A 132004-nucleotide genomic window follows, 5' to 3' on the forward strand; every position below is an offset into this window, starting at 1 on the left:
TGCAGTCTTTCCCCATTTAAATAACATTCAATTGTTTTATTCATCCTGAAAAAGTTATAACTTACATTATATTCCATTTGGCAACGTTTTGCCCACTCAATTAATCTGTCCATGGATCGTTTGCGTCATCTCCACTATTTGTATTCACACCTATTTTAGTGTCATCTGTAAACTTGATGACAGTATATCCAAATCATTAAAGTATACTGTAGGTAATTGAGGCTCCAGCAGTGCTCCCTGTGGCACTCCACTGTTTATAGGCTGCCTTCCTGAAAATGCTCCCTTTATTGCAATTTTCAGTCATTGATTATTAATTAATCAATTATTAGTATTAATTTAGCTGATTTTTTTTCTCCTTTATCAGGGTGGAAGGTATGGCGAGGACCATATATTTTGAAAGGAACTTCCAGTGTGAAGTCCCTGTCACTTTCCCAACTGTTCCTGATTTAGTTTGAAGTGCAAATGTTCAAGGACAGATTTTCAATCCAGAGGCTACTTAAGGGTCTGACCCTACCACTGCTATACCACTGCGGGGACTTAACATATTGACAACCCATCAGTTAACATGTAGTGAATTTGTCTGTGACTTGGGTGTGACCTGGGTGTGGGAAGTCAGGAACCCTCCTATTTGGGAAGCCCATGCCCAATGCAGAGGCCTGCTGGCTGCAAGGGATACCCACTTTGGAAATTCCTTGTCTATTCTTTAAACTAACCTCACTGGCGGGGCCACTCAACTAGCCTCTGTTATCCCATCTCATCAATCTTTACTCCAGGGCTCCACAAATGATCTTACAGGACTACACGCAGTGGCCTCTGCTCCCAGAGGGGTTTTCTTGGTAGTCAGCAGCCCTTGGAGGCAGGCCATCCACCCTGAAAACAGCGAAGATGCGTTACCCACCGGATGAATGCCTGATTCACATTATTTTGGTTAAGGACAACCTGGAATGGCCATGGTTGATTTGTCATTGGCTTGCCAGCTTGATGGATGGCCTGCCACCACGACTATTAAATTCCACCCATAAAGATTGTGAATAATTTGTCACTGGTAACTAATATACAAGCAGGCTTTTAAAAATGTTTTTACTATCTGCACATCTTACACTTTAGGAACAATAATGGTAATTTTAGATCTTATATGGTTGGGAGGGAGCACTGTTCTTTTCACATTCCATTTGCCTGTGCAGAAATGTGCGAACTTTACACTATCGTGAGTGGTTAGCTCAGTTAATACTTTAGTGTCATACCAAGGGCCAAGTTAATGGTGAACTAGGAGCTTAATGTAAAGTGGGGTCCAGGATTTTGGTTGCAGTGACGTAAAGACATGGCCTAATGATGCATGCCTAAATGTACAACTTTACATACACTAATTACATAGTCTGTGGACAAGCTTACAACTCTTTCATTGTATGCCATTCCGAAGCCTCTGTTGGCAAAACATTCTGCACTTTTAGGTAATAAAGTGATACAAGGTAACTGGCCACTCACACCAAATTGCTGTTGCCAGTCAAAGAGAAATAAACTGTAAATGTAAGCATAGATAATGAGAATCAACAGATTATTGAGGACAAAACTGAATCTGTTCTCTTTGAAGATCGCTGAACAGAAATCAGGAGCGAATATCCTTTCTATTTTGCTTCTGATATGATTTCACTCCAGCTGTGGTACATTTGTTACTCCAGTGGATTCTGAATTTGCAATCTTCATACTTTGGTACTATATCATAGAAAAGTAAAAAAAAGTCCAAATAGTTTAAGACTTTGTGCCTCGAACTTGAGGGGTAATAAAGTACAGATATAACTTTATAAACTGGGATCAGAAATATGGCGACAAATAAAATTGTTCATTCACCTCTGTTGATAATTACTGAGTAGCCTCAGCAAGGGCATTGGGTCAAGCAACTGCTTCCCTTTCTATCAAATGCTGAATCCTAAATACTAGAAACTTAAAGAAAAGTAAATAAAAAACATAAATAACATCATGGAAAAATATTTTGTACGTCATATTACCTATACCATAATAATGTGACTGTCACTGTACATTTAAATCACCATATTCACGTGTACAAGAGACTCAGCCTTAAATGTAACGAACCAACCTTCTATAAGATATATAACACAAAGTTTTTCTTTAATTTACTTTTGAAATTGACTGCATTTGTATTTTGATTTGCAGTTCTTGTCACTTCTGGAACAAGGAGAAGTTTCACAAAGCTTTATCAATATGGCTGTTTCCAATTATAATTGAATGACTTATATCCCAAATTGTTGCAACAACATGTCTTTACATCTGAGATTTCAATAGGGCCTTTGTACAGCGCTGCCAGGCAGATGGAGATGCATTTTTTTCAGTCATATGTTTCTTCATTTAATCTACACAAGAGTTTCCATATTTGGTTTCTTACACAGCAATGTGTCAATACCTGCAACAGAGATGTTAGGCATTAAAGGCAAAACATTTTTGAAAATCTGCTTGACAAGCAATTTCAACTCCTTATAGACAGCCAGGGCCTTATCTTATTTTTCACAGATATTGTACACTCTACTCTGATTGTATCAGAAAACAGAACAAGAGAAGTTTGGAGCTGGGAATTTCTGCAGAGATGTTTGTACTCTTCACTGCAACTTCACTAGAAATGTGACAGAAACCCTGTTTATATATTCATAAATATTTAAACAGGATTTCTGCACTAGTGAAGTTTCAGCAGTGGAGTAGCAGCACATCTGAGGAAATTCATAATTTATTATTTTAATAGCTTGCTAAATAGTTGTACAATGTATAAACAAACAAATTAGGAGCAGGAGACCACTCAGTCTGTGAAGCCTGCTCTGCCATTCAGTAAGATCATGGTTGTTCTGTTTACTCCTATTTCCTGCCTACCCTTAATGACCTTTCAACCCTTTGCCTAACACAAATCTATGCACCTTTGCCTTAAGAATATTTAAAGATCCAGCTTCTGCTGCCTTTTGAGGAAGGGAGTTCCAGACACTCATGAACCTCGGTGAGATAAAATTCTTCTCATCTTTGTTTTAAATAGACAACTTTAAGTTTAAATGGTGACCCCTTCATTCTAGAATTTCCCACAAGAGGAAACATTTTTCCATATTGACCCTGTTAGGACCACTGTGGATCATATTTGCTTCAAGCAAGTTGCCTCTTATTCTTCTAACCTTCAGCAGATACAAGCCTAGCCTGTCCAACCTTTCCTCATAATTAAACCTCATCAATTCCAGGTATCAGTCTGGTAAACATTTGAAATGAGGCAGGAAAATTTGTCAAGCTTGCATTGGAAGGAGATTTTCCAAGAAAAACCCTCACCAAGAGAGACAGTTCCAGAGTTAAAGACAGGGAAGGAAAAGAGGAGCGGTTAATCATTGAGAGATAAGAATGACTTAAGACTGGAAATTGAAAACCAAATGACTACTCAGGCTCATTGTAAGTGAGTTTTTCAGTTGTGTTAAAAGTAAAAAGAACATGTTCTGGATTGTAGTTTAGGTAGATGTTGCCCATAGTAATAGTGATTAATCAATAGTGCTTCTCGTCTGTTGCACTAAAAATATGCATGAAATATTGTCATCCCATCCTTTCATCTATCAACTGGAAGTTCAGATTTATTTTTAAAGTTATCAAGCTCTCCAGAATCGGAGGAGAAATAACTCTCCTGACTTGTGAATGTGAAAATTGCTATTGGCACACAATATGGCTGTGCCCATTAGTATCATCTGAGATGGTTTGGCTAGATTAACTGCCAACAATACAAAGGAACGTGTATTATAAGCACTTCTAAGAATTTAATGAGTTATTTCAATATTGCTATCTTAAGCTGAAAACTAACTGTGTCAGGTTGAGTAGCTGATATCCTACAGAATATCAGGGGTGGCACAGTGGCTCAGTGGTTAGCACTGCAGCCTCACAGCGCCAGGGACCCGGGTTCAATTCCGGCCTTGGGTGACTGTCTGTGTAGAGTTTGCACATTCTCCCTGTGTCTGCATGGGTTTCCTCTGGGTGCTCTGGTTTCCTCCCGCAATCCAAAGATGTGCAGGCTAGGTGGATTGGCTATGCTAAATTGCCTGTAGCATTCAGGGGGTGTGTGGGTTATAGGGGGGAATGAGTCTGGGTGGGATGCGGTGTGGACTTGTTGGGCCAAAGGGCCTGTTTCCACACTGTAGGGAATTTAATCTAATGAAGAATTATCTGACAAGTCAGATTCCTCAACTGCAGGGAAGTGCTCAGGGATAGAAGAGTTAAATCATAAAACTACCAAGAAAGCCATTCCATTCACTTGACTGTTCCAGAGGAATTCATATGCTTATGCATTTTGCAATCACTTGCTTCTGTGTGCGCACAGGGTTAGGGTTAGGGTTAGGTTTAGCGTTAGTCATTGAAGGTGGCAGGACAGGTTAAGAGAGCAATTAATAAAGCGTACAATATCCTTGACTTCACCAATAAGGGCGCAAAATATACAAGCAAGTAGATTTTGTTCAATTTCTACAAAACACTGGAGCTCTGCATCTAGTCTGGCCTGTAAACTTTACAAGAAATGTAAAGGCATTAGAAGATGTGTAGAAAAGGTTCAAGAGAATGGTTTCAGGCATAAGGAGCTTCAGTTATGTAGTTAAGTTAACAAAGTTGTGACTGTTTTCCACTTGACACAATTGTTCAAAAGATGAACATTTTAGACAGAAAGTAGATACAGAAAAACTCTTTCCACATATGGAATGATTAAGAAAAGTGGGTACATATTTAAAGTAATTGGCAAAAGAAGTAATGGAGATACGAGGAGAAACATTTTCACAGTGAGTTGTTAAGATTTGTGTGCTCTCTGAGAGCATGGAGACATTCAATTGAGGCATTCAAAAGAAAATTTGATTAGTACCTGAAAAGGATGAACATATTTGTTAACGGGAAGAACAACATAAGGTGAATTACGTATTCAGAGAGCCGTTGGAGATACAATGGGCAAATGTCCTGTTTCTGTATTGTAACAGTTCTGTGATTCTGTGCTTTCCTTGCCTCCTATTATTTTTTACAACTTACAACGACTGCATTTTGTGGTGATATTCTTAGCAGGTCCAAAGTTTTCCTCTACATTGGTTAAACTAATGTCTCTGTGTAGAAACTATGAATGGCAATTATCAACATATAGATTTTTTTTGGTATTTAATAAACTCATTTGTATATAATTCTATGTTATAAAGATTCAGAAAGGATACAGGACATGGTTAGTAATACATTTCAATATCAAAGTTTCATGTTTTAGCAATAGTTAACTAAATATGGTTCTAAAATAATATATTATTATATTTATAGCTGTTGGAAAATTGTCCCTCGTCTCCTCAATATTAGTCAGAATAAGAAATGGCATGACCCACCCAAAATTGGAATCTAAGCTCAAACCTGAAATATTAAGTTCAAGAAAATTACAGTAATAGGGCTGATGAAGAATATTGACGCACTGGGTTTATAAATATTGATCAAAAGAAGTCATGAAGTCATGACTATTAGTTTATCTCATGAACTTGGGCCATATCAGCATTGTAGAACGGGTTTCAAACTTCACAATTAAAGATGCAGACATAATGCGCTGAAGGGCCTGTTCCTGTGCTGTAATGTACTATTTTTTAGAATCATTATAATGACGGTGCATCTGAATTTTTTGAGATTGTGAATTTTCATTAATTTGAAAGACTGTGGAGACCATGAATTTGCTTTTTTAATAAAAGATTGATGGGCATTTTAAAAAAAACTTACTGGAGCAGACAAACAAACAGTTAGAGCCTGACATAATATGAAACTTCTTGGACACGTTTACAAGAGAAGTAATATTTCCGGATTTATGGCTGTCAGATGTTTTGAATTGTTTTGGATATTGTTTGGAAAAGGCAGTTGGATGCCTAAGAAGAAAGTCATCCAACTCATTCTTTCATGACTTTTTAGAAAAGCCGTTCAGAGTGTGAGACGTTGAAACCTGATGCTATGATTTTTCTGAGAAACTTGTGGAAGATTTTTTCTATATTTTCTGAATGGATTGCTTCTAAATAATTTCAGTGACTACAGTATTTGTCCAGTGACACTCGCAGGCATACACTAGGATGTGAGACTGAATGTAAAGAATTAACAATTATTTGGCCAAAGTACTTTTATAAAAAGTTGATCCATGTAAAGAAAATTTCTTGTGCTTTTCATGAACTTCTGAGTGTGTGTTAGGTTTTTTTGGAATCTTCAACATTTATATTTCATATTTCAAACTGCATTAATCAGCTTTGCATTTTTGTTGAACAAGTCTTGTTAAAATAAATTAATATTTTTATTGTTTGATAAAAAATTTGGTTAGCAGATATTTTATTCTGAAACTAACAAAGACCAAGAATATAATTAGCTATATCAGTAAATGAGTAAAATGTTTAAATATATTTTGTGGAAATGTGGAACGACAGAAAGACACCTTCAACCTCAGTTATAACAGCCAAGGCATTATATACATTGTCTTTCTCCTAAGTAATTATAAACATATTTTATTTTTGGAAAAATATACCAAACTCCTTTCTGTTATATGACATGTTTTTCAAGTGTGGCTTTGTAACTAGGTCATGTTTTCAATTTCGAAAACCAACATTACAACTATATTATTTTTAATGTATTTCCCTAAAGCTACTTGCAACAAAAACCGTTGCTACACATGATCTGACAGTTTACATTACAATATGTGGACAGCTACATTTGAAAAGTGGCCTGTAGCTACTGTGAATTGTGTACTGTAAATACATCCAGTGATATCTGTTGACTCTTGTCACTGGGATGCTTTTTTGTGTGCAACTGTCAAACATGTCAAACAACCAATTTGCTAAATACTTGCATCAGGTGTTTCATATAAATTTATGTATATTTTGTATTAATTACATGTATCTGTTAATGTACATTAAGACTGCAGGTCAGGGAGGCTAGGCAGAAATAGCAACTGTCAAAACTGGTGAATGGCATGCATTTGGATACTGTTGGAACATTTGTTGGTTTTTAATTATTTTTATTTTATTCTTTCATTAATTTTTAACTTGGAGCCGTGAATTGGAAGCTATGAGCTAAAGATGACTTTTGAACTGTCAGTGACAGTGTGTGTTAAAAGTAGAATAGACCAAACAAGCTTTTGTTTATTCATTAAGTCAGGCATGGAAGTTAATTGCAGGATCATTCCTGATCTAGAAGTCCTGCAGATACTTCATCAATAGGGAAGAGCAGTTTGTTTAAACAGATTGCAGAATATGGTCATTAATGATGTCAGTACTTGGGGATTGGTTCCAGCAAGTCTGGAAAAGACCTTATTTTCAAGCAGATGACATTTAAATGCTATTTGGGACATTGTGGAAGAGATGATCAGTCTGTTAAAGAGGGGCTAAAGTTTGAACTGGGTTTTGACCTGTATTTTCTGGGAAAAAGGAATCTAACTGTTGGTGCAACTGCATGAAGACTTGAAATTTACTTGCCTAAACTGCCATGAACATATCCTAGAAGTTCAGAGAAAAGAAAACTAAGTTATAAGCATTGCTGCCTTTACTTAAGTGAACTGTAAAGGTGACCCTGATCGACATCTTCAGAAAATCAACCAAGAAACCATCATCTATGCTGTTGAAGCAACACATTGTAAAAACCACATAAATAATCGAGTTAGTTTTGTTATGTTATATTATTTATTCCTTAACTGTATATGTTTATTGATCTGTCTTTTGTGTGAATGGCGCAGACACCAAAGACTTTTGGGCTTTTGCATAGACAACTTAAATTGTTTTGTTGTTTAAATTTACTCTGCTAAAGTTACTGTATTGATATTAAATTGCCAGGTCATTTTAAAAATACAATCTTGTGTTCAGAATGGATTATTTGCAGAGTCTGAAATTGGTCATTCAAAAGACTGGTTAGGAATCATTGGGGTAAATTTTGAAGGTTTTAATTTTTCTGTGCTGCAAGTACAGAGGTAAAAATGTTGATTTGGTTTGGCTGTCTGTCTCCATGGCATAAACAAGACATAGCAATGCGGCCCCTCATGATCAAAATCCCCAGACGTAGAATGCAAAAATCCTCACATACAATCTATGACTCTAGTACTCATAAACACGAGATTCATTTTCCTCACTAATCTATTGTTTGAATCCTGTAAACCTAAAAATCTCAACTCAGTGGAGGCCATAACAGGTATCTTGAACTACTATATAATTTAACACATATTTAGCATAAGATGTCACTTTAGTAAAGGAGTTGAACTGTGCCTAAGAAAAGTTCACCTTAGGATTAATTTGCCTTTCACTTATTTCACTATGCACTTCATCAACATTTGTGTAACTTTGCCCTGCTGCCACTGTTTTGGTGATCTTGTTGGTCACCTATGTTTTGCTTTGCAGTCTAGATTGACTTTTGGAAGCAAATATCCTGCATGTTCCCAATATCCTTTTTGTGTCACATGATTTGCAGACATGAAGCAAAGCTGGACAGCTTCTGGGTAGGCACACCAATCCAAATCTGTTACAGATCTTTTAGGTTTGGTGCAATTTGTTGACTGTGGCAATAGTGTTGGCTGTATCTAATTGGTGGCCTGTGATTATGACTTCAAGCAAATGTCCATTTTCAAGCAATTAATGATATTAATACATTAATGATATGGTCCATTTTCTTGCTCAGAAGATTCTGCTTGATGGTCTTAATTGATACAGAGGGGACGATTAATTCTACATGCCGCGCTGAGAGTTCTTCTTCAGTGACATCATACGTATATCCTTTGTTGTGATAGCTTGCAACAAGCTCATCAATAAACTTTTGATGTTATTGACAGTATGACATGAGTTAGGACCTGTTAATTCTGAAGTTAATTCTTACCTTAAGCTGGTCTTCAAGTACTCTGCAGATCTTTTGTGAATCCTTATGATGTCATAGAAACAACAGACATATTAATTCTGTGAAGCCTATCTTGTCAACAGCACTCAAGATTTTTAGAGATTTCTTAGGATCATTTATTGCAGATCTGTGAAATACAGCAGCCTATGTTGCTTGAATAGCTGTAATTCAGTAAACAGGTAATTTGCTCCCAATTCAGAAGTAAATATTTGCCTTCCCTTTCTTGTTGTAAATAATTTATTAAGAAATAAATGGCAGCATAGTGGCATAGTAGTTAGAACTGCTGTTCCAGGCAGACCCAGGTTTGATTCCAGCCTTGGCTGACTGTGTGGAGTTTGCATGTTTTCCCTGCATGTGTTTTCGCTGGGTGCTCCAGCTTCATCCTACAGTCCAAAGATGTAGAGGTTGGGTGGATTCACCATGCTAAATTACCCTGTAATGTCTTGAGATGTGTAGGCTACATGGATTAGCCATGGTAAATATGGGGTTATGGGGATAGGATGGGTGTTGGTCTGGCTTAGATGCTGTTTTGGAGGGTTGGTGCAGACCGATGCAAATAGCCTCTCTGCACTGTAGGGATTCTATGAAAAAATAGTAAGGATTGTTTGCTTCTTTTATTTTTTTTCCTTGGTTTTTAGTTCATTCACTTTTTTTATCCATTCATGGCATTGCTGCCGATACCAGCTCTTATTTCTCATCACTAGTTGCCATTCAGAAGCGGTGGTGAGCTGCCTTCCTGAATCACTGCAGTCAATTATGTTTAGTTTGATTCATTATGCCTCTAGAGAGAGAGTTCCAGGATTTTGACCTAGCAACATGAAAGACCACCAATACACTTCCAAGACGGGAGTGGCTTGGAAATGGGAACTGTTCCCGTGTATCTGCTGCCCTTGTCCTTCTAGGTGGCAGAATTTGTGGTTATGGAAGGTGCTGGCTGAGGAGCCTAGGTGAATTTTTGCGTGAATCTTGTAGATGATACACTGTGCTCTTAATGAGCATCGGTAGTGGAGGGAGTGAATGTTTGCGGATGTGGTGCCAATCAAGCTGGTTCCTTTGTGCTGGATGATGTCAAGCTTCTTGAATGTTGTTGGAGTTGCACTCATCCAAGCAAGTGGGGAATATTCTATCCTGTTCCTGATTCGTGCATTGTATAATGAATCTTTTGCTTTGTTGCTTTTTTTTCACTTTGCTCTTCAGTGAGTTTTGAGACAAAAAAACCTGCAGATGCTGGAATCCAAGGTACACAAACAGGAGGTTGGAAGAACACAGCAGGCCAGGCAGCATCTTGAGGAAAGCAGCAGTCAATGTTTCACATATTACCCTTCTTCAGGACTGCATCTGAGGGCTGAGTTTCAATCACTGCCAAGCTGGTCCATTAAAGAATTCAGGCCTGTTGTAACAGTTTTCAATCAATAGATGGCATTTGTGCCAAATAAGACATAATTATATTACACTGGCTTCACGCCATTGAGAAGGCACAGATTTAAGGTGATTGGTGGTGTATTAAAAGGGACAAAAGGAAAAGTTTTTTACTCAGTGGTTGGTGTCTGGAATCTACTGCTAAGTTTGGTGGTTGAAGCATCTAGTTTATTCAGTTAGCTCACAATAGCCTCTTTCTGAACTGAACTTTCCTACGGTTCTAAGTTCTAAAAGGACATATGGATAAATTCAGCAACAGCTTGCCACTTAATTTAACCCTTGGTGGAAGGAAAGTTGTTAAAGATGATAATCACGACAATTAATTGTTGAAAAATCACGTTTAAACTAATTTGAATTTTTTTTGCTTGTGTCATAGAATAATACAACACAAAACAGATCCTTCAGCCCAACTCGTTTGCACAGTCCAGACATCCCGATCTAGCCTAATCTCATTTGCCAGCATTTGGCCCATATTCCTCTATTTAAATACCCATCCAGATGCCTTTTAAATTTTGTAAGTGTACCCAACTCCACTAATTCCTCTGTGTAAAAAAGTTGCCCTTCAGGTCCTTTTTAAATCTTTCGCTCCTCACCTTAAACCTATGCCATCTAGCTTTGGATTCCCCTACCCTGGGAAAAAGACCTTGGCTGTTCACCCTATCCATGTCCCTTACGTTTCTACAAACCTCTTTAAGGCCTCAGCCTCCAACACCCTAGGGAAAAAAGCCCTAGCCTATTTAGCCTCTCCCTCTAACTCAAAACTTTGTGTCCCAGCAACATCCTTGTAATGTTTTTCTGCACCCAGTCAAGTTTAACAATATTGTCCCTTTCGAAGGGTGACCAGAATTGTGATGAAGTAACAAAGATAGTTGAAAAGGATAATGAGATTGATGTGGTGTATGTAGACAGTAAAAATGAAACTCCCAGAAGTGACAGCGTACTAGCTGAGTTGTACTCAGCTCTGTAGGATTTTATTGGCCACCACCTGCTGGAGGAGTACAACAGTGGGCTTCTGGCAAATCCAGAGGAAATCATGAGGAAAGCTATCACCACTGTTATATACAAGTGGAAAGGAGAACAAAGAAGAAATTAGATTTGGAGACCAATTTCACCAATTTCAAAATCCTGACCGGGCCAGGTCTGCTCTATGATCGGTGATTCACCCCAACCAAACCTGTGCTGTACCAGGTAGAGTGATCTCCGACAACCTCGCACTCCTCAGGGATACAATCGTTTACATGTAGGACAGGGGACTATATACCTATATCATCAGCCTGGACCAGGAGAAGACCTTTTTAGAGGATATTGTACATGTACATGAGAGACATACTGTGGGGAGTGAATCCTCAATTGAATCTGACTGTTTTACACCAATATCAGTAATAAAGTCTCAATCAACAGGTGGGAATCAGAAAGCTTCCCAATCAGATCTAGAGTCAGGCAGGTCTGCCCAATCTCTCCTGCCTCGTTTGTGTGTTGTATAAAAACTTATTCTGAGTCCATCTGGAAGGATGCAAGCCTGAGAGGAGTGACTATTCCAGGCAGTGGTGACCTGCAGGTCAAAGCCTCTTTGTATATGGATGACATCGCAGTTTTCTGCTTGGATCCACTGTCAGTGTGCAGACTCAGGAGCATTTGCAACCAGTTTGAACTGGCCTTTGGAGCCATTTTGGGTCAGAGAGTTATAGAGTTATACAGCACAGAAATGACCCTTTAATCCACACATCCATGCGAACCAGATCCTAAACTGAACGTCCCATTTGCCAGCATTTAGCCCATATTCCTCCCCATTTTGGACCAGATGTCTTTTAAATAATATGACCGTACCCATCACCATCACTTCCTCTGGCAACTCGTTCTATACACACCATCCTCTACATGAAAAGTTGCCCCTTGGGTCCCTTTTAAATCTTTCCTTTCCCACCTTAACCCTATGCCCTCTAGTTTTGGACTCCCCTACCCTGGTAAAATGACCCTGGCTGTTCACCTTGTAGATGCCCCTCAAAATTTCATAAACCTCTACAAGGCCACCCCTCAGCCTCTAACACTCCAAGGAAAACAGTGCCAGCTATTCAGCCTCTCCCTATAGCTCAAACCCTCCAGTCCTGGCAACATCCTTGCAAATCTTTTCTATACTCTCTCAAATTTAACAACATCCTTTCTATAGATGGGAAACCAGAATTATGATTAAGATACCAAAGTTGGTTAAAAAGGGTAATGAGTTTGACGTGACATATGTAAATTGTCAAGAGACATTTGATAAATTATCTCATAATAGACTTGTTCACGAAGTTGACGAGCATGAAATCAAAGGGAAATTGTGAAATATAATGTTGATCAAGCAACAAAAAGAACAGAACTCAGTAGTTACAGGTTTTCGTGGGCAGTGGTCTACTCAGTTTCAACTAAGTATCGTAATTAAATTTTGTAATTTTTCACAAAATTCTGATGGGAGTTAACTTAGGTACTAGGCTAAAATGTAAAACCATTTTTAATGGCCAGGACTACATAAAGATGTAGTCAATTCTGTCAGATAAGCCATATATATCAGGCAGTGGGGAAATTCCAACCCTCAGAGTAATGTGTTTCTTTAATTCCAATATTAGCCTTTGAAGAACCATTTAGCAGGGTCGCAATAGATTATATAGGACCATTACGTAAAATTAAGAATGGAAATCAGTATTTTTGAATGAGTATATACATTTCCAAAAGATGTCCGAAGGCAATGCCTATAGGGAGAACTACTGTGTAAGTTGGCAGTAGAAAAGTTAGATCAATCTTTTACAAGATATGGATTACCCAAATAAATACAATCAGGTCAAGTTTCAAATTTTATTTCAGAAATATTCAAAGAAAGTATAACTAGTTTGGAAATAAACAATTTACATCTTCTGTTTATCACCCATAATCTTAAGGTACACTGGAAAGATAGTATCAAACATTGAAGACCATGATTAGAACTTATTGTCAACTATGTCATAATGAATAATACTGGAATTATATTGTCTCTATTTGCCTTTGGGGATTCTCCTAATGCCTCCACAGGATTGAATCTTTTTGAACTAATGTATGGACATGATGTGAAAGGACCATTTGAATTGACTGAAGAGAAATTGATAAACCAAAAAAGACTCAGAAACTACACTTCCAGCTAATGTCTTGAATTTCAGAAAAACTGACCAAAGCTTTTAAGCTGTCTAAAAAGCATCTGAAAAGTGCTTAACATAAAAAAAAATTGAAAGTCAAATTTTGTTGCTGGAGACAGGGAGTTAGTATTGTAGTCTGTCTCAGAAATCTAGAAATGCAAGGTTCGCTAAATCTTATCAAATCAAAAAGAAACTCAATCATTTAAGTTATGTAGCGTAGTTGACACATTGAAAAGATAACTGGTGACCAGTTATTGAAATTAGAGAGCTTTTTCTTTCTGCCAACAACTAAGTGATTTGTTCTCGGTAATTGAATAGCTTGGAGCTGGGAACAATTATAGAAAGAAGAATTCAGCCTTCCCCAACTCAGGAACAGCCTCTGTAGACTCCACAGTCAAAACTCACTATAAACCTGAAGGAAACCAGTTCATCTTTCCTACAATTGCTGTGAATTTTAATTGATCGGCCAGACTTTTTGTGAGTGAGTGGGAGCATCTGGAGAAATGAAATTGAAGCAACATGCTGGTCAACAGCAAAAGAGTTGTAAGAATGATCTCAACAACAGAGCCTGCGAATAAAATATTTCTGAACTGACCTTCCAATTTCTATCCTCTACCTTAAATCTATTTTACCCTGTCTGTTTATCTGCCTGTATGTGTGTACAAAGGAGTTTATAGAGGGATTAGAGTTTGGAAGTAGTATTAGATATTATGTTATTATTAGATAGTTCATATCTGTTTACCTATAGCTAGAGTCTAATTAGTTTAATAAATTCTATTTCTTGTTCAGTACAGAAAACTGGTCTGTGCTTTCCATCAACCCATGTCTGAAGGTCAGGTAAATTGATAAAATCTGGATAAAATCTTTTATCTTTTGTGCAGACTATGTGAATAGCAGGATTCAAATTCTGGTATGTTACCTCAACAGGTCATAGCAGCATGATTGGAGAATGAACCAGGTATTAAAATTAATTGGCCCTACAACAATCAGGCTGGAAAATGTGGAAGTATTTAAGAAGTTTGCTAGCATCATGTTTTTCTTCCAGAAATCTATTGAAGTAATTTATGAAGAGTCTTACAGATTTTTTTGGAATAAGCCAAGAAAACAGTTTGGCTGATATTAATATAGGGCGTATATTACTGATAAATCAACACCCTTACAGACTCTAACTAGCATGATTGGCTCAAGTAAGGGAACAGATTAAGTTCATAATGGACAATGGCATTATTGAACTGAATTGTAGTACCTGAGTTCAGGTACTGAACTGGAGTTCACCTAGTGTGACAGTGCTAAAACTGGGTGGGTCACAAAGATTTGTACTGATTTTTGCCAAGTCAATATAGTGATGAAAATGGGCTAATATCCTGATCCAAGATTGGAGAACTGCATTAAGTGAATTGGATATGCACCAGTTCTCAAAAATCAATTTTTCTGAGATGGAGATCCGAATGCCCATCAGTTGTTTTTCAAACTAATTGACTGCATTGTCAAAAAAAAAACAGGCCAATTGGATTGTAATGCAGAGTGGTGCCAACAATGTGGGTTCAATTCCTGAGGTTAACACAAAGAATTCTCCTTTTCAACATCTCCCCTCACCTGAAGCATGGTGACCTTCAGGTTAAACCATCAGCATCACCTTTCTCTAATTCGATAGCAGCCCTGTTGTCTGGTAATAATATGTTGGTTTTACCTCTTACTTTACAATAGGAACATTCAGCATTTGGAAAAGAAACACCGAGTCTTTACATCACTTTGAAATATACGTCACCAACAATGTGGAAGATACTGCTATTTATCTGGATCACAATCTATTGATTTTATTTTGGAAAAATTTCAAGTCATGCGCTTATAATTATATCAGCAGAGCTTTGTTCATCAAGCAGATAATTTAGGTAACACTTGTGTGCTTGGAACTTAATATTTTATAGTGGATGCTTTATTTGATGCACAGTTCATGGACACCAAATGATGTGATATCCATGGACTTATTTAAGTCATTGCCATAATAATGTGATATTTATGGTGTTAAGATAATTTTTGATGAGTAATGAAAATGCCTCTGAAACATACATTCATTCTCTTCTGTTGGGAGGTGAGGTATAAAAATTATCTATATATTATTTATAATTTATTTGAGTTTGGATTTGTAACAGTGGCATGTGGGTTTTGGTCTTTGTGTCTGAAGGGGCTTAATGATTAACTTGTGAATATTTCTGTAGCTGGATGTGTAAAACAGCTGCCCTTGATGAAAATAAATGGCTTATAACTGTTAAAATATAGGTCACCTCAGGTAAGGAGTTTAGTTTTAAAATTCCAGACCAGAAGTATTTGGTTAAAATCCTGAAGGGGCTGTTTGATGCTGAAAGAGTCTAAGCTCAGTTGCATGAAGATTCAAGGATGATGTAATCAGATACTCAAGGCTTGGGAATTGAAGCCACATCCAATTCAAACCCCATGTGTGATAAAGAGACAATTCTCTTTTCGCTATATGAGTATTATAATGGGGTGCTGTGTGTTTTGAAATCTTTAATTTTAAGCAAATAGTTTGGTTATTTGGTTTTATTTTCATTTCTTTGCATGATAAAGTTTGTTTTATTGTTAAAACAAAACAAAAATACATGATTTATCAAGTCAAATTTTAGTCTGGCATCCAACTTGTCCAAGAATAGTATCAACTGGGATCATAACTCTAAACTGGGATCACAACATTAGTGTTTTTAGTCGGTTCAACATAACTTATTTTCTCTTGTTCTCTATGTCCCTATTAATGAAGTCCAGAATACTGAATGCTTTATCAACAGTTATTTCTACTTGTCCTGTCTCTCTAACCTGGGCACTTTTTTGAATAGCATTCTTTATTGTATACTGTCTCACCATGTTCATTGTTCCAAAATAGTATTATGTTAGCTAATTTCCAATTCACTGGGACCCTTCCAGAATCTATGGACTTTTAGAAAATGATAGCCAGTGCCTCTGGGGACTTGTCACACTTTAGGTTCGATCATTTTCTCAGTACCCTTTCCCTGATGGTGGTTATTATTTTAAGTTCCTCCCCCTCCTTTACCTCTTGATTTTAAAATGTTGGCAGAAACCTTTATAGGACTTCTAAAGTGTAGACAAATTCAAAATATTGGTTTAATGTCTCCACTATTTCCTTGTTTTCCAATATCAGTTCTAGAGTACAAACATTTAGTTACTATTTTCCTATTTAAAATCTTGTAGGAACTCATTTTAAAAATTTCTATTACCAGTCAGCTTTCTCTCACCTCCTGATGAAGGATTAGCGCTTCAAAAGCTTGTGACTTCAAATAAACCTGTTGGATTATAACCTGATGTCATGTGACTTCTGATTTTCTCTCATACTCTACATATTGCCTCCTTATTATAATTTAGTCATTCTTTGCTGGCCCTTAAAATCTGTCCAATGGCTGGATAAGAACAGAATTGGTACAGTGTTCATTTCAATTTGATACCATCCTTAAAATGTTGGCTACAAATGATGGATCCTTCTCACAGTCTTTCTTTCTCACAGGGATAAGAATGAACAAATGCTGAGTTGTTGCTGCTTTTTAGTCTCAATGAACAACACAGTAAATGACAGTGTTGCCACAATTCGGCACTATTTGTGTAGTTTAAGAATAAAAAGATAAAGCGGAAAGAAAGTCCATCTTTGTTCCACCACTTCCACCATGAGTCCTAAGCTGTCTGACCAATGATACCTGTGCTGGACACAACAACGTTGGAGTCACCATTCTTCAGGAGCCATCTCTTCATTGCTGGGGCTCCATTTGCCAAAAAGCCACCTGATGCTGGGTCTTATTCTGGACCCACATTCACCAGCAACCAGGAGCTCCCGACTCTGCTGCTGCTGGCCGCCACCATGCTGATGCTTGGACTCCCTGTCCTGGGCCTACCATAACCAGGAGTCCCTGGCTGTGTGGCCAGGCTAGGCCACCATGTTGCCAAGTGTTAAAAGCCCACCATTGCATCGCTATTGCTCTATCTTTAAACATAGTTCATTTTATCCAGCTGTGCCTTCGTACTGATATGTGTCCTTATTTGATGTTAAAATACTAGTCCTACAACCAAATTTATCCCCTTCAAACTGAACATTAAATTTGACCACTTCTTATTTCTGAGTCTTCAATAGTTTTTGAGCATATTGATGGCATTAAATTATCATAAATACACTCAATTATTTCTAGACTAATTTTGCCAATCTGGTTTATCCAACCTGCACTTAATTTAATTGAATTTTATTTAATCAAAGTAAGAATTAAATAAAAGCAAAGTACTGTGGAACTAGAAATCTGAGATAAATTTGAAGAAGTCATATCAGACTCGAAGTGTAAACTCTGTTTCTCTCTCCACAGATACTGCCAAACCTGCCAAGTTTCTGCATAACTTCCTATTTTTAGTTCATGTATATCATCTCAGCTCCACAACTTTGCTGCTTAAATTGTGTCCTTGGCCCATCAATCTTCAATGCCTCATCCATGATTCTTCCATCATCATAAGGTCCAAAGTGGGGACATTCACTGATGGTTACACAGTGTTCAACACCATTTTCCACTCCTCAGATACTGAAAGATTTCATGTTCAAATGTGGCCAGAACTGTACAATATCCAGGCTTGGGCTAAAAAGTGGCAAGTAACATTTGCACCACACAGGTGGCAGGCAATGAACATCTCCAACAAAGCAGAATCTAAATATTGCCTTGTGATATTCAATAGCATAACTAACACTGAATTCCCCATGATCAACATCCTGGGAGTTACCATTGACCAGAAAATGAACTGGCTTTGTCATATAAATAATATGATTACAAGAATAGGCCAAAGGCAGCAAGTAACTCATTCCTGACTCCCAAAGCCTGTGCACTATCAATAAGGCACAAGTTAGGAGTGCGATGGAGGACTTCCCACTTGTCTTGTTGAATGCAGCTCTAACAACACTGACGAATTTTGACACTATCCAGGACAAAGCAGCTCACTTGACTAGTAACACACCCACATTCAGTCTCTTCATTACCAATGCTCAATAGCAGAGGTTTGTATAATCTACATCGTGCAACTCAGAAATTCACCAAGGCTCCTTAGCCAGCACCTTCCAAACCCCCGACCACCACCATCTAGAAGGACAAGTGCAGCACAGACATGGGAATACAACCACCTGCAAGTTCACCTCCAAGGCAATCACCATCTACTGGCTTTATTGGGTCAAAATCTTAGAACTCCTTCTCTAACTGGCATTGAGAATGTACCTACACTACACGGACTGCAGCAGTTGAAGGTAGGCAATGGCCTAGTGGTATTATCACTAGACTATTAATCTAGCAACCCAGTTAATGTTCTGAGGATCTGGGTTCAAGTCACATCACGAAAGATGATGGAATTTGAATTCAATAAAAACAAAGTCTGGAATTAAGAATCTATTGATCACTATGAAATCATTGTTTAAAAAACCTATTTGGTTCACTAATGTTTTTCGGGGAAGGAAAATCTGCTATCCTCACCTGGTCTAGCCTATACGTGACTCCAGACCCACAGCAATGTCGTTGACTCTCAATTGTCTTTTGAAAAGGCTTAGCAAGTCATTCAGTTGTACCAATTGCTACAAAGTTTCAAAGAAATGAAACCAGACAGATCACCGGGCATTAACCTAGGTATCGGAAAAGACAATGGCAGAAGCAGCCCTGTTGACTGTTCACACATTCAACACACCTTCTCGTGGGTAATTAGGGGTGGTTAATAAATACTGGCTAATTCAACAACACCTACATTCTGTGAATGAAAATAAAAATCGAACTGGAAAAGCAACTGAAGTGAAAAAAATTGTAGAGTTACAAGGAAAGAGCAAAGGACTAGGACCAGCTGAGTTCTCTTGCATTGCACCAGCATGTGCTTGACAGATTATATGCCCTCCTTCCATTCTTTGAATTTTTTCTTCTGTTTCTTTCACCAACAGTTTCATCATATTAATCGTACCAAATACAGTACCTGGTTTTCTAATTGCAAATAGTTTCGGATGACACCATCTTCCTGGTGCCCCATGATTTAATGGAAGAGAATAGGAGTAGTACAGAGTCATAAATCTGGACAGAGTCAATATCTGATCCTGTCTTCACTCAATATCTCTGTTTGCTTTCTCTCTGACAGCAGAACTTGGACACAGATAACTCACATACCATGATTAATATTTCCCTCCCTATCCAATTGCTCCCCAAGTAAGATGAATACAGGCCAGACATATCTCCAGCACATCCCTCACCTTCCTGGACCTCTCAGTCTCCATCTCAGGCAACCAGCTAGTAACTGATGTCCATTTCAAGCCCACCGACTCCCACAGCTACCTAGAATACACCTCCTCCCACCCACCCTCCTGCAAAAATTCCATCCCCTATTCCCAATTCCTCCGCCTCCGCCGCATCTGCTCCCACGATAAGACATTCCACTCCCGCACATCCCAGATGTCCAAGTTCTTTAAGGACCGCAACTTTACCCCCACGGTGATTGAGAACGCCCTTGACCGCGTCTCCCGCATTTCCCGCAACACATCCCTCACACCCCGCCCCCGCCACAACCGCCCCAAGAGGATCCCCCTCGTTCTCACACACCACCCTACCAACCTCCGGATACAACGCATTATCCTCCGACACTTCCGCCATTTACAATCCGACCCCACCACCCAAGACATTTTTCCATCCCCTCCCCTGTCTGCTTTCCGGAGAGACCACTCTCTCCGTGACTCCCTTGTTCGCTCCACACTGCCCTCCAACCCCACCACACCCGGCACCTTCCCCTGCAACCGCAGGAAATGCTACACTTGTCCCCACACCTCCTCCCTCACCCCCATCCCAGGCCCCAAGATGACATTCCACATTAAGCAGAGGTTCACCTGCATATCTGCCAATGTGGTATACTGCATCCACTGTACCCGGTGCGGCTTCCTCTACATTGGGGAAACCAAGCGGAGGCTTGGGGACCGCTTTGCAGAACACCTCCGCTCAGTTCGCAACAAACAACTGCACCTCCCAGTCGCAAACCATTTCCACTCCCCCTCCCATTCTCTTGATGACACGTCCATCATGGGCCTCCTGCACTGCCACAATGATGCCACCCGAAGGTTGCAGGAACAGCAACTCATATTCCGCCTGGGAACCCTGCAGCCGTATGGTATCAATGTGGACTTCACCAGTTTCAAAATCTCCCCTTCCCCTACTGCATCCCTAAACCAGCCCAGTGCATCCCCTCCCCCCACTGCACCACACAACCAGCCCAGCTCTTCCCCCCCACCCACTGCATCCCAAAACCAGTCCAACCTGTCTCTGCCTCCCTAACCGGTTCTTCCTCTCACCCATCCCTTCCTCCCACCCCAAGCCGCACCCCCAGCTACCTACTAACCTCATCCCACCTCCTTGACCTGTCCGTCTTCCCTGGACTGACCTATCCCCTCCCTACCTCCCCACCTACACCCTCTCCACCTATCTTCTTTACTCTCCATCTTCGGTCCGCCTCCCCCTCTCTCCCTATTTATTCCAGTTCCCTCCCCCCATCCCCCTCTCTGATGAAGGGTCTAGGCCCGAAACGTCAGCTTTTGTGCTCCTGAGATGCTGCTTGGCCTGCTGTGTTCATCCAGCCTCACATTTTATTATCTTGGAATCTCCAGCATCTGCAGTTCCCATTATCTCTGATAGCATAATTTTGCCTGTGTGGCCTAGTACTACACCACACAGTGCCATTAGGGGGAGCCAATCTCAATGTTTCTAACTGATGCTTCCTTAACTTACAGAGATAGTAGGAACTGCCGATGCTGGGGAATCTGAGATAACAAGGTATAGAGCTGGATGAACACAGCAGGCCAAGCAGTATCAGAGGAGCAGGAAGGCTGACGTTTCGGGCCTAGGCCCTTCTTCAGAAAAGGATCTAGGCCCGAAACGTCAGCCTTCCTGCTCCTCTGATGCTGCTTCGCCTGCTGTGTTCATCCAGCTCTACACCTTGTCTTCTCAGGTTCAAGAACAGCTTCTTCCCTGCCATTATCAGACTGATGAATGATTTCTCTAACTTCAAATACTGTTGATCTTGCTTTGCACATCTTCTGTGCAGCTGTAACCTGTATGCCTCACTCTGTATAAGCACCTATGATCTGTATGTCCTTGTTCGCTATGATTTGCCTGTACTGCTTGCAAAACAAAGCCTTTCACTGTACTTAGGTTGATGACACTACAATAAATCAAATCAAATGTTATGTTTTGGTTCGCTTTCCCAATTAATTCCTTCAAACCCTCCCACATTTGTAGTAGTTATTCATTTGATACTTTGCATGTCAGTATTATTACTTTAGTTTCAGCTTTTAATACCATATTGAGTTTAAATAAACCAGAAATAAAGTATTCACATATTTACCAGTAACAAATAAGGTCTAGTAGACCACTGAATACTAGATTTAATAGTAGTATCTGCCTTAGACTCTGCTTTATATATCATACTAACCAGATGCCATTCTACATTTTATGAAACTGATTGCATTTCTTTTCCACTCCCTTTTGATTGTTTCTGGTTTGTCGACTTTATCTTTGGAGTAAAATTTCTCTGTGACATGTTTGCCTTGGGCTTTCTTGATTAGGGAATGCTCGGAGTTACAAATTAACTATGTTGTAGCCCTCCTAATTGCTAACATCTACCTTGATTGCTTCTGGCATTTCTTCCTTTGCTATGATTCTTTCCAGTAGTAATAGCATTTCCCTTCAGCAAATGTTCTTCTTTTGGTTTTGGCAGAACATGTAACATAGAAATTGGGAAGATCAGAGACTGAGGGGTGACCTTAAAGATGCTTAAAAATCATAACGGGCGTGGGTAGGGTGAATAACCAAGATTTTTTTCCTACAGCAGGGGAGTCCAAAACTAGGGCATTGGTTTAAGGTGAGAATGGAAATATTTTACAAAGACCCAAGGATAACTTTTTTATGCAGAGGGTGATGCATGCGTGGAATGAATTGCAAGAGGAAGTGGTGGAGGTGGGTGCAATTCTAGCATTTAAAAGGCATCTGTCTGGATATATGAATAGGAAGGTTTAGAGGCTTATGGGGCAAATGCTGACAAGTGGGATTAGGTCAGATTAGGATGTCTGGTTGGCGTCTCAAAACTAGGGGCGGCATGGTGTCATAAATATTCCTTAATTAAACCCATCAACTCTTGAAAGGTTTTAGTATCTGGTGCCACAAGCAAAGTTAGGTTCCTAATAAACCAAAAACCTGCAGGTTCATGACTGCCAATGTAATAAGTCTTATTCAAAACGGGAGAAAAATATGGGTAAGTATAAACCAATTAAATTAACATCTGTCATCAGGAAAATGTGAAGAATCTACTATAAAGAACGTAATTAGCAATGGAGTAAAAGATTCCCCTATTGAGACAGGGCTGAGCAGGGTATCTTTCTCTCAAGAGGTAGTGAATCTGTAATTCTTTAAGGTAGAGAGCAGTGGAGGCTGGATCATTAAATATATTCAAAGCTTAAATGAACAGATTTGTAATCAGGGAATCAAGGGTTATGGAAATTGAGGCTGGAAAGTGGAGTTCAGTATTATCAGATCAATGGCTGTTTCCTTTGACGAAAAGGCACTGATCTGAAATGTTAACTCTATTTCTCCTGCTACAGATGCTGCTGACTGGCTGATCATTTCCAACATTTTCTGTTTTTAGTTCAGATTTCCATACTTCAAATTATTTTGCTTGGGTTTTAGTGGAGTATGTTGATTGGTTGGCAACCGTTAGTCATACTGATAACACAACATTGGTATGACATAATTTCATGTCACGTTTTGATAAAGGATCTTTGCCCTAATGTTAACTTCTCTCTAGTAAACTTTGTCAGACCTGCTGAGTATCCCATTAACCCCCTCCACCCGAACATCAATGAATACTGCTCACGCCTGGACAATGAACAGTTGTTGCGTTGCCCCCACGCTTACTTCTTTAAACGCTAACCTATCCACCCCTCTACTGACCCCTTCTCCTGTCTCCAACACACCCCATCCTCCTGGACACCACCCCAAAGCCTCCTACCCTCCTCAACCTTTTCATCTCCAACTGCTGTCGTAATATCAATTGCCTCAACCTCTCTACACCTCTCACCCACTCTAACATCTCCCACACAAAATGTGCAGCCCTCTGCTCCAACCCTAACCTCGCTATAAAACCTGTGGACAAAGGAGGTGCAGTTGTGGTATAGCTCACTGACCTCTACATCACCATGCCCAGGCGCCAACTCTCTGACACCTCCTCCTACTGCCCCCTTGATCCTGACCCAACCTCTGGCCACCAAAACATCATCTCTCAGACCATCCATAACATCATCACCTCAAGTAACCATCCATCCTCAGCCTTCAACCTCAATGTTCCCTGACCCTGCACCAACCATTTCTATTTCCTTCCCAAAATCCATAAACCCGATTACCCTGGTCGACCCATTGTCTCTATCTGCTCCTGCCCCGCTGAACTTATCTCCACTTATCTCAACTCCATTTTCTCCCTGCTGGTCCAGGAACTCCCCACCTATGTCTGTGACACGACCCATGCCCTCTACCTCCTCCAAAATTTCCAATTCCCTGGTCCTCAACACCTCATTTTCACCATGGATGTCCAGTCCCTATATACTTGCATTCCCCTTGCAGATAGCCTAAACACCCTCTGCTTCTTCCTCTCCCACAGGCCCGACCAGTCCCCCTCCACCAACACCCTTATCCACTGAACTGAACTCGTCCTTACCCATAACAACTTCTCCTATCACTCCTCCCAGGGGTAGTGATGGGTACCCGCATGGGCCCAAGCTATGCCTGTGTCTTTGTAGGATACGTGGAACAATCCCTCTTCTGCAGCTACACTGGCCCTATCCCCCACCTCTTCCTCGTTGTATCGATGACTATCGGTGTTGCCTTGCTCCCATGAGGAGCTTGAACAGTTCATCCATTTTGCTAACATCTTCCACCCCAATCTAAAGTACACCTGGACCATCTCTGATACCTCGCTTTCCTTCCTGGACCTCTCTGTCTCCATCTCTGGTAACAACTTGGAAACTGATACTTATTTCAAGCCCACCAACTCCCACAGCCACCTAGAATACAACTCCTTTCACCCACCTTCCTGCAAAAATGCCATCCCCTATTCCCAATTCCTTTGCCTCCGCCGCATCTGCTCCCGAGATGAGACATTCCACTCCCAGATATCCCAGATGTCCTTGTTTTTCAAGGACGGCAATTTCTCCTTCACAGTGGTTGAAAATGCCCTCGACCACATCTCTCGCTTTTCCTGCGCCTCAGTCCTCATACCCCCTCCCCGCAATAACAGCAAAGACAGAATTCCCCTTGTCCTCATGTACAACCCCATCAACCTCCGGATTCAACACATCATTCTCCGACATTTATGCCATCTGCAATCCGACCCCACTACCAAGGATATATTTCCCACCCTGCCCTTATCTGCCTTCCGGAGGTATCATTTTCTCCTTGACTTGCTCGTCCGCTCCACATTCCCCACCACCCCCACCACTCCCGGTACTTTTCCCTGCAACCGCAGGAAGTGCTACACCTACCCCTACACCAAACCCCTCACCCCCATCCCAGGCCCCAAGAAAACCTTCCACATTAAACACATATTCACCTGCACACCTGCTAATGTGGTATATTGTATCCTCAATTCCCAATGTGCCCTCCTCTACATCAGCGAAACCAAGCGGAGGCTTCGAGATCACATTGTGGAACAGATACGCTCAGTTCATGACAAACGACAACACCTCCCAGTTGTGAACCACTTCAACTCCCCCTCCCACTCCCACTCCCACTGCTTGTCCATCCTGGCCTCCATTGCCACAGCGATGCTACCCGAAGGCTGGAGGAACAGCACCTCATATTTCCCTTAGGAATCCTGCAGCCCAATGGTCTCAACGTGGATTTCACAAGCTTCAAAATCTCCCCTCCCCCAACCACATCCCAAGACCAGCCCATCTCATCCCTACATCCTTGACCTGTCAGTTTTTTCTCCCACCTATCCACTCCTCCCACCTCACTGACCAACCCACCCTCACCCCCCACACTTGCATTCCCCTTGCAGATAGCCTAAACATCTGCAAGGCCACAGCCCCACTTCCTACCTAGATAACAAAGTGTAGAGCTGAATGAACACAGCAGGCCAAGCAGCATCATAGGATCAGGAATGCGGACGTCTCTGATACAATTTCAACCACTTCCTACCTACTAGCTTAATTCCCTTCTCCTCGATCTGTCCGCCTTCCCTCCCACCTACCCACCCTCCCTCCTCACTGACCAACCCCCATCCAAACTCCCTACCCACACACACCCTTACTGGCTTCATCCCTGCGTCCTTGACCTGTCTGTCTTCTCTTCACCTATCTGCTCCTCTTTCTATCATCGCCTCCCTCCCGCTCTCTTTATTTCAGAGCCCCTTCCCCGCCCGCATTACTGAAGAAGGGTCCAGACCCGAAACGTCAACTTTCCTGCTCCTTTGACATTACCTGGCCTGCTGTGTTCATCCAGCTCCACACTGTTATCGCTGACTCCAGCATCGGCAGTTCCTACGATCTCTGAGTATCCACAGACTTTGGTTTTGTAGCTCTTTATGTCATTTATCAAGCTGACTAGCAAGCGTGTAATTGTGTTATTGGGGGAGGGCGGGGTTTTCCGGCTATATCCCCAGTGTTGCTGTGACACATGATCCATGTAACCAATCCCTGCACGGTGTGCAAATTTGTCTATAATAATTCCGATTATGTGTGTTTACTTCCGTGATACTCACCAACGATAAAGCTCTCCTGTCGGCTAGAGGATATCTGAGTTAATGCAAACATAATCTGCAAACAGTAAATTACTCGCTGCGAAAAACTATTATTAGTTTGAAGTTTGACTGTTAGAAATCAAGAAGTAAGATGTTGCCCCGAAAGGGAATGATTCTTTTAAACCGCGGTGTTAGTATGATCTGTAGAAGATTTAACCACAAAATCGGAATCCTTGGAGCACCGTTCTCAAGGGGACAGGTATGCTGTGGGAATGCGCTCGTTAAGGTTCGGAAAAACCGTATTTTTAAAAGGCTCTTTTATTTCCTATTTTACTGTAAGCTTCTTATGCATGTCTGTAGGGAAAGGAGGGTGTAAAAACGGGACCAGATGCTTTAAGAAGATCCGGGCTGCTGACTGCGCTTCAGGCTGGAGGTAATAATTCGGAGAGTCATTAGAACGTAAATATTGAAATCATTTCCAAAAAGGTCAACAAGTTATGATTTGAAACTTTTCCATTTTCATTTCGTGTTGTGTCATTATGTGTTTGTGTGTCCTAAAGCGCGTACACAATCTTTGCGATCGATCCACCGTTCTTACAAGCAGGGGAAGGTTCATATCTTGCACTCACATCACAATGAAAAGTCACAAGTTAAAATGACTCTGAAAGCCTTTTTATTCACTTTTAACGAACAGTCCCTGAATCATATTCAAATAGACATTACCTCTTCAAATTGGAAAAAAAAGCAAAAATGAAACTTTTAAACTGGCGGTGAATTAATATGTTGGATGATTCTGGACAAGTCAAAAAAAGGGGTGGTACCTTTCAGAGTCACTAAAAGTTAGAGGTAATCGGTTTTTTTAAAAATAAGCGCAGTGGTAAAGAGGAAAGAAGGAAAAAGTTGGCCTCTGGTAAAGTGGAAGGCAGGGGAGATTAAGTAGCAAAATGGATGATAATGCACGGCGAACAGGATAAGAAAGCAAATATTGTTCTAAAGGAGGTGTAAATGGCAATCATTGTTAATAGCTGCTGTCTGGAATGATGGCATTTATGACCTGAAATTGTTGAACTGCGTGTGGCTTGTGGAAGTGTCAAATCGAAAAGACGCCACTGATAGGCCAGCATTATTGCCTATCCTAATTGCTCTTCAGAAGGTGGTGGTACGCTGCCTTCTTGAACCTTTGCAGCCCACATTGGCACACCTCTCAGGGAGGGTCAAAGGATTGTTACCCAAAGCAACGGTGATATAGTTCAGAATGGCGTGTGGCTTGGATTTACAGGTGGTGGTGCTGCTGGTGATGATGATGTTGATGATGATGTATCTGCTGCCATTGTCCTTTGAGATCATAGAATCCCTACAGTGCAGAAGCACGCCATTCGACCCATCGAGTCGGCCGACCTTCCGAAGAGCATCCCACCTCCTACATTATCCCTGTCACCCTACATTTCCCACGGCTAATGCACAGAACCTGCACATCTGTGAGCTAATCACAGAACCACAGTGCCACCTTTGCCAAGATGGTGGTGGTAAAGGGTTCGGAAGATGCTGTTGGAGGGGGCTTGGGTGAATTCACTTTCAAAGCTTGAAATGAGGCTGGTAATTGCGATTGAATGTAAATTTTTGGCTAACTCCAGTGATAAAAATGAACATTTGAGCTTTGAGCAGGTGGTAAATTGTAAAGGTCGAGAAAAGGCCAAGTTATTTCGCCTAGTAATATAAAGATTATAATATAAGTTGTCCTGTTGTTAGACGTTATGACTGAAATTTATTAAATACTGCATCATATCATATTCATAAATCACACAATTCACATGGTCATATTTCAAGTGTGGGACCAGATGACATAAATGAGAAAGCTTTGTAATTAAAGTAATCAGAATTAAGTAAATTTAAATCATCACCTGACAGTGTCACTTGAGCCGGAAATACCGTGTTCGGACCAGATATTTGGTTGGTGGTCTGTTATTTTTTCCATCTGTGGCACAGGATTTTGAAGTCAGTATTCACATTTCCAACTAGTCAGTACAGCACAGAACATTTAACTTTTGACTTTACTGGTTTCTAAAATCTGTTCACAACATCTGTAGATGCACTTCACTGAGAACACTAAGGGCTTTTATAGATTATTTACGGATTCCTAAAATTGTACTGGATTGAGTAGGTTTGCATTTATCTTGCTCACCACCCACAATTTCCTTACACTTTTACATTTCAAGGTTGTGACCTTAAGGACTATGGTAATTTGACATTTGAAGATGAGCCGAAAGATGAACCATTCGGAACTGTCAAAATGCCAAGGACCGTGGGAAAAGCAAACGCAAAATTATTTCAAGCTGTAAACAAAGTAAAAGCAGATGACCGTCTCTGTGTCGTTCTTGGGGGTGATCATAGGTATTTCCTTTTTATTCAATTCATTAACTTCAAAGACATTTACAAGGGTGTTATATAAAATGTTCATCAACCGGCATGGTGGCTCAGAGTTTAGCACTGCTGCCTCACAGTGCCCTGTACTTGGGTTTGATTCCACCCTCGGTTGACTGTGTGTGTGGACTTTGCACAATTTCCTCATGTCTGTGTGTGTTTCTGCCGGTGCTCCAGTTTCGTACCACTGTGCGGGTTAGGTGGATTGGCCATGCTAAATTGCCTCTATTGTCCAGGGGTGTGTAAATTAGGTGGATTAGCTATGTGAAATGTAAGGCTACAAGGAAAGGGTAGAGGGATGGGTCTGGGTGGGATGCTGTTTATAGGGGCAGATTGGACTTGCTGGGCCAAATGGCCTGTTTCCACACAATAGGGATTCAATCATTCTTTCAGGCAGCTACTGAAAATATTGGAAGATCATTAAAATATTTGTATGGGAAAATGGGGCGATCAGGCAATGTTTGATTGAAGAGGGAGAGACAGTCAGATTGAAATATCAAAGGTTCACATGGACAGGAGTTGAATGTTAGTTAGTTTGGGGAGGTAACTGGAGTTGTTGCTGAACCCCCAAGTGCAGTAAGGGAGTGTGCTGACAAATTTTAATGTAATATTCACTGGGTTCTACAGCAAGCCTGTACAATTAGATAGTTGCAAAGTCAAAAAGCTTAATTCTGATAATCTGCCTATTACTGCAAAGTCTTCTGACACATCAAGGCAGGAAACACCTTATCTGACCAGTTTAATATGTGGTCAATGATGATCCAATGGTTCCCAGGCTCTGGATATATGTGCTCTCTGGACAAGTGTGGATTTTGTATCTGTATACTACATCAGTGGCAATCACTCAACAGCCGAAACCTTTTATGTTCATGAAGGTAGGAGCTCATTGTGGGGTGTATCAATAGTCATATGGTGCAGTCAATTATTACCTGAAAGTGAAGTCTGCTGATTTCTGTAAGTGCACATTGGACTTATTGGAATATTAATCAGGAGCCATATAAGTAATTCTGGTATTCATACTTAATGAGGTCAGAAGTCAGACAATACCAGGTTATAGTCCAATACGTTTATTTGAAATCACAAACTTTTGGAGCGTTGCCCCTTTGTTAGGTGAAGTCACTTCAAAGCTTGTGATTTCAAATAAACCTTTTGAATATAAGCTAGAGTGGTCTGACTTCTGACCTTGTCCACCCCAGTCCAACACCAGCACCTCCACATCATACATAATGACAGAAGGGAAAGACATGCATCTGTCAGTATTTTGGTTGAGACTAGGTTGTGATCTTCTAAAACAATGGTTTTCGGATTACTAGATTGAAGATCTTACTTTCAAATGCATTAGTAATCACACAATCTTCATTTTAAATTTGAATAATACTTAATATGAAAGCACTGATGTGAAGTGTTTTGAAATTTCTTCCAAGAAAATATCTATCTATTTGCAGACATCCATGGATGCGTATGCTTGCTTCTCCTCGCACAGAAATATTTAAACATTTAGTTTTTTAAAAAAAAGTTCCCCTTTTCTTGAACAAGGTTAACTCACCAGGCATCCACCACCAGACTTGTTACTGGGTCTACTAGGGAATCTTCATGCCACTCTCAGCATTCCCTTCCACGTGAAACAACAAAGTCCATTCAGCACTGCACATGACAACTCTGCTGTTGCCTTTTGGCGCTAAGCCTTTCTCCTCTGATACTCAGTTATTTTGTGAACTTAGTGGAAAGTGTCTACAAAGTCCAAGGTCTCCAGTCTGAGGACTTGTATGTACAAGGCGATCAATCCTTAATTTTACCCTGGATCTCCCATAATTATGCTGGTAAATCATATTAACACTTCTGTAAAAACATCTTTACTGACGTGTTGCCCAAAAATGAAAGCACTGCTTCAAATGGGTTCTGAACAGAACAAAGTTATTTGACCCAGCATTAAACTAGTAGGGAGTTTGAAAGTGTAACCCATCATTCCAGAATTTGACAATCATTAACAGGGATGATGAATGATCTCCCACTGAGTGCAAATGTTTTGTTGAGTGTGGGTGAGGAAGTGAGGTGGTTACACACTTCTTTGATGGTAAGCTGGCACTGGATATCTCAGCATTGTAGGGATGGTAGGTGCTAAAGATCTGTACATATTAGCTGTTTGCAGACCCAAAATGAATCAGATGCACTCTTGCTAGCCCCTAAAAATACAAGTGGACTGTACTATTGGTCAATTGAATTAATGTTTTCAATTTGTTTAATTTTCTCTATTACTAAGTTGATCTTGTTTTTTATCAACACCACACTTATTCCAAAAGCAACTTATCTAGCACCTCTAACATATTAAAACTTTGTTTCATTGTAATAATATATCGCTCATTCTAAATCCCTGAATCACAAAAAGTTAAACAGCCTTGGAATTCAAGACTGAAAACTGTATTTCCTCGTAAAAACTATACAGTCGCCACCCGACCCATGCACTTACTATCTGAAATGGGACCTTTTATTTTAGTTCTTGGCACTGTCTTATTGTGTAATCTCAATTCTCTGTTTTATTACACAGATATATGTATCCTAATAATTATGGTTCTAGGACTATGTATTTTCCCAACAATCTTCATGTGTATGGCCTGACTAATATCTCATCAGTGACATCTGCTAACAGAAATATTTAAAAGATGGGTGGTGCAAATGTTCACTGTAATGCTTTGCCAAAGTAACAACAGGATTGGGATGGCAGCAGAGTGACCTACTAATCTACACACTAATGGTTTGCAAGCAAATGTTCAAATCCCACTACATCTGCTCGGTGAGATTAAATTCAGTTAGTTAATAAATCTGGAATAAATTACAAGATTCACTGAAAATAATTGTGGTTTGTCATCAAAACTGACTTGCTTCACCAATGTCTTTCAGGGAGGAAATTACCATTCTTACTCAGTCTAATCCACACAAGACTCTAGGCCCATAGTAACATGGTAGACTCCTGGTTGCATTCTGAAATGATTAAACAAGCCAGTCAATTCAAGAGCAACTAATGCTGCCCTTTTTAGTACGGTCCGATCCCTGAAACAAAATGACCGGAAATTGTTTGATAGATATGAAACATAAGAGAAGCAATAATTTTTAATAGACTGATAGTATTAAAATTATGATTGACAATACCTCTATGAATTATCTTGGTGGTACTTGTCATTTGCATTGTACAATGGATTTGTTCAATTTATGATTTGCTAGACAACAGTCTGTAAAATTGTTTTCTTACCATGGAGCCTCATGAAGTAAAGAAACTAAAAATCCATCTTTAAAACATAAAGTAGAGACTTCACATTACAAAAGAAGCAATTTGGAATATGCTTGAGATGTAATCCTGACATAACATAAAAAGCACTTTCTCATTACAGTTTAGCAATTGGATCGATTTCTGGGGATGCATCATGTCACTCAAACCTGTGTGTGGTGTGGGTAGATGCCCATGCTGACATTAACACTCCTAACACAACACCATCAGGTAACCTGCATGGCCAACCATTGTCGTTTCTCCTTGAGGAACTCAAGACTGAGGTAAGTGCGAAATGAGATACATTTATCTGCATCATTGTGTACAGATAAATTTGGCTGGCTTTTCCATTTCACTGTCTGAATAGTAATCTGGCAGAGTGACTACCACCTTTAAGCCATTTGAGTCACAGCATTAATTTTGAAAATGCCTTAAATACAACACAGGTAAATATGCTATATGCGTAATCTGACTTAAATATCATATACACTAATTCAGGTGAAATGTAGTATTTTGTTCCTTTTTACTAAATTTTGAAAGTCTAGGACAAATTTAGAAGAAGCAGGACATATATTTTGCAGCTTCTAGGTTTTTATTAAACATTTACAAGCAGTATTTTGACCTCATCTGAATGATGACCAAGAATATTGACTCTGACAAAGAGTGAAACTAACTCTTACTCTCCACCCATAATACCATTGGATGCTGCTATCCTTTACCCCCGATATACTACACTCCTTTTGCTACTTGTTGAGATTTCTTTTCTCTACTGGCTGAAATGGTTATTCTAATTGTTCAATCTAACCACGATAACAGTTATAATACTGCACACAGCAGGAAGCCATTTGGCCTATCACATGTGCCTTTTTGAAGAACAAATAAATTAAGTCTAATTCCCTGCTCTTTTTCCATATCCTTGCTTTTTTTTTCTCTTTTCAAGTTTATCTATTCCCTCTTGAAGGTATGACTAGATCTTTATATTTCCTTATATTTAATGCAATAAAGATTGGTGATACTCTCATCAGATTAATAATGCTGATGTGGTGAAGTTGAAAATCCATCTAATTATATATAGAGTATACTGGAGCTGCAGCTGTTATAATCATATTTCAGACAACCTTGTGTTTATTTTAATTTTTTTCCAAAATAAGGGTGTGAAATATGAGAAGGTCATTCGGCTGAATTTGTTCATTCACTTAAATATTGAGACATACCATCCACTTGATTTCTGTCCTGTTTTAATACAGTTTATTTGTTTTCTGTGTTACACAATTGAAATTGTTCTATTCATATATCCCACAAAGCTCTACGATCGAAACACTGTCAAGGAGATAAAATTCTAACAACATTTAAAGCATTTTTATACATAGGCTGCTTAGTCCCAGTCATTCAGGTTCACAAGAAATGTTATAGAGTCATAGATATACAGAGCATGGAGATAAGCCCTTTGTCCCTTTGGGACTGCTCTGTCAAAACCACCATCTAACTACTCTAAACGCATTTTTAAAAAACTTGGCTCATGGCATTGTGTGCCTTGGTGTCACAAGTTTATATCTAAATATCTAAATACTGCTTCGATGTTATGAGCAGTTCTGCATCTTCCACCCTTACAGGCAGTGAGTTCAGATTCCCACCATCTGCTAAGTGGAAAAAAATTTGCTTCACATCCCCTCTAAACTCTTTAGTCATTGATCCCTCCACCAAAGAGGAAATTTCCTTCCTGACTGTTCCCCTTAGAAATCTGTACATCTCAATCATGACCCCTTTTAGTCTTCTCCACTCCAACGTAAACAATACCAGAGTATCCAATTTCACCTCACCACTAAACTCTCCAGCCCAGGCAACATCCTGGTAAATCTCCTCTGCACTCTCTACAGTTTAATCTCATTTCTCTTATAATGTGAATTCCAGAACTACAATACTCTAGCTCCGATAATACTCTCTCCGACACCACCTCCTACCGCCTCCTCGATCATGACCCCACACCCGAGCACCAAACCATCATCTCCAACACCATTCATGACCTCATCACCTCAGGGGACCTCCCACCCACAGCCTCCAACCTCATTGTTCCCCAACCCCGCACAGCCCGTTTCTATCTCCTTCCCAAAATCCACAAACCTGCCTGCCCTGGTCGACCCATCGTCTCAGCCTGCTCCTGCCCCACCGAACTCATCTCCACCTATCTGGACTCCATTTTCTCCCCTTTGGTCCAGGAACTCCCCACCTATGTCCGTGACACCACCCACGCCCTCCACCTCCTCCAGGACTTCCAATTCCCTGGCCCCCAACACCTCATATTCACCATGGACGTCCAGTCCCTGTACACCTGCATTCCGCATGGAGATGGCCTCAAGGCCCTCCGCTTCTTCCTGTCCCGCAGGCCCGACCAGGCCCCCTCCACCGACACTCTCATCCGCCTAGCGGAACTCGTCCTCACACTCAACAACTTCTCTTTTGACTCCTCCCACTTCCTACAGACTAAGGGGGTGGCCATGGGCACCCGCATGGGCCCCAGCTATGCCTGCCTCTTTGTAGGTTACGTGGAACAGTCCATCTTCCGCACCTACACAGGCCCCAAACCCCATCTCTTCCTCCGGTACATTGATGACTGTATCGGCGCCGCCTCTTGCTCCCCAGAGGAGCTCGAACAGTTCATCCACTTCACCAACACCTTCCACCCCAACCTTCAGTTCACCTGGGCCATCTCCAGCACATCCCTCACCTTCCTGGACCTCTCAGTCTCCATCTCAGGCAACCAGCTTGTAACTGATGTCCATTTCAAGCCCACCGACTCCCACAGCTACCTAGAATACACCTCCTCCCACCCACCCTCCTGCAAAAACTCCATCCCCTATTCCCAATTCCTCCGCCTCCGCCGCATCTGCTCCCACGATAAGACATTCCACTCCCGCACATCCCAGATGTCCAAGTTCTTTAAGGACCGCAACTTCCCCCCCACGGTGATTGAGAACGCCCTTGACCGCGTCTCCCGCATTTCCCGCGACACATTCCTCACACCCCGCCCCCGCCACAACCGCCCCAAGAGGATCCCCCTCGTTCTCACACACCACCCTACCAACCTCCGGATACAACGCATTATCCTCCGACACTTCCGCCATTTACAATCCGACCCCACCACCCAAGACATTTTTCCATCCCCACCCCTGTCTGCTTTCCGGAGAGACCACTCTCTCCGTGACTCCCTTGTTCGCTCCACACTGCCCTCCAACCCCACCACACCCGGCACCTTCCCCTGCAACCGCAGGAAATGCTACACTTGTCCCCACACCTCCTCCCTCACCCCCATCCCAGGCCCCAAGATGACATTCCACATTAAGCAGAGGTTCACCTGCACATCTGCCAATGTGGTATACTGCATCCACTGTACCCGGTGCGGCTTTCTCTACATTGGGGAAACCAAGCGGAGGCTTGGGGACCGCTTTGCAGAACACCTCCGCTCAGTTCGCAACAAACAACTGCACCTCCCAGTCGCAAACCATTTCCACTCCCCCTCCCATTCTCTTGATGACATGTCCATCATGGGCCTCCTGCACTGCCACAATGATGCCACCCGAAGGTTGCAGGAACAGCAACTCATATTCCGCCTGGGAACCCTGCAGCCATATGGTATCAATGTGGACTTCACCAGTTTCAAAATCTCCCCTTCCCCCACTGCATCCCTAAACCAGCCCAGTTCATCCCCTCCCCCCACTGCACCACACAACCAGCCCAGCTCTTCCCCCCCACCCACTGCATCCCAAAACCAGTCCAACCTGTCTCTGCCTCCCTAACCGGTTCTTCCTCTCACCCATCCCTTCCTCCCACCCCCAGCCGCACCCCCAGCTACCTACTAACCTCATCCCACCTCCTTGACCTGTCCGTCTTCCCTGGACTGACCTATCCCCTCCCTACCTCCCCACCTACACCCTCTCCACCTATCTTCTTTGCTCTCCATCTTCGGTCCGCCTCCCCCTCTCTCCCTATTTATTCCAGTTCCCTCCCCCCATCCCCCTCTCTGATGAAGGGTCTAGGCCCGAAACGTCAGCTTTTGTGCTCCTGAGATGCTGCTTGGCCTGCTGTGTTCATCCAGCCTCACATTTTATTATCTTGGAATCTCCAGCATCTGCAGTTCCCATTATCTCTAATACTCTAGCTGTTGCCTAACTAACATTTATATACAGTTCTGGCATAACCCACACCTTGACTAATAAAGGCAAGTATCCCACATGCCTTTTTAATTAGTTTATTGTTCTGTTCTGTTACTGTATGGGACCAGTGGACATGCATACCAAGGTCTATCTGATCCTTGGTGCTTCCAAGGCTTCCACCGTTCATCATGTACTCTCTTGTTTTGTTTGTCCTATCCAAGTGCATGATTTCACCCTTTGAATTTCATTTCCAATTGATTAGGTCACCTGACAAGCCTGTCATATCCTTCTGTGATCTGATGCTATCCTTTTCATTATTTACCACCCCATCAATTTTCATATCTTCCACAAACCTCTGATCAATCCTCTGACACTCAAGACATAGGTTTTATAATATCACAAACAGAAAGGGCCCCAACACTGATTCCTGCAGAATCCTACTAGATACAGGCTTTCAGTCACACAAAAACCTCAACAATCACTGTCTGCTTCCTGTTACTCAGCTAATTCTGGATCAAATTTGCCAAATTTCCTTGAATTCTATGGGTTCTTATCATCTTTATCAGTCTTCCAAATGGGATGTTATCAAGGACCTTGCTGATGTTCAAATAGACTCTGTCAAATGCATTGTCCTCTACATGCTATTGAAATAGTGTAAATGCAAAAGTGTGGCAAATGTGTGGATCCTGCAATGCTAACGATGTAAGATAATTCTATACAAGAATAACATAAGGCTTTCATGTGTAAATGTTTGCATTGCATATTATGGAAAGTACTTGGCTTGACACAACCATTTCATGTAGAAAGCTAGAAGACAAAATTCAGTGAAATGCTAGGTTATATCAATAAAACTAAAACACTGTGGGTGCAAGAAATTTGAAATAAAAACAGAAAATGCTGCAGAAACTCAGAAGGTATGGTAGCAAATTAGAGAGAAGAACAAAGTCAATGCTTTGATCCCCATATGAGCCTTCTTCTTAAATACATTACATTATACAATATTACTGCAGGTGAAGTCTTGTAATAGAGTTCAAAACATCCGTACCTGGGGAAGCTTGTTATCTAATTTTAATGCCATGTACTTTAACGTCACCATTAACATAGAGATAAGCCTTACAATCCCCCATTGTTAAAGAAAATGAATAACACAATTGGGGTAGAAATTCAAACTGATCATTTAGCACCACATGATTTTCTGTCACTGTACTACAATTAGAAAAGGAAGTTTTGAAGTAATTATTGTCCTTTTATGAAACCATTTGTGTTTTTCTGTAATTAAACTTTAAAACTCAGAGAGCAAATTACACATTAATGCAATGCATTGGACTGTTTATTAGCTAGCTTTTTCAAGCTGTTAAAATGTGTAAAATAAAGAATTTTTTGGGGGGAGCAGGGAAACTGTTGATCAAACTAAATTTCATGTATGTTCAGTATTAGTAAAATACGATAAATGTGTTTCATTTGATTTTGCACACTTTTTGTTTTAAAATGTTAGTAAATTTAATCACTAAACATTGAGATGAACGTATTGATAAAATGAGCTAATAACTTGTAATAACAAGGCGTAGAGCTGGATGAACACAGCAGGCCAAGCAGCATCAGAGGAGCAGGAAGGCTGACATTTCGGGTGTGTTTTTCAGAGGCTTTGGTAATGTATTATGGAAGAGAAATTAGAATGAACTAATCTAGGTACCCATTTTAAAAGAAGTGTGACTGTGGTTGTCAGATGATGGTCAGTGATTTGACAGGCATGTGAACTCTGCAAATTTCTTACTCTGCTTTTTTGCTTGCACATGCAGTGTGCCCTACCTAATGGTGGTTTGGATTTTCCTGTCTACTACCATTATGCTGGATATTAGGAACTGATGGATTTATTGTCTGTTTATAATAAATTCCTGTGCTTAGCTCTAATAGCTGGAAAAACCCTAAATAAGTATGATGAATTACAATTAGTGCAAAAAAACCTTAATTCTCATCACTACAGTAGTTAATAAAATGCATCATAACAAATGGGGTATTCAAGGAAAAATTTCAAATTCATATTATGATCTAATTTTAATTTATTGGAAGTTAATCATTTATGCATTAAAATGTTTGTAGTTGCAAGTAATGGCCCCAAACACTGGCATATATTTCATGCTATGCAGTAAACCATCTTTTTGAGCCTGGTGCTCTCTGATACTACTTCAATATTTCCTGGTTATCCCTTAGCTGATTGCCTTTATCACAAAGCAATGAATAGAATGCATTCTGATTCAGTCCACAAAGCACACTTGACACGCCAACAACAAATAGTTACTTTAATCTTAACAGAATTGCAATTTGCTACAGTAAAAGCATGCAAGAATAAGCAGCATAACCTTTGTCTCATAGAACATAGAACATTACAGCATAGTACTGGTCCTTCAGGGCATTTCACGCCCTTACTACTCTGAGTGAAGAACCTACCTCTGACATCTGTTCTATATCTATCACCCCTCAATTTAAAGCCAAGTCCCCTCGTACTAGCCATTACCATCCAAGGGAAAAGGCTCTCAAACTTCTGAACCTTGATGATGATTGATGTCACTTCACAGATTTCTTTAATTCTTATTTAAAATTTAACTTTAAAATGCTTTTCCTATACAAAACACATGGGGAAAGTGCCAGAGGATTGGAGAGGGGCAAATGTGACACCCTTATTCCAGAAATTGCTGGAAAAGCTCAGCAGTCTGACACCATCTGTGAAGAGAAATCAGAGTTAACATTTCAGGTCCTGTGACCCTTCCTAAGAACTGGCAACCTAGTAATTTAAAGGCTTGTTAGTTTAACATCAGTGATGGGTAAGGTTTTGGAGTTCATATCAGTGGAAAAATTTAACAAGTTCTTAAGAGTTGTTTGAGATAATTGAAAAGAACTGGCACAAATCTAATTGAATGATTGCACAGTAGAACAAAACTTAAACATTACTAAACAGGCGACAAGAAGTTGTGTATTGCAATCATCAGATCTAGGATGCAAGAAACCAACCTGAACAATGGGATACAATTTTATACAGCATAAAAAGATGGTGCTGATTGGATCCCCCAATTATTGGCATGGGTATGCAGCAAAAACAGTTACTTGTCAGTCTTAATTCTGAGATCAAGTAGATAGATTCTAATTTTTCTGTTGCCATGGGAGTGCAGCAGAGATTGGATGTTTCCATGATTGCATCTTTTTCAAAAAAAAGCCTAAATTCCTTTAGCTTACATACAACTGGATCCTGTGTATTTGTGTAGCTTCCAGCGCACACAAATGCTTCCAATTGTGAACCCAACTGATGATCTGAAATTGGTTTTCAATGTAATTCTTAGCACAGTGGGGATTTAACAATTATTTCCAATAGTAGAATCGCATCCAGTGGTGGATATACTCTTCTGAGAAGAGTAAGCATAGGCTGGTTGAGCAGTATCAGCAGCATGTTTTTCTAGCTTGTACTGAACCTTCCAGAACTAGGTGTCATACGGCTGGCCGTTTAGAACTCAGATCAACCTACGGAATTGTCTGCTACAGAAAGAGGTTGATGCCAAAACAATGAATGTTTTCAAGGAAGTAAATATTGTTCTTAGTGGTAGAGGGATCAAAGGATGTTGGGGAAAGTGGATATAGGGTACTAGGTCAGATGATCCGCCATCTTACTGAAAGGTGCAGCAGGCTCAAAAAGACCGAATGACCTATTCCTGCTCTTATTTTCTATGTTTCACCTGAACTTATTTTTTCAGATCTTAACTGATAAGAATGCTGTTTTATCGGCACTGATTGCCCTACGTCTGCAACAATTCTGACTAGCACAATACATTGCAATGTATCTTTAATTTGTTAAATGATCTTACTAGAGCTTCCCATTTGTCTGAGTATGAAAATTTTTTTATAGCTATCCTAGTATTTCAGCACTGATTAGTTAACATGTAGATGGTTTGCTTTATGAACCATCTACCTCACTGTTGCTGTCCTTGTCATCCCCTGCTGCTTTTACATACCTACACTTTCTTATCTTCCACTTTACAATGTTACTGCTTTAACAATTACATGAAGTAACTGATTCTTCCCTTGGTCAAGAGTATCTACCAGATGTCTAACACTTTACTAACCCTCCTGACTACCTTGCATGAACTTAATCTTGCTTTCAGAGGTTCACCCTATAAAAGTAATAACACAAATAATTTTTCTCCTACTTGAAACACCCGGCACGTTTGTCTGTTCATTCATTTTATTTTTGCCTGTAAAGTATAGAACATAGAACATAGAACAGTACAGCACAGAACAGGCCCTTCAGCCCACAATGTTGTGCCGACCATTGATCCTCATGGATGCACCCTCAAATTTCTGTGACCATATGCATGTCCAGCAGTCTCTTAAATGACCCCAATGACCTTGCTTCCACAACTGCTGCTGGCAACGCATTCCATGCTCTCACAACTCTCTGCGTAAAGAACCTGCCTCTGACATCCCCTCTATACTTGCCACCAACCAGCTTAAAACTATGACCCCTCGTGCTAGCCATTTCTGCCCTGGGAAATAGTCTCTGGCTATCGACTCTATCTATGCCTCTCATTATCTTGTATACCTCAATTAGGTCCCCTCTCCTCCTCCTTTTCTCCAATGAAAAGAGACCGAGCTCAGTCAACCTCTCTTCATAAGATAAGCCCTCCAGTCCAGGCAGCATCCTGGTAAACCTCCTCTGAACCCTCTCCAAAGCATCCACATCTTTCCTATAATAGGGCGCCCAGAACTGGACGCAGTATTCCAAGTGCGGTCTAACCAAAGTTTTATAGAGCTGCAACAAGATCTCACGACTCTTAAACTCAATCCCCCTGTTAATGAAAGCCAAAACACCATATGCTTTCTTAACAACCCTGTCCACTTGGGTGGCCATTTTAAGGGATCTATGTATCTGCACACCAAGATCCCTCTGTTCCTCCACGCTGCCAAGAATCCTATCCTTAATCCTGTACTCAGCTTTCAAATTCGACCTTCCAAAATGCATCACCTCGCATTTATCCAGGTTGAACTCCATCTGCCACCTCTCAGCCCATCTCTGCATCCTGTCAATGTCCCGCTGCAGCCTACAACAGCCCTCTACACTGTCAACGACACCTCCGACCTTTGTGTCGTCTGCAAACTTGCTGACCCATCCTTCAATTCCCTCGTCCAAGTCATTAATAAAAATTACAAACAGTAGAGGCCCAAGGACAGAGCCCTGTGGAACCCCACTCACCACTGACTTCCAGGCAGAATATTTTCCTTCTACTACCACTCGCTGTCTTCTGTTGGCCAGCCAATTCTGTATCCAAGCAGCTAAGTTCCCCTGTATCCCATTCCTCCTGACCTTCTGAATGAGCCTTCCATGGGGAACCTTATCAAATGCCTTACTGAAGTCCATATACACCACATCCACAGCTTGACCCTCATCAACCTTACTAGTCACATCCTCAAAAAACTCGATAAGGTTTGTAAGGCATGACCTACCCCTCACAAAGCCGTGTTGACTGTATGTAAATATTTCTGTGCTACTTTACATGCTCCTGTAAATCTCTCATGTAATTGACATGTAATTGAACACAGAGGATTCATCCTTTGTGTAAAAAATGCTTCCTCAATCCAATTTTAATGGCCCTCATTTCATGATGATATATACATTTAGATGGACTAAACCCAGTGGACTAATTTGGGAAATTTCTGGTAGCAATAGTAAGAAATCTAGTCCTATGTCCCAGTCCTGTGGATATTTGTGACAATAAATCTTATTTATTGTTTTGAGAGTCTGATGGTAACTCTCCAAGACTCCATGTTTTCAGATGGTAAATGGCAGACTTGAATTGTTTTATACCCAAAATGCTTACTAAGTCCTAAAGTTTTCAAGACTTAAAGTCAGAACCTCGGTTTCTTCATATTTGAATTGGTAGTCCACAATGTGTAAAAACCTGAATTAATTTTTCCACTGTTACCTTGTCTGTAATTTCCCTTTAAAGGAATAGCGTCTGGAAACGGATTGTAATATGTATTACTGCAAGAATACACTGATATTTTGCTTTTATAGAGTCATAGAGTCAAACATCACGGAAACATACCCTTCAGTCCAAGTCGTCATGCCAATGAAGTTTCCCAAACTAAACTAGTCCCACTTGCCTGTGTCTGGCCCATATCCCTCTAAACCTTTTCTATTAATGTACCTGTTCAATGTCTTTTAAATGCTGTAACTGTATTTGCATTGACTACTTCCTTTGGCAGTTCATGCCATACATGAACCACCCTATGTATTTAAAAAAAAGTTACCTGTCAGGTCCCTTTTAAATCTTTCACCTTTCACCTTAACAATATGCCCCCTAGTTTTGAACACCCCTATGCTAGGGAAAAGACCTTTGCTATTCGTCTTATTTATGCTCTTCATGATTTTTTAAACACCTGTAATATCACCCCTCAACCTCCTATGCTCCAGTGGGGGGGAAAAATTCCAGCATTTCCTTATAACTCAACTCATCCAGTCCCAACAACATCCTGGTAAATCTTTTCTGAACCGTCTCCAATTTAATAATAACATTCCTATAGCAGGGCAACCAGATCTGTACATAGTACTCCAAAAAGGGCCTCACCGACATCCTGCACAACTGCAATATGCTGTCCCAACTCCTAAACTGAGGTCTGAGCAATGAAGGCAAGCATGAATGCTGCCTTAACCACCCTGTCTATCTATGCAACTTTCAAAGAACTATATACCTGAATCCCTAGGTGTCTCTGTTCGACAACTCTACCCAGGGCCCTACCTTGTTCGTTTTACCAAAATGCAGTACCTCATATTTAAAATTGAAATCTATCTGCCACTCCTTGACCCATTGGCCCAATCGATCAAGATCCCATATTAATCTTAGATAACCTTCTTCACTGTCAACTATACCACCAATTTTGGTGTCATTGCAAAGTTCCTAACCATGCTTCAAAATTCTCATGCAAATTGATCATATGAGTGACAAACAACAGCAGACCCAGCACTGATCCCTGTGGAACGCTGCTGGTCACAGGCCTCCAGTCAGAAAAACAACCGTCCAGCATCACCCTCTGTCTCCTACTATCAAGCTAATTTCGTATCTAATTTACAAGCTGGCCCTGAATCCCATGTGATCCACTGTTACTAATCAGTCTATCACGCAGAGCCTTGTCAAAGGCTTTACTAAAGTCCATGTGGACAACGTCTACCACTCCGCCCTCATCAATCTTCTTGGTTACATCCTCAAAAGACTCAAGTTTTTGTTTTTGGCATCGGTCCTACACCACACACTGTGGTTCTTCAAAAAAAACTGGTGCGGGTATTCAAGATTCTGGTTTGATTACATGTTGTTTTTCCACTATCTGACATGTATAACATGTTTCACAGAACTCCTATAGCCTTATAAGGTGAAGTACCTGATTATTGAAACTTGAGTTTTTGCATTTCTATCTGCCCTGTCACAGGAATTTTATGCTACTCATGTTATCTCATGATATTTTGGTGGTAGCACAATTTGACAACAACTGTCTATTCAATATCTGCAGGTCAGTAAGGATACTTCCAATTCCTGATCAGAATTTCATTCATAATGCAATAACATTTTGATTGTCCTTCAGCTTCAAATTTGCTGTGAGCTCCTTATACTAACTTATATAACTGTGGACCTGCCTTCTGAGCATCAAATACCAAAGATGTGCTAAACTCTTCATTGTCATCTCCATCCTTAAAGAAGGTTTTTGCTACTCTAACATCGGCTTGTGGTATTACTTTTGCTTAGCCATTGATTTGGTTGCCATAGACAATGGAAAAATACTTTGGACTTGTTCCTAACACTGGTCCAGTTCTTTAACCTCACTTGGGATTTCTGTGATTAATAAGTAAAGTTATGGCTTTTACTCCTGTCAGATCATCATCCAGGAGTAAGTCAACTGCCTCCATCCACAGGGAATTTCTCAACAACAGCTATTACCACTGACCTGGAAAAGAAGTCACACTCTAATTACACATTGGATGATGGAACTCGAACAGAGTCTCCATTTATTAATGCTTTGGCCTTGTGCTTTCTGGATGGAAAACTGTTCTTTTACAGCAAGAGTATGAGTAGCTTTTGTGTCTAATAATATAGCTCATTTGAAGAAAAGGGGGAATATATTTCCTTCATATCTCTCTATTCTCCTCTTCTGAACCTAGGTTTCCTGGTTGGAGGTAAAGTTACAATTTTTAATCTTTTTTTTGTCTTTTTTGATTACCATTTTTGGACTCTAATGAGCTTGCTGTTTTTGGATTCTCATGACTCTTGCTCATACATGTCCTAATAAATTCTATGGGATTACCTTGCAACTTCCTGAATTTTGTACAGAGATGCCTGACTTTATGACAATTGAAAGATTTGGATCTGCAATTTTCATCTCTATTCTTAGCTGCTTTCTGATTGGAAATGGGGATCTTGGGATATTCTCAGGTGCCCTTTCTTTACACCAGCTACTTGCTTTCACTCTCCCACCCTTTTTCCTTCTCAGGTTTATGGAGGGGGTGACAGAAAGGAAGTGAGCAGATAGGTGGAAATGGAGCACAGAGAGAGAGAGAGAGAGAGAGAGATATGGCAGAGCAAGACAGAAGTCTGTGGTGGTGAGGAAGTCACTGCTGCCTGCAAACTGGGGATGTAAGTTGAAAGGGATTGGACAAGGGGAGAAAAAAATTCCCCTCCCCTCCTTAGTCAACATTTCACAAGGATCATTTCCCCCAGACACTCTGGTACACTCCTCTATTTCCAACATGTCACACTCTCATGATACCTTCCCATGCAATTGCAGAAAATGTAGTATCTTCCAAGGTGTGGTACCATCCAAGGTCCCAAGTATACTTCCAGGTGAAGCAGCAATTTACCTGTATTTCACTTCATTTAGAATACTGTATTCACAATTCACAATGTCGTCTCCCTTACATTGGGGAGATGAAACGTAGACTAGGTGACCACTTTGCAGAATACCTACATTCTGTACGCTAAAATGATCCAGACCATCGAGTTGTCTGCCATTGTGTTCTCACACAAACATTTCTTTCTTAGGCCTGCTGCCATTTCCAGCAAGCCTCAGTGCAAGTTCGAACAGCATCTCATTTTCCACATGGGCACCCTGCAGCCTCTAGTACTTAACAGTGAATTCTCTAATTTTTGAACCCGATTCCATTTTCCCATGTTTTTTTACCCACCTAATACTGCCAGATCTGCTGAGTCTCTCCAGCAATTTGTTTTTAAGATTTTTCAGCATTAGCTTGTTTATTTTACTTTTTGTTTTATGGATGAGCTCATAATTATCAGCCATTTCTACCCTTTGGTCTTCAACATGGGTTCCGATTACAAAAGGTAGTGAGTTTTAAAATTCTTCCAAGCGAATGATTTCTAAGAATGTCATTTGTGGTATTTACTCACAAACCTATTACCACTTGTCAAAATTACTCTGCTTTATCCTTTCAAATTCAAAGGTTTATCCAGGCAGTTTTGTCAAATTTCAAAAGTTTTGCCAATGTGCTTTGGGAACTAACTCGTACGTACCCAGAATAGCAGTTCTACAGTTATCATCCCCATAAAACCTCCTAATTGTAAAGCATAAATTTCCCATTGCTTTGCATGGGTAATATCTACGTTTCATTTGGCCACTTCATTTGCTCAGTATTTCACCAAATGATATAAAGAATGTTTCCAAATTCCATCCCTCAACTTTTGGTAGGGCCTTTACAAACATTAAAAAAAACTCCACTGGATTTTAGATTATGACTGGGATTTTCTCCATTATGACTTTAACTGGCATCTGAATTTTTTGACTACACAATTTTAAGCTGATTCTCTGTCTCCTTTTTTCCCTTTTTGTTCTCTTTCTCTCTCTAGAAGTACATTTTCTTTCTTGAGTTCTTTTGAAATTAAAGTTCAATTTTTAATATCTCTATTTCCTATTTTTTAAAATTCTTTTTCTACCTCAAGTTGTCCCAATTATTTTTTCATGTTTAAGCTTTTTTTAAACTGTAATCAAATACTTGCTAACTCAAGTGACATCATTCTCTATACCTCGTCCCTTATGTATTCCTGAAATGCAGTCCTAAATGCTTGGCCAATGTTTCAACTACCCTGCCTTCTTAGTTCCAGCAGGCAACTTATTTGCTTGCAAAGTTTTTACCAATTCCAGCAGTCTGATTTTTGTTATTGCCTGTAAATCCATTGGGGATATCTGTTCCAACTGCAGGATGATTTTAGCCATTTATTATTTGTATGAGAAACCAGGTATCTTTTTATCCTTTAACAGTAATACTAACTCCACACTCAACCCTGCATTGTCTTCAAAGATCTTGGGTTACGACTTAACCGGGAAAGGGAGTACAAAAAATCATACCCCACTGTTCCACAAGCCTTCCAAAAATACATAAAATTCTATTTAGTTCACCAAGAATTGAGGTTATCAGATCATCCATGATCTTGTTAAGTGATAGAGCAGACTCTATGGGCTGAATGATTTGCTTATACTCTTTTTTTTGTCTGTGGTCTTGTACAGGTGGCTGGTTTTGTCTGATTAACAACGGTTTAGGACAACATCAATTCATACTTGGCTTTGTCATCAACAAAAAAGAACTATTCATTATAACACAATTGTATCAAATAAAATTTCAAGGATTACAAATCCAGATTTTAAGTGAGGGTTTAAATGTCTCACATGGTCCTTTTTTATGATTTTTAGCACTGATGACACCCTACAGACAACAGCGTAAAGGCTGTTCTTCAGCACAATAGTTGATCAGGTCAGCCTACACTTGTTATAATTCCTTCTTTCATGCTTTCTTTGTCTCTGTCTCGTTAAAAGACAGAAAACCGAGACACGCTTTAAGTTTGTACGCACTGGATATTTCTTTCTGTTGTCACAGCATAAATAGCTTTTTAACTCTAAATCTCAGAGCTGTTCAGCAGAATTTCCATAACTCAAAAGAATTTCGGTGCCACTCAGTCTTGAGCTTTCTCATTTGCTGCTTCAAAAAACAACGTTGAGATGCAGAGTTCATAAATACGCTTGATTTTCAAATTGGAAGCTTCTCATAGTGTATTTCAATTTTATAGCAGTCCAATGTCCATTTTAATTTATAGTCACAAAAAGTAAAGAAGGTTTTTTACAAAAACTGACGGGATCTTGGGATTCATAAGGTACAGGCATTAAATACAAAAGCAGGGAAGTTGTACTCAAGCTTTGTAAAGTTCTGGCTAGGCTCCGACTAAATTGTGTGTCCAGTCTGGCCACCACACTTTACGTTAAATGCAAAGATCTAGGCAGCACATGTGAAGGGAAAACAGAGTTAATGTTTGAGTTCAGTGAGTTTTCTTCAGAACCATTACCTTATATTCTACAGTGGCTGATTTAGATAAGGCAAACAAAGAAAACTCTTCCCCTTAGCTGATGGTAGAAGGACAAGAAGATATACTTAAGAATCTGGGAAAGAGATGCAGAGAGAATACAAGGAGGAATTTTTATGAGATTATGAGATTTGGATCTCACTGCTCGCAAGGGTGGTGGAGGAAGAAACAATCAATGATTTGAAAAGGACATTTGAAAATAATCCCTGCAGCTCTGTAAAGGTATTATGTAGGGGAGTAGGACTGACTGGATTGCTCTGAGGGAAATCAACATTAACTCAATGGACTGAAAGGTTTCCATGGGTCAGAAATGACAGTTAATTTTTAACTTTACTCATGGAGACTCAAGACCAAATGGACCCTTCAGATGAAGCAGGGTTTGAGGGCAAGAATTATTGGAACAAGGGAGATTTATTGCTGATGCTGGTGATCTGAAATAAACACGAAAGAAGAGTCCTATTGGACTCAAAGTGTTAATGCCATTTCTCTCTATCTACAGATGCTGCCAGATCTGCTGAACTCCTCTGCATTTTCATATTTAGTTGCAGGTCTCATGTCAAAAATTGAGCATCCTTGGGACACAGTCAGTGCTGGATTTTGGATTTTTCAGGATTTTGGATCTCCCCTTGGTGAAATAGCCAGTTTGTGTGTATGATTCTCCTATGCCATCTGATTGGCAATTACTGTTAAACATTAAAAGAATATAATCTTTATTTTATGCACTAAAAACTGAGTTGTGACAGTCTAAAACTAGAGCTTTCAAGAAATGTGCTGATGCACTGTTAAAAAAGGAAGAAATTTGCATTTAAACTTTTTTTTGCAACACAAATTGAGCAGCTGATACAATGACTGGTAGGGAGTAAAATTGTGGTAGGACTAGGTTATTAGTCTTAAGCAATCTCCATCATAAATCTGGACATAATTTTTTCCAATGTAAGTATCTAGTATAAAAGTTTGATAAATACTTGATAGGAAATATTTTGTCAAAAATGTGCAAGATATTTAGTACTCAATTTTATTTTAAGATTTAGTTAATGCATCTAGGCACCTTTCTGCCAGGCAAGAAATGTTAAAATCAGGACTAAAATATAGTAAAATTATAAGAAGAAATAGGTCCATAGCGGATTAACACTTTTTTTTAAATAAAGCAAATTATTTCATAATATACTGATCCAGTGGCTTCTGCTGTTTTTATGGAGCTTCAGTTGAAACTGAAATACTAAATTATCTGAGCGCAGGCCACATTTGACCAATATTTTAATCTGGCCTTTGATGTGATCTGGTAATTCCTTGAGGAATTAATAAAAAACTTGTTCTATAAGAATAGTTTCAAAACAAATTTGCTCAATGTTCATTGTTTGCAACGTGCCAAGTATGAAGTAAATCTTTCTTCATTAAAATGACTGTAACGCTCTTACACTTCCAGGTTACCTCATTTTAAACAAATTATCTAACTGTTTTCTAATGGATCAGTTTCCTTAAACACACTCCAAGTCACTCTTCACGTTGTCCACCTCAGATTGCAGGTGTCCCAGGATTCAGTTGGCTGGAACCATGTTTAACTGCGAAAGATGTTGTTTATATTGGTCTGAGAGATATGGATCCTGGTGAGAAGTGAGTTTCTTAATTGAAGGACACACTGAAAATTTAGATATGTCCAATTTATATTCTCATTCAAACATTAGAAGCAATTATACTTAGTAAATCTTAATATGTGTTCTCTGTTTATATAATGGATTAATTTCTGGTGATTCTAGATAATTGTTACAAATTTATTTGAGGTGCCCGTGACTTTGTCAACATAATTAACTGATTGCTTCCAACTTCTAGCCTCAGTTCAATATAATTGATAGATGAACCTGCCCTGATGTCTTTTGAAAGTGGACGCATTGCCCACCTTTTTAACACAATTTTATTTTTCATTCCGCTCAAGGCCTATTTAAAGCATAAATGTACCTCTTAAAGCAGGGTCACATTTCCTGGGCATAGACTGAGCTCTGATGATGGACTATTCTGCTGCAGCTGAAGACACCAGCCCCGTCTTGTATAACGCATTTGACAAGGATTGTTCCTGTTGCTGTGCTTCCTGAAAATGAAGCCTTCCACAATGGTTAGCACGTCGCTGTGATGCAAAACAATGGTCTCTCCCTTCTTATCTGTTTGGCCTATGAGTCTACTCTGCCATTCATGAAGATCATGGCTGTATGGATAATCCTCAACTTCTCTTTCCTGCCTTTTCCCATAACCTTTGATTTCCTTATCTCAGCCTTAAATATACCGAACAGCTTAGCCTTACGGTAAAGAATTCCATAGTTTCACTACCCTCCATGAGAAGAAATTTCTCCTCCCCTCTGTCCTAATTGGGTGACCCCTGACTCTGAGATTATGCCTTCTGGTCATAGACTTTCCCACAAGGGAACTATCTTTCAGCACCTGTTTTCTCAAACCCTTGCTAAATCTTATGTTCACTGTATGATTGAACCTTGTTCATTGGCTATCCTTTCTGCTAAACTCCTTTCCCTGTCCACTCCAGCCAAGTTTGCCATCATTTGTAATTATCCTGAAGAAAAATGTCCAGCACATTTGTTTCTGATTTGAGTTTCTCAAACTTAATGCTAAATGCTAAATTCTATCATATTATGGTCAATTTCCTCTGGGATCTTCTATTGAGATTATTTATAAAACTTGCCTCTTACACACCCAGATCCAAATCAGCCTGATCACTGGGTGGATCCACAAAATATTATTGTAGAAACTTGTTGAGTTTGCTTTATGAATTACAACTACCTCTACCAATTTGAATTTGACAATCTATATTAGGACTAAAGCCTTGGTTGAAACATGGACAAAAATGCTGAACTCCAGAGGCGAGTTGAGAGTTACTATCCATAGGTATATATTTCAAAGATGGTAAGTGGCTTAGAGAGGAATTTGTAGGTGGTGGTGTTTCCATGCATCCACTCCCCTAGTCCTTCTAGATTGTAGTGTTTGAAGATGCTGTAAAATAGCTTTTTTGCATTTCTGCTGTACATCTTGTAGATTGTACCCACTGCTGGTGACGTGGTGCCAATTAAGCAAGCTGCTTTGTTCTGGATGTTTTCAAACTTCCTGAGCATTGTTGGAGCTGCGTTCATCCAGGCATTTCATGACACTCCTGACTTGGATTCACAGACACCATCTCCAACCTTCTGAAGAGCATTGCACACAGACCTTTGTAGGTGGTGAAGAGGCATTGAGGAGGCAGAAAATATATTACTCTGCAGAATTCCTGGGCTCTGACTTTTTTTGTTGTAGCCACAGTACTTTATATGGCTAGGTCAATTCAATTTTTGGTCAACAATAATCCCACCCACTCTTTCTGCCCCAACCAAAGAATGTTGATTGGGGAAATTCATTCACGAGATGTAGATGTTGCTGGCTGGATCAGCATTTATTGCCCAACCCTACATGCCCAAAGGGCAGTTAAGAATCAACCACCTTGCTTTGGGTCTGGAATCACATATATGCTGGGTTATCAAAGTGGGCAGTTTCCTTTCCTACAGAGCGTTACTGAACCAGATGGACTTTCCTGGCATCAGTTTCACTGTCATCATTATACTGTCATATTCCATTGCTTGATTCAAACCTGGGACCCGGATTAATAGTTAGTGATAATACACAAGGACATCACCTAGCCAACAGGAGGGTTCATCAGTGGTAATGCCAATAAGTGGCAAGGAGCAATGGTTAGATTGTGTCTTATCAGAGATGATCATTGTCTGGTTAAAAAAAAAGTTCTTCCACTTGCCAACTCAAGCTTGGATATTCTCCATGTCTTGCTGCATTTGGATACGGACTGCCTCAGTATTTGAGGAGTCCTGAATGAACTGAATGCACAATTTTCAGTACTGAATCTGCAGTGAAAAGCTCCACTTCTGACCTTGTGTTGAAGGGAAAGTTTTTTGGTGGAGCTGCTAAAGATGGTTAGGCCTCTGACGCTACCCTGAGGACTTCCTGAAAAGATGTTCTGAATCTGGGAATGACTGACCTCCAACAGTCACAATCACGTTCTTTTATGTGAGCTATGACTCTAACTCTAAACTGTAAGTGAAAAGTTTTCCCAATTCCCACTGACTCCAATTTTTCTATGGCTCATTGGTGGTCCACACAGTCAGTTGTGGCCTTGATGTCAAGAATGAAATACCTCCACAGGATGCCAGTATCCCGTCACCAAGTCACTCTTTATTTACACATGTATTGTACTTGACACTGGTCCAGCTTCCTCAGAGCCAGTTCTGAGTGAACAGAACCACTGACACTCCTGTTTATTTCTGTCTGCTAGGATCCCTAACTGGACCAGGTTAACTGTGCCAATCAAGGAACTCATATTCTGAGGTCCATTTAACTGACTTGGTGTCCCTGATGCTGTTTCACACTATCCCCTGGTCAGGATGATCAGATTTAACCTGGTGCAGAGTCGTCTTCCCCTTAGCAACTCTACTGGATCGATCCCTGTAGTTGTATAAGGGGTGGTATGATAATCTAATAGGAACTGGGACAGTTTGGTATCAAACAAAGCCTTAGGCCGTTTCTTTAATAGATAATAAAATGTGAGGCTGGATGAACACAGCAGGCCAAGCAGCATCTCAGGAGCACAAAAGCTGACGTTTCGGGCCTAGACCCTTCATCAGAGAGGGGGATGGGGGGAGGGAGCTGGAATAAATAGGGAGAGAGGGGGAGGCGGACCGAAGATGGAGAGTAAAGAAGATAGGTGGAGAGGGTGTAGGTGGGGAGGTAGGGAGGGGATAGGTCAGTCCAGGGAAGACGGACAGGTCAAGGAGGTGGGATGAGGTTAGTAGGTAGCTGGGGGTGCGGCTTGGGGTGGGAGGAAGGGATGGGTGAGAGGGAGAACCGGTTAGGGAGGCAGAGACAGGTTGGACTGGTTTTGGGATGCAGTGGGTGGGGGGGAAGAGCTGGGCTGGTTGTGTGGTGCAGTGGGGGGAGGGGATGAACTGGGCTGGTTTAGGGATGCAGTGGGGGAAGGGGAGATTTTGAAACTGGTGAAGTCCACATTGATACCATATGGCTGCAGGGTTCCCAGGCGGAATATGAGTTGCTGTTCCTGCAACCTTCGGGTGGCATCATTGTGGCAGTGCAGGAGGCCCATGATGGACATGTCATCAAGAGAATGGGAGGGGGAGTGGAAATGGTTTGCGACTGGGAGGTGCAGTTGTTTGTTGCGAACTGAGCGGAGGTGTTCTGCAAAGCGGTCCCCAAGCCTCCGCTTGGTTTCCCCAATGTAGAGGAAGCCGCACCGGGTACAGTGGATGCAGTATACCACATTGGCAGATGTGCAGGTGAACCTCTGCTTAATGTGGAATGTCATCTTGGGGCCTGGGATGGGGGTGAGGGAGGAGGTGTGGGGACAAGTGTAGCATTTCCTGCGGTTGCAGGGGAAGGTGCCGGGTGTGGTGGGGTTGGAGGGCAGTGTGGAGCGAACAAGGGAGTCACGGAGAGAGTGGTCTCTCCGGAAAGCAGACAGGGGAGGGGATGGAAAAATGTCTTGGGTGGTGGGGTCGGATTGTAAATGGCGGAAGTGTCGGAGGATAATGCGTTGTATCCGGAGGTTGGTAGGGTGGTGTGTGAGAACGAGGGGGATCCTCTTGGGGCGGTTGTGGCGGGGGCGGGGTGTGAGGGATGTGTCGCGGGAGATGCGGGAGACGCGGTCAAGGGCGTTCTCAATCACCGCGGGGGGAAAGCCTGCTTTCAAATTTTGGACTGCTCTTTCCACTAGACCACTGGACCATGGATGGTATGGAGCTGTCCTTCTACGCTGAATGCCATTTGACTTTGTTTGACTCATTCCCTGCTGGTAAATGATAGCCTGTTGTCTGTGACTAATGCTTCTGGGAGCCCACGTATTGCAAATGATGCTCGCAGCATTTCTACCACTGTCCCTGTTTTGACGAAAGAATTCCATGCACATCAAACCACTTTGAGTGGGTGTCCACAATGACTAAGAATGTTGAGCTCATGAAAGAGCTGTTATAGTTGACATAAAATCTAGCTCAGGGTTTACACAGTCACTCAAGAATGTGGAGGAGCTGTCCTCACTGGTTGTCTGGGCAGTGCCCCACCAACACAGCTGTGTATCTACCCCATCCTGGTCAACAGACAAAGTCTTGCCAATGTTTTCATTTGGAGACCTAGTATCTGACAACATCTTTGCTTTGGATAATCACTCTTGCTCCCCATAATAAAATGCTATCCTCTACAGTGATCTGGTCATGCGGGTCCAGAAATGCCTCAGTTCTGGTTGTAATGGCCTTTTTATTTCCTCCGTCACCACCAGCTGATTTAGTTGGACTGGGCCTTTTTGGGTCCACAGCCCGATCTTGTCAGCGGTGACCAGAAGGATGTCCAGAAAGTTTCAAACCAGAATAGACTGTTACAGCACCGGTGGTACTGTCACTCAATCTGCCAGTAGGAGAGGGCTCAAGGCATCCACATTTGCTACTTGACCTCCTGGGTGGTGTACCAACTTGCAATTGTACGCCACTCAGAATGAGTGCCCACAGCTGAATTCAACCTGAAGTAATGGCCTTGCCCTCTTTCAACCTAGCAGAGGTTTGTGGTCAGGTCCTATTATAAATTTATGTCCGTTAAAAGTGCTGGAGGAACTTTCTCACACCAAAGATGATTGCTAAACCTTCCTTCTCTATCAGGGTGTATTTGCACTCTGCAACAGCCGAAGTCTGGGAAGCATACATTATTGGGTGTTCCACTCCATTGGGCCATCTGTGAGCCAATGCTACCCTGATACCATATGGGGAGGCATTGCATGTTGACAACAGATCTCACTTGTGATTGTAGTGAGCCAGTACCTTAGATGATGGTAGCTGTTTCTTCACTTTCCTAAAGGCTACCTCTTGGCTGTGAGACCATTTCCAAGGCTGACCCTTTTCAATAGAAGATGTAAAGTTGTCAGGATGGAGGGCGGGTTATGTATGAAAATTTCCATAATACTTCACCAAGCCAAAAGAAAGACGTAAGCTCTGGTACAGATGTGAGAGCTGGGGAAACTTCGATTGCCCTCATTTGTCTTCCAATGCATGTTGCTTGGTTTTGTTGACGCTGCATTCCAAGTAAGTCTTTTGTGGGTGCCTGGAACACATTTTTCTGTGCTAAGGCTTATGCTTGTCTTTTGAGAACTTGGACATTGTCCTTAGACATTTCTCTAAGTGCTCTTTATTGGTCTTCCTTGTTATTAGCACAGCTTCCAGATAAATGGTGACCAGAGGTAGACATTGTAAAATGCTCTCCATCTGCTGAAAATGGCACAGATGATACCCTAAATGACTCTGTAAAGGTGAGCCCCCACAACCACCGATTTCCCCTCCTTCTTTGCGTACAAGTCTTCCAAGCAAGTGATTGGGTATTTACCCAACTGCGAGAAGCTGTTTGCCATTTGTTTAAAATCCAAACAAAAAAGAACCAACCTGTCACCCTTTACAATTGGCACAACCGGTACAGCCATTCCAGAAGCTACTTTTTTGATGATTCCTTTGCTTTCCAGCCTTCTGATTTCTGGCTCTATTGCGCTGTGTGTGGGGGGAGGCTTGCAGAATAATACAATTGCTTACTGGCCAACATGCTTGGGGACTTGGCTCCTTTGGATAGTCCTGAGACCTTCCTGAAAATCTTTTAGGTATTTAATTAGGACTTCACTGAGGGAGCTAATTTGTCATCGAAAAATATTGAGCCAATCAAATTGAATCTTTCTCAACTAATTTCACCCCATTAGGCTTTGACCTGAGCTTTTTACTACAGTCAGTAGTAATTGGACCAGCTGCTTTTCATAGGAGACCGGAACCGTGGTTTTACCCTTCATCTGTAAAGGTCCCCCAGTATAGGTTCTCAGTTTAGCCGAGGCCTTCTGCAAACTTAAGGGCTGGAATCCAAAGTCAGTATTGTTAAAGACTGGTTCTGCAATTATTGATACAGCCATGCCAATATCAACCTCCATTAGAACCGGGTGACCACTTAACCAGGCGTTTATTTTGATTGGTTTTGATCTGGATGTTGCTAAGCAATTTAGCTGTTTCAGGCCAGATACAGGTTAGATTTACAGGGTGTGCACTCTCCTGGATACCGGTCTATAAGTTCTTTAATTCAATTCAGGCCTGTTTGGACTCCTTTGTCTTCAATCTGTATGACGGCAGCAACAGCAAAGACATGCCAGTTTGGATCCTAAAGAAAACTTCAGTGGTTTGGCCGAATTTGGCCTTGTTTTGGGGTTTTGCTGTGAGCTGACCCAAAGTCCCTCTGTTCAAGATATGTCCTGAGTGAAACTATGCAATTGCCTTCACTTAAATGGTATTCGCCAAATTCAGTTGGACTGTGGGATAGTAAAATGTGGGGTATGGAGGGTAGATTGATCTTAGGATAATAGGTCAGCACAAGATCGTGAGCTGAAGGGCCTGTACTGTTCTATATTCTATAATGAGTGTGTCCACTTCTATTGGCATACCCTGTAACCCATTTGCCCCACTTGCTGCATTTTCTAATGACAAAGCAATTGTAGTGCCTGTTTGAAGTCCCGTTTGGCTTCATTAAGTGTGTGCTTTTGCATAGTTACATCATTAGTTCCACATGCCAAACAATCTCTCAGCAACTCTTGAAGGGTTAAACCAAAGTCACATGTCAGTCATCTTAATCTCCTCAAAGATCCAGACACTGATTCCTGTGGTTCTTGAACTGCTGCGTAAAACCAATAATGTCTCAGCACTAGAGGTGTCTTGGGGTCATAATATTTCTTAACGAAAACCATCAACTCTTAGATGTTTTAGTATCTGATCCCTAGAAAACATCAAACTTCTAATAATGGAGATGCTATGGGTCCACAAGCTGTCATGAGAATTACTCAGAGATAATGGGAACTGCAGATGCTGGAGGATTCCAAGATAATAAAATGTGAGGCTGGATGAACACAGCAGGCCAAGCAGCATCTCAGGAGCACAAAAGCTGACGTTTTGGGCCTAGACCCTTCATCAGAGATCTCTGATGAAGGGTCTAGGCCCGAAACGTCAGCTTTTGTGCTCCTGAGATGCTGCTTGGCCTGCTGTGTTCATCCAGCCTCACATTTTATTATATGAGAATTACTCGTTGTTTTTCATCTGTCCCAATTTGTGCAGAAAAAGATATTTCATTTTTTCCACATATCGAACCCAGTCTTTGACAGCAGGTTTGAATGTGTCAAGCTTCCCAAATAGTGGCATGATGCCAGAAATGCTTACCTCCACTGAAATACAACTGTTACAAGCAAATTTCTTCAGGAGTGTATTTCTTTTTCCTCTCGTCACCACTGAAATAACTCCACAGAAGTTGGTATTCCATCTCCAACTCACCTTTATTTATACATGCATACTTCTTGACACAAGTCCGGCTTCCTCAAAGCCAGCTGTCAGAGTGAACAGAACCTCTGACACTTCTGTCCAACTGTCAGGGGTCCCTGATTGAACCAGATTAACAGCTTCAATCAGGGAACTTGTATTCTTTGAGTTCCACCTGGCTGACCTCATTACAATCACTAAAAAGTGTAGTCACTTTCTCCTTGTGTCTGGAATTTAATTATTTTGTCCATGTTTGAGCCAAGGCTGTAATGAGGTCAGGAGCTAAGTGGCCCTGCTGGAATTCAAACTGGATGTCATTCGGCAGGTGGTGCTTGATAACACTGTTGATGACATTTTCCATCACTTTACTGACAATCAAGACTGAACAGGTGATACTTGGCCAGATTGGATTTTTTCTGCTTTGTGTGTCCAGGATATACCTGGGCAATTTTCCAAATTCCACGAGATGCCAGTATCATAAATATACTGGAACAGCTTGGCTAGGGATGCAGCAAGTTCTGTAGCACAAGTCTTTTGCCAAAATATTGTCGGGCCCAAAGTCTTTGCAGCAAGCATCCAGCTGCTTTCAACTGTTTATTGATATCTTGTGGAATGAATAGAATTGGCTGAAGACTGGCATCTGTGATGCTAGACAGCATTGGTGGAGGCCAATTCGCATCATTCACTAGTCATTTCTGGCTAAAGCCTTATTTTTTGCACTGATGTTCTGGGCTCCTCCCACCACTGAGGATGGAGATATTTGTGGAGACTTCTACCCTAGTGAGTTGTCTAATTAGCTGCCACCATTCACAGCAGCCTGCACCAGGACTTCAGAGCTGTTGCTCATGGTCGTCCATGATCCATTGTTTGTGCGATCACTTAGCTCAATCACTTGCTATTTATGCTGTTTTGGAAGTAATTCTGGTTTTTGTAGCTTCATCAGGTTGACGCTATTTTTAGGAATACATGGCATGCCCTCCTGCACTCTGGATTGAACTAAGCTCTGCTGATGGCCAAGGAAGAAACACCCCAGGACCCTGGCATTGAAAGGACGGCCAATGACCAGGCACCTGCTTAGTTCCATTTGGGAGAGGCATTGTATTAATGGCCTTAATATTGGCGATTAATAACTTCTTCAAGGTGCTTAAGCTGACACGGTGGTAGCAGGCAGGCTTGTCAGAGACACTTGCCAAACTGATAGACACAAATGCTGTTTGTACTGTGCTAAGGGATACCATGGACAAGTTGGCACCACCCTGGAAGAACAGAATCCAGCACATTCAGTTGCTTCTGATATGGGCTTGTACTCTACCACTGTAGCCACTGGCATTCAGCATAAAGAGCAAGGTGACAGAGGGACAAGTGGCCATGATCTCACTCCAGGTGCCTCTTGCCTCAAGGGAACAGGTGGTGCCAGTGCTGTAAGAGGTCTTCCATAAGTCTCCCCTCAGGATATTGCAGAGGTGCTGGACTTATAACCTGCATTTTACATGTCACCGTCAACCCTGTGGAAGTTCAGGCCAAGATGGGTGAACGTGCATCCAGCCTGGACCGTCCCTCGGAATGTCTGAACCCTCTAACCATAAATGTCCTGGACTTGCCTGCTCAAAACTCCAAGGCCAACAGTCTACACTACAGAATAGACTCCTTTCACCACAGCTGCAGACGCTGGGATAAAACCTGGTTATAGTGGGAGGAAAAGGGAAAAAGAGAATCTTCTCAGGGGACAAAAGTGGCAAGGATGAAATTTAATTTAAACAGAATAACTTATTTGTAAATATATGTGCACTTTTCATCGTCAGCCATGTAACTTGCTGTGATTGCAATCACAGCATCAAGAATGAAGGTAGAGAGACTAGATATTCTTAGCACCACAATATTGTAAACCTGACTGACGGATAGTTATTCTTTTCATATTAGCTATACTAGCATGAAACTGTTGTGATTGCATGAGGGATCATCAGATGGTTTGTGAAAGCTTCCACTAATTTATAATCTTAACTTTTATTAAACAGGGAAAGTAATGAAAGAATAAACTGGTAAGCTGCGTTTGCAGACAGGATTAAACTGGGGACACTGGCCTCTGAAGCATCAATACAGCAATGAGAGCTGTTGATAAATAAATCCAGCTTAGATTCTGCAGTTGACAATGTTGTGCCGTAAGATGGTAAACGCAATGCTCTTCCCTGTGAACTTCCTTATTTTTCTTCACTGTCCATCACACAACTTTGCTGCAACCTTTAGACGTCTGCACCAAAACATCCAAGAATTAAGCAGCACCCTCTGTCTGTGCTGTACTGCAGTGAATTCTCAGATCTTAGCAAGCATGGATACCTCATGTTGAGAACAAGCATTCTCTTTTACTTTCTTTATGTTGCTTTAACTATGAGTAATGCTGTTACTTGATCCTTTCAGGGATATTATAAAGAGATTAGGAATTAAATTCTTCTCAATGACAGATGTAAATCACATGGGAATACAAAAAGTCATGGAAATGACCAACGATTACCTGTATTCAAGGTATGGATTTTAGCAATGTTGAGTTCATTTGCTGCCTATAAAAGTTATAGATGAGCAATGTGCATTTCCTAGAATCTTTAATATAAACAAATTCCAAGGTGTTTCACAGCTGTAATGATATTCTTTTGTCTTTTTTTTACTGGATTTCAACCCATTTATAATAAATTCTCACTCTGGTTAATATTTGATTTTCTCAGAGAAAAAAAACCAATCCATCTTAGTTTTGACATTGATGGATTTGATCCTGTTTTGGCACCTGCTACAGGAACTCCTATAGAGGGTGGTCTTACATATGAACAAGGTATCTTCGTGGCAAATGAAATCCATAAAACAGGTATGGGGAAAGGAATAAAATTAAAAGATATATATATCATCTGCGGTACTGGCCACATTGGGCAAATGTGCAAGTTTAGAAACTTGGGAAACGGTGACATTTTCATATATTATTAGTTTGTGGGTGCAAGTATACCAGAATTTGGGTAGTTGAGGGTTGTTCAAAGAAGGAAACAAAGAAAAATGAGAACCATTATCTTTGGTTCATGCTGGACAATTCATGGTATACAGATGTAAACTGAAAAGGACACAAGCCATGTTCAACTTCAGGAAAGAATTCAAGCCTACAGCCATTAAACTGAATGCTTTACTACAGTTACAAATTGTGTGTAATCACTGCAGTCTTCGAGGGAAGTCAGGCAGTGAGCCTTATTGTTGCCTCAATTGGACTGAGCTACATTCATTAACATCACCCACTTTCTCCTAGATTGTTGTTGGCTGCTCCATCCTTTTCACTACTGGTAGATGGCAGAAATAGTATGGCTTTGTCCCCACAGCATTTCCCTTCCATCTGTCTTTGCTACCATCAATTCTGATGACTACCATGGGGAACTGATCAAAACTATATGAAATTGTTATAATTGTCCTCAACATTGGAGAGGCTCTTGTATTCGACTCTCCTCCCTCCAATCTGCCCCAACGAAACCTCTAGTTCAGTGAGACAACACCTGATCTCTGGGGTGCTTCTGCCCTTTAAACATACACTAAAAACTCAAGTGCAGCTGCAATCTGCCTGCGGTTTTACAGCCTGCCAATGCCAAGCTCTCACTTGACAGTGGGAATCATAATGGTGCACACTGTTTGTTTGTATCTGAATATTTTTCTAAATTAAAGCAATTAATTCTGCTGTGTTGGATGATCTGGGTGGAAATCTCACTGTCTGTTTAATCTCCAAGAATACAGAGCCCATCAGATATAATCGTGCCTTTTCAACTCTGAAGAAAACAAGTGGCGGTTGAAATAAATAGAATATATGCGCTTGAGTGAATGTTAGGAAGCACATGATGGAGAAAGGAATAGCATAATATACAGTTAAATGAAAAGAGGTCTGAGGAAGCCTGTTACAGAGCATAAATGTTATCACTGTTCAGATCTTGCTTAGACAAAAGGGTCTTTTCTGATTAGGGGTCTAGGCCCGAAACGTCAGCTTTTGTGCTCCTAAGATGCTGCTTGGCCTGCTGTGTTCATCCAGCTCCACGATTTGTTATCTTAGATTCTCCAGCATCTGCAGTTCCCATTATCTCTGATCGCAATTTAAATTTTTAGACCTCTTTACACTTGTGGGCAGATTTACGTAGCTCATCCAAAGTGAATTTTTTAAGATTCTGTTAAAGTCTTCGTTGGAAAAAATAACTAGAAATTGTGCATTTAAAATAATACCATTGCAAAAAAGATACTGATTTGACTGTAAATACTTTTCGGTTCTCTGCTAGTAGTATATTAAATGTCAGACTGTATTTCCGAACATAAAGTATACAATACATTTATATTTACAGGCCTGCTGTCTGCAATTGATTTAGTGGAAGTTAACCCATCTTTAGGAAAAACTGAAGAGGAAGTTACATCTACTGTTAATTCTGGTCGAGATATCATCTTGACAGCACTTGGCTATTTGGCAAAATAATTCCACAGCCTTTTTTTTGATAGAACTGTTCCAGCTTTAAACATTTATCTTTTCTCATATCTCAGTTTTGTAGCTTCATGAATCATTTGTAATTCCAAAGAGAAAATTTGAAATGATGTAATAAATTTAAACTTTGCATGAAATATTAAGACAATTTTATAAAAGATTTATAAGTATTAAGTTTTTTGATTGCTTGGCATAGTGTCCCGAGTGAATTAATATCAACTCTCAACAGTTGCAACATGCATTGTCTCCAACTCCAATTCCCTTGTTGCTTTTCACACTGAATCTGTTGCATTGAGTTACATCAAGTCATCAGAACAAAAACTTGCCATTTTGGCCAAACTGATCAGTGATGGTATACAGGCTTCCTCAGTCCTCCTGTTTCATTTAACCTTTTCAACATATTATTCTATTCCTTACCCCCTTATGTGTTTCTCTAACTTTCACTTAAGTGGATATATTCTATTCACTTCAACCACTACTTGTGGTAGTGTGTTTTGCATTCTTTCCACTCTGGATTTTAAAAAACTCTCCTGAGTTCCTCACTAGATTTACACATGACTAACCTCTATTTGAGAACTCCCCCACAAATGGAAACATTTTCTCGCAACAACACTATCAAAATCTTTCGTAATGTTAGACTCCTTGGATGAAGGAGTAGAAGGGTGGATTAACAAATTCACGGACGATACGAAGGTGGGTCACATTGTGGGCAGTGCGGAGGGCTGTTCTAGGTTACAAAGGGACGCTGATAGAATGCAGAGCTAGGCTGAGAAGTGGCAGATGGAGTTTAACCCTGAAAAGTGTGAGGTGATTCATTTTAGAAGGACAAACTTGAATGCAGAATACAGGGTTAACGCAAAGATTCTAGGCAGTGTGGAGGAGCAGTGGGATCTTGGGGTTCATGTCCACAGTTCCCTGAGAGCTGCCACCCAGGTGGATAGAGTTGTTAAGAAGGTGTATGGTGTGTTAGCTTTCATTAATAGAGGGATTGAGTTCAAGAGCTGTGAAGTTTTGTGCTCCTGAGATGCTGCTTGACCTGCTGTGTTCATCCAGCCTCACATTTTATTATCTTGGAATTCTCCAGCATCTGCAGTTCCCAAATTCTCTACACAAAAACCTGGTTTGGCCACATCTGGATTATTGTGTCCTGTTCTGGTCATCTCTTTTAAAGAAAAGATGTGGAAGCATTAGAAAAAGTGCAGAGGAGATTTACCAGGATGTTGCCTGGAATGGAGGGATGGTTTTACAAGGAAAGGTTGAGAGAGCTACGGCTTTTCTCTTTAGAATGATGAAGGATGAGAGGTGACTTGATAAGAGGTGTACAAAATAATCAGAGGTATAGATAGAGTAGACAGCCAGAGACTTTTTCCTAGGGTGGAGGTAGCTTTTACGAGGAGACATAGTTTTAAAGTAAAAAGGAGGAAGATATCGGGGAGACGTCCGAGGTAGGTTCTTTACTCAGAGAGTGGTGGGCCATGGAATGCATTGCTGGAGTCAGCCTCATTAGAGGCATTTAAGTGGCTATTCGATGGGCATATGGATGATAGTATAAGGTAGGGGTGGAGGTTAGATAGGCCTTAGGTTTAGGGTTAAAGTTTGGCACAACACTGTGGGCCGAATGACCTGTACTGTGCTGTACTGTTCTATATTCAGACTTATATGAGGTGACTTCGTTTTTTTTCAGAGGAATCCACCCTGTCTTGATAAATATATCTTCTCATTGGTATAATCCTACATAATTTTCTCTGGATCTTATCCAGTTACTCAATAATTTTGGTCTTCATGTCATAAAATTGTACAGTACTTCATGTGAGGTCTAATGAAGGTTCAGTACAAGTTTAATATAACTTCTCTGCTTTTTAGTCCTCCTGGATCTCTGTGCTTGGTGTGCATTTTTAAAAACATGAATTTTGTGACTTGCATATCAGTATCCTAAACCTCATTGCTTCTCATTTCAATTCAGCATTCAATCAGAATGGGGTCTTTTTAATCTTCCTACAAAATGCACTCCTTCACATTTATCAATATTGAAGTTAATTTGCCAGTTACACACCAATTTTGCACGTTTATTAAAATTTTGTATTTTGTCATTTTTCCTCTCTATTAACTATATTTTTCAGTTGGTCTTCTCTGCAAGTTTTAGTGCACTTCTGACCCCAAGTCCAAATCAATAATGTACATTGTGAACAATGGTGGTATAGCAACAATTTGTTTGCAAAACCATTTCCTACTCTTTGCAACTCAGAGGAGCTATCCTTAAACTGTCTGTTCAATGTTTTGTAGCCAGTTTTTTAATCCATTCTAGTAGTGGTGTATGTTCTCAGCATCTTATTCTACTCCTGAAATGTACTTTTTACCTGCATGCACACTGGCAACGAATTCACATTCCTCTTCCTCCAGAATACTGTTTGACTATGTTCCATGTTTCTTTCAACATAACAAAAACCCTAATCATTGCCTTCACAATCTCAATGATCTCCTCACTGTTCTTCTATATCTTCTCTTCATAAATTTCATTTTAGCGCTTTGCAGCTCATATCCATATCCAATGTACGTCATCCTTGTGTTACAATCCTGGGCAAGTCTCTAAATTATTTTATGATCTAGTTAGTTTTTGATTTTGAGTAGCCAAAATTAGAAATCACTGAAAATAAAACAAGATACCACAAATGAAAGGAAATAAACTGTTCCAACCACAAATCAACAAGGCAAAAAGCCAATACCATGTTAGAATATGAAATAAACATGAATTAATTGAAACATTGATGTTGAATACGCCACCAATTCTACATTAAGTGGTAGATGACTACAACTAGAATGGATTCCATTAATTTCTTCAGTATCTCTCCCAGATGTAAGTCACAAAACCTCTTTAGAGTTTGTCTTCTTCACAATGGATTTCAGCTTTTACCTTTGGAGCATCTGGTCTGATTCCCTCAATAGGTGCCTGGAGGCCTTTCTGCTTCCTTGGCCTGCAAATAATCAGGTAACAGGAATCAAACTTAGAATGCCTAAATAATTGCTTACCCTCTTCTCCTGAGAGCGCAGCCTACAGGATTCACAAGGGAGCATCCTAGCATCTAACATCTAATCACTGGCATGATCCCAAATTCCTAGCTGCTCAGAGCAGAACCCAATTCCTCACAGCCTTTCCTTTGCCCATGCCAGTTTCATGGTTCAGTAGACAACTGTTCTTCAGCTTTGCCATGCCAACACTGCTTCCCCATGGGCTTCTCTGACCCTGATCTTTCCAAAAGCACAAAGATCACAACGTTTTGCTGTTTCATCCTCTCTGGATAGGTTGCTGGTCATTATGCCCACACTGCTGTGTGACATACTAATATCCCCCAGAAGGGTTCCATTCCTGTCCTGAAGCAGCATCTAACCTGTTGAAGCTTGATACATTCAGTATTTCAAATGTTACAAGATTCAGTTAACCAAAAGTCACTCCTACAATTGCATAATTGCAATGGTTCACATCTAAAACAGTGAAAATCTAAAATATAGATTCCCTCACACCTGTCTTTGTGAAGTGTTGAGAAAAACCTTTCCAAATTGAATTCAAAATCCTAGACTTTAAATACCTTCATTAACCATCCTATTTCCAGATTTATCCTTGCTTAATCATTCTGCACTTATCACTCCACTGCTTGATTCCTGTTTTATTTGCTATTGAAGTAGAAGCTATTATTTCAGATACCATGCCTTGATTTTTGAAATTATCTCCCAATAACATTTTGTCTAGCTATTTCAAATGCTCCAACTTAAGCTTCTTCTGACCTCTAGTCTTCTGTTGTTCCTCCTTTCATTCCTTACCTACAAATTATGTGGGGAATTATATAGATTAAATGAATATTTAAGTTTTAAGATCTTCAGTGTTATAAATCTACATGTAGCATTAATTAATGTATTTCTACCTGAACTCTTCTGAATTTCAACAGAGAAAGGGACAGTTCTGCTGCTAAACAAACTGTCAATCACAGTTTGCAAATTCTGGAAACCGACAGCAGATCACTAAGCATTTGAATAGAGAATAAAATGTCAATGATTTAATTAAAAGTTAAAGCTGGCATTTTGTGACATGCTCTGCTAGACTTGCTTTTGCATGTTTACAAATGTTTATTTTCAGATGTTTTGTCCACAAGGTTGTTGAAGAAGTGTGAAGTTGATGAATTTCCAAAAGCTTTTGGGAGTGTCTAAACAACAAGATAAACTGTACATCTTACTAACTTATGAGATTTAAGGACTTTAACTGCTCCACCACTGACGGTCATACTTTCAATCAGCTAGACCAAAAGCTCTGAAATGCCCTCACTATAACTTTCCATCTTGCTTTGTGTCTTTAAGATAATCCTTAAAACCTAACTTTTGGTCATTGAACTTACTATCTCTTCAGGCGGACTGAAGATGGATAGAGGAGAAGATAGGTGGAGAGGAGAGTATGGGTGGGGAGGTAGGGAGGAGATAGGTCAGACTGGGGAGGGCGGACAGGTCAAGGGGGCGGGATGAGGTTAGTAGGTAGGAAATGGAGGTGTGGCTTGAGGTGGGAGGAGGGGATAGGTGAGAGGAAGAACAGGTTACTATCTCTAGCTCAGTGTCACACTACGTTTGACAATACTCCTGTGAAACACCCAAGAACATTTTATTATGTTAAAGTCACTAAATAAATAAAAGATGTTGGTGTTTGAGAAGTAAATAGGAAAGGCTCAGAATGATGAATTAAACATCAAATCAGATGCAGGGAAATAAAAGTTGTGTTAAGAGAAAAAGAAACAGGGAAATAACAAAAAAATCTATTTTGACCTTTTCAAAATATCAGAAATGTTTGTGATCTGAAAGAACAACATTCCACATTTATCATTGGTTACTTTCTTTCCAAGATTGATTGGCAATCATTCGCAATTGTATTGTTAAAAGTAGCTGCATCTAATTACATGACCTTAATCAGCAATTAATGTGCAAATGCTGCAACTAAATGAATATTGCATGAAGGTTAAATGAAGCTATAGTGGAACTTTGCATTATGGACAATAAACTTGTGGTGATTCATAGAACATAGAACATAGAACATAGAACAGTACAGCACAGAACAGGCCCTTCAGCCCACAATGTTGTGCCGACCATTGATCCTCATGGATGCACCCTCAAATTTCTGTGACCATATGCATGTCCAGCAGTCTCTTAAATGACCCCAATGACCTTGCTTCCACAACTGCTGCTGGCAACGCATTCCATGCTCTCACAACTCTCTGCGTAAAGAACCTGCCTCTGACATCCCCTCTATACTTTCCACCAACCAGCTTAAAACTATGACCCCTCGTGCTAGCCATTTCTGCCCTGGGAAATAGTCTCTGGCTATCGACTCTATCTATGCCTCTCATTATCTTGTATACCTCAATTAGGTCCCCTCTCCTCCTCCTTTTCTCCAATGAAAAGAGACCGAGCTCAGTCAACCTCTCTTCATAAGATAAGCCCTCCAGTCCAGGCAGCATCCTGGTAAACCTCCTCTGAACCCTCTCCAAAGCATCCACATCTTTCCTATAATAGGGCGCCCAGAACTGGACGCAGTATTCCAAGTGCGGTCTAACCAAAGTTTTATAGAGCTGCAACAAGATCTCACGACTCTTAAACTCAATCCCCCTGTTAATGAAAGCCAAAACACCATATGCTTTCTTAACAACCCTGTCCACTTGGGTGGCCATTTTAAGGGATCTATGTATCTGCACACCAAGATCCCTCTGTTCCTCCACGCTGCCAAGAATCCTATCCTTAATCCTGTACTCAGCTTTCAAATTCGACCTTCCAAAATGCATCACCTCGCATTTATCCAGGTTGAACTCCATCTGCCACCTCTCAGCCCATCTCTGCATCCTGTCAATGTCCCGCTGCAGCCTACAACAGCCCTCTACACTGTCAACGACACCTCCGACCTTTGTGTCGTCTGCAAACTTGCTGACCCATCCTTCAATTCCCTCGTCCAAGTCATTAATAAAAATTACAAACAGTAGAGGCCCAAGGACAGAGCCCTGTGGAACCCCACTCACCACTGACTTCCAGGCAGAATATTTTCCTTCTACTACCACACGCTGTCTTCTGTTGGCCAGCCAATTCTGTATCCAAGCAGCTAAGTTCCCCTGTATCCCATTCCTCCTGACCTTCTGAATGAGCCTTCCATGGGGAACCTTATCAAATGCCTTACTGAAGTCCATATACACCACATCCACAGCTCGACCCTCATCAACCTTACTAGTCACATCCTCAAAAAACTCGATAAGGTTTGTAAGGCATGACCTACCCCTCACAAAGCCGTGTTGACTGTATTTGATCAAGCCATGCTCTTCCAGATGGTCATAAATCTTATCCCTCAGAATCCTTTCTAACACCTTGCAGACGACAGACGTGAGACTTACCGGTCTATAATTGCCGGGGATTTCCCTATTTCCTTTCTTGAAGAGAGGAATTACATTTGCCTCTCTCCAGTCCTCAGGTACGACTCCAGTGGAGAGCGAGGATGCAAAGATCTTCGCAAGTGGCGAAGCAATTGCATTTCTCGCTTCCCAAAGCAGCCGAGGACAAATCTGATCCGGGCCTGGCGACTTGTCAATCTTAATGTTTGACATAGTTGACACGTTTCTGTGCCTTGCTACAAAATGTTGGCTGATCTATGCTCCAGTAACCCATGTGTTCGTTCTGACACCATAATTTTTCTGCAAAATGCAGCCATTGTTTTAGATTCAGACCCATCACAGGACTCCACTCATACGAGTTTAGAAGAACGAGAGGTGATTTGATTGAGGCATTTAGGATTCTTAAGGGGCTTGACAAATTAAATGTTGAAAGAGACAATGGGAACTGTAGATGCTGGAGAATCCCAGATAGCAAAGTGTGGGGCTGGATGAACACAGCAGGCCAAGTAGCATCTGAGGAGCACAAAAGGTGACGTTTCGGGCCTAGACCCTTCATCAGAAAAGGGGGATGGGGGGAGGATTCTGAAATAAATAGGGAGAGAGTGGGAGGCGGACTGAAGATGGATAGAGGAGAAGATAGGTGGAGAGGAGAGTATGGGTGGGGAGGTAGGGAGGAGATAGGTCAGACTGGGGAGGGCGGACAGGTCAAGGGGGCGGGATGAGGTTAGTAGGTAGGAAATGGAGGTGTGGCTTGAGGTGGGAGGAGGGGATAGGTGAGAGGAAGAACAGGTTAGGCAGGCGGGGACGGGCTGGGCTGGTTTTGGGATGCAGTGGGGGGGAGGGGAGATTTTGAAGCTGGTGAAATCCACATTGATACCATTAGGCAAAGAAAGTGTGAAGCTGGATGAACACAGCAGGCCAAGCAGCATCTCAGGAGCACAAAAGCTGACGTTTCGGGCCTAGACCCTTCATCAGAGAGGGGGATGGGGAGAGGGTTCTGGAATAAATAGGGAGAGAGGGGGAGGTGGACCGAAGATGGAGAGAAAAGAAGATAGGTGGAGAGGAGAGTATAGGTCGGGAGGGGATAGGTGAGTCCAGGGAGGACTGACAGGTCAATGAGGTGGGATGAGGTTAGTAGGTTGGAAATGGAGGTGCAGCTTGAGGTGGGAGGAGGGGATAGGTGAGAGGAAGAACAGATTAGGGAGGGGGGGACAAGCTGGGCTGGTTTTGGGATGCAGTGGGGGGAGGGGATGAGCTGGGCTGGTTGTGTGGTGCAGTGGGGGGAGGGGACGAACTGGGCTGGTTTTGGGATGTGGTGGGGGAAGGGGAGATTTTGAAGCTGGTGAAGTCCACATTGATGCCTTTGGGCTGCAGGGTTCCCAAGCGGAATATGAGTTGCTGTTCCTGCAACCTTCGGGTGGCATCACTGTGCCACTGCAGGAGGCCCATGATGGACATGTTGTCGAAGGAATGGGAGGGGGAGTTAAAATGGTTTGTGACTGGGAGGTGCAGTTGTTTATTGCAAACCGAACGGAGGAGTTCTGCAAAGCCGCCCCCAAGCCTCTGCTTGGTTTCCCCAATGTAGAGGGAGCCACACGGGGTACGATGGATACAGTATGCCACATTGGCAGATGTGCAGGTGAACATCTGCTTAATATGGAAAGTCATCTTGGGGCCTGGGATGGGGGTGAGGGAGGTGTGGGAGCAAGTGTAGCACTTTCTGCAATTGCAGGGGAAGGTGCCGGGTGTGGTGGGGTTGGAGGGGAGTGTGGAACGGACAAGGGAGTCATGGAGAGAGTGGTCTCTCTGGAAGGCAGACAAGGGTGGGGATGGAAAAATGTCTTGGGTGGTGGGGTTGGATTGTAGATGGCGGAAGTGTCGGAGGATGATGCATTGTATCCGGAGGTTGGTGGGTGGTATGTGAGAATGAGGGGATCCTCTTAGGGCGGTTGTGGCGGGGGCGGGATGTGATGCGGGAGACGCGGTCAAGGGCGATCTCGACCACTGCGGGGGGGGAAGTTGCGGCCCTTGAAGAATGTGGACATCTGGGATGTGTGGGAGTGGAGTGCCTCATCGCGGGAGCAGATGCGGAGGAATTGGGAATAGGGGATGGAATTTTTGCAGGAGGGTGGGTGGTAGGAGGTGTATTCTAGGTAGCTGTGGGAGTCGGTGGGCTTGAAATTGACCAAACAGGTAGATGAGAGTAAACCGGTTGATGTGGTGTATATGGATCTCAGCAAGGCGTTCAATAAGGTTCCCCACAATAGGCTATTGTACAAAATGCGGAGGAATGGAATTGAGGGAGATATAGCAGTTTGGATCGGAAATTGGCTTGCTGAAAGAAGACAGAGGGTGGTAGTTGATGGGAAATGTTCATCCTGGAGTCCAGTTACTAGTGGTGTACCGCAAGGCTCGGTGTTGGGTCCACTGCTGTTTGTCATTTTTATCAATGACCTGGATGAGGGCGTAGAAGGATGGGTTAGTAAATTTGCAGACGACACTAAGGTCGGTGGAGTTGTGGATAGTGACGAAGGATGCTGTAGGTTGCAGAGAGACATAGATAAGCTGCAGAGCTGGGCTGAGAGGTGGCAAATGGAGTTGAATGCGGACAAGTGTGAGGTGATGCACTTTGGTAGGAGTAACCAGAAGGCAAAGTACAGGGCTAATGGTAAGATTCTTAGTAGTGTAGATGAGCAGAGAGATCTCGGTGTCCATGTACACAGATCCTTGAAAGTTGCCACCCAGGTTGACAGGGCTGTTAAGAAGGCATACAGTGTTTTAGCTTTTATTAATAGAGGGATCGAGTTCCGGAACCAAGAGGTTATGGTGAAGCTGTACAAAACTCTGGTGCGGCCGCAGTTGGAGTATTGTGTACAGTTCTGGTCACCGCATTATAAGAAGGATGTGGAAGCTTTGGAAGGGGTGCAGTGGAGATTTACTAGGATGTTGCCTGGTATGGAGGGAAGGTCTTACGAGGAAAGGCCGAGGGACTTGAGGCTGTTTTCGTTAGAGAGAAGTAGGTTGAGAGGTGACTTAATTGAAACATATAAAATAATCAGAGGGTTAGATAGGGTGGATAGGGAGATCCTTTTTCCTAGGATGGTGACGGTGAGCACGAGGGGGCACCGTTTTAAATTGAGGGGTGAAAGATATAGGACAGATGTCAGAGGTGGTTTCTTTACTCAGAGTAGTAAGGGAATGGAACGCTTTGCCTGCAATGGTAGTAGATTCGCCAACTTTAGGTACATTTAAGTGGTCGTTGGATAAGCATATGGACGTACATGGAATAGTGTAGGTTAGATGGGCTTGAGATCTGTATGGCAGGTCGGCACAACATCGAGGGCCGAAGGGCCTGTACTGTGCTGTAATGTTCTATGTTCTATCAGTTTCTAGCTGGTTACCCGAGATGGAGACTGACAGGTCCAGGAAGGTGAGTGATGTGAATGGTGAGCTGCAGATGCAGATAGCCACACAGAAGTATCATGTTGTGGCAATAATAGAGGCTTGGTACAAGAAAAAAGCGAGGATTGAGAACTAAATATTTCTGGATACAAAGAGTTCAGGCAATATAGGGGAAGACAAGGAGCAAAGTAATTAGGAGAAAGCTGCAGCTTCAGAAAAAATACATTTAGGAGGGATTAGGAACAGATCTATTTCGTTGGAATTAAGAAAAAATGGAGGTACTGTTTACACTAGTGGGAAATATATAGAGGTGCTAATTTGTAAGAAAATTAACGAGGTGAAAGAATTAAAAAGGTTAACAATTAAATTCCCACATTATCGTTCTATTCTCTGGGACAAAATAAATCATCAGATGTAATATTTCAAATTGAAAAATTGGTTAAAAAGGTATACAAAGAAAATATATATAAAAGGCTTTATAAGTAGCTTTCAAAATAATTTATGATCAACCTTCCTAAGACAATGGCTCAGGCTCAACTAGTGTATTGCTTTCATTTTAAGAAGGGTGTGTAAGTTCCAGCAAGGGTGCAGAATAGATTTGAGAATACCTTCAGGAATGAAAGACTTCCATTTTGAAAACTGTTTGCAGAAACTGTGGTTGTTCACCCTCGAGAAAGTTGAGAGGAGATTTGGTAGAGGTGCTTAAAACTATGAATTGCCAGGGCAGAGTAGATAGAAGTATTCCCATTGCTGGAAAAATCGAAAACCAGAGTTCATAGATTTAAGAGATAGTAAGAACTGTAGATGCTGGAGTCAGAGATAACAGTGTGGAGCTGGAGGAACACAGGAGGCCAGGTGGCATCAGAAGAACAGGAAGAGTTCCAACCCGAAACGTTAACTTTCCTGCTCCTCTAATGTTGCCTGGCCTTCATAGATTTAAGGCTATTGGCAACAGAGCTAATGGCTGCAGTTAATGCAAGTGTTGAGAAGCTAGAATGCACAATCCAGGATGTTGGATTTCAAGAGGGATTTGGAAGCATTTGGACAGAAAAGAAACTGAAGGGTTACAGGCAAAAGACAGTGGGAATGTAATCTGCATTTGTAGAGCTGGCATTGACAGCCTTCGCTGCTATATGCATTCTCTAATTCCAACACTTTTTGACAATATATCAAACTTGCCTCACAGTTGGCAACAAGTGACTATGTACACTATCTTTTGCTTGGTTTCACCATGGCTTCTTTGGGATAAAGATAAGTCCACAATGGCAATGAAAATTTGCAGTTAACACAAGTCTCCCACTCTGAGCTCTCTACTCATGGCCTCATGCAAAGTTCCTCAATGCAAACATGAGGATCAGCACCTCATATTTCAATTAGGCATTGGAAATCAACAAATTTCAACAATGAGTTCAACAACTTCAGATTGTAACTTGTGCTTTTTTTCAGACAATATAATGACATAATGGTTCAGCTTGTAGCATTTCAGCATTCGGTTCTTCAATGCCCCACTACCAGCATTTTTGCCTTGAATCATCTTTCTTCTATCACTTAATCACTCTGTCTGGTCACAGAAGGCTTACTATTTCCAGTTGGACATTTCACTTGAGTATCAACAGATGACCTCCCACCTCCAACTACCTCATCCTTTCAAATAGCTTTTTAACCTACTTATGACATTTTTATAAATAATAGATGTGTGCAGATCAAATTTAATGAAGTGAAGCATGAAACAATGTATTTTGGCAAAAAGAACAAAGGAGAAGTCACATGAATTGAAGGACACCTCCGAAGATAGTAAAGGGATCTGGGACATATGCCCACAACTTGTGGGAAACAGATCAAGGAAGTAGTTAATAAAGCACTCCATCCTTAGCTTTAAAACTTGGATGGAATGAACAAAAGTGAGAAATTTATCATGAAGCACTATAAAATGTGATTGAACTTCATCTGGAATATTATGTACAAGTCTCAGCACCATCTTTTTTTTAGAAAAGTTGCAAAGGCATTGAAGGTGTGGATAAAGCAGAATGAGAATGGCAGCAGGAAACGTGCTTTGTTTACATGGAAAATTGAGAAGCTTAAGAGTTTCTTTTTAAGAATAGAAATTAAGAGTTGACTGATGTGTTCACAATCATTAAGGGTCCGAGCAGAAATCGGGAATGAACTGTTCTATTTGGCAGAAAAGTTGAGGACTAAAGGTCACTGATTTAAGGTACTGGCAACGATAAAGCAAAGGTGACAGGACGAAAAATGCTTCTATGCAGCGAATGGTTAGGATTTGAGCCGCACGTGAAGAGGGTAGTGACACAGTTTTATTTGTGGTTTTCAGAACAGAATCGAATCTGAGGAGATTAAAAAATGCAGGATTATAGGGCGACTGTTTGGAACAAGCGAAGAAACAATGGGTTGATCGTTCCGGTTCTGTACGATAATCACTGATTCTAGTAATGCTCACTTAAATATTTTCCAAAGCCCACGCGTTTACTATAGGATTGCTCCAGAAGATTAATATTTCATCTTATATTTTCAATTTAAACTTCAGGAAAACTCAAGGGTTTGAACCCACCAACCAAGCACTTGCCTTTTATTCTGTTAATTAAAAATCTCTAAACTGTTCCAGTTCTGATCACGTCACCGACCCGAAAACTGCAGTATTTTCTCCAAGAATGCTACTCTAATCAGCTGAACAGTCTTCAAATGTAGATGCAATATTTTATCTTTACTCTGAGAAATTACAACATCACGCACCATACCTACTGCGGGCCCCTCGGGCTTGGGGAGGGGCACGCGCTGACACTTAACCGTCGTACTTGCTCGAGCGCTGTGACACCACATTGCCCGTCACTAAGATGGCGGCGGTGACCTCAAACACAGGAGCTCTGCGTCTATCTGCTAGCACGGGATTTCGTCCATTCAATCTCGCGAGGTTTGCTACCATCACCCACCCCCAAAGTGTGTCGACCTACGGTCAAGGGAAGCCGATCGCCCTAAGTGGATGGTTTCGCCAGCAGCGCAATGGACGGACGTTGAAGGGATCGAGAGGGCCTGACACTTGGGACGATGATGATCGCTCGAGTTGCCCGCGTTTGTTGCAAAGATTTTGGGAAAAAGGTAAGGACATAGCTCCCCGCCAGCCCTGCCCTTGATTCCAACCCCAACGTGCCTGCGGTATCTTAATGATTGCTGATTTATTTTAAATGACATTTTTGCATTAGTTGAAATGAACGAACCAGATTCCACCCGGTGAGAGGCGATTTTGTTTTTACTGGGACGACTTCTCAATTTACCCTGGATAATAAAATGTGAGGCTGGATGAACACAGCAGGCCAAGCAGCATCTCAGGAGCACAAAAGCTGACGTTTCGGGCCTAGACCCTTCATCAGAGAGGGGGATGGGGGGAGGGAACTGGAATAAATAGGGAGAGAGGGGGAGGGGGACCGAAGATGGAGAGTAAAGAAGATAGGTGGAGAGAGTGTGGGTGGGGAGGTAGGGAGGGGACAGGTCAAGGAGGTGGGATGAGGTTAGTAGGTAGCTGGGGGTGCGGCTTGGGGTGGGAGGAAGGGATGGGTGAGAGGAAGAACCGGTTAGGGAGGCAGAGACAGTTTTGACTGGTTTTGGGATGCAGTGGGGGGGGTGGGGAGAGCTGGGCTGGTTGTGTGGTGCAGTGGGGGGAGGGGACGAACTGGGCTGGTTTAGGGATGCAGTAGGGGAAGGGGAGATTTTGAAACTGGTGAAGTCCACATTGATACCATATGGCTGCAGGGTTCCCAGGCGGAATATGAGTTGCTGTTCCTGCAACCTTCGGGTGGCATCATTGTGGCAGTGCAGGAGGCCCATGATGGACATGTCATCAAGAGAATGGGAGGGGGAGTGGAAATGGTTTGCGACTGGGAGGTGCAGTTGTTTGTTGCGAACTGAGCGGAGGTGTTCTGCAAAGCGGTCCCCAAGCCTCCGCTTGGTTTCCCCAATGTAGAGGAAGCCGCACCGGGTACAGTGGATGCAGTATACCACATTGGCAGATATGCAGGTGAACCTCTGCTTAATGTGGAATGGCAAACCATTTCCACTCCCAACTGCACCTCCCAGTCGCAAACCATTTCCACTCCCCCTCCCATTCTCTTGATGACATGTCCATCATGGGCCTCCTGCACTGCCACAATGATGCCACCCGAAGGTTGCAGGAACAGCAACTCATATTCCGCCTGGGAACCCTGCAGCCATATGGTATCAATGTGGACTTCACCAGTTTCAAAATCTCCCCTTCCCCTACTGCATCCCTAAACCAGCCCAGTTCGTCCCCTCCCCCCACTGCACCACACAACCAGCCCAGCTCTCCCCCCCCCCCCCCCCCACTGCATCCCAAAACCAGTCCAACCTGTCTCTGCCTCCCTAACCGGTTCTTCCTCTCACCCATCCCTTCCTCCCACCCCAAGCCGCACCCCCATCTACCTACTAACCTCATCCCACCTCCTTGACCTGTCCGTCTTCCCTGGACTGTCCTATCCCCTCCCTACCTCCCCACCTACACTCTCTCCACCTATCTTCTTTACTCTCCATCTTCGGTCCGCCTCCCCCTCTCTCCCTATTTATTCCAGTTCCCTCTCCCCATCCCCCTCTCTGATGAAGGTTCTAGGCCCGAAACGTCAGCTTTTGTGCTCCTGAGATGCTGCTTGGCCTGCTGTGTTCATCCAGCCTCACATTTTATTATCTTGGAATCCTGCAGTTCCCATTATCTCACATTTTATTATCTTGGATTCTCCAGCATCTGCAGTTCCCATTATCTCTGATTCTTCTCAATTTACCCTCTCCGGTTGCATGATGTGCACAGCGGCCTATTGAAATGCCAGCCATTCAGTCCGTAGACACACATACATCGATGTAAAAAATATTTAGAACTATGAAACATATCAGTGCAATTGCGGATGTAGTTTCAGAATAAAGGGGCGTCAATTTAAGCTTGAGATGAGGAGAATTTCTTCTCTCAGACGATGGAGAGTCTTTGGAACCCCTTGCCACAGAGTGTCGTGGGGGCAGAGTCCTTTTGTACATTTAAGGCTGAGAGATTCTTTCATTAGGAGAATCAAGGGTTACTGGGAAAGGGCAGGAAAATAGATGGGAAGAATGTTGGATCAGCCATGATTCTATTGAATGGGAGAGCAGGCTCAGACCTGACGACCGAATTGTGTTCCTGTTTCTTAGGGACACCTATTGACTTTTTCTGTAAATGATCCTTGCTCTTGTCTGACATCATGAATGAATGAGATTGTCCATTTTGTAGTTCATGATGCCACAGCAGCAATACTTATGCAAAAAGGCCTTTATTTGTAAAATGTAATCATTCAAATTAATTTGGTTCATCCTAAAGTGTTTTTAAAGTCTTTTAACAGTAGATTGGTAAGGCAATCTACTTTCTCGTTCCTGTTACCTAATCCTTTAAAATGAACAGTGACTATGAATGATATTCCCCTATTTTTCATCTTCCTTAAGTGTCATTTTTTTCTGCCACATATTTAATGGATGAAATGTTTCTGTTACCAAGTAAGTTATCTTTTATTCCTACAACTAGTGTGTATTGAAAAGCTAGTCTCAGTGTTTATGAACTCTGCATTTTAAGTAACGTAGTATTGCCCTGAACAACATCAATTTCCACAAGTACTGTATATTGATACTTTGCTCTACCTCACTGCCATCTTTAACTGAATCTAAATTGTCATTTCCTGTTCGATATCTAATGCTGGATGAGCAGAAATTTCCTTTGTCCAAATATCTATTAGATAAAAGCCATTGTCTTCATCACTTGCCACAAATGTTGACAAAGACAAATTCTAATAATAGTATTCTGATGTGTCTTGTTACATTTTGCCATGTTAAAGGTGCTATATAAATGTAAAATCTGTAGGTCCACTGTAATCTGCAATGCATACATTTCCCAAACACCTTTGGAAACAACCTTTCCCTCCTGAAATGTTCATTTCACCACGCAGTAGTACTGATTTGAAAAGTTTTGAGTTATATTAATGGTATCTAGTTTCAACATTAATTCCTATTATTCTTAATTTAAAATAACGTGATTTTTGATTATGCTAAACATAGACATATTTTAAAAATACATTTGTTTCTTTACATTTCTTCAGTTTTTTTCTGTTTGGTTCCTATTTTGTGTTCAGTTTCCTCACAAAAACTGGTTTGTTATCTCTGTATTATCTTATCTCTGTATCTTTCTTTTACATATTTTCTGTCTTTCAACTAAAATAGGTCATGTACTTTTATAAAGAATTCTATATGACTTCGTGGTTCTTTCTGATAAATATGATAATCTCATGTTTTATTAGTTTTATGCATGCTTATGAAGTATAACAATTGAGAAATGCATCTAAAAATTACTGAAATTACAGTTGCTTTGTTTCAGCTTTTCTCTGTTCTTTATCTGAGGAAAAAAAAACAAAATATTTTTAATCAAATGTACATTCCAGAGCCGAGTGGGACAATATTTTGTGTGCTACTTTCTTTTCTTTTTGAAATAGTTTGCCTCAACTCTATCTGGAAGCTTTGAATTGCCATCAAATCTCCAAGCAAACTTCATTGACACAGAAAAAAATGGTATGCTATTCAGTATTATTTTGTTCAAAGAAGGGCTGCACCCTGGCTCAGTGGTTAGCACTGTTGCCTCGTAGCACCAGAGACCCAGGTTTGATTCCAGCGTTGAGTGACTGTGTAGAGTTTGTACATTCTGTCTCTGCGTGGGTTTCGTCTAGGTTCTCCTGTTTCCTCCCACAGTACAGAGATGTGCAGGGAAGGTGGATTAGCCATGGGACAGGCAAGGTTACGGGTATAGATTAGGAGGGTGTGTCTAGGTAGGATGCTCTTCAGTGTTAGTGAGGACTCGATGGCCTGACTGGCCTGCTTCCACACTGTCGGGTTCTATGATTCTAAGTATTTAACCACAAGAGAAAACACACAGTTGAATTCTGAAGAAGGGTCATGTGACCCAAATATTAATTCTGTTTTCTGTCTACAGATGCTGCCAAACCTGCTGAGTTCTTCGAGCAATTTCTGTTTGTGTTTAAGCACAAGACCCTGTCTAACCTTCAGTTTCTAAGCAAAGACCCTAACATCAGTTTTTGCTTTCATTCAATTGGCAAGGAGAAGATTGAAAGCATGTAATGGAATGGCATTGCATCTGTCTATTCTGCTAGTTTGATATAGTACATTATTGCATTGTCACACTGCCTCCATTGTAGTAATCCTCTGCTAAAGAAATTAGACAGTATTTTGCATCATCATGTTGTTAATAGCCTGTAGATTTGATCAATTATCCTTGGGTAATGACATTTCTTGCTGGTAATAACAGTTATGGCATCTCAAAATTATATTTTTCTGTCTGTAATTTAACTTTAACTCTTGTTTTCGTTTAAGTAGGAAGGTGTAAATACAGCAATTATCTATAGCTTACAATTTATGAAGGAAAAATAAGACATACTGAGAGCAAAAGGTGAGGGAGAAATTATTTTAATTATTAATCATAAAGTGACCAATAAAGTTGGCTCCTTGAAGAGGTGAACTAACCAAAACTAGGAGCCTGCATTTAATTTTAGGGAATTCTGATTTTAGTAGTCAGTTATCAGTTGCAGCCAGAGTTTAAATGCTGTAACAAGCTTTGTTTACTTAGATGTATTATGTTCAATGCCAGGTATGGTATTTTTTACATTTACATTTTAATAGACGGTAGGCAATGGAATCTTTTCAAAGCATTGTTTTAACTGTCACCATTGTATTCATGGATGAGTAAAATTAATTCATTATTTGACTATGGCAGCATTCACAATCTGGTTAACATATTTCAGGTCCACCACCACCAATTGAGTCTGGATTGCCTGTTTTCCGAAAGTGTGAAATAGCAGTTCCTATGCATCTGAAGCCCAGACAGGCCTGGCTAGAGTCTCTGCGAAGCTATACTGATGACAAGCTAGGCATCGTTGATTTACACCCTGATGTTTTTGCAGTACCTCCAAGGTAATGTATTCTGATCTCTCTCTCCCTGCACCTTGTCTGCGGCTGTAACACTGTATTCGACAGTCTGTTCTGTGAGCCTGATGCACTTTGTATCTTACAATCTGCCAGTGTAAGCACACAAAACAATGTGTTTCACTGTATCTCAGTACATGTGACAACAAGAAATCAACCAATCACTTCATTTAGAGATTACAACAGAACTGAAATATTATGTAATTTGGTTATTTAAAATTGTCTTCCTGTTGTTCCACTACCTTTCTTCACTTCATGTGGGAAAATATTAATTGTGATTGTATCAGTTTGGCTCAGTGTAACCAGTTTCTTTCTCTATGATATTTGGCTATGCACAAAATTATATAAATAAATGTAAAAACAGTGAATACATCAGTGTACTGAAATATGGTCATTCTAAACAGTTAGAATGTTGGAAGTAAATTTGATCACCTTTGTCATAATTAAACGGACTAAACTAGAGGAAACACACAAACTTATAAACAACACCCTCACTGGAATAAAATTTACCAGAGAGGAGGAGAAGAACAAACAGCTCCCATTCCTGGACATCATGGTAGAGCGCAAGACAGATGGGGAGCTCTAAATGAAAATAGACAGAAAAGCCACACACATGGACCAGGTACCGAACTTCAACAGCAACCATCCCAACACACACAAATGAAGTGACGTGCGAACACTATTTAATTGGGCAACGACACACTGCAGCAACACAGAACTACGCCAAGAGGAAGAAGAATACCTCTTCCAGGTTTTCAAGGATAGTGGATATCCAAAAAACTTGGTCAAAAGATACCTACAAGAACTGCATCAGAAAGATACCACATATCCCGACGGACTCATCACACTACCCTATATGAGGAACACGTTGGAACTAACCAGAAGACTCTTACGACTGCTGGGCATCAGAGTGGCACACAAGCCCACATCAACCCTACGACAACTGCTCACCTGAACCAAAGACCCACCCCCCGCCATGGACAGGACCAGTGTCATCTTTAGATCCCCTGCAGAGACTGAGAAACACTACATTGGACAAACAGGAAGGAAACTAACAACAAGAGTACATGAACACCAACTGGTTACAAAAATACACAACCAGTGCACACTCATCTCAATCCATATGGATAAGGAGAACCACCAATGTGACTGGGACAACGCCAAAATCCTGGGACAACCTAAGCAGAGACAGACACGGGAATTCTAGAAGCCTGGCACTCCACGAAGAAAGCCAATAAATGCATAGAACTCAACCCCATATACATTCCACCACGAAGGAAAACTGAAGTGAGGCAATCCAGCTCAACGGACACCAGACTTTAAACACCAGCTGGGAAAACACATCAATGCTTCATCGGAGGCTGCATTGATGATGTTACCCAGCATGGTAACGAAACATCTGCGGAACAACACACCAACTCGGCGAGCCCACCAACCTCAACAATAAACTTAATCGTAACATATTGCCCTATGCTCATAAATTAGTCCTTTCTTGTACATACCAACTTTTAAAAAATTTGCTCATGATATTTGGGCAGTACTGGCTGAGCTGGCATTTTATTGCTTGTCCCTGGTTGCCCTTGAGAAGTTGGTGGATAGGTGTTTTCTTGAACTGCTGTAGTCCACGTGCTGGAGATAGATGCTGGTTGGGAAGGAATTCCATAATTTTGCCCCACTGTGAAGGATGGTGTCAGGATGGTGATTGGGTTGGAGGGTATTTGTAGGTGGTCGTGTACCCATGTAACTGCTGCCCTTGTTCTTCTACATGATAATGGTTGCTTGTTTGGAAGGTACTGTCTTAGGAGCTTTAGTGAATTTCTGCAGCGCACCTTTGGAGATAACTCATACTGCTGCTACCTAGCATTGGTGGTGAAGGAAGTGGATGTTTGTGGATGTGGTGCTAATCAGTGGGTTGCTTTCTACCAGATGGTGTCAGACCTCTTGAGGAGTAGTTGAAGCTGCACTCACCTGGTAAAATTTGGTGCATTCCATCACAGTACTCATCTGTGCTACTGTGACTTAACCAAATTTGGAAACTGGCAATAAGGATTTGCTGCTTTGTTAAATAACTTCCGATTGCTTGGTGTGAACATTGTGCTTAAAAGGGAAAAAGCTTAGACAAATTTAAAGATCAAAAGACTTTGGAGTGTAGGTTCGTAGTTTCTTGAAAGTGGAGGCCCAGGTAGACAGGATAGTGAAGAAGGCACAAAAACCGAAGTTGCTGGAAAAGCTCAGCAGGTCTGGAAGCATCAGTGGAGAAAAAAATCAGAGTTAACGTTTCGGGTCCTTTTCTGAGGTAGGTCACTGGACCTGAAACATTTACTCTGATTTTTATCACCACAGATACTGCCAGACCTCCTGTGCTTTTCCAGCAACTTCTGTTTTTGTTCTTCATTTACAGCAATCGCAGTTCTTTCAGTTTTTATATAGTGAAGAAGGCACTGTTTTTATTGGTCAGTGCATTGACTATGGGAGTTGGAAGGTCATATTGTGGCTGTACAGGACATTGGTTAGGCCACTTTTGGAATACTGCAGGCAATTTGGGTCTCCTCCTGGAAGGATGTTGTGAAACCTGATAGAGTTCAGAAAAGATTTACGACGATGTTACCAGGTTTGGAGAGTTTGAGCTATGCAGAGAGGCTGAATATGCTGGGGCTATTTCTCCTGGAGCATGAGATGCTGAGGGGTGAATTTATTGAAGTTTATAAAATCATGAAGGACGTGGATAGGATGAGTAGAGAAGGTCTTTTCCCTGGCGTGGGGAAGACTAAAACTAGAGGGCATAGGTTTAAGATGAGGGGGAAAGATTTAAACGAAATCCAAGGGGCAGTGTTTTCACGCAGAGGGTGGTATGTGACTGGAACAAGCTGCTAGTGGAAGTGGTGGAGGCTGGTACAACTATCTGGGTCCGTATATGAATAGGAAGGGCTTAGTGTCCAATTTTGGGCCCTACACCTCAGGAAGGACATTCTGGCCCTGGAGCGTGTCCAGCGGAAATTCACATGGATGATCCCTGGAATGGCAGGTTTAACGTATGATGAATGGCTAAGGATCCTGGGATTGTATTCATTAGAGTTTAGAAGGTTGAGGGGAGATCTAATAGAAACTTACAAGATAATGTATGGCTTAGAAACGGTGGACGCTGGGAAGTTGTTTCCGTTAGGCAGGGAGACTAGGACCCGTGGGCACAGCCTTAGAATTAGAGGGGGTCAATTTAAAACGTAAATTAGGAGACATTTCTTCAGCCAGAGAGTGGTGGGCTTGTGGAATTCATTGCCACGGAGTGCAGTGGAGGTCGGGATGTTAGATGCCTTCAAGGCAGCATCGACAAATTCTTGATCTTACAAGGAATCAAAGGCTACGGGGAGAGTGCAGGGAAGTGGAGTTGAAATGCCCATCATCCATGACTTAAATGGTGGAGTGGACTCGATGGGCCGAATGGCCTTACTTCCACTCCTATGTCTTATGGTCTTATGGACCAAGTGCTGGCAAATGGGACTAGATTTATTTCAGATAGCTGGTCAGTATGGACAATTTGGATTGAAGCATCTGCTCATAAAAGAAAAGGGCAGAGATTGTGATTGGGGAGTGTATAATATCAGCCTTGTTGATAAATACTTTTTATCTTGTTGCCTTTTCTTTTTCAGCTTCCACCCTGTTGAAAAGAGAGACTCAGAGCATTCTTATATGAGAAACTGATACTGTACCTCTCCATTTACTTTCTATGTAGCCAACTGTGAAATCACACTGCCGCCAACTTATAACACAGCTCTTTGACTTGAATATTGTATGGTTTATCTCATGCTTCGTCTTATCAATATTTTACTATACATGCAGCAATTCAGAATATGCCACAGAAGAAATCAAAAGACCATACTCAACTAGTTTCCACTTTTATGAAGCGTGCATGCGTCGCAACCTTAAAGGGACCATAGAGTGGAAAACACCATGTGCAGCAGAAACAAATGAAATAGAATGTTACTAGCAAGACAAGCATTTATTCTTCATCTCTAGTTGTCCTTGGTGATGATAGTGTATCTCCTTGAACAACAGTGACGTTACATGTTTCTGTTCTGATGATGTGTGACTTGAGAATGTGCAAAATGGTGCTGTATTATTGCATCTGTAGCTGTTATCTATCTTGGTGGTGTAAGTTGAAACTTTGGGAGGTGCCCTGAGAGAAATTGTCATAAATCTTTGAAGTGCAACTTATATGAATCAATGTAGGCATTGTAGTGGAAGGTGTGATGCTCTGGACTAGGTGGTGATGTGCCAGTCAAGCAGCCTGTTTTGCCCTCTGCATCAAAAATGAACCTAGATTTAATTGCAGTTGTTAGCAGCATTAAAAAGTAGTGCATTCAAGGTTATTTCATAAAGAAAGTTTTGCATTTATCAACATTACCACTGTTATTTGACATAATGTTGATCAATAGGCTTTACTAATGGGAGCATGGAGAAAGTTGTACTGAACTTACATGAAACACTACTTTGGCCTCACTGGAGTATTCCAATTCTGGGTTCTGCACTTCAGGAATGTTGTGATGCTTTTGGAGAGTACAGGAGAGGCTTTTAAGAATGGTTCCAGGGAGGACTTTCAGTTATGAAGACCAACTGGACAAATTTAGACTGTTTAAATGAAGAGAAGGCTGAAAGGAGATCTCATTGAAGTATTCAAAATCATTAGAGGTTTGGCCAAAGTAAATATGCTCCCACTCAAAGGATTCAGAAAGGAGGGCATCGGTTTAAGTAATAGTAAAAGAAGCAAAATTGAAATGAGATAAAATGTTTTCATGCATCATGTTGTTATATTGTTGCTTGACAATATGGTGGAAGCAAGTTCATGGGAGGCACTCAAAAAGGAATTAGATGATATTTGGAAAGGAATGGTGTACAGGATAATGGGGAGAAGACAGGGGAATGTAACTAGCTCAGATGTCCATTTTAAAAGCCAGCACAGACACAATGGACCAAATGGGCTCCTCCTTTACCGTAATTATTGATTTTAAATATAATGTGTATAGTTACTATTTCAGAAAATAAATGCCACTGATTAACTCTCTTTTATTTTATAACAGAATTGATATTCTACATGAAGTTGCAATTTGGCAGAAAAACTTCAAAAGAATAGTAAGTATTGCTTATTTTATACTTGAGAATGCAAGCTATTCAGATCACAAATATTTTCATTCTGAAGACCATGTTCTAGGAACAGGTGTAGCCCATTTCAGCCCTTCGGCTTGTCAGCTATTTAAATAAATCAAGGTTTATCTGCATTTTAATGTAATTAACTGTTTTGCTTCACGTCCATGGATACCGTTATTTTAAAAAAATGTTTTAAAGTTTAAAATGTTTTTAAGTTTCCATTGACCTACAATCTACAGTCTTTGAGGTGCTGGTGGTGATGGTAGAGTATTTTCACTACCTGAAGGGAACTGATTCTTTGTTTCTATCCAATCTGTACGATTGTATAATTCTAAGAACTTGGGTTCTAAACTCAGGAGAATGCAAGCTAGGTTTAAGCAAACTATCCTCATAATTTAACAAGTTGATCAGGACTGTTAAAAATACAGATAGAAAATCCATTTTAAATTTGTAGAGCTATGCCAAGGTGAAGTCTCGAGCTGAAGTGCGAGGTGGAGGTAGGAAGCCGTGGCAACAGAAGGGAAGTGGCAGGGCACGCCATGGCAGCATCCGGTCACCAATATGGAGGGGAGGTAATCATCTGTTGATTAAAGCATTTTTATTTATTTAAGTAATTCTGTTAATTAAACATTTTCATGCTGTCTTTGGAGGTGTAATTCTGCTGTTTCTCTATTTCTATTTCTGTTGTAAACATGTATAAAGTAAGCATTTTTTTCATTCTGTATAATAAGCAGTGTAAAACTTTCTCGTCTGCCTACCCTCCACTTGTTGTTCATACACTCAATTTGTATTCCAGAAGTCAGGCCAGGACAATATAGAATTTGGACTGGCTGACCACATTCATAATGTTTTGCAGTAGATGCATTTGTTTAAACATTTCCAATATCTTGTGCCCTTTTAATTGAATAACGTGCTGCAACATCTAATATATTGTTAAAGGAACTGTTTTTATTGATTAGGGAAAGCCTAGTTCTGAAACGTGTGTTCATACACTGTTCTCAAAAGTTGGGATAATCATTTTTGTTATACTTGGGGAACATGAGAGCAATGCTCATGGAACATATATACATTAAAATTAGTGCTTCTTACAACACATTAAGGATATTTGTAGTTCAACAGAAAATGTAAACAATCATTGTCGTATGGAATAGCAATGGGGAAAGATTTCAACTTTTAACTATTTATAGTGAAATAATCTATGGAAGCCAGTTCAGAAAGAGAACACTCAGCGTATAAACTAGACAGATTTGGATATTAAAAAAAGTTAAGTGTCAAATAAATTGTTTGACAGGTGGTGTTGCCCATGGTCCTCGAGGGCCAACTAGTTATTACTACATGTTGCCTATGAAAGTGCGTGTCATGGGACTGAAAGTGGCTCTCACTGTGAAGTTTGCGCAGGTAAGGACTAGCCTATTGTTTCCAAGTCATTTGTGAACTTTTTATCTGCTTTATTTCACTCTTCACTGAACCTCAGGCTTTTTTTCTAGTTGTGACGACTAGGTGGCTCACCTACCCAAACTAATGTCTTTTATTTAAAGCAAAAAAAAACGTGCTGGAAATCTGAAAAAAAACGAGATGCTGGGATTGCGCAAAGTTCAGGTGGCATTTGCGGAGAAAAATACAGTTAATGTTTTAGTCCTGCTGAACAGTTACCTTCAGCAACCTGAAACATTAACTCTCTTTCTCCACAGATATTCATCTGGCTGAGGATTTCCAGCATTTTCTGATTTTATTTCAATGTTATTCATAATTGCCAGCTGTACAAAACTTGAAAGCTTTCTTCTAATTGCTGAGGTTTTTGGGTTAATTAAGAAGGCAGCATAATTCAGAGATTTAGAACCTAAATTGCTTTCAAGTAGACGTTGTAATGTGAATAGAGCACAGTATGCATAGAAATACCTGTACAGTAGTGTGGTCATGGTGCTTGTATTTCTTTTGACCATCAATGTTTTGCAGTTGTGTAAAGAAAAAATAATTTATAACAAAAAATAATCTTAGCCCCCATTGCCATGTTATTAAAACAAAGAACTGGGGATGGTGGAAATTGGAAACAAAAACAAAAGTGCTGAAGAAACTCAGCTGGGTCTGGCAGCATCTGTAGAGAGAAAAACAGAGTTAACATTGAGTCCAGTGACCCTTAACATTGAGACCAGTGACCCTTTTCTCAGAACTCCTTGTGTAGGCATTCATGCTCCATTTGAGTGTTTTCAGTCTAAATCTCCCTCTATGGTGACCTACATTTTCACATCACTTGAGTAGTATACTTATTTGTATCATCTTTTGATGCCTTCTTTTAGGATTACCTTCACATTGTTGATTCCCTCGAGATGCCCAACCCAGATCCTCAATTCCTTCTTGACTTGGCACGGTATCGACACTGGGGAAATTCTGTTCTTATTGTAGATGTGTAAGTATTTGTTCTGTGCTACAATTTTAAAATGTTCTATAAACACAGGGTTATTGTTTGGGGGAAAAAAAAGTACAAGCTATTCAATCCACTGTGAAAGAAAGAAAGAATTTAAATGCAATATTGCAGTTGCTGGCTTTGCATTTAAAAATGATCTGAATCAGATTAATTTATTGTGAAATTATGGGAATTTTATCTAGCTTCAGCGTCATTCTGGGCACATTAGTTCAGGTTAGTTGCAAAATCATCACACATGTTTGAACTCAAGAAAATTTAAAACAGTTTTCCAAATCAGTATTTTCAGTACCAGTTAAAATGCATTTTATTTGAATCATATTATTGAGTGAATACTGTGTAGTGATGCACTTGTTGAGTTACCATAAGGATTCAGCTCCAATTCTACCCATGATGAATAGTGAAATGGGGTTCAATCAATCTACTTATTTAGTAGTCAAGAACCATCAAGTAGGTTGCGAGATTAAACACCAAACAGGTACATGAACCTTTCAACAGAATTTTTGAATTCAGGCATTAGTTATATATTCGTACGTATTCATTAGGCGTAAGTTAGCTTTCGAGAAAACATTACTTTTCTGGAAGTGTCAACTAATGCCAAAAAGTTTAAATTACCTAGTACGAATGCTGTGAATATTTACATTTGTGAAATTGATTTATTTACTGTTTACTTCTGTAGAAATGAAGACATGCCAGAAAATATTTTAGCAGCAACAAAACATTCTAAAACCATGACAGTAATGCCTGTTATAGGTAAGATATTTTTCTTTTGCATTTCTTATTTAGCTTAAATTAAGAAAATATCAGAAGTCAAATATGTATCAAATAACTTCAAATTCATTTGCCACAGTGGTGTAACCTTCAAAGTGCAATTTACCTACTGAGCTCCTGGATTAATGTAATTCCAAGCCCTAGTACACAGTCTATTTAACAAAACCCAAGATGCTGCAGGTTTAATAACTCTTCAGCAGAAGCATAATTAATTTATATAGTCCTGGATTAAGGAGAGGAGAAAATATTATCAGGCAGGGGCTGTCATTCTCAAACATTGGCCACTGACTCCTTATTAGAAGGTTTCTGTAGAATTTGGATGTAGGCGAGATAGAGCTGGACTATGATGTTTCCTTCCAGGTTCCCTCAATGACCATTCATCATTTTTAAATCAGAGAATTGTGTGTGAATGGAACCCCTCAATATGTACAATGTGAATTGTTTCAGAGGGTGGGAAACAAAAACTAATTTCACACAGCAAATGTAATCAATTAACAACCACCCTCACCATCTTATTTCTTAAAGTAGATTGCAACTGTCAGTACATTTAATATTAGATGTACCTGTCACTCTAGAAATAATTATTTATTAGAGTAAGGAATACATTTTCACCTTGTAGTAAATCTGTCTGAGGTCAGCCAGGTGACACTGAATTCCCTGATTGGGGCTGTTAATCTGTTCCAATTAGGGAGTCCTGGCTGACAGATAAGAACATGACTTTGACATTCTGTTCACTCTGAGGGAGCTGGATCAGTGAAAAGGACTCTTCGAGTGAATAAAGGGTGACTTGATGATGGGACACTGACCTCCTTTGGAGCTATTTCAGTGGTGACAACAAAAAGCACAGTCCTGAAGAAACTCACTCGCAACAGTTGTCTTTGAGTTGGTGTAAGCATTTCTGAGATCATGCCGTTATTTGGAATGCTTAATGCATTCAATTCTGCCAAAGACTGGGCCCAGTGTGAAACAATGTGTCATTTTTTTCCTCGGGCAGATGAAAAACGAGTATTTCTTCTGACAGCTTGTGGACCCACAGTTTTTAGGAGCCTAACTTTCCATGAGGCACCAGATACAAAAACCTTTCAGGAGTTCAGATTTAGCTAGGAATATTATGACCCCAGCTTCCTCTAATGCAGAAACAGTACTGGTTTTACTGGGCAATTTGAGAAACATGGGAATCCATATTGGGGAATATTGACTAGGTTAAGATGACCAGCAGAGGCACCTGACTTCAGTTTATTGCTTAATGAGATGCTGAGAGACCATTCGGTATGTGGGATTAATGATGTAACTATGCAAAAGTGCCAATTAGCTGAAACCCAATTCGACTTCAAACAGGCAGTACAACTGGCTTTATCACTGGAAAATCTGGCAAGTGAGGCATATGAAGTTACAGGGTATTCCGATGGAAGTGGACACCCTCGCCAGTCCAACTGAGCTCAAGGAACACCACTTGAGTGAAAACAATTACACAGCGTCACGCAGGACATATCAGCCCACAGAAAAACCGCAAAACAAGGCAAATCTCAGCTAAACAGATCAAATTTACTTCCAGATCTGAGCCAGCAAGTCATTGTAGTTGCTGCTGGTATGTGGACCTGAGACAACAAGGAAAGTCTCATTAGGCCCAAATGGAGTAAGAGAACTCATAGGCTGGTATCCAGGAGAATGTCTACCTGCACCTGGTCTGGAACAGTTAAATTGCTTAGCAACATCCAATCCAGAACCAGACAAAATAAACGACTGGTGAAATGGTCACCTGGTTCTAATGGAGGTCGATACCAGCACAGCAGACTTTAGCAAAATTCACTCGGACTACAACCCTTAAGTTTGCAGAAGGCCTTGGCTAGACTGAAAACTTATACCAGTTTCTTTTTACGATTAAGGTACAGTCTTAATTCCAGTCTCTTATGAGAAGCAGCTGGCTCTGTTACCACCAGTTGTTCTAAAAGGCTTGAGCCCAAGCCTGATGGGGCAAAATTGGTTGAGAAACATCCAGCTAGATTGGCTGAACATCTTTAGATTAGAAAATGTCTGCCTGAGTGAATTAAATACCTGGAAGATTTTCAGGTAAGTCTAGGGACTATTCAAAGAAACCAAGCGTGGTTGCTGTAAATCAGGAACAAAAACAGAAGTTGCTGGAAAAGTTCAGCAGGTCTGGCAGCATCAGTGAAGAAAAAATCAGAGTTAACGTTCCAGGTCCACTGACCCTTAGTGAGGGTGAATTCCATAATTCTGAAAGGTGTGCCCAGTCCCATTTCTTTATGGGCAAAAATATAGGCAGCAATCAGAAGGCTGGAAAGTGAAGCAGTCTTCAAGCTAGTGCAGTTTGTGGAATGTGCAGCACTGATTGTACCGTTTGTGAAGCCTGACAGATCAGTTCACCTTTGTGGGGATCTTAAACAAATGGTAAATCACTTTTTGCAGTTGGATAAATACACGATCCCTCACATTAGAGGTTTTATATAGAAAGCTAGCAGGAGAGCTGTTCTTTAAGCCGGACATGAGCCGTGCATACTCGCAATTGCAGTTAAATGAAGATTCCCAGAAGTTTGCCACAGTTAATACCAGTAAGGGTTTGTACCAATATTCAAGCGTGCCATTTGGGGTATTGTCAGCCTGTGCAATTTTTCAACAGATGACGGAGAACATTTTACAAGGTGTACCTCAGGTCGCCATTTATCTAGATATGCTAATAACAGGGAAGACCAGAGAATTTGGACATAGTTCTTAAGACATTTTTCCCAGGCAGGCATATGCCTCAGAAGGGGAAAAATCTGCGTTCCATGCACCCCAAATGACCTACCTAGGCAGGGTCAACACATCAGGTTACACCTGTTGGAAAATTAAGTGAAGACGATCAAATGTGCTCTAGTTCCCACATCTCTACTGGAGCTTAGGTCTTTCCTTGGGCTGGTGAATTATTTAGTATACATAAACTGGCCTCCATCCTGGCACAGAGATAGTAGGAACTACCGATGCTGGAGAATTTGAGATAACACGGTGTGAAGCTGGATGAACACAGCAGGTCAAACAGCATCAAAGAAGCAAGAAAGTTGACGTTTCGGGTCGAGACCCTTCTTCAGAAAAATGTTTCGTTTTTATTTAGAAACTGCGGTTAATCTGGTAACTAAATTTGAACATAGTGAAATTGGACAACAAATGAAATACATTTCTATAGTAGCAGTAGACTAAAGAAATAAAAACTGTTAAGTTCTTTTATCGGACCAATTCATTTATTCAAATTGTAGCCAAGTCATACAGATATATTCTTAATCCTTGAATTACATTTGGCGCCTGCAATCCTGCTATCAAATAGCTTTTCAAGGCTTGCATGCAAATAAGGATTCCTCGGAAAGAATCATGTATAGTGACTACAGCTCAGGGATTGTGGCAGAATTTGTTGGGATGAATGACAGCTGTACAAGGTCTGTAATAGAAGATTAAAAACTATCATAAACACAATTGAAGCAGTGTTGAGGATTGATGGAAAGCTGCTTCCATATTAGTTGGATTTTACTGGGCGTTCTGAAATTCTGCTCTATTGTGTTTTCCAGGCCTGAATGTTCACAGTATGCTGAAATACGACACCTTGGTTCTTACACTGGATGCAGTCAATTTTCTTGAGAAGAAACTGCTATGGCACAATACCAGATTCTCACCCCTCTATCCATTCAAACTACCTTACAAAGACTTCCCTTAAGAATTTATGCAGTAAACAAGTTTATAAAAAAAGGACTTTTATTTTTATGAAACAATAAAATCTATGACTTCATCGCACAATTCATGCTGTTAGTCAATTACAAAAGAACGTGATTTATATAAACAGTTAAACTGGCTATAAAGGGCAGAAAAACTTCTGTGGAATGGTTCCAGTTGCTAGTTCATGTCTAATTTGCCATCGCAATGCAGATCGTTTCTTCTCTGTTGGTATAATGTAGTCATTTGGAACATAGCTGTGCTGAGATTTCTACAGTGGGGTGAATTCAGAGAAAGTAGTTATTCTATTGATAAGTCTCAAGCTACTTCCAAACTTAAGCATTTTAGCAACCAAATTCACATCAACTCCATCACTTTTTGTTGTTGTTAAAGAGTTACAAATGCCTGAAAAGTAGTGTCAAAACTTCCACTAACCAGTGATGATACAGTAGATAAACTACCAAAAGGTATTCATTAATATCTTGCACTTACACTGTAATAAAAGATATCTATTGCTGATATTTAAAGGGTGTCACAGGGGCTCACTGGTTAGCAATGCTGCCTCTGAACACCAGGGACCCAGGTTTGATTCCACCCTTGCATAACTGTGTGGAGTTTGTACATACTCATTTCTGTGTGGGTTTCCTCCCACATTCCAAAGATGTGCAAGCGAGCTGGATTAGCCAGGGATGCAGGGTTACAGGGAAAGAGCAGGAGTGTGGGTCTGGGTGGGATGCTTTTTGTGGAGGGTCAGTGTGAACCCGAAAGCCGAATGACTTGCTTCCACACTAGGGATTCTGTGAAGTTTAAAATAATGTAAATTTAGATTAAATGTTACAACTACTGTTCGAGAGGACCTGGCTAATAGTCATGGTTGTGGATTGGGGATAGTGGGATTCAGTAGGAAACTAGAAAACAGACCACTCACCGGAGGTAGTTGGTTCTTATAAAGCATTTGTTCCTAGGGAAGAACAACATATACTTGAAACAATTCAGTTCTTAACATCTCAAATTCGAGAATGTGCTGGTAAAGGATTAGAGATACATACCCTTATCCCCCATCGCAGTTCTTTCCTATCTTTTTCTCCAGGAGCTTTGAAAGTTTCCCAGTTTTGCTTATATTCAAAATACCTTAAAGTACAATTGCAAATACAAGTCTTCCATTTAGATGTCTGTGTTCCTAACAATTGTGACTCTGACTTCACACTAAGTACTCTGTACTTTACAAGCACAAATTTTAACATAATACAGTAATTCAGCTTAATTACTTACATTCAGACAAGTCTTAAGGTATATTTATGAAGGAAAAACTAAAGGGATAGAGTTTTGGGAACATGATAAAACTGGAAGCATTCAATGAACCACTAAAATATGTCAGGGGAAATAAAGATAGTTTTGAGAAATATTTTGCCATGATCCCTACTTAAATGGCAATGGATGTTAGAACAAATAAATGCTGAACATGGTAGACATGTCAGCATCTGGAAATGGGAAACATTACAGCATTAATTTTGATTAGTCTTATTAATGTCACAAACAGAGTTAAGAACTGATTAGTCAAACAGGTGATTGAAATAATGAAAGAATGCAATGTGAAAGTTAAAAGGACATTAAAGTAACAAGAGCATGAAATGGATGAAGATGCACAAAAATCTTTAGTGAAAATGAATAAAATCTAATATGAGAAACAGCAGAAGACTGATAAGTCTGTTCAATGCAAATGTCATTTCTTCTCCCAAACTGTGCTTGAAAATATCTCTTCTGTCTCATATCTACATCAATCAACTTCAAGAAAATTATAGTTAAAGATAAACAAAATCTCTGAGGACAGAAGGCAACAGAATGTCTATCAAAAAGCTTCTGTTCCAAATTCTGGCTCAAGCTTGAATAATATCAGAGCTTAAGGATGAAGAGCAGAGACAAAGTTATTTGATCGAACCAAAACAAGTAATGTCAGGATGACTTGTGAATTAAACAGACGTCAAAAAGTAGCCACTTGGTCTGACAAACATGGAATTGGATGACTACCTGGCTCACATACAAAATAATATGGGATTGTAGGCATGGTTTGAGAAAATACAAGCAAGTGCTTTTATTACAAGGGGGAAGTGTCAGGAAAGAGCAGAAAGGACTCAGTGTGATGGAATAAAGATCAAAAATATCAAAGAGGGAATGGCAACTCTAGGAGTGGGGAGGATGAATGAAAAGAAAGGATAATCATGTGTCCTGAAAGATAACCTAAAAATTGCAGAGAATAGTGGAATGGCAGACAAAATCATAGCAACACATGTATTAATGTTAAGTGTAAGATTACATTGTAATCTTTTGTACAAATTATATTGCAGGCTTTGAAAAAAAAGGAAATAATTAACAATCCAACACTTACTTTGCTACAGGATCACTTTTCTTTATGTTTCTTGTGTGAGGATGATCCATTAATGGTCTAATAACTGCAACAGCATTCATTTAAAAAGGATTTAGTGTATATTCTGTACTATTTTGATTAAGCAAAGTTATGTTTCTATTTTGTCTCATCACATTCGGATAACATATTAACAGACTTACAGTTTCTCATGGAGGCAGTAAACAATGGCCAGTTAAGCTAGCTAATACAGAAGAATAACTTTGCTCAGGAATAGAGAGTCCTCCTCCATTTTGAGTAGTGTTATATGATCATTTATGCCCATCCCATGGCCTTGTTGCAAGGGGAATGGGGTATAAAAGTAATGAACCCTGCTTACAACTGTACAGGGCAGTGGTCTGGCACATACGGAATGCTGTTTGCAGTTTTAATCTCTCTTTTAATGATGGATGTATTTATACTGGAGATGGTTCAGTGAAGGTTCAAGTAGGCTGATTCCTAAGATTGAGACAGTTTTGTGAAGAAGGTTGGAACCATATTCATTTAAATTTAGAAGAATCAGAGCTGATGTTATTTAAATAAGATTAAGGAGTATTTTACAGTAGGCAGAGACAGTGTTTCCTCTCAGGAAATGTAAAACTATGGGAACTATAGTTCCAAATTAAGGAGCCTCCCAATTATGACCGATCGGCAGGAATTTCTTTTCTCAGTATTATTAGTATTTAGAATATTCTGAACCAGACAGCATTGAACACTGAGTTGATTATATTCAAACTGAATGAAGATTTTGATATAAAACAACACGGTGGGGTGGGTGGGGGAGTAAGTGTGGGACAAATAAAAAAGCAGAGTTAAAGTCACAGTCAGAACTTACTGTACAACAGAACAGTCCTCTCTCCACCTATCTTCTCCTCTATCCATCTTGGAACTGACTCCCCCTCTCCCAATTTATTTCAGAACCCCCTTCCCCTCCCCCATTTCTAAAGAAGGGTCTAGGCCTGAAACGTCAGCCTTCCTGCTCCTATGGTGCTGCTTGACCTGCTGTGTTCGTCCAGCTCTACACCTTGTTGTCTCTGATTCTTCAGCATCTGCAGTTCCTATTATCTCAGTCCCAATGGGCTAAATGGTTTTTTTCCTATCCTTGTTTCTTTGTGCTCACTCTGACAGGCATGTTTTCCTCTAATTTAATATTTCATATAAAATATGACTTTACTGACAATATTGAAGGGAGACAGCTGTAGACTATATTCACTCTTGGAGAGGGGCGTGAAACTACATGTTTTGTTTGCATACAAGTACTATTACAATGTGCACTATTTTAATAGGTTGATTTACCATGAAGTTGAGAGGGCCATATTTAGTGTGCATACTGTGTTAGGAGTCTGAATCAAGAAAGTGGCAGTACAAAGCTTAATTTAGTAAAATCTAATGTAGTCTCTGGATTTTAGTATTGCTTAGAAACAGAAATAGGCGCAGGAGTGGGTCATTCAACCCTCTAAGTCTGCACCACAATTCAATTTGATCATGGCTGATCTCACAATCTCGGTATTGCATTCCTGCTTTCTCGCCATACCCCTCAATCCCTTTTAGTCATAATGGCCACATCTAGCTCCCTCTTGAATATATCTAATGAATTAGCCCCAACAGTTTCCTGTGGGAGAGAATTCCACAGGCCCACAACGCTGAGTAAAGAAATCTTTCCTCATCTCAGTCCTTTGCTTTAAAATAGAAATTAGCATGTTTCCTTGGACATTAGGTCCTTGTACAAAATATTTCATGAATTCTTAAATTATTGAAAGATACAGCAAAGACAAAATGATAATACTCACATGACTTTGGTTGGTTTGAAACAGAACTATAACCCTCATTTCCTCCGGGCCCACAGTTCCACTGCAAAGAAAAATACATTTCTGAATATGTTGCCTTGTTTGTAAAATTGGAACAAACGTTCAGAGAAGTTGCTTGCTCTGGCTCATAATTCTTGTACAATCTGTAGTTTGACTCAATGCCCTTGAGGGCAACCAGAGTTGGTCAATACCCTGTCCACATCCCAAAAAGCAAGTCATTCTGTAAAGAGCAGTTATACCTAAGTTTAATTCCATGCATGTATCCTAACTGGAGGATTATTTGTTCATTCTATTTGAATATTTCAATCTTTAGTTTTCATCCTACAAGTTAACCACAAACATACTGGAGTAAGAAACGTCCCTGAGCCAAATTAGTACAGAAACAAGCAAAGGCAGGACATTGTTCAGATTAGTTACCAGATCTCTTGTGAAGAATGGTTGGGCAGAATTTGGTCGTCTTCCAGTTATGCTTCCAGGTCTGTTGCCCAATTCTTCAGTTTGTGTATCAGACTCTGCTTCGTTGCTGAAAGTTTGAAATTTGCTGAATCTTTGTTCCAATTCACTGACTTCATCTTTTCAAAAAGGTTTAACAAAAGATTACAGAACCATTGATAAAGATGTTATATCAAATAGCAAAGCAAACGTTTTCCAGTACTTCTTAGTTCAGGATTAGAATCACCAGATCCAGCTCCTTGAACATATCTCATGAACTGGCCCCAACAGCTTCCTGTGGGAGAGAATTCCACAGATTCACAACTCTGTGTGAAGAAATTCTTCCTCTTCTCAGTCCTTTAAAATAGAGATTAGCATAGTTTCCCTGGACATTAGGTCCTTGTATAAAATATTTCATGAATTCTTACAACATTTGATTCTTTCTGTAATTATATGTTCCACAATGATCGTGGTTAGGTCCACTGCTGTTTGTTAGTCATTTATATAAAACAATCTGGATGAGAATATAGGGAGCATGGTTAGTAAGTTTGTAGATGACACCAAAATTTGTACTATGGTGGACGGAGAAGTTTATCTAAGAGTACACAGGATCTTGATCAGCTGGGCCAATGGGCCGAGAATTGCCAGATGGATTTTAATTTGATAAAATTTGAAGTGTTGCATTGCCTTAAGACAAGTCAGAGCAGGACTTACACAGTTAATGGTAGGGCCCTGTGGAGTGTTTTCGAACAGAGGCCAAGGGGTTCAGATACATAGCTCCTTGAAAGTGGCATCTCAGGTAGATAGAATGGTGAAAGAGATGTTTGGCACACTTGATCACTGCAATGACCAAAAAGTTGGTTTGTCATGTTGTGGCTGTACAGGACATTGGTGGGACAACTTTTGGAGTACTGCATACAGTTCAGGTCACCTTGCTACTGCAAAGGTGTTATTAATTTGGAAAGGGTACAGAAAATTTCACAAGGATGTTACCAGCGTTGGAGGGTTTGTGTTATAAGGAGAGGCTGGGACTTCTTCCCCCCCTGGAGTGTACGTGGTTTAGGAGTGACCTTACAAAGGTCATGAAAGGCATAGGAAAGGTAAATAGCAAAAGATCTTTTTCCCAGGGTAGGGAAGTTCAAAATTAGAGGGCACAGGTTTAAGGTGAGAGGGGAAAGATTTAAAAAAGGACCAGAGGGACAATGTCTTCCACACAGAATGAGCTGCCAGAGGAAGTGGTTCAGGCAGGTACACATAATATTTAAAAGACATTTGAACAGGTACACAGAGATAATGGGAACTGCAGATGCTGGAGGATTCCAAGATAATAAAATGTGAGGCTGGATGAACACAGCAGGCCAAGCAGCATCTCAGGAGCACAAAAGCTGACGTTTCGGGCCTGGACCCTTCATCAGAGAGGGGGATGGGGAGAGGGAACTGGAATAAATAGGGAGAGAGGGGGAGGCGGACCGAAGATGGAGAGTAAAGAAGATAGGTGGAGAGAGTATAGGTGGGGAGGTAGGGAGGGGATAGGTCAGTCCAGGGAAGACGGACAGGTCAAGGAGGTGGGATGAGGTTAGTAGGTAGATGGGGGTGCGGCTTGGGGTGGGAGGAAGGGATGGGTGAGAGGAAGAACCGGTTAGGGAGGCAGAGACAGGTTGGACTGGTTTTGGGATGCAGTGGGTGGGGGGGAAGAGCTGGGCTGGTTGTGTGGTGCAGTGGGGGGAGGGGACGAACTGGGCTGGTTTAGGGATGCAGTAGGGGAAGGGGAGATTTTGAAACTGGTGAAGTCCACATTGATACCATATGGCTGCAGGGTTCCCAAGCGGAATATGAGTTGCTGTTCCTGCAACCTTCGGGTGGCATCATTGTGGCAGTGCAGGAGGCCCATGATGGACATGTCATCAAGAGAATGGGAGGGGGAGTGGAAATGGTTTGCGACTGGGAGGTGCAGTTGTTTGTTGCGAACTGAGCGGAGGTGTTCTGCAAAGCGGTCTCCAAGCCTCCGCTTGGTTTCCCCAATGTAGAGGAAACCACACCGGGTACAGTGGATGCAGTATACCACATTGGCATATGTGCAGGTGAACCTCTGCTTAATGTGGAATGTCATCTTGGGGCCTGGGATAGGGGTGAGGGAGGAGGTGTGGGGGCAAGTGTAGCATTTCCTGCGGTTGCAGGGGAAGGTGCCGGGTGTGGTGGGGTTGGAGGGCAGTGTGGAGCGAACAAGGGAGTCACGGAGAGAGTGGTCTCTCCGGAAAGCAGACAGGGGTGGGGATGGAAAAATGTCTTGGGTGGTGGGGTCAGATTGTAAATGGTGGAAGTGTCGGAGGATGTTGCGTTGTATCCGGAGGTTGGTAGGGTGGTATGTGAGAACGAGGGGGATCCTCTTAGGGCGGTTGTGGTGGGGGCGGGGTGTGAGGATGTGTTGCGGGAAATACGGGAGACGCGGTCAAGGGCGTTCTCGATCACTGTGGGGGGAAAGTTGCGGTCCTTGAAGAACTTGGACATCTGGGATGTGCGGGAGTGGAATGTCTTATCGTGGGGGCGGAGGCGGAGGAATTGGGAATAGGGAATGGAATTTTTGCAGGAGGTTGGGTGGGAGGAGGTGTATTCTAGGTAGCTGTGGGAGTCGGAGGGCTTGAAATGGACATCAGTTACAAGCTGGTTGCCTGAGATGGAGACTGAGAGGTCCAGGAAGGTGAGGGATGTGCTGGAGATGGCCCAGGTGAACTGAAGGTTGGGGTGGAAGGTGTTGGTGAAGTGGATGAACTGTTTGAGCTCCTCTGGGGAGCAAGAGGCGGCGCCGATACAGTCATCAATGTACCGGAGGAAGAGGTGGGGTTTGGGGCCTGTGTAGGTGCGGAACAGGGATTTCCTCTACATTGGGGAAACCAAGCGGAGGCTTGGAGACCGCTATGCAGAAGACCTCCGCTCAGTTCGCAACAAACAACTGCACCTCCCAGTCGCAAACCATTTCCACTCACCCTCCCATTCTCTAGATGACATGTCCATCATGGGCCTCCTGCACTGCCACAATGATGCCAACCGAAGGTTGCAGGAACAGCAACTCATATTCCGCCTGGGAACCCTGCAGCCTAATGGTATCAATGTGGACTTCACCAGTTTCAAAATCTCCCCTTCCCCTACTGCATCCCTAAACCAGCCCAGTTCGTCCCCTCCCCCCACTGCACCACACAACCAGCCCAGCTCTTCCCCCCCACCCACTGCATCCCAAAACCAGTCCAACCTGTCTCTGCCTCCCTAACCGGTTCTTCCTCTCACCCATCCCTTCCTCCCACCCCAAGCCACACCCCCATCTACCTACTAACCTCATCCCACCTCCTTGACCTGTCCGTCTTCCCTGGACTGACCTATCCCCTCCCTACCTCCCCACCTATACTCTCTCCACCTATCTTCTTTACTCTCCATCTTCGGTCCGCCTCCCCCTCTCTCCCTATTTATTCCAGTTCCCTCTCCCCATCCCCCTCTCTGATGAAGGGTCCAGGCCCGAAACGTCAGCTTTTGTGCTCCTGATCTGCTGCTTGGCCTGCTGTGTTCATCCAGCCTCACATTTTATTATCTTGACCAGGTACACATATAGGAGAAGTTTGAGGGATATGGGCAAATGATACTAGTTTAGTTTGGAAAACCTGGTTGGTATGGATGAGTTGTTCAGAAGGATCTGTTTCAATGCTGTATGAATCTGACTATGACTCTGAGTTGACATTTGCTTCACTAATAGCTCTTCCAACAGCATCTTCCGAGCCGGTGACCTCTACCACCACCTGCAAATTCCCTTCCAAGTTATACACCATCCTGAGTTGGAACTATATTGCTGTTTCTTCACTGTTGCTGGGTCAAAATCCTGGAACTCCCTTCCAAATAGTGGGTGTCCCTAAGCCACAAGGATTTCAGCAGCTCCCAACTTGAGCTCAGCAGCACCTTTTCTAGGGCAATTAGGGATGAGCAATAATTACTGACCAAGCAATATTCACCCACATTCCACGAACAAATCTTAGAAATAAAACCATTAGGAAGGGGGTTTTCAGAAGGAAATCTGCTGGCCTTAGCCGCAAGCCATAGCAATGTAGGTGAATCTTAGCTGCTTCTGAAACGGCCTATCAAACTATCAAATCAGTACAGTGGCAATTAGGGATGGCTGCATCCCATGAAAGACTAAATAAATATAAATTGACACCCTCCTCTGCTGTTTCTTTGTATAAAGCCTCATAATTCCTTTGTTACATTGGAAAAAAAGGAACATTTGCAGCATGCCTTTTTGTACCATGAAGTTTCACTATCTACCATCAGACATGAAAAAAATGCATTGGCAATTCAGAAACAAAAGGTGGTTATATACAAGATTGGTTCACAAAAAAACTACTGTCCACTCAGTTTTCATTTCAAGAGAGCTCATGATTTTGTCTGGAATCTTAAATATTGAATTAAGGACCCCTACCTCCTCTCCACCACCAACCGTGCCCCTCCCAACCCCTGAATAAAAATTTTTCACCACATCTACCCGATCCAACTCAATGTTAATGACCACTCTCAAGTCACTTCCAAGACTTCTTTTTAATAAAGAACATAAAAGCCCCTTCTGTTCAATCTTTTCCAATAGCTGTAATCTTAATTCTGATATCATCCCTATAAATCCTTTTCAAAATGTCTGTTGCTTCTACGTCTATTTTATAGGGAGGCTAGAATAGTGCACAATGCTACATGTGGCCTGATCAAGGTCCTATACAAGTTCAAAAAAAATCTGAATTCCGCTCCCTTAGAAATAAGTCCTATGTTTTTGTTACAGATAGTGGGAACCGCTAATGCTGGAGAATGAGATAACTAGATGCAGAACTGGATGAACACAGTAGGCCGAGCAGCATCAGAGGAGGAGGAAAGCTGACATTTCAGGTTTGGACTCTTCTTCAGAAAATGAAGAATTTTCCTGATATCCCCTCTAAACCTTCAGTCTTAACCTAAAAGCTATGCCCCCAGTCATTGATCACTCCATGAAGGGTAAAGGACTCTTGCTATCTACCATGTCTATGTCCCTCAATCTTATACAGCTCAATCATGTGTTCCGCCCTCTTCCCCTCCCTCCCAATCTCATCCGCTGCATGGAAAATCCCAGATCCCAGCTCAGGAAAAATTCTGGTCAATCTCCTCTGCAGCCTCTCTAGCGTTCACATCCCCCCTGTAATGGGGGTTCTAGAGCTGCACATAACACTGTAGCTGCAGCCTAACCAATTTTTTTAAAGACAGTTTCAGCATAGAGTTTAAGAGCAGGGAGGCTATGTTTTAGCAAAAACAAGCAGCTATCCCGTATAACAAAGTGTGGAGCTGGATGAACACAGCAGGCCAAGCAGCATCTTAGGAGCACAAAAGCGGACGTTTTGAGCCTAGACCCTTCATCGGAAGTGGGGGAGGGGGAAGAGGGTTCTGAAATAAATAGGGAGAGATGGGGAGGTGGATTAAAGATGGATAGAGGAGAATATAGGTGGAGAGGAGACAGACAAGTTAAAGGGGTGGGGATGGAGCCAGTAGAGGAGAGTGTAGGTGGGGATAGGTCAGTCCGGGGAGGACGGACAGGTCAAGGGGGCGGGATGAGGTTAGTGGGTAGGAAATGAAGGTGCGGCTTCAGGTGGGAGGAGGGGATAGGTGAGAGGAAGAACAGATTAGGGAGGCGGGGACGAGCTGGGCCAGTTTTGGGATGCAGTGGGAAGAGGGGAGATTTTGAAGCTTGTGAAATCCACATTGATACCATTGGGCTGCAGGGTTTCCAAGCGGAATATGAGTTGCTGTTCCTGCAACTTTTGGGTGGCATCGTTGTGGCAGTGCAGGAGGCCCAGGATGGACATGTCTATGGAATGGGGGGGTGGGGGTGGGGGTGGGGGGGAAAGGGGTGGAAGAGTTGAAATGGTTCACGACTGGGAGATGCAGTTGTTTATTGCGAACCGAGCATAGTGTTCTGCAAAGCAGTCCCCAAGCCTCTGCTTGGTTTCCCCGATGTACAGGAGGCTACAACAAGTACAGCGGACGCAGCATATCACATTGGCAGGTGTGCAGGTGAACATCTGCTTGATATGGAAAGTCTTCTTGGGGCCTGGGATGGGGGTGAGGGAGGTGTTGTGGGTGGCAAGTGTAGCACTTCCTGCAGTTGCAGGGGAAAGTGCTAGGTGTGGTGGGGTTGGAGGGGAATGTGGACCGGACAAGGGGGTCACGGAGAGAGTGGTCCCTCCGGAAAGCAGATAAGGGTGGGGATGGAAAAATGTCTTTGGTGTGGGGTCGGATTGCAGATGGCGGAAGGGTTGGAGGATGATGCATTGGATCCAGAGGTTGGTATGGGAGGATGAGGGGGATTGTCTTTTGGTGGTTATTGTGGGGATGAGGTGTGAGGGATGAGTTGCAGAAAATGCGGGAGACACGATCGCGGGCATTCTCGACCACTGCGGGGGGGGGGACACGGAGACGAGGTGGGAGGTGTTGTGATCCTTGAAGAACAAGGACATCTGAGATGTATGGGAGTGGAATGCCTCATCCTGGGAGCAGATGCGGTGGAGGTGAAGGAATTGGGAATAGGGGATGGAATTTTATGCCTTCTTAATCACTTTCTCCACCTGTCCTGATATCTTAAGGAAGCTGTGTACACACAAAAGGTTCCTGTGATCTTCTGTGCTTCCGGGTCATACCTTTCAAGTATTCATGTGTCTTGGATCTCTTTGCTATTCTACTTGATTCAACTTCCAAAGAGAATTTTTTTCTTGTCCTGCAAAGTTGCATTGCCTTTCATTTATGAATGTTGAATATTCATTTGGCACATAACTACATAGTCTGAAAGTTTACTGCTGCAATTTCACGTTGTATTCTTTCTCTGTCTTATTAATTCCTTCAGGATGGTATCATCTGCAAATCCTAGCGGAGCTATTCATTCCTAATTCCAAAATCAATATAATTATTTTTCAATTTTCTTGACTGACATCAGCATAGCTGGCAAGGCTGACATTTATTGCTCATCTGAGATTGCCTCTGAACTTAGTAGCTTGCAAAGCCATTTCAGATGCAGTGAAGAGTCAACTACATTACTATGAACTTAAGTGAAAGGTCAGCCAGACTAAGTAAGGATGGCAGATTTTCTTCCTTAAAACATGTTACAAAATAATGAATAACTGAGATCTGAGCAATGATTCTTGTGGAACACTGCTTCTTTAATCTTAAGAAACAGCTTTTTACCCCAAAATCTCTATTATTTTTCAACCACTACAATGTCCATTCGGACTCCACAAGCCCTAAACTCTGTCATAAGATTATTGAGGGGCCTTATCAAAGGCTTTTTGACAATCTGACTACACACCTACTCCTTCTAATATCAATTCAAAGAATTTTGTTTTAGTTAAAAATGACTTCTTTCTCCTCTTGGAATCGAAGGATATTTTGATTTGCTTTTACTGTAACTTCTGATACCTTTCATGTCATTAATGTTAAGCGGATTGGTGCACAGTTTACAGGTTGTTGTTTCCTTTCTTTATGTAAAGGAATCTTAACTGTGATCCTCTGGCAATACCTAATCTTTTACAGAACATGAGCATGTATGACTTTTGCTTTTACAGAGCATGTATACACACATGCGTATAGTTCTCTTGACAAACATTAAAACAGCAATACTTCCTACTCCATCAGTTGTAGTACTGCCAATGTTTTACCCTAGATGTACACTAATTCCAGGAAAACTGGAGGTTGAAGCTGTGGTAGAGTGCGCAAAGTGCTGCATCTAAACAGGGGGTGCTGATGCTAGGTAGCTAAAATTGAACGCAATTGTAGAAACATAGAAGATGGAAATAGGAATAGGCCATTCTGCCCTTTAAGCCTGCTGCACTATTCAACATGGTCATGGTTGATCATTCAACTCAGTATCCTATTCCTGCTTTCTCCCTATATCTTTTGAGTCCTTTAGTCCCAAGAACTATATGACTTCATTTTATCTATATCTATTTCATTGTCTTGAAAAAAAAAATCCATCGGTTCAATATCCAAATTATGTCATCTCAGATGGGGCCGTAGCAAGAATGTGTTACTGGTCAAACTTGTGACCGTTTGATTATGAAACATGAGTTCCTGTCTCAGTTTTTAAAATTTTTCCATTAAAAATATCAAAGCAAGCATATTCTTCTATATCACCAAATTACCCTGTATACTCAATAAAAATTAAAAATTGATAGAAAAGACAAACAAATCTACAAGCCCGCTTCTAAACTCTAGTTCTTACCAAAATTTCTGGTGGTTTGCTGAAATCTGTTGTTAACGTATAGTTAGATTTGTTTCCGTTGAGACTGCTATACTGGCCAACAATATCTGCATTAGATAATGCAGCACTTCTTATGTTATCCATTGCAAACAGGAGATTTTGGTTGAAAGAATTGGTTGAATTATCGATGGTCTGATCTCGTGGATTGTCCTTTCTCCTCTTCAAAATATCAGTCTCAGTCAGATGATCTAACAAGATGGTCTTTTCTTCAACATCACCCAAGATCTGGGACTTTCTATAATCTAAAGTGGATTTTACAGACTCGTCTTGACTTGACTGGTCAAAGCAAAACAAAGAAGATGGTTTCTCCTTATCATCACTGCCTTTTATCAGCGAGTGACCATGATTTGATTTCTGCATGACTGCTAGTTTTCTACCGTGCTCTTCGACAACTAACAATTCAAGAACAAGACTGTCTACTGGTCAGCAGATGGAGAAGCTTAATAACTCTTTCAGGAAAGGAATAGAGTTAAGCAGCTTAGGGCTCAATAGTTTTAAGGAATATTTAATTAGTGCAGTGCCAATACCTGAACAGAAACAAATCTCATTTCAGCAAATCTGCCTAATGAAATGTGCCATACTTCAGAAACAAGAACTAGCTTATAAAATACACTGCAAGAAGTGACAAATAACTAATGCATTATATTTACCAGAGTCAGTCTCACTGATGACTGATTCATCACAAACATGCATTTGTCCATTCTTCTTCCTGCAATACACAGATAAGTAAGCTTTCCAAATACCTTATGAAAGTATAGTGGTCTTCATATTTAAATCAATGCAATACACAAACTGGCACTACTGGATACTGGGTACAAAAATAAGAAACAAGATCAGCCGTGAACATTACATTGCTTTCTGTCCAAATACAATACATGTCACGCCAAATTAAAATATTTACATTTTGATGCATTTGCTATTAATAGCTAGATATTTACATTTTTAACAGTATTTCTCCCACTTTCCAGATTTAAAGTTAACCACATTAGTAATGACCAGGAGAAAGAAGTTGAATTCCATATTGTACATTGCATTGAAGCATTATTCATAAATGAGGCATTGGATGTGGAAGGGAAGAACAGCAGGTATTATTAAATATCATTAAAGCATTTTCGTACATGGTATTGTTAATTTTAGGATTTCATGCTCAGTTGCCTAATATAGACAGTCGAGAGTTTGTTAGTAATTTTCTGATCGTTTATTAACCTTGTTAAGCAATAGCAATTTAGATATGATTCATTAGTTAATTAGATTGAAAAAAATTATACAATTGGGGATGGTTCACTAATATGAAAGGACTAACAGATTGAAACATTCCACTTGACAATCTCATTAAAGTGGTGGGGGCAGCATCCTACTCTAGAGTCAAGCCGTTGAGGAACTCTTCTCTCGGTCTTCCTCCTCTCAATATATTCCATCTTCCATCTGCCTGAACTCCTCAACAAGAATTTCCCTCTGCCCTGAACAATTATTCTTATACATTTCCAGAGTCAAATTATTTTCTTTGTGTCAATCAATTATCTGAAAACTTTAGCCCAGTGGCCCTGGGACTGTTACTCATGCTGATGTTTGATGGTCATTGACCCTTTGCCTGCCTTCATCTGAGGGTTGGTTTTAATTCCTTCAAAGAAGAAATACCTTTTTTGAAAATAACAGATTGATAATAGGGTGCATTTGGTGCCAAAAAACTGTTGATGCTAGTTCAATGCGCATTGTGACCGATTTTAAAAAGTACTGCTAGAATAGCTTTTAAATGAAATATCATGCTACATGGTAAATACTAGGAAAATTCATTTTTTAAAAAGGACCCCGATATTCAACAATATTTAGAACTTTTATATCCATTTAAACTATAAATAAATAATTTGGAATACTGTAGTCATTTACAGAGTTTGATGCGGAGCTTTTCTTGAACATGTACATCAATTGTTTGCAAACCCAATGAGTTGCAGCCACAGATTGTGTCGTGTGGGAAATTAGTTACTGCTTAATTTGTAATCAAGTTTAGCCTTGAATAAGTTCAATGTCTCCAGTTGCCACTGGTCTATGGGGAGCAGAATTCAAAGAAACAATAGGTCTAGCAGAGCATGACGTGGTTTTGACCAGGATTACATGTAAAGAATGGCCAGAGAGTTATACAGTGACTGTGGAGCTGAGGTAACTCACATTTACAGAAGTGACACAATCAGCCTGTTTAGGCATTCAACAGGACCACAATTGTTCTGCCATCCTACTCCCTACATCTACCTTTGTCTTATAACCCTTAATACAGGTACTCTTTGATAACAGAAGTGTTCAATCAATCTCAGGTTTATAAGTTACAATTGATTGTCAATTAAAAATCAATAGTCATTTGCAGATGAGCGTTCTAAACTTCTGCCTAATTTTACTCTTTAAAATGTCTGCACTTATTTTTGGATATGGTCCTTAATCCTAAATTTTCAAAACCAATGGAAATTGCATAGATAAAAATGCTTTGTTCCTCTTATTATCTTGAATAATATTGATCAAATCACTACCTACCTTTTAAATTCGAGGTATGCTGAGAGTCTTGACAATATTTTGGCAAATGTTCATTGCACTCTCTCAAAGGTCAATAGATCCTACCTAAAGTGTGGTATGAAGAACTGCCCACAGTACACAGGTGTGGTAATGAGAGAATTTCTACAGCTACTGCATTGATTTGTACTCCTTGCACTTTAATTCTTTGGATTTAAAGGCCAGAATTCCATTCGGCTTTGGATTCATTTTCTGTACCTATTCATGAAAATCCAATCATTTATATAGTTGGAGACCTTTATCTCTACCTCTAGTCTTTGTGGATTCCATTTAAAAGGTATACTGTTGCAGTCCAAACATGATCTTACACATGCATATACGGAAATACATCACCAATTAATTTATTAACATCTTTCCACAACTTTACGTTCAGTCTATCCTGCTTACAATGCTGCCCATCTTTGTCTCATCAGCAAATTGGGCTATGTGGCTTTCTGTCCCAAAATCTAAATCATTAATAAATGCTGGAAATAGTTAAGGCCCAAAACACAAATCTGTATGACATACCAATGGTCACATCATAATTGAAAGGCCGTGGCAAAAATAACTTGCTGCTACAGTTGAAGCACGCCAGTATATTGGAAGTTCTCAGCAGCTTCAGTTGTGATTGATATGATTTCAACCAGAGTTTGTGTTATCAGCTCCAGTATCATAGTTGTGGAGAGTAAACCACTGCCTGTTAATTGTTGCAAGCCATGCAGAAAAAGCCTTACTACCCTGCAAATTATCAGAAGTCCATGGTCACAGGCAGGGTCAGAAAGAAGAAATCCCTCGCCCTCAAATAAGAATCAGACTGAAGTCAAAATATGGTAAAAACATAACTATGTTAACAAAACACATTTGAGCATTTCATCTACTGCTTAGAAAAATCAAAATCCTGACAAGTTTCACATTTGTGTCACAACTGTTTAATCGGAGAGTTGAAAACATTTCAGCTTTAGAAATGAAACATTAGAAGCTTCTGGTTTTATTCAGACTATTTGACATGGAAATGTACAGTGGTTCCAATATATTTCAGAGCTCTACTTACATTGTATTGCACTCAAATTCTACAAGTGAAATTGGTGTACTTAAGACAATATGAAAGTTACCATAGAAATTCAGGATTCTAAAAGTTATTTCAACACTTCATCTGAGCTGAAACAGCTGGTAATACAGTCTATTTCTGATCAAAAGAGTTTCTGCTCTCAACCTAACCAAAATTAAGCAATCTAAATACAGTAAAATTTGAATTACTAAACAGCCCATAAACGAAATGCTTCACTATTGAAATCTCAGATGTCTATCTTCCAGGCACTGTCACCCAACTAAGATGCCAATCTCACTAGTCTGAAGTGATTGTAAAATAACTGGCTGATGGCTAAAGTAAAGTTTTCCCTTTGTGTTTATAGAGAGGATAATCAAAAATTAGAAATGTCCTAAAGCTGCACACAATACAGTATCACAGTATTCATTAAGACATGTTTTTGTTTGGTTTCTATTACAACAAGTTATACTTTGTTTTAAAAGAATTTGCAATCCCTGAACACCGTGCATTCCAGATAATTTGAATTTTACTGGAATATAGCAAATACTTAATTTAGTGCTACTTTTCTTTAAAAAGTCATTTAAAGACAAGATAGAGTTATACAGAACATTCAGGTTTCACTAATTTTCCCTCCCAAAAGCACATTTTCAATTCATGTAAAAGCTAGTTTTCATTTCTCATACCGTAATACTTTTCTCCGGATAACTGGTTTTCTCTTGCTTTCACAGGGCGCTTCAGGGCTGCTTGTGCTGATCTCAGACTGCACTTGACTGTCATAACTCTCCCGATTTGGAATGTTCTGAAGAAACAGCCTAGTTGGTGCTGATGTACATCTAAATGGATTTGAGGCTACTGAGAATCTGCTATATGCATCACAGTGATGAAATTCATTAGGATGACCATAAAAATGACCACCAATCCCGATTCTATGTGATGACTGCAACTGGGAAAGAAGAATACATGAATTAAAAAACAGGTTGTTTATACACTATTTCATCTACAAATACACAGCAATTGAGTATTAGTCTAGGCCTCAGGGTACAACCGAAACTGTCTACCTGAATCTTCTTGATGTTGGTAGGTTCATAGTTATTCTTCCAATATTTAACTTTTCCCATATAATGAAATTGTTGATGAGCAAAATAAAGTTTTGCCACTTCATTAAGGTCAGTTAAGAATGAAGGTTTTTGAGTAGATTTGTAGCTTGGGTTATGGATTTTGTGGTTTCCCGCCTGGTATTTAAACTCTGATGTCTATTGAGCTGCGTTACCTCACTTACGCTTTTCCTTCTCAGGAGTGTATACATAGGCTGTAGTTCTATGTGTTTGCTGACAGCCTTCTTAGTGGAGAACCAGGCCTTTAAAAACTCCTGTGCTCGATTCTGCGTGGCCTGTTGCACAATCCTGGTGCTGTCCCAATCAAAATGGTGGTTTTTTTTCTTGTCCATGTGGATGGAGATGAGTATCGGTCCTGCCCTTCTGTTGCCAGTTGATGTTAGTGTACTCTTGGAGCTAATTTTCTTCCTGTCTACCCATGGTAATGTTTGTCGCAGTCTTTGCAGAGGATCTTGGTATATTCGCAACGTAATATACCAAGATCCCCTGCAAAGGCTGCGACAAACATTACATTGGTACATTACATTTTGCCACGTAGGCAAGTGGCACTCCATCCACAGCGTCAAACATTCATTCCCACTGATGCATTGGCTATGTGTATTATATATATTATGCAATATAATCTACCACAATCCCCTGCAAAGACTGCGACAAACATTACATTAGACAAACAGGAAGAAAATTAGCCATAAGAGTATACGAACATCAACTAGCAACAAAAAGACACGACCAATACTCACTACGTAATATACAAATCTCCTGCAAAGTGGTGTTAGGACGGTGTTAAAAATTTTGATCCAGCAACATTGAAGAGACAGTGATACAGTTCCAAGGCAAGATGACATGTCACTTGGAGGGGAATTTGCAGGTGGTAGGGCTTCCATACATGTGTTACTCCAGTCCTTCTAAGTGGTAGACACTGCTGGTTTGGAAGGTACTGTCAAGGGAGCCCATTGAATTACTTGCAGTGTACCCACAACATAATACACATTGCTACCAATGCATCGGTGGGAATGAATGTTTGATGCTGTGGATGGAGTGCCAAACAAGTGAGCCATTTTGCCTACATGGCATACAGTTTTGAACATTGTTCGCAATTTGAGAGTATTCCAAAACATTCCTGGCTTGTGCTTTGTAGATGGCAGACAGGCTTCGGGGAGTCAGTTACTTATCTAAGAATTTTCCACTCAGATGGAGAGTTACTGTTCTCAGATTTCCCAGTCTCTGACCTGTTGTTGCAGGGAGGAAGTTATTACTTAGTAATTTTTACTTCATAGCTGTTACTAAAGATACCTTTCCATTATTTTTCTGTTAATCAAGGGGCAGCTGAAGGGGTGGTAACCGGCCAGATTAGATTTTTAATCTGCTTTCTGTGGAAGGACATACATTAGTAATGTTCCAAATTTTTAGGTAGATGACAACTTTGTAGCTGCATTGCAGCAGTCTAGGTAGAACTGTGGCTTCTCGTAGAGCACAAGTTTTATTATCGCTCGTCGCAGGGGAGCCAGCAACACAATGGTAATGTCACTGGACTAGTAAACCAGAACGCTAGGCTAATGTTATGGAGACATGGATTTGAATCCACTAGGGCAGACGGTGAGATCTGAATTCAATAAAAATCTAGAATAAAAAATAAACCCAATGGTATCTAACTACCATTGATTGTTGTAAAACTCCACTTGGTTCATTAATGACTCAGAGGCAAGGAAATTGGTCTTGCTTACTTGCTCCGGCCTACATGGAATATCAAATCCACAGCAATATAATAGCTACTTAATTGCCTGTTGGATAATTTAAGATGGGGAACAGACGCTGGCCTAGCAACTGACATCCACATCCCATGAACGAATTTTAAAAAAACCCGATGTAACATCCAGCGTCTCAAGTCAATTCTTGATATCATGTAAAGTTAATCAAGTTAACCAAAGATTAGTATCAGTAATGTTTAGGAGGCAGAAATAGATAATCCACTCAGCACTTCTAGGTGAAGATGGAAGCAAAACATCTGCGGTGAATTTTTAAAAAAAATAGATGTTCTGGGTTTCCCCATTATTGGGGAAGGGGATATTTGTGGACCCTGCTCTTCCAGTTAGTTGTTAGTACTGCAGAGCTTTGAACTGATCTGTTTGTTGGCTTTGGGGCTGTTTAGCTCTGCATACATAATGTTGGAAATGCATCACTGAAATTCTTGTTTTATGGAGTTTCATCAAGTTTAGCTCCTCTGCTGTTTCATCAAGTCCCTCCTGTATTGTTACTCCTCTAAGCTTTACATATTTATATATTTTCATGGAAACCTTTGCTTAATATTGCTTTATAAGTCTGAGTATTGATGAAAACAAAGAAGGGCATGCTGTCAATGCATTTTATCTTGTGCTAATTAGGCCAGAATTGAAAAGAGTACCGAATAAAGAAAAGGGAACAACAACTTAAAATGCATGAGAAAAGGATGCAGATTTTTGGCAAGTGTACTTTGAACGGTTGAAATGTTGTCGCCAAGAACGTACTGGGGCAAAGCTATTCGTCAAGCTTTTGTTCAAATACAAACCAGGCAAGTAATTTCTGATTGGGTGAAGGCTTGCCATGGAAAAATACACATTTACAAATTATTCATTTCAAACAAATTTTAAAATAATTTAAGACAAATATGGGAAACAATCGTTTTCTGGTCCTTTTCCATGGTAACACTTCAACCACTCAGAATCCACGTACCAACCAATCAGCACCCTTTGTCATGTAGTATGAAAATTTGCTGCTCCCTTTAAAGTCTTTTTTATTCTTCTGACTCTGTCTTGATTAGTGCAAGATGAAAAATTTGACAACATCTCTTTTCACCGATTCTCAAAATTTGTATTGCCGGAATCTATTCAGAAAGATTTCAACTTACTACATTTTTAAAAAAAATTCACTCTACACTTTCAACAAAATTAAAACAGTATGTTTGCTATTGATATTCAGCAAGTTACCTTATGTTTACTCCAATGATTATATTTAAAATCTTTATTTTTAACCTATTCTTATAAATTTAATATTCAAATAGCCAGCCTAAATTCTTTTGTAAACATTGAGCTGCATCCTGTATCTGCACTGTTTTCTCTACAATGGCACAGCAAGCAAAATGATACCAACCTGATTCTCTTTTTCTGAGGTCAACTCATGTTGAATTGTATTTTGTGGTGCTGCAAAGTGATGTTGATGTAAGGAATCATTTCTCACCTGTGAAGCTGAATAGCAAATTGGGATCAAAAATATTTTTAAAATGAGAAATCTGCACTCTCCAATCTTAAGTATTTAATGCATTTGAATAGATACCAAGAATTTATTCAGACAGAGCATTTTAAATGAATTCATTCAGATATGTATACAGGGATACACATATGCATCATTTTTGCATATTTTGTGAAATACAAACATAACCCTGCAAATTATGAGTTGTGTAACATATAATTAAAAAACAAAGTCTATTGGTGCAAAACATTAGGATAATTAACTGAATCCACCTTCAGTTTTGCTCATTTCTCAGGAACCTTTATCCTCGTATCTCAGCATGCCTTCCACACAGATTTGATAAGCTACAGATCCTACATATCCCTAAATCCACGATACCCAAATAATTACTGATTGATACTTCATTTATGCAATATATTTTTATGTTGTTTAATTTAAACCAATATTGATTCAGAAGAAAAGCTGTGTTGTAGAGATGAATAATTTCATAGTGTGTTTTAGGAGTTTAACATCAAATAATTCAATCCACAAAAGGTGAATGGAAATCCCTGATGCAAAGCATAGAGGTCTCAATCAATCACCATCGAAAACATTGCCAATGTTTGTCTAATAAGGTGAGAGAGAGAGAGACGGAAAAACATTAAATAATAATGTCTTTAAATAAACTAAATTAAGTAATCATGTACTAAATAAAGAGGTTCCCTTCTGAGTTTCATGGTGGCAACCCTTTCAAGTCAAGTGGGTCCCAGAATCAAAAGGATTGTTTTGACAGTAAAGTTATTTAACATAAATCTCTATCCGGAACATCCCAGACATATGTTGCCATGGGGCCAGATCGCAGGAGTTTCTTTTTGTTTTTAGGTTTACCTGGGTGTTTTGCAGTTAGATTATGGGTCTGGGAACTGCTTTGAAAAGTTGACAGAATTTGCCAGGAGCTGTAAACCAGTAACAAAACAGCTGTCAAAAAGCAGGAGTGCTTTCTGACTTTGGAATCACTGAGAAAGCAGTGGGGGGCCATCCTTGAGCTGGATGTCCACAATTATGAATGATTAAAAAAAAGCAAATGATCACCTAGCCAGACGTTACCGGCTCAGATGTACAACACAGAAACAGACCCTTCAGTCCAACTTGTCTATGCTGACCAGATATTCTAAATTTAATCTAGTCCCATTTGCCATCATTTGTCCCATATCCCTCCAAACCCTTCCTATTCATATATCTATCCAGATAACTTATAAAAGTTGTAGTTGTACACAGCAAGGCCTCACTCAGGTGCATTCATACGACCTTCAGCTCATACTGAATTTATGTCGGTGTAAACATAATATTCAGCCAATTCAAGAAACAACCAAAGAATGATCACTGCCACTGTTTTTTTTATTGATAATCTGTGAACAAATCCTACATCCAGTGATAACAATGTGTGGGGCTGGATGAACACAGCAGGCCAAGCAGCATCTTAGGAGCATAAAGCCCCACACGTTATCACTGGATGTAGGATTTGTTCACAGATTGTCAATAAAAAACCAGTGGCAGTGATCTATTCTTTGGTTGTTTCTTGAATTGGCTGAGTGTTGTGTTTACACCAGCATAAATTCAGTATGAGCTGAAGGTCTTATGAGTGCACCTGAGTGAGGCCTTGCTTCTTGATTGTCATATAATATGTTAGAGCCCAATATATACCTCAGGTTGATCATTATTCTGATTATACTTAACCATTCAATTTCATGGAATTTCTTTACTTATCTCTTGCGCAGACTTCTTTTTGCCTTTTCCCAGGCAACTTAGTTGGATATAATGAATCACGAGGCTTCTTTTCCACTTCCCTACTAGGTTCAGCTATGCCGACACACATTGTTTCTACTTCATGTCTTTGTCCAAAAATCTTATTTAATATGATTGATGTTCTGATTTATCTTAATCAGACTGCTGGGAAATATATAATTCGCTTTTGATTCTTTTTCTTACAGGGATCATAGACTTATGCAGTACAGAGGAAGGCGATTTGGCCCATTGTGTCTTTGAAAGTGCTTTTCTATTATTGTCATACTCCCACCCCTTTCCCATTGGCCTGCCTCACAGTATTTACTTAATTTTATTTTGAAAGTTTTTATTGAATTTGCTTCTACCACCCTTTTCAGGCAGTGCATTCTATATCACAATAAGTTCTGCTTATTGGGGAAAAAATTCTCCTTACCTCCCCCAGTTCTTTAAGATATTATTAAATAATATCTTAAATAATACCTCAAGTCACTAACCCTATTTTCATTGGAGTGCATTTCTTTTCTCTATTAAAACCCCTCCTTTTGGACACCTATTAAGACCATGTGAGCTGCCTTTGCACTAATGGGAGAGTGTTCTCAGCTTCAGTGGCCTCTCCAAATAACTGTTGTCCCTTATCCCTGGTACGTATCCAGCAGAATTGCTCCCTGAAATACTGATGTCCTTACTAAAGTGTGATGTCCTGAATTGGACATGTACTTCAGATGAGGCCTAAGGTTCAGCTTTAGCACAACTTGCAGACTTTTGCGCTGTGCTTATACTTATAATGCCAAGGATTGCATATGCCCTCTTAATTAATTCTGTAACTTTCAGCAACTTGTATGTAGAGCTGTAGGTTTCTTAGTCCTTGCTCCTGCTTTAAATTTGTATTATTTGCTCTAGTTGTCTTTTTAAAAATTCTTTCAATGTGCACCAGTTTACACTTTGTATTAAATTTGATCTGCCATGTGTTTGGCCATTTCACCAATCTTTTGAAATTAGCTGTCATTCTACAGATTATTGTTATGACCCCAGCTGATGGTACTACTGGACAAGCTAGATCTTGGTTGTTATGATCTCACGGGAAACCAGTAATATTTTTAAAAAAAGCTCCTAGTTATTAACTGAATTACACCACAAGTTTTCATGATTTTATTGTACAAAAGTTGGATAAAGTCGTATGACTAATTCTACACTGTATTCATGAATACATATTCTTTAAGCCTGAAAATCTCAACAGGAAACTACCTGTTCACTAATTTTCACTAATGATTCCCCTGTATTGTGTAGGGTCCTGAGGATTCCTTCATTTCTCACAGACCTAAACCAAGATATACTGCAGCTCTCAAGAATCCACTGATTCCCCTTGAGCGTTTCCACTATATCACTGAACTATTGCTGGAAAGCTCAACAGGTCTGGCCACTCGACCTGAAAAGTCAACTCTTGATTTCTGTCCACAACGCTACCTGCTGAGCTTTTCCAGCAATTTCCAGTTGGCAGCTGGCCAGGCTGAAATTCTGCTCAATGTCTTCACCATGCCTCCTGACAGAGTACCTCCTGCAGCGTTATCCTTAGAAAGTCTGCTGAACAATAGATCTTGGGATCTATTTTCTCAGGAGTGTTGGAGGCTGAGGGATGAACTTTATAAAATTATGAAGGGCATAGATAGAGTTGAATAGTCAGTCTTTTCCCCAGCGTAGAGTCCAAAATTGGATGGCATAGTTTTAAGGTAAGAGGGGAAAGACTTATGGGGCCCTAAGGTGCAACCTTTTCACACACAGGGTGATGCTGCCAGATAAAGTGGAAAAGGCTGGTACAACTACAACTTTTATAAGTTATCTGGATAGATATATGAATAGGAGGGGTTTGGAGGGATATGGGACAAATGCTGGCAAATGGGACTAGATTAAATTTAGAATATCTGGTCAGCATAGACAAGTTGGACTGAAGGGTCTGTTTCTGTGTTGTACATCTGAGCCTGTAACATCTGGCTAGGTGATCATCTGCTTTTTTTAATCATTCATAATTGTGGACATCCAGCTCAAGGATGGCCCCCCACTGCTTTCTCAGTGATTCCAAAGTCAGAAAGCACTCTTGCTTTTTGACAGCTGTTTTGTTACTGGTTTACAGCTCCTGGCAAATTGTCAACTTTTCAAAGCAGTTCCCAGACCCATACTCTCTGCAAACATGGTGGACAATAAAACCAGCTGACCAACAGAAATGTCTTTCAGGTCATTTGCAAAATGCAGTTTGGTGCAACTTTTAACAATCTGAGGAAGCTAAAGACCAAAAAAACTTTGGATGCTGAAAATCAGGAAGAAAATTATAAATTGCTGGAAAAGCTCAGCCTATCTGGCAGCACCTGTGGAGAGAAAGCTGAGTTAACATTCTGGATCCAGTGACTCTTCTTCAGTTTTGCTGCCAGACCTGCTGAGATTTACCAGCAATTTATGATCTGGGGCAGCTATCCCTTTCATAACAATCCAAAATATTTCAAAGGTAATTTTTGTATGTTAGCTTTCAATGGCTTTATTGACAAGGAAATGTTGGTCTCTTTGTACATTTATGTTCTTCAATCTCACATCAATTAAGACATTAGGACATTACACACCTGTTCCTTCACCAAAAAGGATAACTTAATATTTTCCACATTGTACTCCAACTGCCATGCTCTTGCCCACTCACTTGGTCTGTCCATATCCTCTTGAAGCCTCTTTGCACTTTTCTGACAGCACACATTCAAAACTAGCTTTATGTTATTCATGAACCTGGAAATATTTGATCTGGTCCCTGCTTCCAAATTATTGATGCATATACAATGATCAGTAGGGGGCTGAAATACTGATCCTTGTGGTACCCCATTAACTACAGCATGCCAACACGAGGATGGTTCATTTATCCCTATTCTGTTTTCTATCTGAAGTTATGTAACTTCCAATCCATGCGCTTTAACTTTGCTAATCAAATCCTATGGGGGAACCTCATCAAAAGTCTTGGAAAATCCACAATATACCATTCCACTGACTTTCATACAGTCATACAGTACAGCAACAGACCCTTTAGTCCAACCAGTCCATGCCGAACATAATCCCAAACTAAACTAGTCCCACCAGCCTACTCCTGGCCCACATCCCTCCAAATCTTTCATAATCATGTGCTTATCCAAGTGTTTTTTAAACACTCATTGTACCCATATCAACCACTTTCTTAGGAAATTCATTCTATATATGAACCAGCCTCTCAGTAAAAATGGTGCCCCTTATGTCTTTTTTAAAACCTGTCTCCTCTCACTGAGTGCCCCTAGACTTGAAGTCCTCCCATCCTAGGGAACAGACAACTGCCATTAATCCTATCTATACCCTCATGATTTTATAACCTTCTATAAGATCACCACTCAATCTCCTACACTCCAATGAATAAAGTTCCCTTCTATCCAGCCTTTTAATAACTCCAACCTTCCATGCCTGGCAACATCGTGGTAAATCTCCTCTGAACACTCTCCAGCTTCAAATATCCCTCCTTTAACTGGGTGAGCAGAACTGGGCACAGAATTCCAGAAGAGGCCTCACCAATGTCCTGTACAACCTCAAAAAGACTTCCCATCTCACACACCATCTCTCTCAGGTCATATATTAAAAAAATCTCTCTGCTTTAAAGAAATACAGACTGTGCTGTTCCAGTGGACCTATTTGAATTCAACTCTCAACAAATGGCAGTGGTACACCAAAGCAAAAGCCTCACTGAAGTGAATTGATAGCAGTCTTCCCTTTATCATTTCTGTCAGTCGCATCGTCAAAAAAAAAAATCAAAACAGGTTTGTGAAGCACAATTTCTCATTTATAGATTCATACATGCTCAATTAGATCATCAAAGTGCACATTTATTATATTCTTTAGCATTGATTCTAGCATTTTCCCTACTCCTGATGCAACGTTTAAAAGGTCTATAGTCCCCACGTTCTCTCTTAAATAATTAGATGATACTTGCTACCTTCCAATTTGTAGGGACCATTTCAGAATCTGTAGAAGTTTGGAAGATGATCACTAAAGCACCCACCATCTCAAAAGCTACCTCTTTCAATATCTGAGAAGTACAATATCAGGTACTGTTAACTTATTGACCTTCAGTCACATTAATTTCTCAAAGAAATTATGAATATTGCTTTCAATTCTTCGTTGTCATTAGCCCCTTCGATCACTTTTTGTGGGATTTTTCTTGTACTTTCCTCAGGTGAAAGTAGACAAAGTAATAATTTAGTTTCACAGTTATATCTCTATTCCCCATATAGATTCTCCTGAAACTTACTGTAAAGGACCCAATTTGTCTGAGCCAAATGTACATTTTTAAAAAAAAAAAATCAAGAGAACCTTTTACATTCCATTATGTTTTTGCTCATTCACATTCATACTCTACTCTCCTTTCTTATCAGTTTATTGACGCTACTTTACTACATTCTAAAATTCTCTCAATCTTCAGGTTTGCCATTACTTCGGACAACGTTATATGCCTTTTCCATCGATTTAATACAGTCTTACTCCTTTTGTTAGCCACAGTTAACCATTCTGGTGTTTTCTTGTGCCTTGAAGGAATATTGCAAACAGTGTGATAGTACACAGGCAATGGATAGTTTTAAAGAACTACCATACCTTTTAATGTATTTTCCCCAGTCTACCCCAGCACTTTATTTTTCATATAGTTTCCTTTGTTCAAATTTAACACCCTCGCTTCAGATTGATCTACCAACCCGCAAGCGATGTAAAATTCTATCATATTATGCTCACTGATCCATTAGAAGTTATTCTACAGGAAGATTATTAAATTGTCCCCTTACTGTTATACAATCCGATATGTAATATAGCCTGTTGTCCAGTCAGTTCTTGAACATACTTATCTAGAAAACTACCCCTAACATGCTCCAGAGACGCATCCTCCCAAGGTGAGTAAGCTTATTAGTTTATCCATTTTATATGCACCAATATTACTATATTATCCAAACTGCATGCTTCTCTATCCTGGCATGTTAACACCACACCACACCACACAATACCACACTGTTTGGTGACCTGTAAAAAAACTCCAGTGTTTGCTGACCCTTTTTGTTTCTTGGTTCCACCAAATAGGTCCCACATCTTATTCTTCTGATTAGAAATCCTCCCTGAATCCATCCCTTATCATCTGTGCAACATCATCTTTTCCTTTTTACCCATCCTGCCCACACACCAAAAATAACACCTACTGCCTTCAAACATTCTGAGACCAAGTTTAATGCCTGCAATAAACTGATTAATTACATACAGTCAACAGCCATCAAGTCTGACAATTCAAAGAGTCCTTTCCATCTTTTGATGAGCCACCGAAAAATTCAATTCAAGTTTAATAAACCACATTGTGACATCTGCCTAATTTATCCTTCAATATTTACACTTTAATTGTTTTATTGCCCATAAACAATACAAGCTGTTTTGGTCACAAATGTCAAGAAAATAAACTGCATACCACAGTTTGACGATGTTATACTACCGTATGACTCCACAGTATCACTGGCTTTACCAGAGCTTTGACTCTTTGAACGTTCATGCCTGATCAGTTCCTCCAGATCTGAAAGAAAGGATTGTGTTATTGCATTTATCCTAGAAAAAAAAGGGTAGAATTACATTTATACAGCACATTTCACAACTATTGAATGACTTTGCAATTTTGAAGTATAGCTACCATTTCAGTGCAGGAAAAGACAGCAGGCAATCTGCACTTAGCAAACTGCCATAAACAGCCAAGTGATAATACTAGATAATTAACACCACATCAAACATATTAAGAGATAGAATACTGGTCAGGACACTGGGATAAATCCCTGCTCTTCTTTGAAATAGCAACCTTTTACACCCAGCAGGCAGGCGGCTTCAGGTTAAAGGGTCTTCTGAAAGATAAGCAGCACTGGAGTGTCAGGTGAGTTTTGTGCAACAGGCCTGGACTGGGTCTTGAACTCAGAACCTTGGTGATTCAAACAGTGCTATCAACTGAACCACAGCATGCATACACAGATCTAGAACAAATTTTATTTAGAGATTTGCAGCAAAGCAGACAAGGCCGTACCCACAAAGTATCTACAATTACTATAATTACATTTGTGACTTTCAAACTAGGCAATGCAGGATTTTTTCCTCAGACCAAGGCTGCTCACAAAAAGGTGTGTCAGCATTATCGATCATCCAGTGTTTGGTGGTGTGTGAAAAATTGAGAAACAATCAGTTTTTGCTCAACACGTGCAGTTTTTCATTGAACCATAAACTTAAAAGCTTTACAAATCGCCTCACTCGACGTTAGGATCCTGCAATCGGAGGACTAACTTCCCTTTACTTCGTTACTCTGGTTAAAGCAGGAATGGTCACAGTTCAAAACAATCCATCAACAATTGAGAGTGCCCACTTGATCAAAGTACCATTACTGTAGGATTTATAAAATCCCAATCATTATGTCCAGCTGTATGAAAGGAATAAAGTGAAACCCCTATTCATCAGTTAAGTTTGAGGACAGCATTAAAAATAAGCCTAAATAAAAACCGAAAGAACTGCGGATGTTGGAAACAGGAACAAAACAAAGTTGTTGGAAAAGCTCAGCAGGTGAGAGTTCTGAGGAAGGATCGCCGGACCCGAAACGTTAAGCTCTGATTTTTTTTCTTCACAGAGGCTGCCAGACATGCTGAGCTTTTCCAGCAACTTTGTTTTTGTTCCTGTTGTTTAAAAAAAATCCTCATGAGGATAACTAGCTATTTCTGCACTCAACTATCACCATCCCACCCACCTTCCCCAGCTCTACCCTTCCTCTTCCTATTTATTCCAGAGACCCCTTCCCACCCCCCATTTCTGAAGAAGGGTTCAGAATTTACGAAATGTCAACTTTCCCGCTCGGCCTGCGGTGTTCCTCCGGCTCCACACTGTGTTAAGTCTGACTCTAGCATCGGCAATTCTTACGATCTCTTCCTATATCTGCAGCTGGTCGTGGCGTAGCTTACCTTTTCTGAACTCTCGAAGTTGATGCTCCGGGACGTTGCGATAGCCCAACAAGTCCAATTGCTCTCGAACATCTTGGTCTGTAAAATCCAGTCCTGCCATTGCTGGAGACAAAATGAAACCGTCCTTTCAGCGTCAGTGTTATAAATTCAGGAGTACGAATATTAAAACCAGCGAAGTAATTGTCTTCAAAAGGACCTATCCAACAGCCAGATCTCCACAAGGACAGGTGCAGCTGGTCCACCATTCCTCAAACTAATTAAACCCCACCACCTCGATTAAATGGCTTGACTTCGACATAACCCACCTCTACCTCAAATCAACCAGCAACTAGCGCTAACAGGATCCTTTCAAGACTCTCACTTGTCCAACTCTACTTTAACGGTTTCCTCGCGCGGACCGACTCGCGGGAACATTCCAACAGTTCAAACAGCGACCGTTAAAAACAAAGGCCAAAGAGATGCATTAACTTGGCAGTGTAGTCAGACTGCCTCCACCGAAGACGCCATCTTCCGGTAAGATATAACTGTTACTGTCCCGCCCTGTGACATTTTCTCCCCGCCGTCTGCTTGTATGAAGGCTTATTTTTTCATGCCAGAGAAAATTAGTTTTGAATTGTTATCCAGGCAAACAATAGAAAATAAACATTGTCAAGTGTAGGCTGTCTGCAAACCGCAGATGACGTTGGTTGAGAGAATTAAGCGTTGGCGGACGACAGTTGTTTTTATTGGTATGTCGTTTCTTTCAATTTTATCCGTTAGTTGCGATCCAAACTTTAAACTTCTCATTTAAAACGTGTGATTCAACAACGCAGCAATCACTTAAGTCTAGAAGTGAAAATATTTAAACCAACTTGTTCATATGTTATGACACACTTCCATCGAGTACGTAGCCCAAAACTTAAGGACGTTACCATTGCATCCCTGGAGGCTCCCATTTCATAGGTTCAAAAGTTGCTCACTAATTGAATAACATAATTACAGAAACAGGTTTCTGCTCCTCGGATGCTGTCTGACCTTCTGTGCTTTTCCAGCTCCACATTTTTAGACTTTGACATTCAGTCTGAAAGTTTGTGTTGGTTTTTTATGATGCACTTGAGTCTCTCATTCTATTTATCTGATCCCAAATTTTGAGCATATCCATTCCTTTTTCTCTTGAAAAGAAAAGTTCGTGACTGGACCCTTAAAACTTAGAAACAGCGTAGTTGATCTTGTGATGAAAAGTAAAACTGGAAGCTAACAATGTAAGATGGTTACTGTTCAGTCAAATAGAGAATTAAGAAGAAGCTTCTTTACCCAAAGAGTGGTGAAAATGGAGAATTCGCTCTCACTGGGAGTAATTGAGGCAAATATTATTTACCTGTGTAGTTTGTATGTCCTGACTCTTTAAGAGGCTAGGTCAGGTGAACCAGATAGGGGGTTCTAGGAGACAGACTAGGTCAGACTACTCAGGTTATAGCTCAACAGGTTTATTTGAAATTACAAGCTTTCAGAATGTGCAGCCCTTTCTACACTCTGAAAGCTTATGATTTCAAATGAACCTGTTGGACTATAACCTGGTGTCATGAGACTTCTGACATTGCCACCCCAGTCCAAAACCGGCACCTCTTGTATCTTAGGTCAGACTTGTGCAGTTGTAAAGACATGAAATAAACTCTTCTGGATTTTAAATTTCTACAGGACTACCTTGTGGTCTTTCTATAACTTACAATCTGGTACAGACATAATAACTTGCGACTAGGTTGAGTAATGGCCCACTAACTCTGTGTTACTGCTGATTTCAGAAGGAGGCAGGAGATCAAACGTCACTTGGACTTGGCAAGCAGTGTGGGTTTGTGGGGGTAGAAGCTAGACTTGCTGGGAGACAAACCAAAATGTCAAGGGAAGCAGTATGAGGAGAAGAAGGGTGTTCACCAGGGAACAGGCAAGAGTGGCAGTCATCAAGGGCCTTAGGTTACAGCTAATGGGAGTACTCACCTGGGAGCTTAACAGCAGTAATGTGGAGAGCATTCAACAAGGGGATACATCTCGGACTTGAGTATCAGGAAAAATTCCTGCCAGTGGGAAAACAAAATGGTGGGGCAATTTGGAGCAATGGGAATATTTCACAGACAAAGTTGGATTATGTACACCAAATGTTTTAATGCACACTTGAAAGCAAACAGTGGCTAAGAATTTAAGTTTTAAGGGTCCAGTCACAAACTTTTCTTGAGCATCATTGGGAGCACGACCTTTGCAATTTTAAGAAATCTGCAACCAGAATCAAGCAGTGAAGACCCATAATGAATAACATGAAATGTTGGCAAATCACTTTAGACCAAAGTCACTGATTATTGTGGAATGTTTCCAATTTTATAAAGGGCACAACAGGAAGGAGGGTTCTTTGCCCAATTCGTAGCTACCTTTTGAGATTAGTAGAAAATTATGAATTCCGAGCATTCCTCCAGGGTGCCTTTATGGTACCAGTTGGTTTGTGACCTCCAGCATAACGCCATTCAATGGAAGCTGCTAACAAAGAGAATTTGATGGAGTTGGTAGCTAGTGAAGCAACACATATGGGTATCAGTGACCAGGGGCTTAAAATAGTGGAAGTTCAGCAGCATGAAATACCGTCTGCAGAATCCACTGATGTGGCAGGTTTGGCCACAAGGAGTCAACGTTGGACCTTTGAAATCCAGTACTGGAAATGTAAGTGTCTAGACCACGTTGCCCAAAATTTGAGGGTTTAGAACCCAAACGAGAGAGGGAGTCAAAGAGAAACAATCCTGAGGACAAGGCTTAAGGTATATTTTGCCAGCCAGGGATCGGAAAAGTAGTCAGCTGGGGCTGCGGAAGAAGCAGAAGGTCCAGAGTTAGCAGAGCCTTGGTTAAAGAATGGGGACTGCTTTGCAGAACACCTATGCTTGGTTCGCAGTAAACAACTGCACCTCCTATTCGTGAACCATTTCAACTCCCCCCTCCCATTCCTTAGACGACATGTCCATCTTGGGCCTCCTGGATTGCCATAATGATGCCGCCTGAAGGTTGCAGGAACAGCAACTCATATTCTGCTTGGGAACCCTGCAGCCCAATGGTATCAATGTGGATTTCACAAGCTTCAAATTCTCCCCTCCCCCCCACTGCATCCCAAAGCCAGCCCAGCTCATCCCTGTCTCCCCAACCTGTTCTTGCTCTCACCTATCTCTTCCCCCCCCCCCCACCTCAAGCCGCACCTCCATTTCCTACCTACGAACCTCATCCTGCCCCCTTGACCTGTCCGTCCTTCCCGGACTGACCTATCCCCTCCCTACCTCCCCACCTATACTCTCCTCTCCACCTATCTTCTCCTCTATCCATCTTTGGTCCACCTCCCCCTCTCTCCCTATTTATTTCAGAATCCTCTCTCCATCCCCCTTTTCTGATGAAGGGTCTAGGCCCGAAATGTCAGCTTTTGTGCTCCTGAGATGCTGCTTGGCCTGCTGTGTTCATCCAGCTCCATACTTTGTTATCTCGGATTCTTCAGCATCTGGAGTTCCCATTATCTCAGTCTTGGTTAAACTTGTGTAAGTACTGGGTGAGGCTGATTTTTCTGGCTCTTCACAAATTAGGCGGGAAGATAATGAAGATGGAAATGGATACGGGCCCAAAGGTGTATCTGATTCCCAAATTAGCCTACAGGGAGAAGTTTAAGGCACTCGTTGTAGGCTGCAAAGATTATCCTACAGACATATATGGAACAAATGGTGCCACCGAGAGGCTACTTTGCCCTATGAGGGTGAAAGTGCAGTTAAGGGATCACTGTGCAGAATTTCCACTAGTAAAAGGCAAATACCCTGCGTTGTTTGGACATTCTTGGTTACAAAAGTTAATGTTGAATTGGCACATGGCTAATACACTGGTAGATTCAAAGATGAGTTTGCAAGAGATCCTGGACAAGTATAAAGATATCTTCAACGGAAACCTTGGGGGAAATGAAAAGTGTCATCATTAAAGTACAGCAGAAACCGGAGGTCCATCCTAGAGTCTGGAGGCAGGTCCATTATGGTATGCCATCCAATCTGAAGTGGAGGTGGAACTGGAAAAGATGCTAAATATGGGAGCATTGAAACCTGTAACCATCAGTGAATGAGCCATTCCCATTGTTCTGGTCTTAAAAGTAGATGGCACGGTGAAGAATTGTGGTGACTTTAAGGTCCCAGTCAACACAGCCCTGACTGCAGATCAATGTCCACTTCCACTCAATCAGTGAGCAGCAGGGGGAAATAACTTATCAAAAAATGATCTGTCACTGGCCTGCTTACAGATAGAGGTTGCGAATGAATCTCGGCCGCTCTTGATTAGTGACACATGGGACTTTTCCCCTACAAGTGAATTCCTTTGGCATCAAGTCAGTGCTGAGTGCCATGGACTAAATTTTAAGTGGTTGCCAAATGTCCAGTGTTAGCTGGATAATATTTTGGTTACTAGGTCCTCCAGAAGAGCATTTGAGAAACCTAGAAGAAACCCTAAAGTTCACAGGAGCATGGCCTACAAGTAAAAAGGGAGGAATATGAGGTTTTTTAGGACTTCATTGAGTACGTGGGCCATGTAATCAACAGCAAGGAGGCTGTTATAAAAGCCCCTAGATGAGAGAATGTGTCTGAACTGAGATTGTTCTTGGGACTTGTCAATTGCTATGGCACGCTCATCTTGGATCTGGCAACAGTGCTAAGACACTTGCATCAGCTGCTGAGAAAAGGGTGGCCATGGGAAATGGACCTTGTGATTGTAAGGAGGCCTGCTAGAAGGTGAAACAAGCCTTACAGAGATCAAAAGTGTTAACTCCTTTTGATCCAGAGTTACCACTATAATTAGCGTGTGACACCTTGCCTTATAGGGTTGGCACTGTACTTTTGCACATCTTACCAAATAGAGAGGAAAGGCCCATGTTTGCAAAAAGATCACTAAGTTCTGAGGAGAATTATGCATATGATGATACAATGGCTTTAAGATGTGTATTTTGTCCTGGTTTTTTAATGAAGAGACTGAGGTATTGAGTGGTCTGTTCCTAACAAATAAAGTAAACAGCTTGTGAGGCCTTGGGGCATTTTTTTGTTTAAGTTGGAACATTAGAAACAGCATGAATGGGTGGGGTCAAGCGCCTACAAACCAGTGAAATTCAGTAGTTGCTGGGACCTTGAAGCTGGATGTTAAAGCTGTTGTTCTTTTCTCTGTTACAGCTAAAAGCTGGGGTTCTCTTCCTGCTGCTAGAATTGCATGTAAGACAATCTATTATACTGAATTTTCCTTTGCCAAGGCTGTGTTTATGGGATGTTACTATATTGGAATTGTTGCTGTTTAGTCATTAAATAATATATTATTCCATTAAGTTTTCAAATAGAGTTAAGTTATTCTAATTCTTTCTATTGTTTGTATTTTAACTATGGTGTAAGAATAAAGTGTTTTTGCTTCAAGCATGCTAGTTTGATTGATCAATTTGCATCCAGAACACTACGCCTTATACTTATCTTTTTAGAATTAAGAAAATATTGGGGATCTGAGTGGGCTTGGTCTAGTATACAACAATGCTCAAGTCAAAGAAGAGGAATTGGGCATCTTTTTGGCTTTAAGAATTTTGCCCATTTTCTTTATGACAGGCACCCATGTTGCTGACTGACCACAGCCCACTAACCTCCATTTGTGGCCTGAATATGTGGTTACATCAATGGCTGTAGCATGCCTGCAGAGAGAGGCACTGGCTGTGCTAGCCTATTCATATGAAATCAAGTACCAACAGGTGGAGAACCAGAACAATGCAGCTTTTTCAAGGCTTCCACTACTGGGCGATACAGATATTTCCGACTGGGACCTGAAAATTGCGTACTTTCACCAAGAAGACTAGGTGACCGGTGTTGGCAAATCAGGTGTGAAATATCTTTTGGTAGGACTCTGATTTAAGCTAAACAATGGACCTAATTCTGACAGGGAGGACCAGTCATTGTAACCACCCAGAATTGCACCTTACTTTTCAAGGTAGTGGGAATTGTCTATATTGGACAGGTGCTTATTGTGGGGAAGAAGAGTTGTTGATCCTTCTCTATATTGTGTGGTAATCACCACAACTTACCTTTTTAAATTGACTACTTACTAAGAAATTCAGATAATACTTAACAATAATTCAAACTTTATTGCATGTAGCAACCAAATATTAGACCCCTCAAGTATAAGCTTGCATCCCAACTTAGCTATTACCCAATTAAGATGAAATCTGGCTGGGACTTCACCCAAAAGTAAGCTGTCTCTAAACATTTCCAGAGTTCAGCCCTTCTGCACTGTTGTTATTCTAAGGTGGAGGAAATAACTCCACAGGGGCTGGTATCCTGTCACCAAGTCGCCCCTTCTTTACATGTAGAAAGTCCTTCACACTGATCCAGCTACCTCCAGACTAGCTGACAGAGTGAAAGGAGCCTCTGACGCTCCTGTTTATAATCTGTCAGCCGGTGTTCCTTGAGTGGGGCTGTTAACCTGATCCAATCAGGGAACTAATATTCTATGAGGTCCACATGGCCGACCTCGTTACAATCGCTACATCCCTCCCCCTCTGAGTCCAAAGATAAAGGCCAGTTCCTTTTTTCTTGTAGATCCTCAAGGGTATTTTAGCTCTGGGCTGGGTTTTTCCAACTCTGCCTCTGATACAGGTGGTGTGTAACACACAATAGTTTGCTTCTTGCGCCCAGAATGTCTTGGAAGAAATTCATTCTCTAGTTCAGGTGGCAAAGACGTTGAGCCAGCAGCAACCATGGTATCTATCTCAGATTGCAAGGGAGCTTCAAGTCTTGACCAAGACGGAGAACCTATGGGCTTTGGAACAGTCAGAAAGATAGACAAAGAGCTGGACCCATTTTTGTTCCTGAACTGTGTTGTTCAGGAATGTTGCACGTACCTGAATGTTATACGTCACTGGAGTTGACTTCACGGCAACCATGCAGAGACATTCCTGTACCAAGCATTTGTCCCCTGAAGTAAACCGTCTCACTGGACGGAGTCTTGTGTCTGGCATTGGCATTCATGATGTCATTTCACCGCACCCCGCTCCCGAGTTCTGGGAATATCAGACTTAACTTGGTTGGAGTCTTCTTCCCATTAGCAACTCTTCTGGAGCTGTCCTTGTAGTTGCATGAGGGGTGGTCCTATAATGAAATAGCAACAGGAACTATTTGGTATCTAGTGAAGCCATAGGTTGTTTCTTTAAGCCAGCCTCCAAAATTTGGACTGTTCTCTCTGCCAGACCTTTGGCTGATTGAATGTATGGCGCTGTCCTTGTATGACTAATGCCATTTGACTTTAGGAACTACTCAAATTCCCTACTGGTAAATGTTACCTGTGACTAACAAAACTGTGAATTCATGTATTAGAAAAACTGCATGCATCTTTTGCATCATCCCATGTTTGACAAACGAATTTCATGAATGTCCAGCCATTTTGCATGGGACTCCAGTGATTAAGAACATTACCCATGTGAAAGCACCTGCATAGTTGGTGCGTAACTGAGTCCAGGGTTCACTGGGCACGAATTTGGGGAAGCTGCAGGTGATAAATTTTGTCCTTGTTGGAACTGGACACGGTCCCACCAATGCAGCTTTGTCTGCACAAGATCCTGGCCACCAGACATAACTTCTCATCAGCGTCCTCAGTTTGGAAACCCTTGGATGACCCTGTTGGAGTTCAGCCAGTATTTGTAGCAACCTGTGCTCGGGACAATCTCTCTCTTCTGCTTCCTCGTAATAATATGTGGCCCTCTGCCGTGATCTGGTTTCTTCGGGTCCAAAAAGGTTTCGATTCTGTTTGTGATGGCCCTTTTGATTTTCCCCCATCTCCAACAGCTGTTTCAGTTTTGCCAGGACTGGATCTTTCTGCATCCCAAGTCTGATATTATCAGCTGTGACTGGAAGTATCCAGAAAATTTAAAACCATTATAATGGACACTTCCATGGCAGTACTACTGGCGATGTATCTGTCATTGTAAGTGTCTCATTGCATCCACATTTGCTAATTGGCCTCCTGAACAGTGTTTCAACTTGTAATTATACGCACTTAGTATTAGGGCCGATTGCTGAATTTGACCAGAAACTCTGGGTGGCACTGCCTTGTCCTGTTTAGGTTGACCTAGCAAGGGGTTATGGTCCATTATTATTACACCAATATCTTTACAGACATAAATTTGTAAGTTCCTGACTCCAAACATTTCTTCTCTATCTGAGTATATTTACATTGTGCATTAGCTTAAAATCTTGGATGCTTACGCTATTGTGTTCCTCTCCTTTGCGTCGCCTATGAAGTAAAACTATCCCAGTGCCATACAGAAAGGCATCTTGTGTCCATACCAGATCACGCTTAAGATCATAGTGTGCCAACGTCTTTAAAGGATGAATGCTATTTCTTCACTTCCATGAAAGCTATGGCTTGCTGTGCGACCATGTCCGAAGCTGACCCTTTCTTAGAGTTGATGCAAAGGTCCCCCAGGCTGGAGACCAGATTATATAAGAACATTCCAAAATAATTCATCAGCCAAAGGAAAGACCTAAGCTGTAGCAAAGACGTGGGAGCTAGGGCATCTTTGATTGCCCTCACATTATCTTCCAACAGGTATAACCCAGTCTTGTTGATTTTTGTAGCCTGAGTAGGTGACTTGTGGTGCAAGGAACACACATTTTCCCTTCTAAGGCTTATGCACACCTGGAGAAACAGCTAAGGACTGTGTCCAGGTTCTCTGAGCACTCTTTATTGGTCTTGCCTTTTATCAGCATATCATCAAGATAAATGGTGACCTGAGGTAGACCTTGTAAAATTTTCTCCATTGTCTGCTGAAAGTTTTCACAGACTGACGATATCTCAAATGACAGTCTTGTGTATTGGTACAGGTCCTTATGAGTATTCATACAGCATACTTCAGTCAATCCTCATCTAACTTCAATTGCAAATGAGTAAGGCTCATGTCCAGCCTCTTGAAGGACAGCCTCCCTGCCAGTTTTGCATGTAAATCATCTATCCAAGGGATTTGATATTTATCCAGCTGCAAAAAAAGCTGTTTACCATTTGTTTTAAAATCCCCGCAAAGACATCTGGTTTCACATTCAATATGGCTGATGCTACCCATTCAGCAAATTACTTTTTTTGACGATTCCTTCACTTTCCAGCCTCCTGATTTCTCCCTGTGCTTTTGCTCGTGTGACTATTGCAAAATCATGAAACTGATTTCCTGGCCAACGTGCAAGGTAGTCTTGTCTCCTTTGATAGTCCCTAGACCTTCCTGAAAACTCCTGGGTATTTGATTAGGACTTCACTCAGGCAACCCATCTCGGTGAATCTTTCTCCCCTAATTTTCCCTAATGGGCCCAAGCTTTGACTCTAGTCAGTGGTAACTGAACTAGCTGCTTCTCCTAAAAGGCCGGAACTGAATTTATACCCTTAATCTGTAAAGATTCCCTGGTTCTTAGTCTAGCCAAGATGTTGCACAAATTTAAGGGTTGGAGACCAGAACAAATTTTGTTAAAGGCTGGTTCGAGATTCCCTAGAGTGTGGAAACAGGCCCTTCGGCCCAACAAGTCCACACCACCCCTTGAAACATCCCACCCAAACCCATCCCCCTATAACCCACACACCCCTAAACGCTACGGGCAATTCAGCATGACCAATCCACCTAACCTGCACATCTTTGGACTGTGGGAGGAAACCCGAGCACCCGGAGGAAACCCATGCAGACACGGGGAGAATGTGCAAACTCCACACAGACAGTCGCCCGAGGCTGGAATCGAACCCGGGTCCCTGGCGCTGTGAGGCTACAGTGCTAACCACCGAGCTACTGTGCCGACCGTTCTGTGGTCGCTGAAACAGCTGTGCCGGTCTTCACCTCCGTTAGAACCTACCGATCATTAAAACATACATTTACTTTGGTTCTGATTTGAATGTTGCTCAGCAATTTTACTATTCCAGACCAAATGTCCAACAGAGGGCAGCGATGATGCTGATTGGCGGTTGGGGGTGAAGATTTGCATTGACACAGGGACCACCAGCAGAAGAAGGACCTCCGCAAGATACCAGATTCCAGAATTGTTGGAGGATGCAAGATTTAATAAGAAGGAAGAACTGAGGAGATCAGTCTTAGTAAAGCAACGATGCTGGTAAAATTGTGGGATTGAAGGCTGATAAATCCCCAGGGCCCAAAAATCTACATCCCAGAGTACTTAAGGAAGTGGTTCTAGAAATAATGGATGCATCGGTCATCTTCTAGGATTCCATAGACTCTGGAACAGTCCCTGCACATTGGGAGGTGGCTGATGTCACTCCAATATTCAAAAAAGGAGCTAGAGAGAAAATGGAATTATAGACCAGTGAACCTAACATTGTTGGTGGGGAAAATTCTCGAATCAATTGTCAAGGATTTTAGATCAGAACATCTGGAAAGCAGTGGCAGGTTCAGACAGAGTCAGCATGGATTCCTAAAGGGGAAATCATGCTTGACAAATCTGTTGGAGTTCTATGAAGATGTAACTGGTAGAGTTGACGAGGGAGAGCCAGTCGATGTAGTATATTTGGACTTTCAGAAAGCGTTTCACAAAAGTCCCACATAAGTGATTAATGTGCGTGACTAAAGCGCATGGGATTGGAGGAAGTGTATTGAGATGGATAGGAAACTGGTTGGCAGAGAGGAAACAAAGAGTAGGAATTAATGGCTCTTTTTCAAATTATCACATAATAATTAGTGGAGTGCCACAGGGGTCGGTGCTGGAACCCTAGCTATTTACAGTATTTATTAATGATTTGGATGAGAGAAAAAAATGTAGCAACTCCAAGTTTGCAGATAATACCAAGTTCAGTGGGAGGGTGAACTGTGACAAGGATGCAGAGATTCTTCAGCATGATCTGGACAGATTAGGCAAATCAATGGCGGATTCAGTGTATTTTGAATAAATGTGAGGTCATTCACTTTGGAAGCAAAAACAAGGCTGCAGGTTACTACCTGAATGGCTGTAAATTGGGAGTGGGGAGTGTGCAGCGGGACTTGGGCATCCTTGTGCACCAGTCACTGAAAGTAAACGTGCAGGTGCAGCAGGTGGTAAAGAAGGCAAGTAGGCAAGTGAAGAAGATTAAATGGGGGAAATAGGATCAGTGGTGGGTGGGGAAATCCAGGAGGGTTCTTTCATCTCTCTCCCCTCC

The 132004-nt window shown here is 41.0% G+C and overlaps 3 protein-coding genes and 1 long non-coding RNA gene across 6 annotated transcripts; 2 read left to right on the plus strand and 2 right to left on the minus strand.

Annotated features, from left to right (window-relative positions):
• The first annotated feature begins 26258 nt into the window (after positions 1-26258).
• On the plus strand, positions 26259-61460 carry LOC125454857 (arginase-1-like). Its single transcript, XM_048536093.1, has 8 exons — positions 26259-26493; positions 26595-26667; positions 28451-28625; positions 32042-32201; positions 48987-49081; positions 59254-59358; positions 59556-59692; positions 61188-61460. The coding sequence occupies exons 1-8, from the start codon at positions 26386-26388 to the stop codon at positions 61313-61315; spliced, it is 981 nt and encodes a 326-aa protein (XP_048392050.1). The 5' UTR covers positions 26259-26385; the 3' UTR covers positions 61316-61460.
• Positions 61461-64021: 2561 nt separating this feature from the next.
• On the minus strand, positions 64022-74028 carry LOC132210017 (uncharacterized). Its single transcript, XR_009446172.1, has 2 exons — positions 73879-74028; positions 64022-64293 (listed from the first exon to the last, which is right to left on the minus strand). It is a non-coding gene; the product is annotated as an uncharacterized LOC132210017 (long non-coding RNA).
• mrpl4 (mitochondrial ribosomal protein L4) lies at positions 73965-91273 on the plus strand. Of its 2 annotated transcripts, XM_059648676.1 has the most exons (9): positions 74077-74241; positions 77655-77730; positions 78975-79143; positions 84231-84282; positions 84752-84869; positions 85589-85695; positions 86595-86704; positions 87399-87472; positions 91048-91273. In XM_059648676.1, exons 1-9 carry the CDS (start codon positions 74191-74193, stop codon positions 91191-91193), a joined length of 903 nt encoding a protein of 300 aa, XP_059504659.1. In that variant the 5' UTR covers positions 74077-74190; the 3' UTR covers positions 91194-91273. The 2 variants fall into 2 exon arrangements, with proteins under 2 accessions (XP_059504658.1, XP_059504659.1); XM_059648675.1 differs by lacking the exon at positions 77655-77730 and having other exon boundaries at positions 73965-74241.
• Positions 90705-121316, minus strand: hyls1 (HYLS1 centriolar and ciliogenesis associated). 2 transcript variants are annotated; one of them, XM_048535827.2, is made up of 12 exons: positions 121138-121316; positions 120833-120934; positions 119317-119418; positions 111960-112054; positions 108402-108661; positions 104783-104841; positions 95816-95970; positions 95381-95441; positions 93576-93639; positions 92239-92320; positions 92118-92150; positions 90705-91460 (listed from the first exon to the last, which is right to left on the minus strand). In XM_048535827.2, exons 2-12 carry the CDS (start codon positions 120930-120932, stop codon positions 91329-91331), a joined length of 1143 nt encoding a protein of 380 aa, XP_048391784.1. In that variant the 5' UTR covers positions 120933-120934; positions 121138-121316; the 3' UTR covers positions 90705-91328. The 2 variants fall into 2 exon arrangements, with proteins under 2 accessions (XP_048391784.1, XP_048391786.1); XM_048535829.2 differs by having other exon boundaries at positions 121194-121307.
• Positions 121317-132004: the final 10688 nt, after the last annotated feature.

The sequence above is a fragment of the Stegostoma tigrinum genome, chromosome 9, assembly GCF_030684315.1.
Source record: "Stegostoma tigrinum isolate sSteTig4 chromosome 9, sSteTig4.hap1, whole genome shotgun sequence".
Lineage (NCBI taxonomy): Eukaryota > Metazoa > Chordata > Chondrichthyes > Orectolobiformes > Stegostomatidae > Stegostoma > Stegostoma tigrinum.

Bases quoted from the DNA above. Each gene is read 5' to 3' on its own strand.
- mrpl4 (XM_059648675.1), top strand. From the start codon at position 73,980: ATGGCGGCGGTGACCTCAAACACAGGAGCTCTGCGTCTATCTGCTAGC. The intron at 74,242-78,974 runs GTAAGGACATAG...AACATATTTCAG, and splicing joins GCAAAGATTTTGGGAAAAAG to GTCCACCACCACCAATTGAG. The intron at 84,283-84,751 runs GTAAGTATTGCT...TTAAATTTGTAG, and splicing joins AGAAAAACTTCAAAAGAATA to AGCTATGCCAAGGTGAAGTC.
- LOC125454857 (XM_048536093.1), top strand. From the start codon at position 26,386: ATGTTGCCCCGAAAGGGAATGATTCTTTTAAACCGCGGTGTTAGTATG. The intron at 26,494-26,594 runs GTATGCTGTGGG...GCATGTCTGTAG, and splicing joins CACCGTTCTCAAGGGGACAG to GGAAAGGAGGGTGTAAAAAC. The intron at 59,359-59,555 runs GTATGGATTTTA...TGATTTTCTCAG, and splicing joins AACGATTACCTGTATTCAAG to AGAAAAAAAACCAATCCATC.
- hyls1 (XM_048535827.2), bottom strand. From the start codon at position 120,932: ATGGCAGGACTGGATTTTACAGACCAAGATGTTCGAGAGCAATTGGAC. The intron at 95,442-95,815 runs GTAACTAATCTG...TTTTCTTTGCAG, and splicing joins CATTCTTCACAAGAGATCTG to TGGAACTGTGGGCCCGGAGG. The intron at 92,321-93,575 runs GTAAGTGTTGGA...TTGTACTTTAAG, and splicing joins AAAAGTGATCCTGTAGCAAA to GTATTTTGAATATAAGCAAA.